Genomic DNA, 144,179 nt, shown 5'->3' with positions numbered 1-144,179 from the left:
ATTATTTGTTTTCTAATTTGTCTGCTTATTTTCTGAAGTGATGAAGCGAGTAGCATAATACTGTGGTGTCAGAATACCTCATCAAGTTTTTGCTTACAAGTAATTTGTATGTGGAAGAAGATAATGTTGTTTTATTTATTTTTTTATAATCATGACGCGTGTGAGTTTTGACACTTAGAACCTTCGATATCTCCACTCTTCTTATTTTTATCATAAAAGAAAAGGTCTCAATGAAAAGTGACCATAACTTCAACCATTTCACAAAATATGATAGGAGACCTTATTCCAAAGCCGACATACAGCCAGCAAGATACAAGAGGAAGGTGGATCACTGTACGGAGAATAACCAGTGTATGCATAATGGAGACCCTTCTCTCTCTCTCTCTCTCTCTCTCTCTCTCTTCCTCTCTCACTCTCACTCCATTTCTATTCGTGAGTGATTACACACAAGCGTTTCCCTGCGCCCTGCCTTTAGCCTCTGCAAGCCCTTTGACAAACCGCTTCGTTGTGTGAGTGACAGGTGAGGCCTGGACCGACTGCTAGGTCAAATGGTTCAAATGGCTCTGAGCACTATGGGACTTAACTTCTGAGGTCATCAGTCCCCTAGAACTTAGAACTACCTAAACCTAACTAACCTAAGGACATCACACACATCCATGCCCGAGGCAGGATTCGAACCTGCGACTGTAGCGATCGCGCGGTTCCAGACTGTAGCGCCTAGAACCGCTCGGCCACTCCGGCCGGCAACTGCTAGGTCAATACGTACATTCCGCTGCTTCCTCGATAACATAGCTGCAGTTTAAACTGTCCTTTGATCATCCGCTCTATCTTTACTTAACAGAATATCTCTGGTGGACTACAATCCGAATGCGGTCTTCTGGAACGCAATCTGATTTGCTGAGAATATCCAGCAATGCATAGGTTCGTAGTTGACCTAAACTGCGTGCTGTTAGATAATGTGTACACAGAACATGCAGTGGTACGTGTACAGTTTCCAGTCATCTGACTGGTTTGATGCCACTTATTGTTTCATTCCAGTTTTGATACACGTTTCGTCACCTCATAGTAGCAACTACTAACGTCAACAATAATCGGCGTTACACATTGTAACTTCTCAGCCCTCCGCTTATATCTCCAATACTGTTATTTCTGGTGCGAAATGTGCACTCAGGTCATATTCCGTATTAAATAGGAAGTCATTTGTACACAAGGTTGTCCATTTATAGTAGGTCAAACGGATATCAACTGCGGTTTTAAAAAATATGAACCCCTAATCTTTATTACATATTCGAGTGGTGCGTAAGGAAATATGAATGTTTTAGTTGGACCACTTTTTTCGCTTTGTGACAGATGGCGCTGTAATAGTCACAAACGTATAAGTACGTGGTATCATGTAACATTCCGCCAGTGCGGACGGTCTTTGCATCATGATACATAACCCGTTTTATAATGGACCTTTTACCAATTGTGGAAAATGTCGATATCGTGTTGATGTATGGCTATTGTGATCAAAATGCCCAACGGGAGTGGGGTATGTATGCTGCTCGGTATCCTGGACGACATCATCCAAGTGTCCCAACCGTTCGTCGGATAGTTACGTTATTTAAGGTAATAGGATGTGATCAGCCACATGTGAAACGTCAGCCACGACGTGCAACAAATGATGATGCCCACGTAGGTGTTTTAGCTGCTGTCGCGGCTAATCCGCATATCAGTAGCAGACAAATTGCGCAAGAATCGTGAATCTCAAAAACGTCGGTGTTGGGAATGTTACATCAACATCGATTGCACCCGTACCATATTTCTATGCACCAGGAATTGTATGGCGACGACTTTGTTCGTCGTGTACAGTTCTGCCACTGGGCACAAAGAGGAATGACGGGACGATGACAGATTTTTTGCACGCGTTCTATTTAACGACGAAGCGTCATTCACTAGAAACGGTAACGTAAACCGGCATAATCCACGATGGCTGCGACAAGTGGAACATCAGCGACCTTGGCTGGTTACTGTATGGTTCGGCATTATGGGAGGAAGGATAATTGGCCACGATTTTTTCGATGGCAATCTAAATGGTGCAATGCATGCTGATTTTCTACGTAATGTTCTACCGATGTTACTACAAGATGTTGCACTGCATGACAGAATTGCTATGTACTTCCAACATGATGGATGTCCGGCACATAGCTCGCGTGCGGTTAAAGCGGTACTGAATAGCATATTTCATGACAGGTGGAGTGGGCCGCACGTTCACCGGATCTGACGTCCCCGGATTTCTTTCTGTGGGGAAAGTTGAAGGATATTTGCTATCGTGATCCACCGACAACGCCTGACAACATGCGTCAGCGCATTGTCAATGCATGTGCGAACATTACGGAAGGCGAACTACTCGCTGTTGAAAGGAATGTCGTTAAACGTATTGCCAAATGCATTGAGGTTGGCGGACATCATTTCGAACATTTATTGCATTAATGTGGTATTTACGGATAATCACGCTGTAACAACGTGCGTTCTCAGAAATGATAAGTTCACAAAGGTGCATGTATCACATTGGAACAATCGAAATAAAACGTTCAAACGTACCTACGTTCTGCATTTTAATTTAAAAATCTACCTGTTACCAACTGTTCGTCTAAAATTGTTGGCCATATGTTTGTGACTATTACAGCGCCATCTATCACAAAGTGAAAAAAATGGTCCAACTGAAACATTCATATTTCTTTACGTACTACACAAATACGTAGTAAAAAAATGGGACTTCCTATTTTTAAAAAAACGCAGTTGATATCCGTTTGACCTATGGCAGTGCCATCTAGCGGGCCAACCATAGCGCCATCCGGTTAGCCCCTACAAGCTAGACAAGTTTCGTTTTTTGTGGTTGTTCGTTTCCCGCTTATTTCGTGAGACATTTGGCCCGGTCACTATGAATGGACCACTTTGTATACTGAGGACAGCGAAATGCACAAATACAGATGGTGGTAGTATCACAGACACAAGGTACGAAAGGGCATTGCATTGTCAGAACTGTCATTTGTGCTCAGGTTATTCGCGTGAAAAGTGTTCCGATGTGATTAAGGCCGCAGGACGGAAATTAACAGACTTAGAATGTGGAATGGTAGTTTAGAGCTACATGCGTGAGACATTAGATTTCTGAAATCGTTAGGGAATTCAATATTCCGAGATTCACAGAGTCAAGAGTGTGCCGAGAATACCATATTCTAGGCATTACCTCTCACCACGGACAATACAGTGGCCGACGGCCTTCACGTAACGACTGTGAGCAGCGCCGTTCGCGTAGAATTGACAGTGCCAACGGACAAGCAACACTGCTCGAAATATCCGCAGAGGTCAATTTCAGACCTAGGACTGACGTATCCGTCAGCACAGGGCGGTGAAATTCGGTGTCAATGGTCTATGGCAGCAGACGACCGTCGCGAGTGCCTTTGTTAACAGCACGACATCGCCTGCAGCGTCTATCCTTCGCTTGTGATCAGTTTCGACCCTGTTGTTGTTGTTGTCTTCAGCCTTGAGACTGGTTTGATGCAGCTCTCCGTGCTACTCTATCCTGTGCAAGCTTCTTCATCTCCCACTACTTACTGCAAACTACATCCCTCTGAATCTGCTTAGTGTATCCATCTCTTGGTCTCCCTCTACGATTTTTACCCTCCACGCTGCCCTCCAATACTAAATTGGTGATCCCTTCATGCCTCCGAACATGCCCTACCAACCGGTCCCTTCTTCTTGTCAAGTTGTGCCACAAAATCCTCTTCTCCCCTATACTGTTCAATACCTCCTCATTAGTTACGTGATCTACCCATCTAATCTTCAGCATTCTTCTGTAACACCAAATTTCGAAAGCTTGTATTCTCTTCTTGTCCAAACTATTTATCGTCCATGTTTCACTTCCATACATGGCTACACTCCATACAAATACTTTCAGAAACGACTTCCTGACACTTAAATCTATACTCGATGGTTACAAATTCCTCTTTTTCAGAAACGCTTTCCTTGCCATTGACTACAGTTTATATCCCCATCAGTTATTGTGCTCCCCAAATAGCAAAACTCCGTTACTTTAAGTGTCTCATTTCCTGATCTAATTCCCTCAGCGTCACCCGACTTAATTCGACTACATTCCATTATCATCGTATTGCTTTTCTTGATGTTCATCTTGTATCCTCATTTCAAGACACTGTCCATTCCGTTCAACTGCTCTTCCAGGTCCTTTGCTGCCTGTGACAGAATTACAATGTCATCGGCAAACCTCAAAGTTTTTATTTCTTCTGCATGGATTTTAATGCCTACTCCGAATTTTTCTTTTGTTTCCCTTACTGCTTGCTCAATATACAGATTGAATAACATCGGGGAGAGGCTACAACCCTGTCTCACTCCCTTCCCAACCACTGCTTCCCTTTCATGTTCCTCGACTCTTATGACTGCCATCTGGTTTCTGTACAAATTGTAAATAGCCTTTCGCTCCCTGTATTTTACCCGTGCCATCTTTAGAATTTGAAAGAGAGTATTCCAGTCAACATTGACTGGAAAACTGTGGCCTGGTTAATGAATGCCCATTTCAGTTGGTGAGAGATGATGGTAGGGCTCCAGTGTGACCCAAACATCACGAACCCATGGACCCATGTTGTCAACAAAGTACTGTCCATCCTGGTGATGACTCCATACTGCTGTGGGCTGCTTTCACATGGAATGGACTGGGTCCTGTGGCCCAGCAGAACCGATCATTCAGTGGAAATTGTTATGTGCTGCTACTTGCCACTTCATCGCGAAGTCAGTTCGAGTACAAAATCCTGGAACGGCAACACTTTCGTAATTATGGAGGACTTAAAGGCACATTATTGTTGCAGTGAATATCCAACGACTTGTTCAGTCTATGATGCCACGTCGATTTGCTGCATTACAGCGAGAAAAAAGGAGCTCTGATACGGTATTAGGAAGTATATCCCATAATTTTTTTCATCTCAGCGTACATCGTAGTCTTTACAGGAGGCCAAATGGAACAGAGTTAACTGTACTCGAGGAAAAAATATTGTAGGTGACGCAGTTAAGAATTTTCTGCAGAACATGTTGTATATGAGAACAACAACTCAGAAATACTTTATTTACAGACGTCTGAAATCTTCACATCGGTGGACGTGAAACTTTTTTGCTCAAGATCCCACACTTGACACTATGGGGCGGCGGCACTTGGGCATCATACGTGTTGATCTTATTAATTGTTGGTAACCTACATGAATGTTATCTTATGAACCCCCAATAGACTAGCGACAGCCGGCAGAAGTGGCCGTGCGGTTAAAGGCGCTGCAGTCTGGAACCGCGAGACCGCTACGGTCGCAGGTTCGAATCCTGCCTCGGACATGGATGTTTGTGATGTCCTTAGGTTAGTTAAGTTTAACTAGTTAGATGTTCTAGGGGACTAATGACGTCAGCAGTTGAGTCCCATAGTGCTCAGAGTAATTTGAAGCACTGTTGTCAGTTCAACATTCAGCATTCGGCTGTTATTTGGTAGGTGAATATTATTATAAAATATGGCTGAGGGCAAGGGTCACACGAATGCTTCATTCGCACCTAATGCGGCCCGCAGTCCACAGTTTGGCGACCACTGATCTAAACGGAAACATTCTGTTTTATTTTTCATGTATGTTTTAACTTCATTTTGTCTGTGTATAGCAATATTCGTTCCGCTAGAAGCCAGTACGTATGCGGTTGAGTATCAAGACCTTCACAAGTTATTGTTCCGACACTAAAACACAATTGTGTGGTACAGACGTACTCTGATTGTCAATCAGTGTGTCTGGATCATTGGTCTAGGTTTAATTTAAAGTTCTATTAGTTTCTTTGGGAAGTGGCAATGGAATAACAGACTCAGTTAACTGTCTCCTTGGACTGCATTTTTACGAACGGCGGTTCTGCGCAACACTCCGCAGCGACTATAGATTTTAGTTAGACAGCCGATGCGAGTTACTGATGATAGCGAAGCTGTTGCCACTGCAGGTAACTTCGTCAGAGGACATTGTTACTGGAATTAATCGGCAATTGGCAATTACCTTCGGACAGAATGCCAAATGAGATAGGCGATTGCCAGTCATCTGCTTCGGACTTGCATCGGAAACGTACACACTACAACGCACAGCTTTGATTCAACATATACTGAGAACTCCGTGATGTGTAGCTCAATATAAGTAGAGGCACAGACCATTCGTTGATCTTTCTGAAATACTTCAGATACGAGACACTGCTTTAATAATTTTGCTGAGTGATGTGTATTGTCATTGCACGGTCCGTAAATCAGGTACAACGTCCAACAGCTGAAGAGATCAAGTACTACTTGGGCCGAACGCTGACACAGAGTATGATGACGACATAAGAAAAAATTTCGTAAACAACGGAGGTGGCGATACCGTATCTACAGGCTCGCCAGAGATGAACAAACGAACAGAATCAGAGGACAGGAAGGTGGAGGTAAATGCTGTAGAGGTATTGTAAAGCTTCTGTTTCTGCACTACCACCACCACGCCAGCTAGAGGCAGTAATTATTAGCAGTTGGCTCGTTGATAATTGTGTAACTTCTTTGCCGACATCAGATGATGTGAGGCAGGAAATGCTTCACAGATGGAAGTATTTTACTTAACTTGCGGCTGTCTTAGTGCTGATGTTGTAATACGGGATTGCTGGAGAAAAGATCAGAATAGTGCTGCAACTTCACAAGAAGCACAAGACAAAAACCTTGCACTGGCAAACAGTCTTCAGCACATGACGATAGCTTTACCGCATTGTACAATCTTAGATGTTCAAACGTACAATCTCCAGTCTTCTGCTACAATGTATAGCTGTGATGTCTTGACGGAGACGTTAGTGGCATAGAGTAGGAGTGTTACTCCGATCTTGATCATCACATTGACAAATGGCCTCCTCCACGCCATTTATCTGTGAAATACAAACAACAGCTTAACAAAACTGGCTGCGAAGGGTAAAAAATTTCTGTTGGTATTTCATTGGGTACTTGGAATATTAAAGGTTCATGGGCGCAGTCAGAGAGAACCTCCTACAATCACTATAAGGAGATACTACCATAAGGTTCATCTTGTATTTATCACTGCTGTGGCATTAATTAAATTAGAGTACTTTCTTTTACCCCCCCCCCCCCCATGAACCATGGACCTGGCCGTTGGTGGGGAGGCTTGCGTGCCTCAGCGATACAGATGGCCGTATCGTAGGTGCAACGACAACGGAGGGGTATCTGTTGAGAGGCCAGACAAACGTGTGGTTCCTGAAGAGGGGCAGCAGCCTTTTCAGTAGTTGCAGGGGCAACAGTGTGGATGATTAACTGATGTGGCCTTGTAACACTAACAAAAACGGCCTTGCTGTGTTGGTACTGCGAACGGCTGAAAGCAAGGGGAAACGACAGCCGTATTTTTTCCCGAGGGCATGCAGCTTTACTGTATGGTTAAATGATGATGGCGTCTTCTTGGGTAAAATATTCCGGAGGTAAAATAGTCCCCCATTCGGATATCCGGGCGGGGATTACCCAAGAGGCGTTCTACGGATCGGAGCGTGGAATGTCAGATCCCTTAATCGGGGAGGTAGGCTAGAAAATTTAAAAAGGGAAATGGATAGGTTAAAGATATAGTGGGAATTAGTGAAGTTCGGTGGCAGGAGGAACAAGACTTTTGGTCAGGTGTATACAAGGTTACAAATACAAAATCAAATAGGAGTAATGCAGGAGTAGGTTTAAAAATCAATAAAAATAGGAGTGCAGGGAAGGTACTACAAACAGCATAGTGAACGCATTATTGTGGCCCAGATAGACCCGAAGCCCATGCCTACTGCAGTAGTACAAGTTTATATGCCAACTAGCTCTGCAGATGATGATGAAATTGATGAAATGCATGATGAGATAAAAGAAATTATTCAGGTAGTGACGGGAGACGAAAATTTAATAGTCAGGGGTGACTGGAATTCGAGAGTAGGAAAAGGGAGACCAGGAAACACAGTAGGTGAATACGGTTGGGGGGGGGGGGGTGGAAATTTCAGGAGATGGGACCTGGACAGACTGACGGAACCAGAGGTTATACAGAGTTTCAGGGAGAGCATAAGGGAACAATTGACAGGAATGGGGGAAAGAAATACAGTAGAAGAAGAATGGGTAGCTTTGAGGGATGAAGTAGTGAAGGCAGCAGAGGACCAAGTAGGTAAAATGACGAGGGCTACTAGAAATCCTTGGGTAACAGAAGAAATATTGAATTTAATTGATGAAATGAGAAAATATAAAGATACAGTAAATGAAGTAGGCAAAAACGAATACAAACGTCTCAAAAATGAGATCGACAGGAAGTGCAAAATGGCTAAGCAGGGATGGCTAGAGGACAAATGAAAGGAGGTAGAGGCTTATCTCACTAGGGGTAAGAGAGATACTGCCTATCAGGAAATTAAAGAGACCTTTGGGGAAGAGAGAGCCACTTGTATGAATAGCAAGAACTCCGATGGAAATCTAGTTCTAATCAAAGAAGTGAAAGCAGAAGGGTCTATACAGGAGCAATGTAATTGAGGCCAGTATTATAGAAATGGTAGAGGATGTAGATGAAGATGGAATGGGAGATACGATACTGCGTGGAGAGACTGACAGAGCACTGTAATACCTGAGTCGTGTCCGCAGCTCGTGGTCGTGCGGTAGCGTTCTCGCTTCCCGCGCCCGGACTCCCGGGTTCGATTCCCGTCGGGGTCAGGGATTTTCTCTGCCTCGTGGTGACTGGGTGTTGTGTGCTGTCCTTAGGTTAGTTAGGTTTAAGTAGTTCTAAGTTCTATGGGACTGATGACCATAGATGTTAAGTCCCATAGTGCTCAGAGCCATTTGAACCATTATTGAACCTGAGTTGTAACAAGGCCCCGGGAGAAGACAACATTCCATTAGAACTACTGACGGTCTTGGGAGAGCCAGTCGTGACAAAACTCTACCATCTGGTGAGCAAGATGTATGAGACAGGCGAAAAATCCTCAGACTTCGAGAATAATATAATAATTCGAATCCCAAAAAAGGAGGTGTTGACAGATGTGAAAATTACCGAACTATCAGTTTCATAAGTAATAGCTGCAAAATACTAACGCGAATTCTTTAGAGACGAATGGAAAAACTGGTAGAAGCCGACCTCGGAGAAGATCAGTTTGGATTGCGTAGAAATGTTGGAACACGTGAGTCAATACTGACCCAACGACTTACCTTAGAAGAAAGATTAAGGGAAGGCAAACCTACGATTCTAGCATTTGTAGACTTAGAGAAAGCTTTTGACAATGTTCACTGGAATACTCTCTTTCAAATTCTGAAGGTGGCGGGGGTAAAACACAGGGAGCGAAAGGCTATTTACAATTTGTACAGAAAGCAGATGGCAGTTATAAGAGTTGGTGGTCATGAAACGGAAGCACTGGTTGGGAAGGGAGTGAGACAGGGTTGTAGCCTATCCCCGATGTTATTCAATCTGTATATTGAGCAGGCAGTAAAGGAAACAAAAGAAAAATTCGGAGTAGGTATTAAAATCCATGGAGAAGAAATAAAAACTCCGAGGTTCGCCGATGTCATTGTAATTCTGTCAGAGACAGTAAAGGACATGGAAGAGCAGTTGAACGGAATGAACAGTCTCTTGAAAGGAGGATATAAAATGAACATCAACAAATGCAAAACGAGGATAATGGAATGCAGTCGAATTATTTCGGGTGATGCTGAGGGAATTATATTAGGAAACGAGGCACTTAAAGTAGTAAAGGAGTTTTGCTATTTGGGGAGCAAAATAACTGATGATGGTCGAAGTAGAGAGGATATAAAATGTAGACTGGCAATGGCAAGGAAAGCGATTTTGAAGAAGAGAAATTTGTTAACATCGAGTATAGATTTAAGCGTTAGGAAGTCGTTTCTGAAAGTATTTGTATGGAGTGTAGCCACGTATGGAACTGAAACATGGCAATAAATAGTTTGGAAAAGAAGAGAATAGAAGCTTTCGAAATGTGGTGCTACAGAAGAATGCTGAAGATTAGATGGGTAGATCACATAACTAATGAGGAGGTATTGAATAGAATGGGGAGAATAGAAGTTCGTGGTACAACTTCACAAGAAGAAGGGTTGGTTGGTAGGACATGTTCTGAGGCATCAAGGGATCACAAATTTAGCATTGGAGGGCAGCGTGGAGCGTAAAAATTGTAGAAAAAAATGGTTCAAATGGCTCTGAACACTATGGGACTCAACTGCTAAGGTCATTAGTCCCCTAGAACTTAGAACTAGTTAAACCTAACTAACCTAAGGACATCACAAACATCCATGCCCGAGGCAGGATTCGAACCTGCGACCGTAGCGGTCTTGCGGTTCCAGACTGCAGCGCCTTTAACCGCACGGCCACTTCGGCCGGCAAAAATTGTAGAGGGAGACCAAGAGATGAATACACTAAGCAGATTCAGAAGGATGTAGGTTGCAGTAAGTACTGTGAGATGATGAAGGTTGTACAGGATAGAGTGGCATGGAGAGCTGCATCAAAACAGGACTGAAGGCCACAACAACAAACAACCTTCTTTTACCAACCCATAGCAAATCAGTGCCTATCAAAGTAAACCGGACACAGTACAGCAGTGTTAGTGTCTTATTATGTACCAATACAACCCTACAGTATAAAAAGGTTGACAATGGCACCGCAGGTTTCCGTCTAGTGCCGATAGCGGTCGTGCAGTGTCTGGCGGACCTAATAGAGTATGCCTTCTGAGCCACAACTCCAGCGATCTGTACAACAGCAATATTGGGATGCGACGGCAGCGAGACATAAAAACAATTTAATAATCACATTAGACAATCTCTTAAATACCTGAGAATGGCGGAAAAGATATGTTATAAAGTTGAATATCTTTCCAACTACACTTTTTGGCCATTAATGGACTGTTAATTATCTGAAGTGACCAGACCTATATCACAGATCTTTCACTGGCAATTACACATCACAGCGCAAAAATGAACAGGGAAATTTGCCAGCTATTGAATAATGCATTATATCAGATACAATGTTATGGTTTTAACCAATCGATAAAGACTTTTCCATGAAAACTGTCAATTTTCATATTTTTACTATAAACCTATAATGAAGCTTTAATGTTTTGTGTTTTGACACTATTAGACACACAAACTCACTGTGACAAAAGTTCTGTACACTAGCGTATAAAATTTCAAAAGCTACTTCCTGAAGTAGGAAAAGCACGCACCAAAAATTTACAGTAAAATTTTTAATAATATCCTTACGGTATCTACAATACATCTCTCTCAACACAGTGTTCTTGTGATTCAAAATGGCTCTGAGCACTATGGGACTTAACATCTAAGGTCATCAGTCCCCTAGAACTTAGAACTACTTAAACCTAACCAACCTAAGGACATCACACACATCCATGCCCGAGGGAGGATTCGAACCTGCGACCGTAGCGGTCGCGCGTTCCGGACTGAAGCGCCTAGAACCGCTCGGCCACATCAGCCGGCTCTTGTGATTCGAATACCTTCTAATTCTGTGGTATTAACACAACATGTGTACCTTGAATTCTATGGTGCTGTCGGATACAAGTTTGTTAATGACGTAATTAACAAAATTTCCCAGAAACCAGTACAAAGCGTTGTTTTTCGCCTTTGGGAAATAGAGTGCTTCAGGCCTGTATATCAATGACTGTGATATATTCTCAGGTGATCAGAGCTATTTGCTCTCGGATCCACTTCCAACTATTCATGTGATAGCTACAAGTGCATCTATGAATTACTGTGTCTACTAGATGGCATTGTTGTCATCAACTTGGTTTACATAGTCCGATTGCGTACAGTCTTTGATTGGTGCTCACTATGTTATTAACTGTATTTTAAGATGACGTTTTTATATTAGACGTTAGCACATTACAACTAATGTTTTCCAAATCTCAGTGCAGTCAACGGTCGGAAACTTTCGTTCTATTTTTTCCTTCATTCGCTTTTCTTTCGCTCCCACATTATGTCTCTTGACGCTAAGTGTCGTGACTATCTGATTTCGGCACTTACATAACTGAACTCAACATGTAAAACTCTCACATCCTGTAAACGACTGTTGATATTATGCAGGTCAATCGGGGGAAGCAGGCCTCGAGGTGTAATAATCTCGAAAAGTTGGCTGGTTATGCTTTCTCGCGAGTCTCTTATTAAATTAACTTGCCTTATGACAAAGAGTGCAGAGGCTTTTTTATCCGTTATATCAGTTAATCCTAGTCCACCATTTTTAGGGTCTAAAGTGGCTACTTTAGCAGGTACTGTGAACTCTTCAGCTTTCCACAAAAAGTTTGTGATTCTGGACATTATCCTCCTCGCTATCATTCTCGGAAACAGCTTGGCAGTATAATAAGCTTCATCAAGGATTCATGAGTTGATACACTTTTTCCTTTGAACTTGGTTCATATATCGAGTTAAATTCTCTATGATGGCTCCTTGCACTTTATCTGTTGCAACTTTCCAATTTAAAGTCGTCATTTTCATGAGGCATGTTGTCAGGGTGATCCCAAGTGTTTTATGTTGTGGTACTAATTCCGCCCACTCGGCGCTGATATTATCAAAACCTCTGAGATTTAACATCTTACTTTTTTTTGTTCGCATTGGCTCCACATGCTCTAAAGTACGTATCAATCACTGTTCCTAGCGTGGTTACCTCTTCATTATTACTTATAATGACCCCTATATCGTCAGCATAGGCTCTCATAACTGTTTTATTTTCTGATAATGTTAAGCATTTTAATCTAGCATGGACATGGCGGAGGAAGGATTCCAGTGAAATGGCGAAGAGCGACATGGACAGAGGACTTCCTTGAGGAACACCACCTTATATTTGTATCGACCTGAACTGTTGACACATCATCGCTATTTTTGCATTTATTCCAGTTGCTGTGTTCTTTATCAACCGTATGACCTTATCGTTGAAACCTATTTTCTCTATCTTCTGTAGAAGATATTCATGGTTTACTACATCGAAGGCTTTATAAAAATCTAAAAACTTTATGTTTGTTACAGAAGTTATTACAATGACATTCCTGAATTCTGCTAGATTTTGAAAAATGGTTCTGCATTGTGCGCAGTTCTGGTGTTTATTAATAGTTTTATCTGTAAGGCATAAAATTCTTGTAAGGGGAATATACGTCATGTAGTAACAGGTACATTACCACCTCGTCGATGCTGCACCAGTTCCGTGTGTTTGTTGATCTTTCCTGTCGGCAATGCTATTAAGATAGCAGTAATCGCTTTTTCCCATGATTTATTATACCGCAATATTTCAGAGCAATACAAATTTTACGAATAAAAGTTACTTGTTCTTTAAGGAAATATTATTTAAAAAAAGGAAACAAATGACCCTTGCTGCTGTGGCTGATTGATATTTCCCTTTCTATCCCGTTAGTTAGTAAAAAATAAAAACGCTTTTTGTAACGAAGACCAAACAAATACCGAAAAATACCAGTTATTCAGAACTAAAGTACCGGTATCGGTTTTTCTCATCCCTGTTTTACAGCCCTATCACGTCTGTAATAGGAATTTAGGAATAAAACGTACGCGGTGCAGACCATTGCACGACAAACGAAATGATGAATGGCTGTTGAGTGTGGAGCCACAATTTTTCAGATGCGGATGTAACTGTTGAGCTGCTTTAACTATCCACCCACCATTAGCGATGTTGGGGCTCTTTTGGACGTCGTGGAGACACCACATTTCGATATCAGGCCGAAACTTTATCCGAAGGTGACATCCACCCACCTGTTTCCTCTCCGCTGTGATCTAGCTGTACGTCAAGTGAGAACAGCGGTGGCGTCGGTTTCATCGCGGCAGGTGCGTGGTGGCGGAAATTACTGTTTGCTTCTGACAGAGTCGGGTGAATAGACCGCCGCCGGCACAGCCTGGTGACTGCCGGGAGCTTTGATGTTCTCCGGCTTGTCTTCGGTCTCGGCGGAGGCACGTCCCCCCGTCAGCCAGACAGCCAATTAGCATATGCCTAGGCCGCGCCAGTCGCAGGCTGCTGGAGTTTCTGCAGACACGTCCCACGCACTCACCTCAGCTCCTCGACCTGACGCCACTCCGTGGGCGTGCAGTCCTATCTACGTGGGACGTGAGGCGCCAACTTAACACCACTTTCTGTTCGAACAGAATTGTGTCATGCTGTCGAGTTTGTCTTTCTTCTTTTTGAGGTGATTCCCCTCTACGCATAAGGCTTAGCGTTCACTAAATGAGTTCTCGTAGAAGCGCGGGATTAGCCGAGAAGTCTGAGTCGCTGCAGTCATGGACTGTGCGGCTGATCCCGGCTGTGGTTCGAGTCCTCCCTCGGGAATGGGTGTGTGTGTTTGTCCTTAGGATAATTTAGGTTATGTAGTGTGTAATCTTAGGGACTGGTGACCTTAGCAGTTAAGTCCCGCCGGCCAAAGTGGCCGAGCGGTTCTAGGCGCTTCAGTCTGGAATCGCGCAACCGCTACGGTCGCAGGTTCGAATCCAGCCTCGGGCATGGATGTGTGTGATGTCCCTAGGTTAGTTAGGTTTAAGTAGTTCTAAGTTCTAGGGGACTGATGACCTCAGATGTTAAGTCCCATAGTGCTCAGAGCCATTTGAGCCATTTTCAGTTAAGTCCCACAAGATTTCACACACATCTGAAGATATGAGTTCTCGTAGCAAGTGGGTACTGCGATGTTTGCGTGCGTCTGGTTAAGGTTATCGATTAATACGCGCTCGTCTTCAGATAGACTGAGTCGAAAATTGAGCGAAGGTTAGCGGTTTGAAGGGCAGAGGGGAAAATATTGTCAGGGTAAGAGTCAAGGGAAAAAAACCTCTGCTATAGTAGGGTCGCATAGTAAGAGCAGAAGCTGATTGCCTGCTGCCTGCGACAGGTCTTGCAAGGGTAGATTTTGTTAGTAGTGGGCATCATGCATCGATACCTCATCAGAGCCATAGTTCGTAATAGCGAGAGGGGTCGGCTGCGGCAGCACAGTGTACACTCACTACATTGGGCCCTCTGCAGGGCCGTGTTGATGGTGATTTGACACAGCATCATCAGGCTAAAGTTGAACGGCGACAACTCGCTGTTAATTTTTGGACAACATGGTTATGGAGATGAAGCAGCGATTAGAAAGATTAATCAGTTATTCAAAAACGGACTTAATCGCATTTATTATTATACCGCCAACTGGTTTCAACCCGACATAGGGGTCATCTTCTGGGCGTTCGACTGATGGTGGTGTCACTCCCGCTGTTATGTAGACAGGAGCGACAACACCAGCAGTCGACCAATGGCGTAAACCCCTACGTCGGGTTGAAACAGGTTGGCGGTATAAAAATAATAAATGCAATAAGTTTCCTTTAATTTACGTCTATGGTCACAAACTGTTTGACAACAGATTACCGGTTTCGGTCTTTAATGACCATCATCAGATCTGTTTCATAAAAACAAAGTCCTAATGTAATGCAGCCATAGTGGCGTCGTCAAATGCATTACATTAAGACTTTGTTTTTATAAAAGAGATCTGATGATGGTCATTAAAGACCGAAACCGGTAATCTGTAATCAAACAGTTTGTGACCATAGACGTAAATTAAAGGAAACTTATTACATATACGGGTCACTGTTTTTTCGCGAAGATGTCGCAGCTTGTGAATAATAAAAGCGATTAAGACTCGCTGTTGGTCGGCATCTCCTACATAGTGCGTGGCACAGTTCCTACGCAGCTGCTGCTCGAGCAGCTCTGTTTGCTCGGCGGACTGCACCGCTGATTCGTCGGACAGCTGCAGGCCGTTCTCTGGCGACTGCGCGATGTAAGCTGCCATCTCGTCTCCTTCTTCCTCTCTGCTGGTCACCCCTGTGGCTTTCACTGCCGTTACCGTTGGGCTATGGGTGTCTTTCTGGTGCCCTTTTCCTGCTTCACTGCTGATGCGGTCGCAGTGGCAGGCACCCTTACGCTCTTATGCGTGGATGTAGGAGCGTTCGCAGGAGTTTGCGTACCTTCTGCTGATCGTGGGCCTTGGGGAAGGACTGCGCGCAGTAGCCTCAAGGTTTCCTCTGCAGTCACGACAATTGCGACGGTCGGCCGCTGTGGCCGAGCGGTTCTAGGCGCTTCAGTCTCGAACCGAGCGACCGCTACGGTCGCAGGTTCGAATCCTGCCTCGGCCGTGGATGTGTGTGATGTCCTTAGGTTAGTTAGGTTTAAGTGGTGCTAAGTCTAGGGAAGCGTTTGCCACAGCACTGATAGACCTAAACAAGGCCCCGGGAATATACAACATTCCATTAGAACTACTGATGGCCTTGGGAGAGCCAGTCCTCACAAAACTCTACCATCTGGTGAGTAAGATGTATGATAGAGGCGAAATTCCTCGGACTTCAAGAAGAATATAATAATTCCAATCCCAAAGAAAGCAGGTGTTGACAGATGTGAAAATTACCGAACTATCAGCTTAATAAGTCACAACTGCAAAATAATAACGCGAATTCTTTACAGACGAATGGAAAAAGTGATAGAAGCCGACCTCGGGGAAGATCAGTTTGGATTCCGTAGAAATGTTGGAACACGTGAGGCAATACTGACCTTACGACTTATCTTAGAAGAAAGATTAAGGGAAGCCAAACCTACGTTTCTAGCATTTGTAGACTTAGAGAAAGTTTTTGACAATGTTGACTGGAATACTCTCTTACAAATTCTAAAGGTGGCAGGGGTAAAGTACAGGGAGCTAAAGGCTATTTACAATTTGTACAGAAACCAGATGGCAGTTATAAGAGTCGAGGGGCATGAAAGGGAAGCAGTGGTTGGGAAGGGAGTGAGACAGGGTTGTAGCCTCTCCCCGATGTTATTCAATCTGTATATTGAGCAAGCAGTAAAAGAAACAAAGGAAAAATTTGGAGTAGGTATTAAAATCCAGGGAGAACAAATAAAAACTTTGAGGTTCGCCGATGACATTGTAATTCTGTCAGAGACAGCAAAGGACTTGGAAGAACAGTTGAATGGAATGGACAGTGTCTTGAAAGGAGGATATAAGATGAACATCAACAAAAGCAAAACGAGGATAATGGAATGTAGTCGAATTAAGTCGGGTGATGCTGAGGGAATTAGATTAGAAAATGAGACACTTAAAGTAGTAAGGGAGTTTTGCTATTTGGGAAGCACAATAACGGTCGAGGTAGAGAGGATATAAAATGTAGACTAGCAATGGCAAGGAAAGCGTTTCTGAAGAAGAGAAATTGTTACCATCGAGTATAGATTCAAGTGTCAGGAATACTGTTCTGAAAGTATATTTATGGAGTGTATCCATGCATAGAAGTGAAACATAGACGATAAATAGTTTGGACAAGAAGAAAATGGAAACTTTCGAAATGTGGTGCTGTAGAAGAATGCTCAAGATTGGAATGGGTAGATCACATAACTGATGAGGAGGTATTGAATAGAATTGGGAATAAGAGATATTTGTGGCACAACTTGACTAGAAGAATTGATCGGGTGGTACGACGTGGTCTGAGGCATCAAGGGATCACCAATTTAGTACTGGAGGGCAGCGTGGAGGGTAAAAATCGTAGAAGGTGAGCAAGAGATGAATACAGTAAGCAGATTCAGAGGGATGTAGGTCGCAGTAGGTACTGGGAGATGAAGAAGCTTGCACGGGATAGAGTAGCATGGAGAGCTGCATCAAACCAGTCTCAGGACTGAAGACCACAACAGCAACAACTCTAGGGGACTGATGACCTCAGATGTTAAGTGTCATATTGCTCGGAGCCATTTTTTAGCTGCGACGGTGGCCCTCTCTGACGCCATGACGGCTTTGAGGGACGCCGTGGCTTCCTCCACGGCGGTGCGGAAGTCAAACGCCAGTGTTCTGAGCGGCGGCAGCCACATACCGTCCGTCCACCTCTGGGTGGCCGACTCCGCGGCTGGTTGCGGGAGCTGCCTCTGCGCTGACCCTCACCTCAGTTGGGCTGGTCCGTGCCCGTCGTCGTCGCTCTCGTCTTCTTCTCCGCTGCGTATATGCGGCCGCGGCCGTCTCGCCGCCTCCGGCACGGCTGTGGTTTGAAAATGCCGCGTATCCGCGCCAGCTGGTCCGCTAGACCCGGCGCAAGTCGGCAGCATTACTGTGCCTCGGTCGTAGGCGCGGCTGTCGTGCTCTCCACAGCACTTGACACACAGCGCCGCGTTCCACCAGTACTTGGCGACGTGGCACTCGCCCTGGCACTTGAAGCACTTGGGCTGAGGGTCCATGCCGGACTGGAGAGAGAGCTTTGTAAAGGATGAGCCAGACCATCAGGGATTTTACTTTATTATACGAACTTTCGAACGGCAACTTCATTTTTCTATTGCGGCCAAGCCACGGCCGGCAGTGTTAGCTGCCTGTAAATTTTTTCGTCCCACGGTCTAGTAACAGGAACTCAGCACCGAGGAAGGTCACCTTTGCCACGCGCCTCTCTCATGTTGTAACCTCCCCACAAAATAAAATAATATAAATAATATTCACATTTAGTGTAACCTCCCAACAGAAAAATTCCTAAACCTCACAACAGTAAAAAAAAAATATAATTATGTCGTTCACATTCAGTATAACCTACCAACAGAAAAATTGCGTAACCTATCAATAATAAAATGTGCCTAATATCTCAATAATAGAAAATGTGACTCACTTATAACCTTTCAATAATTGACTGTCAATTTAACCTGGTAAATTTTGGACTTCAGCAGTGCTGCGTCATGGCCCTGAAAGATCATACTGAATAAATTTAAAATTCTTACCTCAGTCTAGTCGCCGGATAACGCCTATATATCTGCTCCTATAAGAAACTAAACTCTTCTGGCACAGCCCAGTGCAATGCTGGCCGATAGATTTGTCATGTATAAAAAGAAACAACTGATTTTTCTTTACAATAATCGGGATTACCATGGATTGGAGGAATTAGTGAATTCTTTAAATTGAGATGAATGAATGTCAAAAGTTACTTTTTATGAGAAAGATTATTATTAACAGACTTTTTTTTAAACATGTATATGGGACTTGATATAACAATACTACACATGCGCGACGCTGCTTTTACCTTACACTACAACCCTCAGGCTCCGCCATCGCTCCACACGACCGGCCCAGCCAACTTCACACACCAGACTGCTAGCTACTTCTACTCCTACTGCTACACAGTTCCTACAGCTGACAACACTGCTCTCTGGTCTGAGATTCTCTTATAGCTTACATATCGCAGGCAGCGCGCGAGCAATCCATCGAAATTACATCTGCTCGAGTGCGCTAGCAACAAATTCCTTAATCATGGACCTCTTACAATGTACTTACGAGGTAACGCCGCCCCAGGTTTCATTTAGCAGGCAACGCTCTGGAAAGTTCCATGCCGCCCGCACGGTTTGCTCGGTCCTGGCCAATCAGGGCGGAGGAAGCCGCGTCGTGCGTCGAATATACCCGGCCGCCCTCGCCGGGCCCCCTCTCCTGTATTCTTGCTCACCCGCGAGTCGGATGCGCGCCCTGTAGCGCTGAACATCTCCCCTTTCTCCCGGTGCTTCGGCACTGTGGACTTAGTTTTCGCAGACAACAACTTTCGGTAGCTTCGCGAACAATGTTTCGCCAAACTCTTAAGCTTGAAAGGTGGCTACACTGAGCCACAGCGCCAGAGATCGCTAGAGAGCATTGTTCCGCCGCCTCCACTGGCACAGTGAGTGTTGAGATGTGGTAGTAGTCAGTGCTTGGGGAGAGCTCGTGGTAGTCAGTTCGTGTTCAGATGTGCTAGTAGGGAGTGCTTGCTGAGATGTGGTACTGAAAAGTTCTTGTTGAGATGTGGTAATAGCGAGTCGGTGTGGAGATATACTGTATAGAGTGATTTTGGTCAATATATGAAGGTAACGAAACTTGATTTATTTTTCATTATTTCCATGTTTTAAATAATGCGTCATTACAGGTTCAGTCAACAAAGCATCTGGCTTGTGTTCTTGTATTAGAGTGTAATTCTGGTTTTCTTGAGTAATTATGGTATTTTTATTTTCTTTAATTAATTCAGTATAAATGATATTTAAAATTTCTTGTGTTATTGAAGAAGAACCGTGCCAGATGCGTACGTTGAGTCATACTTCCACACGCAGAACAGTTACACTTGTGCTTTGGTTTCGTAGGTTTTATAGTTGCTGGGGACTTAATTAATTAATTGTGTTAATGAAAATTTTCATTTCATTCCTTGTTGTTGTTCTATGCAGTCAGATAGCGTAATAATAACAGTCAGGGCCAACCGTTTACGAGACACAGCGTAAACGGATAAACAGCTACAAAAAAATTAAAATTATTTTCATTTCATTTAATTAAGCCCCCATGCACGTGGCGACCACTGCTTCGGATCGTCCCTTGGAATTCTTCTGATTGTAGAAATAGTAGACAGTAGCATTGTTGTAGTAATTTGTAGTTTAGTAATTATAGTCTGTTTTGCATGTGTAGATTTGGTAATTGTCATTCTTATAATGGTATTTTTTTCTCTGAATTTGATTGTTGTCTTGTATACGCGTTTGACAATTTAGTGCAATTATTTCAATTGTTCGTTAAGCGTGTTTGAAGGAAACATTTCGTGTAAATGGTATTGTTGGAGATAAAGAGTCATTGTGTGTAATTTTCGTACAGTGACGAGTTTTGTATTTTTTTGTAAATGATTACGCGATCAATGAAAAAGGCGAAAATGATGGACAGTGAGAATGACGAAATTGTTAACATGGCGAACTCGCCAACAGAGGAAAACACTATCATGAATAATGAAGTGGAAAACAGTTTAATAAGTCGGGAAGATAGTCCGGAACCATTTCAAAATTTTTCTCAATCAGGAAATTCACAGAATACGAGATTAATGACAGAAGATTCTGGAATAGTATTGAACACAGATAGCTTTACAGCTATGACGAAAGAAGTTGGTTTCGCGGGATATGTTAGGGGCGAAAAGAATTTTGAACCATTTAATACGGAGCAGTTGATGAGTGCAATATTAAATTTGGGAACACGGTTAGACTCACAAATAGGAACAATTAAAACAGAGATAGGAACAATTAAAACTGAGATGGGAACAATTAAAACTGATATGGGAACAATGGAAACACGGTTAGGATCTGAATTTAAAACAGAGATGGGAACTTTGGCAACACGTTTAGAAACTGATATGGGAACAATGGAAACACGGTTAGATTCACGAATTGGGACGTGTTTCAAAAATATGAAAGATGAATTAAAGAAAGAAATCAGAGAAGAAGTACAACCGATTTTGAATGCTCACAATAATAGATTAATGGCAGTAGAGATTAGACAAAGGGAACAGGATAGAGAACAGGAAGAAAGAGATCGCGTGATAGTACAAAAATTTTCAGAGTTAAATTTACAACGTGCACACGATAAGGAAGAATTATTTGAGAGAATCGAGGAATCGGTACCAAATGACAGATTAAATAACCTAACACAGCAATATGAACAGTTGACTGCCAAATGTGTCAACACTGAAACCCGAGTCGCGACACTTACGGGGGACGTGGGTAAACAGAGAGAAAAAATAGGTGACTTGTCGGAAAGAGTTGAGGAAATTTCAGATAAATTGACAAATCTTAGTTTACATGGGGACAGAGATTCGGATGATACAGCTCCATTACCATTTGCAGAAACCGAAGAGTACCAGAACATAAATAAACATGTTGAAAATCAGGGAAAATTTAATGAACGCGTTAAAAGGGAATTTGAGGCATTACGAATGCAAGTCAAACAAATTGAAGGCGAAATCGTAGGAAAAGACAGCAAAAGAAATTTAGAATCACAGATACCAGGGGGGTTTGAAGAGGGTAATTTGTTTCATTTACGGGATGCAACAAGAGAGCGCCAGACGCGCGAATTTGACAATAATCAACACTGGGACTGGGACAGACGCGGTAGGTCTTTGTCGCCACGAGGCGAAAACTTTGACTATAAACACTTTTTGACTGTTCGGAAATTTAAGATCTTCCGCAATTCTAAAAATGACATACATCCATGTGCATGGTTACATCAATTTATGTATGCACTCCCACCAAATTGGCCATTAAGTCACAAACTGGAATTTATGTGTGGATATTTAGAAAACGAACCGGCGACGCGGATGCGCGCACTCATTAGAGATTGTAATAACCTAAATGATTTTTATCATGCATTTCTATCGGCATATTGGTCCGAAAACACGCAAGACAGAGTCAAACACAGTCTTATTATGCAGCGTAATTTCAAACAGTCTGAGTTCCGCACGCCAGCGGAATATTTTGAAGACATGATTCGAAAGAATCAGTTCCTTTCCAACCCTTATAGCCCGACTGAATTAATTCGCATTTGTTTAACTAAGCTGCCACAATCCATAAGACAAATTGCTTTAGCTGGAAGATGTAAAGACGACATTGAGACTTTCAAGACTTTGTTACAAGAACTTGAGTATGACAACGACGACGGGACTTCTTGTAACTTTTTCAGTAACAGTAATTACGATAGATTTTCAGAGAAAAGGGATAGTGATCGGAACGGGCGTTATATGGGTAATTTTGAAAATGACAGACGTAACAGACAGGACAATAGATACCAGCCTTATGACAATAACAGACGTTCTAACAGAAATTACACAGACAATTATAATAACGGTAATTCGTACCGGAATGATCATTCATACGGAAACAGTAATCGGTATCATCAAGACAGAAATTATCCATACAGTAATAGAAATTCTTACTACAGAAATAACCAGGGTAGTAGGTCTAACAATAATTTCAGAAGTGACAGTCGAAATTATACAAGAAGTAGTTATGCAGACAGACAGGAAAACAGAAATTTTAATAACAGACACAACCAAGAATTTGCATCTAACAGACAGGAAGGACCTAATTGGCATCCTCCGCGTGACAGAAATTCAGAGAGACAAGTGGAAATAGTAGAAATTGATCCGCGAAATGTCGGGAATAATCAAAGACGTGACGCAAACAATCGACAATGACTAGCAGCTTCGGCTTCTGGCAGCAATATAGACGGTTCAGAAAGTAATGACACTACGACTTTACACTACGTACGCCTGGAAGACATGAGAGACATTTTGCTAGATGAAAAGGAAAATAATGTAGACGCATTTTTACATCCTGTCATTGAAGTATTTGTGGGTAAGAATAAGTTCACTGCAGTTTTAGATTCTGGGAGCCCATTGAACGTCATTAGTGAATCAGTTTTTCGTATATGTGAAAGAACTATTGCCTGTCCTGTGTTACCTATTTCTAAAACTACAATTCGAGGAGCGATTTCTGGAAAAGGTGTGGAAGTTAAACAACAGACCAACCTAAATTTCATTTGTCAAGGATACGAATTGTCTGCTAATTTTATTATTGTTCCATTACTCAGTACACAGATTATATTAGGTATGGAGTTTCTTAACACACATAAGGCAATTTTGAACTTTAAAGAAGGAAGTGTGAATTTGACTGTTGCCGGAATGCCGAAATGTTTGAAATTTTTCGAGTGTTTAGCAAGATCTGAATCAGATACAAAATGTTTAAGGTTTCTTACTTCTGATGTTTTCGTTGAGCATTATGACGACAGTGTGTTTATTCATGACAATGACAATAGATACAGGGACGCGATGGAGGATATAATTAATAGCGAAGAATTAATTAATGAAAAGGTTAAGAAAGCTGAAGTGCCAGATGACGTTGCAAAAGAAGAGCTGCACTATATTTTGACTTCACATGCTACAGTATTTAGTCATCACACAGGAACTATACAAGGCTTACAATATTTATTTAAAGTAAAAGAACACACACCATTTCGCGGGAAAACGTACGCTATTCCTTTGGCTTACAGAGACAAGGTTAAGAATGAACTTCAATACATGTTAGATCAGGGCATTATTGAGCCAGCAGTCAGCCCTTATACCAGCCCATTACACGTTGTTCTTAAAAAGGATGGGTCAATTCGTTTGGTTCTGGATTCCAGACAGATAAATAATATCATCATTCCTGAAACTGACCGTCCACAAAATTTAGATGAACTTCTTCAACATTTCCATGGAATTAAAGTTTTATCCACGATTGATATGCGCGCAAGTTTTTGGCAAATAGAACTCCACCCTGATTGTAGAAAATATACTGCTTTTTTAGCCTTTGGTAACTGTTACCAGTTTCGGAAATTACCGTTTGGACTTACTGTATCTTCTGCAGCATTTATTCGCAGTTTAAATGAAATTTTACCTGTTTATCTTCGTGACAATATTACTTCATATGTTGACGATATTCTTATTGCTAAACGTTCTTGGAGTGAGCATAACAAAATTTTGGATTCATTATTACGTATTTTTGCACGAGTTGGCATGACAGTGAACTTGGAAAAATCTGAATTTGGTCGTTCTCAGGTGAAATTTCTCGGTCACATTATTTCTACACAAGGTATTCTTCCCGATCCAGAGAAACTAGATGCTATCCGTAATTATGCTGTTCCTACCACAAAACGTGATGTTCGTAGTTTCCTTGGTGTTTGTAATTTTCTTAGACGTTTTGTTAGATTGGACAATTTGGCCACACCTCGCTTATGTGAATTATCTGGAAGAAATTCTAATTGGTGTTGGGATGAGGAAGCTCAGTCAGAATTTGAACAACTTCGTGATGCTTTAGTTGCTGCTCCACTTCTTTCACATCCGGATTTATCTAAAGATTTTTGTTTGGCGACGGACTCATCATACAAAGGCCTAGGTGCACACTTATTTCAAGAGATAGAAGAAGACGGCGTTGTAGTACAGAAAACTATTGCCTTTGGAAGCCGTGTTCTCTCTAAATCAGAGAAGAATTATTCGATTACGGAACTTGAAGCTTTGGCTGTTGTTTGGGCTTTCACAAAATTTCGCACATTTTTGTTCGGTAGACATACTAAGGTTTACACTGATCATCGAGCTCTGGAATTTCTTATGTCGACAAAATTAACTCATGGCAGATTGTCACGATGGGCGTTGTACCTACAGGAATTTGATTTTCGTATTGTTTACATACAGGGATCTTCAAATATTGTTGCTGATGCTTTATCACGTGCACCTATGGGTTTGAAACAATGTGCTGAAGAGGACTGCAAAGAAAACCATTATTGTTTGATGTACATTCAAGGTGTTGCGTTTGAGAACTTTATTTCGTCTTCGCTCCAGGACATCGCTAAGGAGCAAAATAAGGATCCAATCTGGAAGGACATTAAGGAGAAGTGGAGGAGAAAGGAAAGCGTAGCGATCAGACAGTATTATTTAGTTCGCAATGACATTCTTTTCAAACGAAAATCGGTCGACAACTCTGTTTGGTTAGTTTGTATTCCTGATGAGTGGGTCAATAAATTGATTTGGTACACACATTTCAGTTATGCGCACTTTGGTCCCAGAAAATGCTTTCATAAATTGCGAGAAAATTGCTACTTCAGTAATATGGAAAAACGTATTCGATCTGTTCTTGCCAAATGCAAATTGTGTCAAAAGGCTAAGCCGCCAACTGTTTCTCACAGAGCACCGTTGTTTCCTATCATTCCAGTGAAATTAAAGGACATGGCTGCAGTCGATTTGTTCGGTCCAGTGGTTCGTTCTACTAATGGTTTTGCGTACATTTTCGTAGCAGTGGAATTGACATCAAAATATGTGTGTTTTACACCTTTACGCAAAGCAACAGCTCGTTCAGTATCTAATGCTTTCATCAAACATTTTCTTAAAGAAGTTGGTCATGTTGATAAGGTTATATCAGATAATGGATCACAGTTTCGCTCTAAAATTTGGCTTCGTACTCTACAGCGTCGTAAGATTAAACCAATTTTTATTTCACTTTTTCACCCTCAATCTAATGCTTCAGAGAGATGGATGAAGGAAATCAATAAATTGTGCCGTCTTTATTGTCATCAGAATCACAGAACGTGGGATCAGTATCTTCATATTTTTCAAAATATTCTGAATGAACTCCCTAATGATTCAACTTCTTTACCGCCTATACTGATATTAAAAAATAAAGCACCGATAAATCGCATTTCTGAAATCGTCTCTTTTCCGCCTTCACGGAAACTGCGGCATTCTGAAGTTTTTCAACCTGGCTCTACAAAATATTGCATCTGCGGCTGCTAGAAGAGAGAAATCAGCTAAACGTCCTGGTCGTTTAAAAATCTTGTCAGTTGGTCAGAAGGTGTTAATTAAATCTCATCGTTTGTCTCATAAAGGAAAAGGCTTATGTCGCAAATTTTTTCTGCTTTATAACGGTCCGTATAGAGTTCGCAAAATTATTCATGATAACACTGTTGAAGTAGAAACCCTTAAATCTCGGTGCTCTAAGGGAATACATCATATATCCAACGTAAAAATTTTTGTGGAATGACATACTTTTGAGAAACCAACAGCTACATGTAAACACGAAGAGAGTACAAGGATACCGCGCTGTGTTTTGGCGGCGGCACATACTCAAAGCAACAGTCAAGTCGGCGCGCCGCACAAGGCAGTCGTTAACCGCAAACAATCACTTTCTACGTCACGCGCCTACAGCTGATCGAGCGCTCAGTGCGAATGCACTGACAGACGTAAACAAATACACAGTCTAATTTCTCCGACTAAATTCTGTATAAAGCTATGATGACTTCATAAATTATGTTATTAACGTTCAGTATTTTTCAGGATACGGTTGTATAAAGTATTTAAGACCTTCAGGTAAATTCTGTGCGTGTCCGACGTTAAGACGACTTGCTTTGGAGAAAATTTTCAGGAAGAATGTCATTTCGAAGAAGAAAGTAATAAACAAAAAAAGGTAACGGTTAATTGAGTTTATTTTTCAGGTAACATATTTCCACTTAGGTACATACTTTAGACATAATTTGCTGCTTGCGATTACGTGATTCATACTTTGTGCTAATTTCATGTTCTATGAATTTAGTAGTGAAGCGACGTGCTTACGCATATTAACTGATTTTGACAATGATTGACTAATGAACAGGGTTGTTATTTGTATATATTATGCATCGCTTGGCTGCTATGCTTTTTCACTGATGTTATATTTTTTCTATTATGTGCCTGCTGTGCTTATTTATTTAAATTATAATTGTCACCTGATTAATTGTGCTGATGTGGTTAGATATGTAAGTTATACTTTGTGATTTATCTGCTTGCGCCTTCATGTTTACTTATTAAGATTACATATAAACATTTATTTGCTTATGCTGATATGATGCTAATGACTTGTTTATCACGTAAGATATATGTTTGCTGCTTTTTGTATGGATTGCATATTTACACATTTCTGTTTTGTTGTCATAACTACTCTTCAATTTAGAATATAGCAATGCTGATGTACAGTGTACGAACATAGAGTTTAGGTTACACTGTGGTATTAATTATAGATTGTTCGCTTGGCAGAGCCTCGTTGTAGGATTTGTGCTGCATCCACTTGTTGACATTCTGTTCTCTACTGGTATATTTACTCGCTATTGCATGTTTTGCTTACGCTTAGTGCCTTATATTTTAAGATAAGAAAATGAACTGCAGTAATTCTACGAACGACATTGGTGCAAGAAAGTCATAGAAGTCACATGAGCTGAGGTTTTATGGAAGCTGTATAAATTTATGCTAATAGGAAGGAAGCTGACGACATGACATACCAACACTAGGTTAGACCATTGACAGTTATTACACTGCATTTTTCGTGAGCAATTGAAATAGGAAGTGATATTGGTGCTGAGGTTTATATGTATCGACGTATTATTGAGGTATTGAGATTAGGTGAAGTAGATGATTATTGGAGTTTTCGTGGACAAAAGGTAAGGTAAATGATATTGATGATCGACGTATTGAAAAGGTATTAGTGAAGTACTGAGATGTTGTGATGCTAATGATTATTGGAGTTTTGGTGGATAAGAGGTAAAGTAAATGAGGAGCATATTGTTTTTGTTGGTTTATATGGAACAAGGAGGATGAAGATGGCAGACTAGAACACTAAAGTAGAAAGAAGATTGCCTACACACACACTTTGTTAAATCAATAAGCAGTATACACTTTTTTTTTAAGAGAGGAAGTATTTGCATATCTTGGCTCACTGACAGTTGTTCAGCAACAGTACCATTTGATCTGGCTTGGCAAACATTGGTCTAGACATGATGACTATGACGTTGACTAACTATTATTGACTGTTATACATTGCTGCCACTACTACTTGATACACATGATGAACATCAACTTTTGACAGAATTGCATTTACACAGTTAACACTATTCAACTACACAATAGCACTAATGTGGATGAAAGATGAGAGTGTGTTTTGTGTGTTTTCCTTTTATAATCCCAGAGAAGTGATCCCAACCAATCTCCTAAATATTATTTTATTTGTTTGTTGTGGCTTGCACTGACACCCATAAATATTATAGGTTAACTGTATTGTGTACTGTAATAGTTAGTGTGACAATTACCTGATATCATTTGTGTGTTTATTATGATTTGTACGTTTAGTGTAAGAGCATAGATAATAATTTGTTAAAGAAATTGTATGTGCATTCAAACTATTGTTCATGCCTGAACTGTCTGGTTAGTGATGGTGCTGCACTTTTCAACATGATGTGTGACATTTACTCATGTTTCATTTCTGCTGATGAACTGTGTGATCAGTGATTGTAAAAAAAAATTATGGACTGTTACTTGTACCTTCTCTACATGATTGGTGCCACTAGGACATGTTTAATTTCTGCTTATAAACTCTGATGAACAGTGTGATCAGTGACAGTGTATTTTATGGAACTGCTTCTGCTGAGAAATGTGACTTGTTGCTGTGTGTACCTGGTCAACATTACTGGGTGCCACTGATGGACTGCTTCTACTGAAATGGTGTTACTTGTTGATGTCTGCACCTGATCAACATTGCTGGTGCCACTAATGGACTGCTTCTACTGAAATGGTGTTACTTGTTGGTGTCTGCACCTACTCAACATTGCTGGGTGCCACTGATGGATTGCTTCTACTAAAATGAAGTCACCTGTTGCTGTCTGCACCTGCTCAACATTGCTGGGTGCCACTAATGGACTGCTTCTACTGAAATGGTGTTACTTGTTGGTGTCTGCACCTACTCAACATTGCTGGGTGCCACTGATGGACTGCTTCTAATGAAAAGATGTCACCTGTTGATGTCTGCACCTGCTCAACATTGCTGGGTGCCACTGATGGATTGCTTCTACTGAAATGAAGTCACCTGTTGCTGTGTGCACCTGATCAACATTGCTGGTGCCACTAATGGACTGCTTCTACTGAAATGGTGTTACTTGTTGGTGTCTGCACCTACTCAACATTGCTGGGTGCCACTGATGGATTGCTTCTACTGAAATGAAGTCACCTGTTGCTGTGTGCACCTGATCAACATTGCGGGTGCCACTGATGGACTGCTTCTATTGAAAAAATGTTACTTATTGGTTTTTGCACCTGTTGACCATTGCTGGGTGCTATTGCTGGAACTGTCAACTGCTTATTCATGGGCTATGGAAAGCGTTTATGTGAATATTTGTATAAACTGATTTTTTTGTGTATTACTGCTTGTGGAAAGTTATGAGACTCTTACCTGCACATATTCGTCATTGCTGACGCTATTGATTGAACTGTTTAACCACATAATACTTGTGTAAACTATTATGTAAAGTCACATGCATGAAAGAATTTGTATTGCTTACTGTATTCTATATAATAGGTTATTGAAAGGTCAGTGCAAAGCCAAAATTTTATCTAGTTATATGGTATTTACGTATTAATATTATCTTTTATTTTTGTCTGTATTTTTTTTTGACGAATTTGGTGGTATTTTCACCACCAATGCTGGCAAAAATACCATCAAATTCTAGCCGTGGAGGAAGGGCATATGAGAGGTGGCTACACTGAGCCACAGCGCCAGAGATCGCTAGAGAGCATTGTTCCGCCGCCTCCACTGGCACAGTGAGTGTTGAGATGTGGTAGTAGTCAGTGCTTGGGGAGAGCTCGTGGTAGTCAGTTCGTGTTCAGATGTGCTAGTAGGGAGTGCTTGCTGAGATGTGGTACTGAAAAGTTCTTGTTGAGATGTGGTAATAGCGAGTCGGTGTGGAGATATACTGTATAGAGTGATTTTGGTCAATATATGAAGGTAACGAAACTTGATTTATTTTTCATTATTTCCATGTTTTAAATAATGCGTCATTACAGGTTCAGTCAACAAAGCATCTGGCTTGTGTTCTTGTATTAGAGTGTAATTCTGGTTTTCTTGAGTAATTATGGTATTTTTATTTTCTTTAATTAATTCAGTATAAATGATATTTAAAATTTCTTGTGTTATTGAAGAAGAACCGTGCCAGATGCGTACGTTGAGTCATACTTCCACACGCAGAACAGTTACACTTGTGCTTTGGTTTCGTAGGTTTTATAGTTGCTGGGGACTTAATTAATTAATTGTGTTAATGAAAATTTTCATTTCATTCCTTGTTGTTGTTCTATGCAGTCAGATAGCGTAATAATAACAGTCAGGGCCAACCGTTTACGAGACACAGCGTAAACGGATAAACAGCTACAAAAAAATTAAAATTATTTTCATTTCATTTAATTAAGCCCCCATGCAAGCTGTGGCTCACCCTCACCTCCCTAGGCCTATGTAATCCCTTTCAACGTGCGTTCGCCAATAAATGGCTTTTCTCTAAAAATAATCCTAATCGTTCCATAACGCCCACCGCCTGCCCATACGCCCATCCTGCACAGCTTCTGCCCTGCCAGGCAAGCCTAGCAGCTTTCGCAACGCGAAGACGTCGCCCCCGCCGTCGGCCGTTTGCGCGGTCACGGCATAGAGCGGCGGTCTCGTTTTGTTTGGCCGGTTGTGGAACCTTGCGGCCGCGTTTCCGAAACCGGCTCGCAGCAGACCTTCTCGGAGCGGTGCCTCTTCGCAGTACCACGGCAGCCCCTTAGGAGCGTTTTGGTCACCTTCATTCTTCCGGGGGAAGGCATCTTCGCCGGCCGCGGTGGTCTCGCGGTTCTAGGCGCGCAGTCCGGAACCGTGCGACTGCTACGGTCGCAGGTTCGAATCCTGCCTCGGGCATGGATGTGTGTGATGTCCTTAGGTTGGTTAGGTTTAAGTAGTTCTAAGTTCTAGGGGACTGATAACCACAGCAGTTGAGTCCCATAGTGCTCAGAGCCATTTGAACCATTTTTTGTTGGCATCTTCTCACGCGCCGGTGGTGCGTCAACGACATGGGCGGTCACAGCGCTAAGAACGCACATAAGCGAGTCTGGATCGACAGACTCGCAGACCACCTCGTTCTTGGCGAGGCTCGTCATTAAGCGCTGTCCACCCACCTCTGCACTTGACGTACAGAGGGGGGAGAGGCTGCGATGAGTCTCCTACATTCTTGAAACTTCCTGGCAGATTAAAACTGGGTGTCGGAACGAGACTCGAACTCGGGATCTTTGCCTTCCGCGGGCAAGTGCTCTGCCAACTGATCTACCCAAGCACGAGTCACGCTCCGTCCTCACAGCTTTACGTCTGCCAGTATCCCGTCTCCTACCTTCCAAACTTAACTGATGCTCTTCTGCGAACCTTGCAGAACTAGCACTCCTGAAAGAAAGGTTATTGCGTAGACATGGCTTACCCACAGCCTGGAGAATGTTTCCAAAATGAGATTCTCACTCTGCAGCGGAGTGTGCGCTGATATCAAACTTCCTGGCAGATTAAAACTGTGTGCCGGATTCTTCTTCGACTGGTCGGCAGACTCAGTGAGTCGAAAGACCGATGGCCCACTCGTGGCAGCAGGTTTCTTCTGCAGTTTTCTTTCCAATGCTTTGGGGCGGAGAAGACGACAGTCCGGTTGCGTTGTGAAAACAACACACGATAATCTGCTCCTCGCTGCGGCCGCAGCACAGAACTTCTTCGCAAGCTCTCTTCGGCCCAGTGAGCGTAGCGTGCTGCAACAGCGGTGTGCACGCCTCGCTGGCTCAGACAGATCTAGTGACAACTTGGGAACCTGGGGACCGTAAGATCTGACACGGCAACTTTTCAGCGTGCATAGATGCTAGCCTTCCTCTCTCAGTGATGTGAAGACATGCCAGGAACGACATGTAATTCGGTCTGCACGTTAAATTCTACCGCCAGTTTCCCAGGCATGACTGCTGGGGTAGGCTAAAAGCATGGAACTTTCCGAGCTGGCGTCAGATTGAAAGAACTTGCAAAAAGGCAACTGAATATCCCTTTTGAGAGACTCCCAGTCCATAACGCCATTTGAATTAACCTTTTATGAAGCATGTCATTCTGTGTCACTGTTTCCTATGCTTGGTAAGGTACTCACTAAAATAGTCACCACTTGTTTCACAAGCTGCGACATCGTCGCGAAAAAACAGTGACTCGTAAATGTAATAAATGGTTCAAATGGCTCTGAGTACTATGGGACTAAACTTCTGAGGTCATCAGTCCCCTTGAACTTAGAACTACTTAAACCTAACTAACCTAAGGACATCACACACATTCATGCCCGAGGCAGGATTCGAACCTGCGACCGTAGCGGTCGCGCGGTTCCAGACTGTAGTGCCTAGAACCGGTCGGCCACTCCGGCCGGCATATATTGATAAGTTTCCATAAATTTACGTCTATGGTCAGAAACTTTTCGATAACAGATTACCGGTTTCGGTCTTTAATGACCATCATCAGATCTGTTTCATAAAAATAAACTATGGCTGCAGTACATTTGGACTTTATTTTTATGAAACAGGTCTGATGATGATCATTAAAGACCGAAACCGGTAATATGTTATCAAAAAGTTTGAGACCATAGACGTAAATTAAAGGAAACTCACCACTTGTATTGAAATTTAGAGGTGTACTTTCCAGCATCCTTTTGAAACATCCCCTTTGAACAATTTATACATGACTGTGCTTAAACTTAGATACAATATTTTTAGCGCAACACAATCTGACTTTCAGAAATCCCTACAAAAGAATGGCCCTGACTAACATTAACCTATGCATTTCACAAATCGCTTACGTCACAAAAATCTTGGTTACTCGAACTACTACAATACAGCGAACGCCACTACTGCCAGCTAAATAAAAGATTCAAACTACGGAAGGCACTAACTACTGATAGGCATAGTTAGCAAAATGAAAGATTTTGATAGAGAACCACCAATGTATTTACCTCAATAGTCATAATATATATAGCAGTTCATGACAAATTTCAAAACTCCGCCATCTCTCTCCCCACATCCACCACTGCTGGCGGCTCACCTCCAACTGCGCAACGCTACGCGCTGTTCACATCCAGCTGCCGCTGCCCAACACTACAATGGCAGACAACAATGCAAACTAGCCACAGACTGCACACAGCACAGCCAGTGATTCTCACACAGAGCGATACGTAGCGCTGCCAATAAGAAAACATAAACAGCCTACTTACACTTTAAACAGAGTATCTTGGTTAGCCCCGTGAAAGTAATCTGTTTAAAATTCTGAATTGACATAAAACCCAGGAAGGAACTGGCAAGTGAAAGGCATCTGCCTAGTTAGTTAATACTTCGATTAAGAAATGGTTTGGTAACTAACTCTTTTTTGTGTTTGTGCTACCTGCATGTCAAAAAATACATAAATCAACAACTGAGAAAGTATTCACGCGTATGACTGCGATAACATCATCATCACCTGTTTCTCCTCACAGGCCTCAACTGAGCTGTAGTCCTGATTCACAAATAGAGGTTTGTACTGCACATAGTTTCAATTTATTGAACGTACCTTAAATAAGCTGAAAATTACAAGAAAAGGAAACAGTTTTCAGCTGCTGCGCGAGCTACTTACAGACAGACATTTGCGAAAGATAAGGGACTATCAAAAAGGCCGTACAGTTCAGAATCGGTATGCCAATCAGGCAAAGTCACTGGGAGCGTTGAAGCATCATCCCACCGACGCACCAGGCTGAAGGTACCCGTTTGAGGAAACATCGTGTCCTGCCTCGTGAAAAAGTCCGTAACTGCCTGCTGCACATCCTTGTCCCACAAGAGTAGTCGACACTTTAAGGCGTTTTTTGAGGCACCGACGGCGTGATAATCGCTAGGGGAGTGATTAGAACTACATTGCGGATTCTCGGGTGTCTCCCATTTGAGTTTAGTGAAACTTCACCGTTACCACATTTGCAATGCGGGAACGTTCGTTGACGTGAAGCAGCAGCACTCCTTCTGGAAGTTTCTCCGGACGATTCGTCTTCAACGCGTACACATTTTTCGTTTTCCTCTACATGTATAAGGTGTTTGTCCTTCGACAGCCAAGAAAGGAATAACAGTGCTTTAAAGACGTATCTGCTAATAACATCGGCATAGTTCAAGTTTCCACATTTACCGCACGCACGTCGGGAATACGCTAATTCCACATCAGTCCCCTGCCTACGTGTCAGTGCTTGTAGACCCGCATCGGAGTCGCTCTACTTAGCATGTTTGCTGCGGCAACGCCAACAAACGGAAACATTTTGATCGCCCTCATAAGCTGATGAGAATACTCCGAGCCTTTTATAGGATTAAGTTGGTGGATGGTATCAGATAGTGAGAGAAAATCACTACTGATGCTGAAATTAATTTGCACACATTCCTCTGTTCTTTTAATGAAGAAGTTGCGTATGTGGGCACCGATACTACTACTCTCACCAACCAGCGGAGGAAATGACATGAACTATAAACGAGTGTGCTGTTCAAAAATACAAAATGTAAGCAACATTCAGTCCTTCACACAGAAATGACAAGAGAAGACCATTAAGAAAACGTAACTCTGTGATGCGTTTCTTTAACACTTTTAAGTGGTGTACTAAGAAATAAATTTCTATTGCACTCAGTCTCAGACCACACCTAACAAATCTCACATAACATCCAGACGTAAAATCCTCTGTCTGTCCCCAGAAAATATCGTCTGCAAACCTGAGTTTGCTCCCATCTCCGTTTTAAAGACACTACTTAGTCTAGATACCAGTGTGGATGGACAAGTGTTAAATGGATACACTCGCCCCTCATCCAAAACCATTCTTTGCAATCACAGGTTCCTGTTCCATACACACTGATGAGTCAAAACATTATGACCACTTGCTTAATACCTTGTTGGTTCATCATGTAATTCGCATAAACAACGGGATGCTGATTTCCGTACGCGGTGATGGCACCCTATAGCGACCAAAATGGGTCCCATAGAATTTAGATGAGGCGAATTTGGTCGCCGAGACATCAACATCAGTTGAACTGTTGATGCACGGTTCTGGATTCGAAACACGGAAAATTATACTGCTGAAGGGCGACATCGCCTTCGGGGAAGACATTAAGCGTGAAGGGGTGCGGGTTGTTCGCTGGTGTCAGAGTGTCTTCAATTACTGCCATAGGTCCCACACATGAGCATGTGAATTTTTACATTAGCATGATACTGCTCCCACCAGCTTGCATCTGTCATGTGCTGCACGTTTCGACCCACTGCTCATCTCGACGATGGTGTAAGGTGGCAGCTTGAATGAATGTTAATTTCGCACCTTACATGAGATTTTTTTATACATCATAACAAGTAGATGGATATGTCACCTGACATATTTCAGCGATAGTGAGCAGATTTGCCTATCAAAATGTACAGTATGCAATGCGACGCTATTAACACACCACCGAGCGAGGTGGCGCAGTGGTTAGCACACTGGACTCGCATTCGGGAGGACGACGGTTCAATCCCGTCTCCGGCCATCCCGATTTAGGTTTTCCGTGATTTCCCTAAATCGTTTCAGGCAAATGCCGGGATGGTTCCTTTGAAAGGGCACGGCCGATTTCCTTCCCCATCCTTCCCTAAACAGAGCTTGCGCTCCGTCTCTAATGACCTCGTTGTCGACGGGACGTTACACACTACTAACTAACTATTAACACACCGAACCCAAATACTGCATGTCAGTGGCCAAAAGGTGAAAAAAGTTTCTAGAAGAAATAGGTTATTTTGAGGGCAGACGCGAGTTGCGCTGACACAGCCCACATATAACGAAAGGTTTCTAACAGGAGTTGGTGATCCGCTGTGAGAGAGACAACGAATGCGCCGGGAGATACAGCGAGTGGAGCAGGTAGCGTCCGAGCACTGCCTGCGACGGAGAAATTCCTTAGAAAAGTGTGTTGCGACATTTCCAGATGGATACAAACAAGCCAGAGTCGCAGTTGATCACATGAAAATCCCGTGGTATGCTTGTGACGTATACGTGTAACTTTTAGGCGTCAGGAACGGACGCAAAATGTCTCATTGGCTGAAATAAATTCAGAAGGAGTAAAAGTGGCGATATTTTGACGTATTTTAAAGGTAGGCCATTTTCTATTGGCCGAGGTAGTTTCCACAAGACGAAAGGGACGTTGCCATTTGTCTGAAAAAGCCATCACTTGAAGCACGAAATGATACAGATGGGGGATAGTTTGTTTAGAAAGACATAATACCGAAAATTTCAGGGACTCTCCTCTGAACCAGCTTCTATTTAAGTGTAGAACAGGGCGCATCACGCTCTGTACGACACAAAAAGAGGAATTTCGGTTTGAACACTGCATTCACTTTGGCTAACATTCAGCTGGAAATTAGCTGAAGTGTCTTTGAGCTCTGATAGCAGATGTTAAGTCCCATAGTCCTCAGAGAGTTCTGATAGCAGAGAAACGAAACAACCAGGTAGTGAATTCTTCTTGCGAGAACTGAGGGGGTATTGAAGCATACATGCTGCTCCATCTTCGCATGTGTATATCGCCATATTTTCCAGATAAGAGATGAGTGCGTGCTTTCTCGCCTAATGAGAAACATAGGACAGTTTCAGCTGATAAAATCAGTAAAGATTTTGATTAGATTTTTATACGGTATTTATAGGGTGAGAGCAGCGATGCAACTGACAGCAAATCGCAGCTAAAGGTAAATGCCACTGGCAGAGGAGTAAAATAGTCAGCTTGCGTCCACTGTGAAACTGAGCAACCTTGAGTAATCTTTTGCTCATCTTGTCACAAAAACGAACCATCCTCCGTAGAGTTGATTGCCTTCTAAATAGTACTGAGCTTAGAACCAGAATCGGATGATTTGTCGTAATATTGATCTCCTCAGATGGGGCCACACAGTCTAGAAGTAAGAAAAATCTTGTAGAGAAACTTCTGATTAAAGTTGATATTGTTGTGTTCAGTGTTGTTTCTGCTAATCAGGACGCAATACGATATCTTGACAACTGTCCTGAAATATCATGTTACAGCCTATGTAAACCGGTGTGCTTCTTTGACAACAAAAGAGAAATTAACCAAATTTTACAGCTGAACAACGCTGTGCTCTGTCACAGAATAAGCGTCCACTCCTAGCCCCAGCAATTTATTCTAACGACGATAACGCCCTCAAAGCGTGTGCAAAAGGAGTGGAGTGTCAGAACGGGGTTGATGGAGTCGACCATCAACCTAGTGTAGCAAATACTGTGATTCGCCTAAAGAACCGACAAGTTTACATTGATCAACGGTAGTATCCTGATGGTCCCATGCCCACTGCAATCGTATCTGTTCAAAAATGGCTCTGAGCACTATGGGACTTAACTTCTGAGGTCATCAGTCCCCCAGAACTTAGAACTACTTAAACCTAACTAACTGCGGAGTTCCATGTTCAACACTGTATGGTAAACTATATGCTCTGAAACACTTGCGCATGCACCAGCATTCTGCTCTTTCGGCAGAAATACCAAAGATCATCATTTATCCTAATTTACACAGCTTACAAACGTCCGAGCCCCATGTTCTATGAACCATTTAGCATCTTGTGGTAGTTTTACTGTTCAATCTCTTATGTAAATTCTCACGATTGTGGCAAGTGAACATTCGACCTGCTTCGCTGTTTTCGAGATACACGTTTCCAGGCTTTGTGTAATAATAATCTGCCCTTTGTCAGAGCAACTTATCTCAACAGATATTTCCATTTAGAGCCCATATCTTCGCTAGGATGATCTACTATCCGTGACTGCACTTTTGTTACCATGTCACATGCCCGCTACGCCCCCAGGCGGCATCCAAGGTCATGGTGGGCAGTGGTCATAATGTTCTGGCTTAAGAGTGGAAAACTGTATTTGGTACGATAGAGACTGTTGGAAAAAAAATCACAAAGCCAAGATGAAGTTGAACGACATACACAAAAGTATGAGGACTCAAATGATTTAAATACATTATGTAACAGTCATGAGCCATAGTTATCTTTGAGTTGGGACGTGATAAGTTCATATTAGTCAAGAATGCCTTTAAAGGCTCCAAAGACGCCATTATCAACACCTCACTGAGTTTTAATGAGGTCGTGTAACAGCGCTATGAGAAGCTTGATGTTCGTTCTTCGATAGTGCAGAAACATTTGGCTAGAACGTAGCCACAGTACGTGACTGTTGGCAGCAGTGGTCACGAATATGTACAGTAGCAAGAAGACCGGGCTCCGGACGGCCATGTGGCTCTACCGAGAGGGAAGAGCATCGTGTTCGGCACATGGCTCCAGCGCATCGTGCTGCATCTGCAGCAGCAATTTGAGCAGCAGTTATCACTATAGTGACACAACGGAATGTTTCACCCTTTAGCGTGAATTCCACTGGCCCCCTGATCACACCAGTTTGTGACTTCAGTGGTGTCAAGCAAGAGCTCATTGGAGGGCAAGGTGGGGAGCTGTTGTGTTTTCTGATAACGGTGGTGCTGCCTCAGTGACAGTGATGGCTGTATTTTGGTTATAAGGAGGTCAGGCCTGCAACAAATGTGTCTGATGCTTCATACACTGGACCCACACCGGGAGTTATGGTCTGGGATGCGATTTCGTGTCAGTAGGAGCACACTCGTGGCTATCACACGCACCCTAACTGCAAATTTGTACATCAGCTGTTGATTAGATTTGTTGTGCTGCCATCCATAAACAGCGTACCAGAGGGTGTTTTCCAACAAGATAACGCTCGTCCACATGTCGCTGTAGTAACGTAACATGCTCTACAGATATCGACATGTTGCATTGGTCTGCTCGATCCCCAGACTAGTCTCCAATCGAGCACATCTTGCACGTCATCGGTTGATAACACCAGCGTCATCCACATGCAGCATTTGTCCTTGTATTGATGGACCGAGTGCAACACCCATGGAACACCATCTCATAAACTAACAACAGGCACCTACGCAAGACAATGTATACACACTTGCACGCTTCCATTCAACATTTTAGCGGTTACACTGGTTATTAATGTACCAGAATTTCACATTTACAGTGGCCTGTCTCACACGTACATTGTGATCCTGCAATGTTAATCTCTTAAATATGTTATCTGGCAAATGTATTCCCAAAATTTCATAACTCTACGTTAATTTTTTCGATGTTGCAATTTTTTCTGTCAGTGTACAATCCACAAATAGAACTAGTTCAAAACCATTGGCATAAAGAAGCCCGTTGGAAATAATAGTATCACAAATCATGGCTGGAGCTGAAGAAACAAAACCACGTACGAGACTATCAATATGTGTGTCCTACCCCTTCAGACGTCAGAGAAGTACTCGATGGTAGGATCATCATTATACAGTCGCTTGGATTCTAGACTTCCTTGCAGATAGAACTCAACACGTCATTCTTAACGGAACAAAATCGACAGATGTAAAGGTAACATCCGGAGTACCACAGGCAAGTGTGGTAGGACCGATGCTGTTCACAATCTATATAAATGATGTAGTAGAAAGCGTCGGAAGCTCTTCAAGGCTACTCGCAGAAGATGCACTTGTTTATAGCAAACTAGCAAGAAGATAGTAAGAATCTGCAGAACGACTCTGAACGTAAGTAAATGTAACATATTGCGCATACATAGGAAAAGAAATCCACTACTGTACAGCTACAGTATTGATGACCAACAGCTGGAGACAGAGTCTGCCGTAAAATATCTAGGTGTAACCATCCAGAGCGACATTAAGTGGAATGTGCAGATGAAACAGATGGAAAAACAGATACCAGAATCAGATTCATCGGAATAATCTTAAGGAAATGTAACTCATCCAAGAAAGAAGTGGCCTATAAGGCGCTTGTTCACCCAATTCTTGAGTATTGTTCATCTATCTGGGATCTCTGTCAGGTAGGACCCATAGAGATGATAGAGAACATCCAACGAAGAGCGGCGCGTTTCTTCACGGGATCGTTTAACTAGCGAGAGAGCGTTATGGAGATGCTAAACAAACTCCACTGGCAAACGTTACAAGAGAGGCGTGGTGCATCACGGAGAGATTTACTATTGAAATTTCGGGACAGCACTTTTCAGGAGGAGTGACACAACACATTACTTCCCCCCCACATACATCTCGCGTATTGATCAAAAGGAGAAAACTCGAGAAATTAGAGCCAATACAAAGGCATATCGACAATCATTCTTCCCACGCACGATTCGCGAGTGGAACAGTGTTGGAGGAATCAGATAGTGGTACCGAAAACTCCCTCCGCCACACACCATTAGGTGGCTTGCGGAGTATGAGACAGATGTAGATAGATAATTTTAAAGCGCTGAGAACTTTTCTAACCACGCAACAGTTACTCTACGGCATTCTGGAACAACTCCCCACGCAATACGACGTAACATCTATACACACCAGAAGATGTAACTTAGAAGTTGCGAAACCAGTTGTGTGGGTCTAGAAATGACTTGAATAAATACAACTACAGCATTCGCCAGAATCGAATATCGAAGGTAACTTTGGAGATGATACTAGCCAGTCAACGGATGGGCGAAACAATTTCATCGTAATTATGAGGCGAGGCTAACAGCCTCGTTTCAGTCTTTAATGGATATCTTTCTTCTTAAAATTCCAGCTATCGTACAACACGTTTAAAATTAATTTTACGATTTAAAACGAGCACTATAAAAGGTGAATTACGTAACTTGGGTACCCTTAATATTTCTTAAACTTTTAATCTCGTAATTCTTGAGTTCCTCTCGGCGTATCTGATAATCAAAATATCCACGGGTGCACTGCCGGTCTACAGTGTCCAACGCGCACAATATTTCGGCGATCATACATGTCGCCATCATCAGGTGAACTGACGGACTGAGCTCCTGTGAACGTGCCGGCACGGAGATCCGTACACTATGGCTGCTCAGGGGGAACTGGGTTCGGTCGCGGCGGCGGCCGATTTAAATACCCTTCGCCCGCGGCGCGCTCACTTCGCCGTCCGCGCCCCGCGCCACGGTCGCGCGGTGAAACAGATTGCGACGGCGTCTGAGATGACGTCGGTGTGATGGCTCTGTCCGCCGTGGTCGTCACAACTATACATTTGCTCGATTTAGTCTTGATTAACCCAGTCGCTGGTTCCCAAGCCTTGCTAAGATTATAGCCACAGTCACGGTTTATGAGGTCGTCATTGGTGCGAATTTCGATGGCCTCTCTAACAACGCTGTCCCAGTATCTCGACGTCTGTACCAGAATCCTCGTGCGTTCATACTCCATAGCGTGATTTTCCGACGCACAATGTTCAGCGACCGCCGACTTGCTCGGATACATCAGTCGAGTGTGCCTCTGGTGTTCACGGCATCGATCCTCGACGGTACGCATCGTCTGACCAATATACGACTTGCCACATTGACACGGAATCTGGTACACGCCGGCCTTCCTCAGACCGAGGTCATCTCACTTATCAGTGTAGTCCTTATGGGAGACAACTGTAGCATTGCCTTTGTCAGACGGTAAGACAACAATTTCAGAGCGCTCCCTCAGATCACGAATGGCCGCCCTCTCTTTACTAGTGATATTTGACTTCATCGGCTTGGATTTCATCAACGCAAGATGCACAGCCTGCTAAATGACGATTCCTACCGGAAGATCAGCGTTGACCCTACAAAGAAGGTGGACAACAAGACGAGGTCGCTTCTCAAGGACGCAGACTTACCGGAGGGTGACGCTAAGAAATTTTTACCCCAAGGTCCGGTACCGCCTAGACTATATGGACTCCCGAAGGTTCACAAAGAGGGGGTACCATTACGCCCCATTGTCAGCAACATCAGGGCACCTACATATTTGTTGGCCAAATACCTGACGGGAATATTAAGTCCTTATGTGGGTAAATGCCCTCATCACATCCGTAATTCCGTGGATTTTGTTAAACGACTTGATAGCTTCACGTTGGGTGAGTCAGATATCATGGTGAGTTTTGACGTCGTTTCCTTGTTCACGAGGGACCCCTGCGAGAGTCACTAGAATTGATTAGTCAGAAGTTTGTCGCGAAGACCACTGAACTTTTTAGGCATGTCTTGACTTCCACGTATTTTCTTTTTAATGGAGAATACTACGAACAAACGGAGGGAGTCGCCATGGGTAGCCCACTCCCACTGGTGGTAGTGAATTTGTACATGGAGAACTTCGAGGAGGAAGCCCTGTCGTCGTCCGAATGGAAACCTACTTGCTTTTCCCGTTACGTGGACGACACGTTCGTCATCTGGCCACATGGCATGGATAAACTCCTTGACTTCCTTACACATCTAAACTCCATACACCCCAACATCAAATTCACTATGGAGACTGAAACGGAGGGTAAACTACCTTTCCTTGACGTCTTCGTCAAGAGAAGGCCTGACGGCACCCTAGGTCATGGGGTGTATCGGAAGACAACGCACACTGATCTGTATTTGCACGCAGACAGCTGCCACCACCCTTCACAGAGGAATGGGGTGCTTAAAACTCTAGTGCATAGGGCGCGCACTATCTCTGACGCAGAGATTCTACCCCAGGAATTGGAACATCTGAGAACTGTATTTCGAAAAAATGGGTACTCAGAGTGGCAGATTCAACGTGCTCTCCGCCCACCCACTACAGCACAACCTGTGGAGATGGATGAAATCACGAGGGAGGAGGTAGGCACTGCGTTTATCCCATATACAGGCGCACTCTCGGGGAAAATCGCCCGCATTTTGAAGAAACACCGGGTCGGAACTGTGTTTTGTCCTCCGAATAAAACTCGTGCACTGGTGGGGAGCGCCAAAGATGACCTCGGTTTGAGGAAGGGCGGCGTGTACCAGATTCCGTGTCAATGTGGCAAGTCGTATATTGGTCAGACGATGCGTACCGTCGAGGATCGATGCCGTGAACACCAGAGGCACACTCGACTGATGTATCCGAGCAAGTCGGCGGTCGCTGAACATTGTTCGTCGGAAAATCACGCTATGGAGTATGAACGCACGAGGATTCTGGTACAGACGTCGAGATACTGGGACAGCGTTGTTAGAGAGGCCATCGAAATTCGCACCAATGACGACCTCATAAACCGTGACTGTGGCTATAATCTTAGCAAGGCTTGGGAACCAGCGACTGGGTTAATCAAGACTAAATCGAGCAAATGTATAGTTGTGACGACCACGGCGGACAGAGCCATCACACCGACGTCATCTCAGACGCCGTCGCAATCTGTTTCACCGCGCGACCGTGGCGCGGGGCGCGGACGGCGAAGTGAGCGCGCCGCGGGCGAAGGGTATTTAAATCGGCCGCCGCCGCGACCGAACCCAGTTCCCCCTGAGCAGCCATAGTGTACGGATCTCCGTGCCGGCACGTTCACAGGAGCTCAGTCCGTCAGTTCACCTGATGATGGCGACATGTATGATCGCCGAAATATTGTGCGCGTTGGACACTGTAGACCGGCAGTACACCTGTGGATATTTTAATCTCGTAGTTTCCGTGCCGCTGAGTATTGGGGTCTTCAGTTACGAGTTATTTAGTTAAGTAACACAAACCCTATTTTCATCCTAATTTTCCATTCAGCATCGTTTGCTGTTTACTGTATTTGCCTTGTATTACTGGTTATAAGTACTAGTCATCAATAAGTGTGGGTGTACTTTGAAGTCCACCAAGTATTTTGTGGAACGTTAAATTTTCAGTAACTAACATGTTGGTTTATTAGGGGACGAGCAGACATAATGGATCTTCGCGCAAATAACGGCCATTAGAAATTGGGGCACAATACACTGCTGCAGTCGTACCGAAATTGCATATCGGAGTCACTCGAAACCCACAACTAGATACAGTCATTTCAAGGAGCCAGGCTGCGTTGTTCTGCAGTCACGTTTTGTGTCGTTTTGAGACCTTCTGGTCAGAGGTAATTTCTCACCCTGTGTAGTTATTACAAACTCACACAGAAAATTAGGCTTTTCTAACACAACTGTGTTCAAAGAATGGTTGCTAAGCGACAAAATTTCCATGTCAGCTATTGCTTCATCGGAGATTATTGCCAACTAACACCAACTTTTGTGGAATAAGTCCAGGCATGGAGAGCGGTCAGCCAGTGCTCAGTATAAATTAAATTTTGAATTAAAATGTTCTTCATATGTTTTTACTTCTGTTTATATGAAAAAATATTGAATTTGACTGTAATACAACACGCAACATAGTAAACAGTGTTAATATTAATAGTACTTCACAAATATAATAATTAATCAATATAATAATAATAATTATTAAATAATACGTACGAATTTATTTTGTTTTCCACTCATTGAGGGTATGCGCATATAAACGCAAAGGAGACAGTGAGTTATGGGATCCATGTGACATGCAGAGAGCAATACAGCCAGTGACGGTGCACACGGCTTTCAATTCTGCTGCAGCCAACTATCGACTTCTGAGGAATACGCGGAAGAGGAGAGTTTCGAAAAAAACTCTGCATGTTACCTACAACAAGAGGGTATTTGGAGGCTTTAATCACTTTTACCTAAAAATAAGAAAAGGAAATTTATGAGTATCTTGTATTGCTGAAGACAAAAATTTTCAGCATGACACTTAAAGATCTACGATGCAAAATATTTGAATTAACCGAGAGCAATAATTGTACGCATAATTTCAATAAGGAGACCAGAATGGTTGATCTGGGGTGGACTGTTGGTTTCCGCTAAAGGTTTTCAGCATTCATGTTACCGTCAACTGCCTAGGATATCCATTGTGGAACAGTGCACGGGTCTTGGTGGGGGTAAAATGACTACTTATGTGAAAATAACAACTATACGAAGTATGTAATTTTCACTCAAAATAGTCTCTCTAGTACCTTTCAGATTATTGGTTATATAGGTGCACTCATTTTGTCCACTTGGAACGAAAAAATAGGACAAGTAGGCGGCTAGTATGATAAAGCACCCTGTGATCTCGGATTTTCTGGATCAGTTGTAACTTACAAAGCTAAAAAACATGGCCAGTTCGTAGGCTAGTCTTTATGCCCGCATTTCCCTTTAAAGTATAATTATCTGTAATCAGAAAATTTAGATCCACAAGGTTAGTAATAACACGGAAACAGTGACAAAAATTCATTTTGAGTAGCATACTACAAATAGACAATTTTGAATTTAAATAACTACTAAATTGCACGGTTTTCAGAAAAAACGAGACGTTCTCTATTAAAGTCGGGAATCAGGGTTTTGAAATGAGGTACATCCATCCTAAAACAATTGCTTACTTGTGCAGTCGAATTATGAAGTTTATATGTTTTTAGTGAATGGAGAATTTAGCATATATGTCCAAGTAGAATGTTTAGAAATTTTCTATATACACTACTGTTGTCAGTAGACTACGTACTGCGTGATAAAGATTTGAAAAATACAGGTTATGCAACGATCTGCATATTTCATATACTCAAAGTACATTTTTTCATCTATAGAATAAAATATTTACAGCTTGCTGCATGTCAATATGAGGACAAGATTTGTGAAAAAATTTCTCAATATGAACGACTGTGCCGAAATCTATCAGATTTACTCTCGTCATTTACTATACTACACTGAAGAGCCTAGGATACTCGTACACCTTTCTCACATCGTGTAGGGCCCCCACGAACACGCAGACGTGCCGCAATACGACGTGGCATGGACTCGACTAATGTCTGATCCATGAATCCTGCTTGGGTGTCCATAAATCCGTAAGAGTACGAGGGGGGGGGGGGGGGAGTTGGAGGTCTCTTCTAAACCGCACGATGCAACGCAACACAGATAAGCTCAATAACTTTCATGTCTGGCGATTTTGGTGGCCAGCGGAAGTGCTTAAACTCAGAAAAATGTTCCTCGAGCTACTGTCTAGCAATTCTGGAAGTGTACAGAGTCGAACCGCATTGTTCTGTTGGAATTTCTTAAGTCCACCGGAATGCACAATGGACACTAATGTATGCAGGTGATCAGACACGATACTTGCGTACGTGTCACCTGTCAGAGTCGTATCTAAACATACCAGTGCCCCATATCACTCCAAATTCACACGCCCCACATCATTACAAAGCCTCCTCCAGCTTGAACAGTCCCCTGATGACATGCAGGGTCCATGGATTCATGAGGTTGTCTCCATACTGTACACGTCCATCCGCTCGATGCAATTTGAAACGAGACTCGTCCGACCAGACAACACGTTTCCAGTCACCAACAGTCCAATGTCGTGTCGTGCAGTCATCAAGGGTACACCAGCGGGCCTTCGGCTCCGAAAGCCCTTATCGATGACGTTTCGTTCAATAGTTCTCACGCTGACATTTATGGCTCAGCATTGAAATCTGCAACAATTTGCGATAGGGTTACACTTCTGTCAAGTTGATCGATGCCCTTCAGTCGCCGTTGGTCCTGTTCTTGCAGGATCTTTTTCCGCATGCAGCAGCGACGTCGGGTATTTGATGGTTTACCGGATTCCTGATATTCACGTGACACTCGTGAAACGTTCGTACGGAAAGATCCACACTTCATCTCTACCTCGGAGATGCTGTGTCCCACCGCTCGTGCGCCGACTATAACACCAAGTTAAAACTCACTATAATCTTGATATTCTGCCACTGTAGCAGCAGTAACCGATGTAACAACTGCCCCAAACACCTGTTGTCCTATAGAGACTTTGCCAAGTGTTGCGCCGTGTTCTGCCTGTTTATACACCTCTGTATTTGAATACGCGTGTCTATACCAGTTTATTCGGCGCTTCAGTGTAATTACATTACATAACAGCATGACCAGGATAATATCAACTGTAAAGATAAAGTGAAATCCTAGAAATAATCAAAATTTTTATGAGATTACATCCAGTCACTGACATACACTATGTGATCAAAACCATCCGGACACTTGGCTGAAAATGACTTACAAGTTATCGGTGCCATCCGTCGGTGATGCTGGAATTCAATATGATTTTGGCCCTCCATTAGCCTTGATAACTGCTTCCACTCTCTCAGGTAAACGTCAGACAGGAGCTGGAAGGTTTCTTGGGAAATCCTTCACGGAGTGCTGCACCGAGGAGAGGTATCGATGTCGGTAGGTGAAGCCTGGCACCAAGTCTGCGTTCCAAAACATCACATAGATTTTCTATAGGATTCAGGTCAGGACTCTGAGCAAGCTTGTCCTTTTTCCACTCCGCCACAGGTCGTGCATTATGAACAGGTGCTCGATCGTGTTGAAAGATGCAATCGCCATCCCCGAATTGCTCTTCAATAGTGGGAAGCAAGAAGATGCTTAAAACATGTGATAGTGTCACACAATACAACAAGCGGTGCAAGCCCCCTCCATGGAAAACATGACTACACCATAACATCACCGCCTCCGAACTTTACTGTTGGCACTGAACATGCTGGCAGATAACGTTCACCGGGAATTCGGCACATCCACACCCAGCCACCCGATCGTCACAGTTATTCCCGGGATTCGTCACTCCGCACAACGTTTTTCCAATGGTCAGTTGTCCAATGTTTACGCTCCTTACACCAAGCGAGGCATTGTCATTTACTGGAGTGGTGTGTGTCTTATGAGCAGCCGCTCGACCATTAAATCAAATTTTTCTCACCTCCCGCCAAACTGTCATAGTACCTTCAGTGGATCCTGAGGCAGTTTGGAATTCCTGTATGATGGTCTCGATACATGTCTGCTTATTGCACATTACGACCATCTTCAAATGTCGGCGGTCTCTGTCAGTAAATAGACGGGGTCGGCCTGCGCGCTTTTGTGCTGTACGTGTCCCTTCACGTTTCCACTTCACTGTCACATCGTAACAGTTGACCTAGGGATGTTTATGTGGAAATATCGGGTACAGACGTATGATACAAGTGACACCCAATCACCAGGCCACGTTCAAAGTCCGTGAGTTCCGCGGAGCGCCCCATTTTGGTCTGTCACAATGTCTAATGACTACTGAAGTCGCTGATATGGAGTACCTGACAGCAGGTGACAGCACAATGCACCTAACTGAAAAACGCATGTTTTCGGGGTGTCAGGATACTTTTGAACACATAGTGTGTCTGTTGTGTATGTTATTGAAACAATTTTGCTGCTGTTACAGTTCTTAAACTTAGAGGATTCGGAGAATGCATGTAGTTGCTCAGCTTTTGTAGAGTGTTATGGATTGACCAACGTTTCCTGTTACCCTAACAGGTCAACAGGACGGACTGGATGTGATGTTAACAGGTAATGGCTCCCCCGCCTCTGAAGCACGCGTGGTGTGCCTGTCACCGTAATGTGTTTCTTACCCTCCACGCTCAAATCAGGGGCAATGTAACTCACAGTAAATTTCCGATCGCCGCGTATGGATTAGCAAATGGGATTAGTCGTCCGTTCGCCACAATTGTTGGGCTCATATGCGGCGGTTTACTCGTAAGGTAACGTTGTATCTGCGGTACTGAAGATCCACCAAGACTGTTCTCGTCGCAAACGCGAATTCTTGGAGATCTGCTAGGTCCGGGACGTCATGTACATGGCACAGGTTCAGGAAGGCCGAAACGTCCCTTGACCTTTGGCCTGTAACTTTATTAGAGCGTGATACGTACAATGCAGGCAGCTATTGTAGGAAGATGACATAACCGTAAATATCTGAAATTGTTAACTACGTGATACAAAGCTTAATTCTTAAAGTCCTAGAGGTGTTTCATTTTCCCTCTGTAAATAAAGTTCCAACCACCTTCACTTCTGTACGGGGTGTGTACACAGATTGTTCCTAACCTTTAGGATCGGGGTTATATAGGCGGTGGATGATTGTAAACTCTGTAATTGCGGGACAGACTGTCGGAATTGAATGTTTCAAGCGTTATGATGAATGAGTAACGCGAGAAAGGCATACGTTTTGTGATCTGCTTACTTTCCATAAGAAACAACTGCCTTTCGCAGAGCCATTTGCGACAATGAGTCACGTAATTGCTATCGTTTTCTCGGCAACTTTTCTACTGCAGCGCCGCCAAGCGGCTCGCTCGTATAAACACATTGTTTACATGGAATGGAGAAGCACATTCAAAGTGCAAATGAGGTCGTATTTCGGACCTTATTGTCATGTCATAAATATTAAAAGGTGTTTTATAAAGGGGATGAAATAAAACGTATTTTTAGGGTTCCGTCCGTTAATTTGTAAAAACGGAAGGCTGATAGGATCGATTTCTGTCCGTCCGTCCATCTGTCTACGTGTTTGTCTCTCTCCCCGACTGTTAAGCAGCAGTTTTCTCAGGAACGGGTAGACGTAGGAAGTTCACATTTATGTCAAATATCAAGGTCCATTTTACCTTTAAGGTGTATGAATTTTGAGCTTCTAAGCCACTACAATCATTTTAGACGGCCATTTGTATTTCACATATTCATGCTCTACAATTCACTTATCAGAACCTGAAGGTGGTTCCCATTAACCCACATCAGGAAATTTTGTAAGAAGCGAAGTTCCACAGTAAAATTATATGAAAAATAATCCGATAATTGTTAATTTGTAATTACATAACATGAAAACATACTTTTTCTTAATTTTTTATCCGTCTGCCTGTTTGTCTGTCCGTCTGTATAGGCAATTTTTCTCTGGAATGGTTTGGCGTATCACGTTGAAATGTATTTCACATACGAAGCACTGTGGTCCCTTGGCGGTGTAAAAGCTTCTAACTCAATGAAGTTAAAAGATACGGCCATTTATATAACATATTCTCATACTCAAAAACTAGCTCATCAAAACCTGTAGGGTACTTCTTGAAGTCTCAGAATCATGAAATTTGGAAAGACGCAATGTTTCACAGTACACGTAAAGGGGCAGGCATTTAAGACCCTTTTCAAGCTGGAATAGAAGTTCAGATTTGCCATATACTGAAGTCGATAGTCTCTTGGCGGTGTAAAAAATTTAAGCTTCTAACTCAGTGCAATCAAAATATTCGGTCATTTATGTGACGTATATTAATAACCGCAATCATCAAAACCTATAGAGTCCTTTCATTATCCTAGAAACATCAAATTCGGCAAGCAGCAAGGATTCGCAGTACAAGTAATGTAATTTAATACTAGGCAACGTAAAATGTAAGACTGAAGACATGTTTCAGTATTTAAATAAAAAGCTTTTAATAAATCTTGTCTATCTACGTGTACGTCCGGGCCTGTCTAAGAAATTGCTGCAGAGACTTGGAATCACGGGACCAGTATCTTGTCAGTATCGAAATTGATAATAGGCAAAAATCATTGTGTTTTTCGATTCCCAGGTTGGATGAACTACCTATGTACATAATTATGTTTGTACAGAACCCTTGTTCGCGAGTCCTACTCAGTTTTTTTTACTTTTTAGGACATTGTGTGTCGATAATAACTTATAGATGGAAACCCACTCTCCGTCCTGAGAGCTAATTACAGTACTCTGTATTACCAGATTTGTATAAGATTTCAAAACTAGAAAATGCGTAAGGCAAGTTCAATGTGCCACTGATGTTTATTATTTAATTGAAAACGGAATGAGGGAAGTAAACTACGATTGATGATTGTCAAGGAAGGAAAATAAGCACATACAGCAACGGTAGCAGCAATTGAACAGTAATTGGGTTTTGCGCTAAATGTAATTGGGCATGTGCTAGCTGCACATTAAGATATGCACTAAAATAAGAAGTAAGAGTCACAGGGTGGACCTGTTGGAAAGATGAAAAGAATCTTGAAGGCACATATATATTTTGGCACTTGGTAAGCAGAACAGGTAAATATGATGCACACAGACGCAAAAACAAAGCCGACAGATCTACGACAGTAAATAGTGGCTAATAAAGAACGTCAAAATCGTACTTAGTTTTGAATATTTTAAAATGAGTCTGAAATCTGTAAAGAAACTCACACAACTTACTACAAATGAAGCATTGCATCACAAAGAAAATGTCAAACTCGCGGATTGCTCGTTATTAATTTCTTTTGAACTTACATACGTAAGGTCGCAGTTCATTCGTGTTAAACCATTTTCGATATTACGAACAGGACTCGGCTACTGTCAACCGTATATGCTATATTGTATTCAGCTTTTATTATTATATATTAACGTTGGTAGGATGTGCGATATTAGTTTAAATTTTCCTGTTCGTATTGGAAAAAAATCACCGCTCCGTTTAATTAGTGGGAAATATGCAAGTAACAGAATTAAAAATTGCAATTTCTCAGTTGATATCATTCCATTTTTCTGTCACTATAACCAGTTGTTTGGAGCGCCAGCATTGCTGCAGCTTCAAAACGTTGCATGTTCTTGCCATATAGAGTTCCTCATCTGTTTGTCGCAGACTTCGGCACAACCTTAAAAACGTGTACGGTGAAGATCTCAATGTTTACAGTTCATAGCTGGTCGTCGAATTTGAAGCATTTGTCTTTATAACAACTTGCCGACATTTATTTAATGAATTGGAGTCTCCTGAAGGTCGAGTGCATACACAGGCAAAAGTTTTCCAACTGGTATCATCCTTACTGGGACCATTATGTTACCGCGAGTAGAAACGTACAAGAGTAGATTCGTGGAATGCACACAAATTTGCTCGGAGCTCTCGACGTTCACACAGTATACCATTGGATGATATTGTTGAAATGTACGAGGGATTTATAATCAATCATCATCATCATCTTGGACAGTTTCCAGCCAATGGCTGGGTCTGTCGGGAACACAAGCCTCTCCATCGTGTTCTGTCTTTCCACCATTCCCCCTCTTCCACCTTCGTCCAGTTCTCTCCTCTTCTCGTCACACGTTCCTTCACTCCCTTCACCCATCTATCTCTTGGTCTTCCTCTGGGCCTCTTCCCCTCCAGTTGTAGATCAAACATCCTCTTTGGAATTCTTCCCTCATCCATTCTCTTCATGTGTCCATACCACTGCAGTCTTGATTTTTCTATCCTGTCCTGTACTGGTTCCTCCTTTAGTCTTTCCCTCACATACACATTTCGCAATCTGTCTCGTCTTGTTACACTCAACCTGCTCCTCTGGAACTTCATTTCACTTGCCTGTATTCTACTTTTGTCGCTTTTGTGCATTACCCATGTCTCACTTCCGTATGCCAATATGGGGACAAAGTAGGTTCGGTATATAATTCCCTTGGATTTCTGTGGCACCTCCTTGCTCCAAATAAGCCCCCTAATAATTTATAGTCAATAAAAACTTAAAAACTGATTTGGAAAGTACGAGTGGAACGGTACTTTTATCTCAGTCATAAAAACGTTTGGAAGGAGTGGGTTTAAGTTACTTTCAACGGAGAGCTCAATGCTGTCAATAGACATTCCATTTCCGAAATGTAGCGCTAAACTTTCCACAGTCTGTATTCTTCACGAAAGTGGACTCTTTCGGCAGAGATGGTATTCTTACTCCAGCAATAGCTATATTAGAAATGATGAAAACCCATCTCAAAGAACGAGCAACGACTCTTTAGCAACTTCTATAAAATCAATAACGAGCCCTTATTTGCCTGTAGTTGATTAATTACCTGACATTCGTGTACTGTCACAGTCGTTGGTGACTTCACTTACTCTTGAACCCAAGAAGACTTGATTTCAACACGGCGTACCACCATCCCATTTCGATTTTAATGTCAGCTAGCAACTGAGTAACATATTAATAAAGGAAATGAATCTCTTGTATGAGCCTGCGATCAATGTGTATGTTTTGTGAATAAGACAATGTAGAACACCAATGATTTTTTCTTTATTTATTCTTTATTTATTATTCTTTATTTATTATTATTTTTTTCTTTATTTATTATTTTCTTTATTTCGGCTGCTGATGCCAGCAGGATCTGCAGTTAAGATTAGAGGTACATAGAGATAGCATCCGTTTGCTATACTGCAAGGGTTAAAAGACGGAAAATTAAAAATTTTAAATAGTTTTAAAATCACTCTCTGAGCTCTTTAGTGAATATTTAAAAAAAAATTTAATTAACCTTTTTTCAACTAAGATTTTCGTGACTGTATTTTTAAACATGTTTTTGAACTTTTTAATTTTCCGTCTGCCTCACCTTGGTGTTGTTCCTCTAACCTTAACTGCAGATGTCTGGTGACAGCAACTGAAACTTAACATTAAACAAAGAAAATATTTAAATGCGATTTTGATGATTCTTTTTTCCACAAAATAAGTTGTGCAACAGTGTCGAAAACAGTGAATTTTGAGTCCAAATAACCCTGTGCATTCTTTTAGATACTGGTACTGCAAATATTTTATTCGCATAGTGACAGAAAAATAGGGACGAACACAAACCTCTATTTCACTGAAAAGGATAGTGGAACAGCTTACAGTAATTGATAAAAAACAGAAGCTGACAACGGAAGTATGCAGGGTCGTTCGAAACAGTCCGAAAAACTTGTAAGGGTACTGCAGAGTAGGATTTGCTGCAAAATAATGGTTAAGAAAAAAATTTGATACGTTACGGAGGTATAAAAAAGCTCATGTTTGGCGACACGGCCTCTGGAGGGCAGTTCGCTTTTTTGTGCGACAGAGTGAACTGGCTAGCTCCAGCGCACGCCGCAACATTCGGGCGCCGTACTTTCGAGTCAGAGAGAAATATACGAGAAAGGCTAAACACAGAGACTGTGATACTTGTTTGCTTCAAACAGCCTAGGACTCAGAATGCTCACACATCAGGATCTTAAAGTAACGACAGCGCTGAAAAACAAATCGGCGTCGAATTTTCTGCCAAGCTAAACCGCTTAGAGCTTTTTAACAAAAGGAACGGCATAATGTTAAAAATTATTTATGTACTGAGTACTACGTTTTACCGACTTCAGCCTGCTGGTAGTTTTCAATATTGGCTATATACTGCTAAACATGTCTTCAATGTCGATGAAACAGACGTGTTTTACAGCTTATTTATCAATTGGTATGAAGCGATTCACACTGAAAAGGCTATAAAACGACTTTTATTCGTCGTCTGGATTGCGTTCTTGTTTTCGATAACAGCTTCTAAGAGGCAATCAACTGTAATAGTTGGTAATCACCCTTCACAAGTCAGTATTAAATTATAAGAAAGCTCTTGACACCATCATGATCAAGGCTTTAAATGACACTTGAAACTTTACTATTGAAAGCAGTTGCTCCAAACATATTTACCTGGAATCAAAGCAAAAGAAAATTTCCCCATGAGTTTCTTGCGTGCCATACATACGTTACATATGATTGAACATCGTTTGTGTTTTGCACTGAAATACCCGATTCTTTGGCGCCTCAGAAAAAGACGGAGACTTAAAATGAGACGACATTTAATTCAATTTTTGGAGAAATTTCTCCTTAGTGCACTATCCTGAAGTACCATTGGATAGATTTCCTGCATTCGATGACGATGATTTGCGTACAGCACCGATTGTGACAAACACATAAATTATGGAGTTCGTTCGTATCCGAAAACGAGTACTAAATTAAAGTACTGTCAAACGTACAGTTCTGAGCCGCAGAACATCAAGAATTCGGAAAATCATGTATAACATGCTCAACTACGAAGACGCCCATTCCAATGGCGAAATAAATTAAACTGTGGACGATATTGGACATAACAAAAGCAAAACGAGGATAATGGAATGTACTCGAATTAAGTCGAGTGATGCTGAGGGAATTAGATTAGGAAATGAGACACTTAAAGTAGTAAAAGAGTTTTGCTATTTGTGGAGCAAAATAACTGATGATGGTCGAAGTAGAGAGGATATAAAATGTAGACTGGCATTGGCAAGGAAAGCGTTTCTGAAGAAGGGAAATTTGTTAACATCGACTATAGATTTAAGTGTCAGGATGTCGTTTCTGAAAGTATTTGTATAGAGTGTAGCCATGTATGGAAGTGAAACATGGACGATAAATAGTTTGGACAAGAAGAGAATAGAAGCTTTCGAAATGTGGTGCTACAGAAGAATGCTGAAGATTATATGGATAGCTCAGATAACTAATGAGTACGTATTGAATAGAATTGGGGAGAAGAGGAGTTTGTGGCACAACTTGACAAGAAGAAGGGACCGGTTGGTAGCAGATGTTCTGAGGCATCAAGGGATCACAAATTTAGCATTGGAGGGTAGCGTGGAGGGTAAAAATCGTAGATGGAGACCAAGAGATGAATACACTAAGCAGATTCAGAAGGATGTAAGTTGGAGTAAGTACTGGGAGATGAAGAAGCTTGCACATGAGAGGGTAGCATGGAGAGCTGCATCAAACCAGTCTCAGAACTGAAGACCCCAACAACAACAACGTGGACATTATCGGACATATCGCCGAAAATTTGTGCGAACAGTGTTTTGGGGAATCATACATTGCACGTAGACTTCAGTTGTACACAATTAACCTACAGGAATAATTATTATAGCGTAATAGTATTTCACGATAGCAGTATTCTGGTGTTAGTTTCTTCTCCATTAAGCCGAGAGTTTCGTGTTAACCCTTAGTAGTGTGTTCAGATCAGGATCCGATTTTTGTAATTCACATTTTTAATGGTAGGACAACTATGTATTAGGTTGTTGCATAAGTTCGTTGTGGTTTTGTTTCGTATCTTGGTATTGCTGTTGCTACGGTTTTATTTATGGATCGTGATTTTTTTACTTGTAGTTCACTGATGCTATTGGGGTTTACACGTTGTCATTTTATCATTCGGAGATAGTGAGTGGAGATGTGGGCGCTTTAAAATGGAGTGCCGAGTCGAGAAGGCACATTCCCGACATATTCTTCTGCTAGTTCAATGGCAGGAAGACAGCAACGGATAATGAAACTTTTGGGTCGTGTGTGAGTGTCATGCCATTGGGCAGACCAAGGCAAGGAAATGCTTTCCTCGTTTCAAAGAGGACTGTTTTGACATTAATGGCTCTCCGTGTCCAGGAAGATCATCGTGCTTCAATGAAGATCGTGTTAACGCATTAATCCACAATGATCCACACCAGGAAAGAAAGGGTTGAGCCCAAACAAAATAGCAACTCCACATACAAAGACTTGTGCGCATCCGCAAAAGTAAATTTTAAGCATCTGATGGAATAGCGACGGTCTCATATACTACCAATTGCTTCCCCGAGGTGTAACGATCACTGCCGATATTTATTGTCAGCAATTGAGACGCCATGAAGACGAAGTTCAAGAACAACGACTAGGAAGACTGCGTGAGAGATGCTACTCCATGATAACACCCACACGAATTCTAATTGAGAGAAAACACTATAAGAGAATTGGGTTGGGAAGTCTCGCACTTGCAGATTTGTCACTTTTTCCTCTCTCTACCGAACAACCTTCAAGATACTTCTTTTCTAAAAGAAAATGCGCTCTAACATGGCTCGACGTGTTCTTCACCTCAAAACCATGTAATTTATATAGCTGCGGAGTCGAAAAGTTTCCGCAGCGTTAACAGACTGTTGCAAAAACTGATGGAGAATATATTAATGCTGACTTAAGTCTCCATTCGGTGTATCTATTGTGTGGATTAAACTTATCGGAAAACGGTACGAATTTATGAACCCACCCAATGTATGAGAATATCGTAGAATCTGTGCTGTTTGTAATGTGCAACAAATTTGAGTTGTGCGGTTCATACAAAAGCGTAAAGGCCGACCTCGTCTGTTGACTGACAGGGACTGCCGACATTTGAAGAGGGTCGTAATGTGTAATAGGCAGACATCTATCGAGACGATCACACAGGAATTCCAAACTGCATAAAGATCCACTGCAAGTACTATCACAGTTAGGCGGGAGGTGAGAAAACTTGGATTTCATGGTCGAGCGACTACTCATAAGCCACACAGCACGCTTATAAACGCCAAACGACGCCTCGTTGGTTTAAGGAGTGTAAACATTGGACGACTGAACAGTGGAAAGACGTAGTGTGGAGTGACGAATCATGGGACACAATGTGGCGATCGGTTGCAGGGTGTGGGTATGGCGAATGCCCGGTGAACGACACCTTCCAGCGTGTGTAGTGCCAACAGTAAAATTCGGAGGCGGTGGTGTTATGGTGTGGTCGTGTTTCTCGTGGAGGGGGATTGCACCCCTTGTTGTTTTGCGTGACACTATCACAGCACAGGCCTACATTGATTACCTTCTTGCTTCCCACTGTTGAATAGCAATTCGGGGATGGCGATTGCATCTTTCAACACGATCGAGCACGTGTTCGTAATGCAAGGCCGGTTTTGGAGTGGTTACACGACAATATCATCCCTGTAATGGACCGCCCTGCACAGATTCCTGACCTGAATCCTGTAGAACACCTTTGGGATGTTTCCCAAGACCGACTTCGTGCCAGGCCTCACCGACCGACATCGATACCTCTCCTGAGTGCAGCACTACATGAAGAATGGGCTGCCATTCCCCAAGAAACCTTGGAGCACCTGACCCAACGTATGCCTGCGAGAGTGGAAGCTGTCATCAAAATTAAGGGTTGGCCAACAACGTTTTGAATTCCAGGATTACCAATATATGGCGCCACGAACTTGTAAGTCGTTTTCAGCCAGGTGTCCGGATACTTTTGATCACATAATGTACTTAAATTCTCATCTAAAGCTGTAAAATTTAGGCTCTTAAATATTTAGTCTTCTGTGTATTGCACCTCCGTATAATGGAATACAGGTATGACACGTCCACAAAATAATGCGTTTTAGATTTGAACTTACAAGGAGAGGCCGCCAATTGTGAAATTCAGATTCGATTCATACTGCGCATAATAAAAGCTCATGGCCAGAGGTGCAATGTGGTAAAGCACCAAGATGCACTTCTCAGCCGTTGTCGAGAAAATCGACAGTTAAAAGAAACCGTTGCGGTGAAATACTCTCTACGATTAATAATTTTCCACAGCGTCGTGGCGCAGCGGTAAGCGCTCGGGTTCGTAATCCGAAGGTCGCCGGATCGAATCTCGGGCCATGCACTTTTTTTTGTTAGTATTTGTTTTTTGTAATTCTAATTATATATATATATATATAAAATTCCCGGCAATCAGTTGCAACATTTATGCATATAATAAGTTGCTGAAAGTCGTTTGTCGTGGAAAAAGTGGCGACTTCGAACATGATTATGCTTTCTGCAAACAAAGTTGTGTTTCACAAATGTTATTAATTGTCTTATTGTCTTCATAATGTTTACCACGTATAGTTAACGGAAGACGTAGAAACGATACTCCGAAACGAATACGTATAGTGTAAGTCAAACGTTCGAATTAGAATAGAGACCCCACGATATATATATATATATATATATATATATATATATATATATATATATATATATATATATATAAAGCAAATACTAAAAAAAAAAGTTGCATGGCGTGAGATTCAATCGGGTGACCTTCGGATTACGAACCCGAGCGTTTACCCTTGCGCCACGACGCTGTGGAAAATTATTAACCATAGAGAGTATTTCACTGCAACGGTTTCTTTTAACTCTCGATTTTCTCGACAACGGCTGAGAAGTGCATCTTGGTGCTTTACCACATTACACCTCTGGCCATGAACTTTTATTATGCACAGTACGAATGGAATCTGAATTTAACAATTGGCGGGCTCCCCTTGTTGTCTAACAGAAAAAAACTGTGTTTAAGATGATGCTTTTGCCGGATTTGTAACCATATCTTCAAGACGAGTTGACAAAAATATTTAGTTGAAGTACTAGACCACTTTAGACTGTTAGCTATGTACAAACAATATTTTGTTACCTGCTTTGGTTGTACGACGCCAGAGCGCACTCGATAACACAGCAGTTGGCGGCAACAGCAAGAAGGCTGTACTGACCTGAAACAAAAAGATCGATCTCAGTTATGTCAGACGTACATGTCAGCCGCGTGTATTTTACTTTGAAAAGTATTAATTTTCTGTACTTATCATCTTAGTCCGTTTACTCTTTACATCAATGTGAAACGTCCCCTTTGAACAATTTATACAGGACTGTGCTTAACCTGACACACAATATTTTTAGCGCAACGCAATCTGACTTTCAAGATTCCCTACAAAAGAATGGCCCTGACTAACATTAAACTATACCTTTCACAAATCACTTACCTCACAAAAATCTTCGCTGCTCAAGCTACTGCAATACAGCGAGCGCCACTACTGCCAGCTAAATAAAAGATACAAACTATGGAATGCACTAACTACTGATAGGGATAGTTAGCAAATGAAAGATATTAATAGAGAACAAACAATGTATTTACCTTGATATCATCATATATGTAGCAGTTCATGACAAATTACAAAACTCCGCCATCTCTCTCCCCACATCCACCACTGCTGGCGGCTCACCTCCAACTGCCCAACGCTACACGCTGTTCACAGCCAGCTGCCTAGCACTACAATGGCGAGTATTACAACAATGCAAAGCAGCCACAGACTGCACACAGCACAGCCAGTGATTTTCATACAGAGGTGGCGTTACCAATAAAAAAACCTAAACAGCCTACTTACATAGCCCCCATGCTCCCCACAAAAAATTTTACAAATTGGTTTGGGCAGTGCCCAATACAGATTTGAAAAATTTTTTCATAATTACAATAACAAAGAAATCAAATGCACACACTTATTGATACAATGTTGGTCAAAAGCTAAAATTTTCTCACAGTCCATAAAGACAGTCCTGATCATTCATCACATTGCAGTGTTTTTCCCAAAGTCTGAGCAGTAAAAGAAAATGTACACGGAAGTAGTGGATTTCCATGCAGTCTTGAAGAAGTAGTGTTGTCCTTCCAACGGAAAGACAGTGCTGACTCTTGACATGCTGACAGGTAATGGGCCACAACAGAGCAAACCCACAGCGGAGTCAATCGAAGTTTTGAAGAATATCGTTTGGTAGGTCATCACAGAGCAGACCCACTGCAGTCCTGGTAGAGATTACGGTATTGGTGGGCCACCAGAGGTGCAGACCCACTGCAGTCTTTGTAGAAATAATGGTACTGATGGATCATCAAAGATGTAGACCCACTGTAGTCCTTGTAGAAATAATGGTATTGGTGGGTCATCAAAGATGCAGACCCACTGTAGTCCTTGTAGAGATGGCCAGCAGCCATCTGTTGTGACTATGCAGGTGCACAATCACCATTGAAGAGTCTTGCGGATAATATAGCAAGTCCATAACCACCACTTGTGCACTCACAAGGTTTTTTGGAATTGTCCTTAGAACCAGCAATGCTGTTATCCAGTCCTTGCTGAATTATTAACACACGTGCAAACACTAACAGTCCCTACTTCTCACATATTGTCCATATACTATGACCAACATAAACGTGTGCAGTGAAGTGGAACTTACAAGTTACATAATTTGATGAACTGGTGTCAATTACAATTTTATAACATGAGAATACAATAACAAAGGTACAAAATACATCATTAAAGAACATAATAATACAGATAACATTTGTAGTACAGGCTTTACAAAAGAATCGAACTAACATATACATCAGTATTACAGGAATTATGACGTAAGTAAATACATAAAAGATCAGAATAACTTCCGAAACATCAACTTCACCCATGAGCATTAAAACAAAACAGAATAAATAATGTCTAAACATCTTTACAAAGTAAATAATATATTATTAATGCCAATTGCATTTGAGGATAACAGTATTCCTCATCATAGTGAATGTAACTTAGTATTAGAAGAGAAAAAAGTTCTATGAAACAGTACACAGAGACAGGAAGAAAACAAATACACAAGGGTACACAAACACATAGGGGGATAACACAATGGAAAGGACAGGGTTCGTTTTCAGTGTAACTTTTGGTACTGCAGTATTTTGCGAACAAAACCTTTTTTGTTCTTGGAGATCTCCGTTCGTTCATCATTATTCCCAAACAAATCCTATCTGTACCTCTTTTCTGTATTCTAACCATATTTCTTTCAAAATAATTATTTCTCATTGTACAATACTCATTTTGGCCCAAATCTTTTTTATATACCTTGTCAATGCACTGCTTCCAATTCATCATAGTTAGTTTCTTATATAGTCTACCCCCTCTTAAGCTAACTTAAATCTACTGAGCTCAGATGCTAAACTAAGGGACGAGGCAATGCAGCAGAACAAATCAAGTAACACAAACATCAATGACAAAAATTTCAAGCTGGCAAAGCAAGCTACAGTAAATCTAAATTACCAAGCAATTCACATTACAACTAATATGAGGCAATGCGCAGCAAACAAGAAAAATAAATCTGGCTTAGCAGAGTAACACAAATTCAAATTCAACAACACTATGCCTGGCAAACAGCAGCAGAAAATGAAATACCTAAACATGACATAGCTCAAGCAGAAAAAATAGTACACTAAAGATAACAATGCAGACAAGGGAAATGTCTATTCACATCTTAATGTCTATGTAATTAAAGTGGTGCACCACAAGAAGTTATTCTACCAAAAAAAATTACCCAGTAGTTGAAAAGAAAATTCTGTATGCAATTCCTGTGAAGGGAAATATCTTTTTATGCTCCTTCGTTTTTTTGAATAGATCATAAAATTATTTACTGGATCTGTAGGCATAAAATATTTATATTAGTACATCTATTAAATTTTATTTTAACCAATGCTGCAGTGCAGCTAGAAACTAGATATTAAACAAAATGAGTTAATAAATACATAAAGCAAGCCATATGGCATTTCTCTCAACTAGCACGACAATAGCCGTGAAATGTTTCTCATCGTTTCATTAGGCATTTTAGTAAATATCATAAATTAAGAACTTTACAGTGTAATCATGTTTTCAAGTTTGCGCATGTTGTATTTACGAGAATGTCAATAGTGAGGATAATGGCCTCCCCTTTTTTTTCCTACCTGTGCCGCTGGAAGGCACACGCTAATGGCTTTATTTCTCGGGCGGCTGTCGCCCATCTGGGTGCCCACGACGCATTACGTGCAGGTGGTCACTTAACTTTCTTACCGAAATATTTACGACACCAGTTTCCGCTACAGTGACAGTCTAATATAAAAATTTCATAGGTCAAGAATTTGCGTTACAAATCTGTAGAAACAAAATCGTATGAATATAACAGTGTCCAAAAAAAATATTCGTCAGCATTGTGATACAGTCACACATTTACACATTTCATAACTTTGAAGTACGATTCTTGGTTTCCAACAACCTTTTCCACAAAGCAGAGTCCCTAATTCATTACTCCTTACCTTATTACACATATACATATTCGTCGACACTTCTTCAATATTTCCTCATAACAGACATGTAGCATAATCAAATTCCTCATATAGCATCAAATTGTTCATCATAAACATACCTCAACAGCATAATACACATCGTCGTCGTAAAAATAACATCATAATACCTCAGTCAACTCTCAAAATCGTTGCAGCTTCCTCCAATAATTTCAAAACCTAAAAAAATTCTCTGGTCATGTCAAAAGTGTCATCCGCCTCAAACGCACTTCAAAAATCATGATCCCATACCAAATACATCATTCAAAGTTCTCATAGTATCACAATGGTTCCAAAAAAATATGAACAGTTCACAAAGTACTGACAAAATGCAATTTCATACCTGTGAAGTTATCCAACTGTGTAATTGCGTAAACATGTGTCACTGATGTAGTAAAAAAAAAGTTTATCTCTCAGTTAAATGATCAGATAGCTGTGTAATTTTGTGTTAGAGAAATATGGTACCGATGTGTAAAGTTGTATAAGCAAATACCATATTAGCTAGGGCTCCTTGTGGTTGCCACACACATGGTACACAAAGTAAGCGTGTACCCCCTTGAGGATAAATGTAATTATACCCTCAGGTGTTACAGATTACAGCAATGGAATGAAATGTATCACGGAAAACTTTCTTTGCAATTCAAAAATCTTGAAAAATAAATGGCATACGTACAAAATTAATCTCTCAAATGCGTGTCCTGTAGCGCTAAATGTGCGTCTTGCTGTAAGATAATTCTGTGGAAGTGTCGTAGTTATCGTCCTCCGAAAGCTAAGTTCTGTAGAAGTCAATGTACTTACCTCATGATACACAAAAGTGAAATGCTTTGCGTGTAGATATCTTAGTTATTACGCTTATTGCTGTGATGAGGAAAGTACTGTGCTGTAAAGTATTGTTGTGCTACGGAAAAGGCAGTCTCATTGTAGCTATACCACAAAAGTTACTACTAAAACCTAAGTTACTACTAAAACCTGTTTTTACTTTCCAGAAGAATTCAGAAAAACTGTACAGATATAAAACAGATACAACGCAAAAACAACATTGTAAATTGTCACTCATTAGTAGCGTCGTGATAAAACCGTGTAGTTGTCACATAAACTAACCACTATGTCATCTGGTATCTCACTGAAAGTACTTTGAATCCATAATGTATTTTCAAGTAAACCAAAATGTTCCATTAAAATCTCATTAGCAGTACCAGTACATGTTCGAAGTATGTAAGCCTGATAGTCGTTACGTAATCATGTAACTAACAAGCAAGAATGTACAAATAACAACACTGTGTCGTCTGTTCACAATAACAATGCATTCGTAATTTCTGTTTAAAAATGTTCCCTAGGTTCTAGACTGGATATTTAACTTCAAACATTGTTGCATGTTAACAGTTTCTCAGTGTGAAAAAGCATGCTAGTAGCGTGAAGTGATAAATTTTATAGCAAAGACAAAGTTAAAAAGCAGATTATCTCTCAATAAACGGTTTTACATGTCAAATGTGGTGTAACCCTTTACTCTTCCTAGTGCACAGAGTTTCAACTTTAAAGCAATTATCATGTTGTATACATCGGTAAACAATGCTAAAATTTTTCTCAAGGTTAGCGTCTATGTTATTTTTCTCTGAGCCAGCCGGCGCACGCGGCTCCCTGCGGTGCGAGTCATTGTCTGTTCCCTTGTTGGCGCGCGTCGTTATTGGGATTAGGAGACCTAGCTTCTACAAATTCACGTTGTCGAAAGTACCCTGCTCTGTTTAAATCCCGCCAGTTTTGATGCAATTCAGGTCTGTCGTTACGAATATATCGTCCTACGTCATGTCGGTAGTTTACATAGTTTCTTGTTTGTTGGTCATGTGGTGGAGAATTTCTCCCTGAATCGTAACTGTGCGCCGAACTGTTGCGTCTGAAGTTATTCTGTCTCCCCCTTTTTTTTTTTTTTTAATGAACAGCTTATAGTCAAAATCATCATGTCGGCGAGTAGTATATCGGTCATTGTTACGTCATGTCGGCGGTTCCATCTCAAAATTCGGTGCACCTTGCCAATTTCTTTCATAATTTTCGAAGTGTCCTGTGTTATTATTTTGTGGTTGTTCCGTATTTCTATGTCCCTCTTCCTGTATTGGGGCGCGAGTGTCCTCTTAAATACGTAATTCTTGTATTACCAGTGTCAGCTGATCTTGTACTTCGCGGATTTCTCTTTTGTACTGTGTATTGAATTGATTTTGATTTTGTTTGAATTTTCTAATTTCTTCATACTCTTCAGTGTCAGTGAAGGCTACAGGTGTTGTGTCATTCAGATCATCTACCTTCGTAGATAGTGAACTGATCTGAAAGTTCGGCTACTTTATCCGATAGTGTACTTATTTCCTCAGTCTGTTTTTCTGAACCAAGTTTCAGAGTGTCCATTTGTGTTGACATCGAATCTACTGTGTCCTTCAAGTTTTCTTGAGTTTTTGCAAGTTGCGTAACCGAATTGGTAGATGCAACTGAGTCAGTTTTAGCCGACAAGGTCTCATGATTTTCATGAACAATGGTTTGCAGTTCTTTTATGGCTGCTTCGTGATTCTGTAATGCATTTTCATGCCGCGAAAAAATAGGTTGATAATGCTCACAAATTTGTGTTTTTACGTCATTACAGACTTTTTGACATTTCGATTCGATGTTATGTAACTCAGTAGTTAAATCTTCACGTGTTTGTTCAACCGTGGAGTCTAACTTTTGAAGATTTTGTTCCATTCTGTCTAACTTTTGTAGCTTTTGCTGTATTTGACTCTGATTTTGTTCCATTGTGTCTAACTGTTGCTGTATTTGTCTCTGATTTTGTTCCACTGTGTCTAATTTTTTAAGCTTTTGCTGTGTTTGTCTCTGATTTTGTTCCATTTGTTGCATTAATTGCAATAATAATGTATTAGTGTCCGGAATCTGTTTCTCTATGCTTTTTGGCAGCGCATTTGCACCGGCAACATTCACATTTTGACAAGCAGAAAATGTGTCTTGACTCATTTGAGAAAACGGTGAGGACCCAAAACCTAAGTCTACAGTATTTGCAATATTGTGTTCTGTCATTCCCGATTCCTGAGGCGAGCTGTTGCCGACCGATCGATCGATAATGCTTCCCTCTTCACTAATTGTTTCCCTGTCCACGCCATTGTTTGCCGCAAGCTCCATTTCCCTATGCACAATTACCAAATTACTAATTTGAACATCAGTTAATTCATTACTCGGTGGCGCTAACACACTGCTTTCGTTTTCACTGTCATTTCTCAGTTTACTTTGGAGCCTAGTATTAGGTTTTTCACACGCCATTATTGTCACAGTATTTCACACGACAACACAGAAAAACACAATTTGAAGAGCAAAAATAAGAGAACACATTAACATAACACTGAAAATAATATCTAGTTAATTGCAGCTGCGAAATACTTGGTGCAAATCTACATACATACCACAACTGTTTTACTGTACAACAATGAAAGACTGCAACTACAAAGGAGATTTTCTCTACAATTACGTGCTAGCAATAAACAAAAGCTACACTAATTACACAAACTACAAGAAAAAAAATCAGAAGATTCCAGTGAGGTATCCTGGCAGGGTCGCCATATGAAACGTCCCCTTTGAACAATTTATACTGGACTGTGCTTAACCTGACACACAATATTTTTAGCGCAACGCAATCTGACTTTCAAGATTCCCTACAAAAGAATGGCCCTGACTAACATTAAACTATACCTTTCACAAATCACTTACCTCACAAAAATCTTCGCTGCTCAAGCTACTGCAATACAGCGAGCGCCACTACTGCCAGCTAAATAAAAGATACAAACTATGGAAGGCACTAACTACTGATAGGGATAGTTAGCAAATGAAAGATATTAATATAGAATAAACAATGTATTTACCTTGATATCATCATATATATAGCAGTTCATGACAAATTACAAAACTCCGCCATCTCTCTCCCCACATCCACCACTGCTGGCGGCTCACCTCCAACTGCCCAACGCTACGCGCTGTTCACAGCCAGCTGCCTAGCACTACAATGGCGAGTATTACAACAATGCAAAGCAGCCACAGACTGCACACAGCACAGCCAGTGATTTTCATACAGAGGTGGCGTTACCAATAAAAAAACCTAAACAGCCTACTTACAAATGCATTAAACAAGGCGTGTATACGCTTCGAATCTCAGTTGCAGGTCGCTAAATTATATTGTTTTATTAGAGGATTCGTTATTTCAAGTCAAAATGGCTCTTAGCACTATGGGACTTAACATCTGAGGTCATCAGCCCCTAGAACTTAAAACTACTTAAACCTGACTAACGTAAGCACATCACACACATCCATGCTCGAGGCAGGATTCGAACCTGCGCCCGTAGCAGTCGCGCGGTTCCGGACGGAAGCACCTAGAACCGCTAGGCCACCGCGGCTGGCCGTAATTTCATTCCGCACAACTCAATGCAATTTGATATGAAATGCTGATATTCTCTCCACTACAGTTTCCAACGAAAAGAAGTGAAGATAGAAAAATATATTACCTATATTTCTCTTGATCAATTTCACATATATTTATTTAAAATTTAAAAAATAGTATTGAGTGAATTTGTTGCAGAGGTAAACTGATCATTCTGTTAGTAGCTGACACTTTTCATATCTTGATATTGGTTTTAAAAACAACTGTAAACAGTTATGAGTAACCGAATTCGCATTTCGGAGAACAGTGTTTCCAGTCCCAGTCAGAGATTCTCGTTTAAACGAGTGCTAGAATGATTCCTTCGAATTTTTCATGGCTGTTTTTCTCCTCCTTCCTTGCCCTGTTCGATCTTGTGTTACGTCCACAATTACCTAACCTCGGATTTTTGATCCAGTACTTCCGTCTTCACATCCTTCGGGTAAACAGTTCTTAACAGAGGTTACTTGTAAATATGAATGGCGGGAGTGTATCTAGGCGCTTTCGCAGCATAGTAATTCATTCGTCAAATTTCCTACATGCAACGGCATAAACTTTACCTCTTTTCCTCTGATGTTTTGAGGAATCTTGGAAAAAATATTGTCTAAATTTCCCGAGCAGTTGCGTTGCGCTTTCGTGTGGGCTATACCGACGAAATCGATCGACGTTAATTGTCATATTTACATGATGAACGGTAAGCATACTGAAAAAATGCTATTCGACTGGTCGCTGTAGTTTATTGAGATCCATTGTACTTTTCCAGAATTCAGAAAACAAATTTGCCTTCCTACCCCAATATTGATTTTACGTGATCCTCCCGTTTCAAATTAGTCCTACAATTACGAATAAATATTTAAAGAATATGGTGGGACATGCCCAAGATATTCATCACAATATTATCTATTCCTTTGTCTTGGGTGCAGGAGTTAACTTACCGTTAATCACATTCAAAGAGAGCTCTCATTCATTACCCGAAGTGAAAATTTTATGCAAGTTAAACGAAGCGATCAGACGACTGCTAAAGTGCTCCTTGAAATTGTACAAGGGTGCGCTCAAAAGCAATGCATCTGAGTGGTCCATGAGAAAACTCTTAAAACCTTTTAAATAAAACGAACTTTGCAACACACTGCATCTTTATTCTTTACTTCTACATATTTAACTTTCAACGCAGTCACCCCTGCGATGAACACAAGTCTCTCAACTAGAGGCCAGTTTTTTTCACACCGTTACTGTAGAATGGAATGGAACCAGGTGGGGACAGTATGGAGGCTGATGGATGACATGAACCCAAAGAGCAGGATTGCGGCAGATGTTGCAGCGCTCGAGTATAGTCATTGTCATGGTGACGGAGGGGGTGCTCCACTTGTGGACGAACTTTACAAATTAGGATCTCGATTATAGAACGCTGTTTCCCACGCACCGACATAGTTACATTACATCCTGTCACGTTTCACCCTACTCTTCAGAGACCTCTTGCGACAGAGAGCTGGAAACACGTAGGCATGAATAATGTAGACATAGAACGTTGATAACATTGGTTTTATTTGAAGAGTCTTCATAGTTTTCACATAAATAATTCGGAGGCATTTTACTCTTCAACGCGCTCTTGTATCTTAGTTACTAGTCGATTGGTACAGTGCTAATGCCTTTGGAATCCTGGAAAAATGAATTGAACCTGTTCAGCTGAATCTGTTGTTTGGAAGAAGTATAGCACGTTTAAAGAAAGCTGCGTTTCACACAAGTAAAATCGTTTGTGATTACTCGAGAAAAATGTGTTTACTCCAAGAATTTTATAATGTTTGATCTTGGAATGTGGCGTATGTTTCTGCAACAGACGAATGTCAACAGCTTTAGTCTGAACTTTTAGAATCTTTTACCCCTTTTTTACGCTCTTCTCCAATAGTGACAATGGATGATGTTGATGAGAGGGAGGTTTGATTTGCAATCAGTGTGCGAGTGTTTCTAAAATTTAGACATGATGGCCTAATCGAAGTGTATGACTTGAGCAGAAGGAGGTTGCCCCTTGTGGTCTTACGTACAGCAAGATTAATGCTGCTAAGCCACAAACACCTGTAGACACTTGAACAAAACACAGGCATTCCCGTCTTAATAAGGTGATCTGTCTTGATCTCAAAATATTTTATTAGTGGTAAACGGTTTCAGTTTTTGAAGATCGTCTTCAGACAATTAAGTGTCTGCTTTGGCGACCTGCAGGGATAGCAAGCAGAGCAAAACGTATGCCAGAAGGCACATTCTTCGACTGCAGTCGCATATCGCTAAAGGGGACACTTAACGGTCTGAAAATGATCTACAAAGTTTGGAATCCTTAAAATATGAATAAAATACACTCCTGGAAATGGAAAAAAGAACACATTGACACCGGTGTGTCAGACCCACCATACTTGCTCCGGACACTGCGAGAGGGCTGTACAAGCAATGATCACACGCACGGCACAGCGGACACACCAGGAACCGCGGTGTTGGCCGTCGAATGGCGCTAGCTGCGCAGCATTTGTGCACCGCCGCCGTCAGTGTCAGCCAGTTTGCCGTGGCTTACGGAGCTCCATCGCAGTCTTTAACACTGGTAGCATGCCGCGACAGCGTGGACGTGAACCGTATGTGCAGTTGACGGACTTTGAGCGAGGGCGTATAGTGGGCATGCGGGAGGCCGGGTGGACGTACCGCCGAATTGCTCAACACGTGGGGCGTGAGGTCTCCACAGTACATCGATGTTGTCGCCAGTGGTCGGCGGAAGGTGCACGTGCCCGTCGACCTGGGACCGGACCGCAGCGACGCACGGATGCACGCCAAGACCGTAGGATCCTACGCAGTGCCGTAGGGGACCGCACCGCCACTTCCCAGCAAATTAGGGACACTGTTGCTCCTGGGGTATCGGCGAGGACCATTCGCAACCGTCTCCATGAAGCTGGGCTACGGTCCCGCACACCGTTAGGCCGTCTACCGCTCACGCCCCAACATCGTGCAGCCCGCCTCCAGTGGTGTCGCGACAGGCGTGAATGGAGGGACGAATGGAGACGTGTCGTCTTCAGCGATGAGAGTCGCTTCTGCCTTGGTGCCAATGATGGTCGTATGCGTGTTTGGCGCCGTGCAGGTGAGCGCCACAATCAGGGCTGCATACGACCTAGGCACACAGGGCCAACACCCGGCATCATGGTGTGGGGAGCGTTCTCCTACACTGGCCGTACACCACTCGTGATCGTCGAGGGGACACTGAATAGTGCACGGTACATCCAAACCGTCATCGAACCCATCGTTGTACCATTCCTAGACCGGCAAGGGAACTTGCTGTTCCAACAGGACAATGCACGTCCGCATGTATCCCATGCCACCCAACGTGCTCTAGAAGGTGTAAGTCAACTATCCTGGCCAGCAAGATCTCCGGATCTGTCCCCCATTGAGCATGTTTGGGACTGGATGAAGCGTCGTCTCACGCGGTCTGCACGTCCAGCACGAACGCTGGTCCAACTGAGGCGCCAGGTGGAAATGGCATGGCAAGCCGTTCCACAGGACTACATCCAGCATCTCTACGATCGTCTCCATGGGAGAATAGCAGCCTGCATTGCTGCGAAAGGTGGATATACACTGTACTAGTGCCGACATTGTGCATGCTCTGTTGCCTGTGTCTATGTGCCTGTGGTTCTGTCAGTGTGATCATGTGATGTATCTGACCCCAGGAATGTGTCAATAAAGTTTCCCCTTCCTGGGACAATGAATTCACGGTGTTCTTATTTCAGTTTCCAGGAGTGTACACTGGATCAAGACTGACTCCTTTATTAACCATAAAGAAACGACTTTGACGTTGTAAGGCCGCTGTACTGACTCCGGAATGCGGAGAAACATATAAAACGATTCCCTGTGAAGACCACAGCCAGCACTCGGAACAACGGCAACAAGAAGAAAAAGAATGGGACAGATGTTCTCGGATTATAAGCCATCCGCCACAAGATCGGAAATTTTCATCATACACGAAGACTCAGAAATGATGTTAGGCAACGTCATTCGATCACTGGTTGCAATTGCGAATTTCGCTCGCCACGCCAGAGCTGATATGACAGAGAATTCAGTATCGTAGGGTACGAAGCGAAGGAAATGAGGAATAAAACTGTAAAGAAGCAACAGCTAAGAGATTCATGCAGCCAGTCAGTGTGAAATAAATCGATCATTCAGGCAAATATGCAGAAAAGTCAAGAAAGACTCATAGGATTTGTGGACCTGTAAAAAGCATTCGACAGTCCAAACAGGAGGCAAGACGTTCGAAATTATGCTGAAACTGCCTCTAGTGTTGAATCTAAGAGTCGTGAAAGCAAGGATGGAAATAACAGGAAGGTACAACAATGAGGTTAATCTCCAGGGAGAAAGGATATCGATGATAAGTATACTAAGGTGACAAAACTTACGGAATGCCTCCTAATATCCTGTCGGACTTCATTTTGGAGGGCGTATTACTCGACGTGGAATGCGCTCAACAAGACGTTGAAAGTCCCCTGCGGAAATACTGAGCCATGGTGATTGAATAATCATCCACAATTATGAAATCCTTACCGGTGCAGGATGTGCACTAACTGACCTCTCGACTTCGTCCCGTAAATATTCGATGAGATTTATGTGGGGCGATATGGGTGAACACACGAATCGCTCGAATTATCCAGAATTTTCTTAAGACTAATCGCGAACAGTTGTGGCCTGGTGACATGAGACACTTGTTCAGGAACATCAAAGCCATGAATGGCCGCAAATTGCCTCCAGATAGAGAAGATAACCATTTTCACTCAATGATTGGTTCAGCTGGACCAGATGTTACAGTCCATTCTATGCAAACACAGCCCCTACCACCACCTTTCACAATGCATTGTAGCCACGTTGGCTCCACAGCTTCGTGGAATCTGCGCCACACTCGAACCTTACCATCAGCTCTTACCAACTGAAGTCGGTAGTCACCTGATCAGGCAGCGTAGAGACGCTGCAGGCCACGTCGTGCTGTTAGCAAAGGCACTCGCCTCGGTCGTCTTCTGCCATGGCTCACTACCGCCACATTACGTAGCACTGTCATAGCGGATACATCTACATCTACATACATACTCTGCAATCCACCATACGGTGCGTGGCGGAGGGTACCTCGTACCACAACTAGCATCTTCTCTCCCTGTTCCCCTCCCAAACAGAACGAGGCAAAAAGACTGCCTACATGCCTCTATACTAGCCCTAATCTCTCTTATCTTATCTTTGTGGTCTTTTAGCGAAATGTAAGTTGGCGGCAGTAAAATTGTACTTCAGTCAGCCTCAAATGCTGGTTCTCTAAATTTCCTCAGTAGCGATTCACGAAAAGAACGCCTCCTTTCCTCCAGAGACTCCCACCCGAGTTCCTGAAGTATTTCCGTAACACTCGCGTGATGATCAAACCTACCAGTAACAAATCTAGCAACCCGCCTCTGAATTCCTTCTATGTCCTCCCTCAATCCTACCTGATAGGGATCCCAAACGCTCGAGCAGTACTCAAGAATAGGTCGTATTAGTGTTTTATAAGCAAAGAAGGGAAAGCAGAAAGGTGGAAGGAGTATATAGAGGGTCTATACAAGGGCGATGTACTTGAGGACAATTTTATGGAAATGGAAGAGGATGTAGATGAAGATGAAATGGGAGATATGATACTGCGTGAAGAGTTTGACAGAGCACTGAAAGATCTGAGTCGAAACAAGGCCCCCGGAGTAGACAACATTCCATTGGAACTACTGACGGCCTTGGGAGAGTCAGTCCTGACAAAACTCTACCATCTGGTGAGCAAGATGTATGAAACAGGCGAAATACCCTCAGACTTCAAGAAGAATATAATAATTCCAGTCCCAAAGAAAGCAGGTGTTGACAGATGTGAAAATTACCGAACTAGCAGTTTAATAAGTCACAGCTGAAAAATACTAACACGAATTCTTTACAGACGAATGGAAAAACTAGTAGAAGCCAACCTCGGGGAAGATCAGTTTGGATTCCGTAGAAACACTGGAACATGTGAGGCAATACTGACCTTACGACTTATCTTAGAAGGTAGATTAAGGAAAGGCAAACCTACGTTTCTAGCATTTGTAGACTTAGAGAAAGCTTTTGACAATGTTGACTGGAACACTCTCTTTCAAATTCTAAAGGTGGCAGGGGTAAAATACAGGGAGCGAAAGGCTATTTACAATTAGTACAGAAACCAGATGGCAGTTATAAGAGTCGAGGGTCATGAAAGGGAAGCAGTGGTTGGGAAGGGAGTAAGACAGGGTTGTAGCCTCTCCCAGATATTGTTCAATATGTATATTGAGCAAGCAGTAAAGGAAACAAAAGAAAAATTCGGAGTAGGTATTAAAGTCCATGGAGAAGAAATAAAAACGTCGAGGTTTGCCGATGACATTGTAATTCTGTCAGAGACAGAAATGGACTTGGAAGAGCAGTTGAACGGAATGGACAGTGTCTTGAAAGGAGGATATAAGATGAACATCAACAAAAGCAAAACAAGGATAATGGAATGTAGTCGAATTAAGTCGGGTGATGCTGAGGGAATTAGATTAGGAAATGAGACTCTTAAAGTAGTAAAGCAGATTTGCTATTTGGGGAGCAAAATAACTGATGATGGTCGAAGTAGAGAGGATATAAAATGTAGACTGGCAATGGCAAGAAAAGCGTTTCTGAAGAAGAGAAATTTGTTAACATCGAGTATAGATTTAAGTGTCAGGAAGTCATTTCTGAAAGTATTTGTATGGAGTGTAGCCATGTATGGAAGTGAAACATGGACGATAAATAGTTTGGACAAGAAGAGAATAGAAGCTTTCGAAATGTGGTGCTACAGAAGAATGCTGAAGATTAGATGGGTAGATCACATAACTAATGAGGAAGTATTGAATAGGATTGGGGAGAAGAGAAGTTTGTGGCACAACTTGACCAGAAGAAGGGATCGGTTGGTAGGACATGTTCTGAGGCATCAAGGGATCACCAATTTAGTATTGGAGGGCAGCGTGGAGGGTAAAAATCGTAGAGGGAGACCAAGAGATGAATACACTAAGCAGATTCAGAAGGATGTAGGTTGCAGTAGGTACTGGGAGATGAAAAAGCTTGCACAGGATAGAGTAGCATGGAGAGCTGCATCAAACCAGTCTCAGGACTGAAGACCACAACAACAACAACAACAAACGATCTCCTTTACAGATGAACCACATCTTCCCAAAATTCTACCAATGAACCGAAGACAACTATCCGCCTTCCCCACAACTGCCATTACATGCTTGTCCCACTTCATATCGCTCTGCAATCTTACGCCCAAATATTTAATCGACGTGACGGTGTCAAGCGCTACACTACAAATGGAGTATTCACACATTACGGGATTCTTTTTCCTATTCATCTGCATTAATTTACATTTATCTATATTTAGAGTTAGCTGCCATTCTTTACACCAATCACAAATCCTGTCCAAGTCATCTTGTATCCTCCTACAGTCACTCAACGACGACACCTTCCTGTACACCACAGCATCATCAGCAAACAGCCGCAAATTGCTATACACCCTATCCAAATGATCATTTATGTAGATAGAAAACAACAGCGGACCTACCACACTTCCCTGGGGCACTCCAGATGATTCCCTCACCTCCGATGAACACTCACTATCGAGGACAACGTACTGGGTTCTGTTACTAAGAAGTCTTCGAGCCACTCACGTACTTGGGAACCAATCCCATATGCTCGTACCTTAGTTGGGAGACTGCAGTGGGGCACCGAGTCAAACGCTTTCCGGAACTCAAGGAATATGGCATCCGTCTGATACCCTTCATCCACGGTTCGCAAGATATCATGTGAAAAATGGGCGAGTTGCGTTTCGCAGGAGCGATGCTTTCTAAAGTCTTACTGATGCATGGCCAGCAACTTCTCTGTCTCGAGGAAATTCATTATATTCGAACTGAGAATATGTTCGACAATCCTGCAACAAACCGATGTTAAGGATACTGGTCTGTAATTTTGAGGATCCGTCCTTCTACCCTTCTTATATACAGGCGTCACCTGCGCTTTTTTCCAGTCGCTCGGGACTTTACGTCGGGCAAGAGATTCGCTATAAATGCACGCCAAGTAAGGAGCCAATGCAGTAGAGTACTCTCTGTAAAACGAATTGGAATCCCATCAGGACCTGGCGATTTATTTATTTTCAACCCATTCAGCTGCTTCTCAACTTCAGGGATGTCTATGACTCTCTCCTCCATACGGGAATCTGTACGAGACACAAACAGCGGTATGTTTGTACGATCCTCCTGCGTGAAAGATTTCTAAAATGCTAAATTTAAAATTCCAGCTTTCGTTTTGCTGTCTTCCGTTGCCAGGCCAGACTGATCAGTGAGTGACTGGATGGAAACCTTCGACCCGCTTACCGATTTTACGAAAGACCAGAATTTCCTTGGGTTTTCGGCAAGATCTTCGTCGTACGCTCTATGTTGATTTCTGCGGTTACTTCAGGCAGTGTGAATTTACTGTTAGCACTCAGAACTCCACGCAGACGTCGGAAACCTTTGCAGATGAATCGCCTGAGTACAAACGAGAGCTCCGCCATTGCACTGCCGTTTTACACCTTGTGTACGCGGTATCACCGCCATTTGTAGACGTGCATATATCTACCTCATAACTTTTGTCACCTCAGTGTACACATGCAGTGCAGGGCCCCTGGATATTCAGCCACCACATGCGTGGATGTGCTCCGCGGTCACGGCGCGTCCCTTGCATTACCTCCAGCAGCTGTTCATCAATAGATCCACTGCACGGTTTACCGCCAAGCCCCCGGTGACCGCCACAGCGTCCGCGATCGCACACCGCGCCACTACGTACCGTGCTCGTCGCCGTGAAAAGCGCTGCAGTCGCGAGGGACCTACATGCGCCCTCTACTATTTATCTTTAGTTGTGTGCGTTTATTATTTATTCGTGAAGCAAATGTAATTTACACTTTGTCACTACATAGCGACACACCCGCCGCGTCAACGCCGTCTGACCGAGCGAGGTGGCGCAGTGGTTAGCACCCTGGACTCGCATTCGGGAGGACGACGGTTCAATCCCACGTCCGGCCATCCTGATTTAGGTTCTCCGTGATTTCCCTAAATCGATTCAGGCAGACGCCGGGTTGGTTCCTTTGAAAGGGCTTGGCCGACTTTCTTCCCAGTCCTTCCCTAATCCGATGAGACCGATGACCTCGCTGTTTGGTCTCTTCCCGCAAAACAATCCAATCCAAACAATCCCACGTCCAGCCATCCTGATTTAGGTTTTCCGTGAGTTCCCTAAATCGCTTCAGGTAAATGTTGGGATGGTTCCTTTGACAGAGCACGGCCGACTTCCTTCCTCATGCTTCCCTAATCTGATTAGACCGATAACCTCGCTGTTTGGTCTCTTCCCCTAAATCAGTCCAATCGAATCGAAATCAAAGCTGTTTGGTGCCGAAAATTTGTTGCTTTAGTATGGCAACCAGCTAACTTTCACCAGTCTGCTTTACACGTTACTTTACCTTCGTTTATACAGATATCTGGTGATGGCAATGTCCTAAACGCGTAATATTGAGATAATAAAGTCAAATTGCTTCCAATCAATGACTGCTTCCTCAGAGGCCTAGTCAGAATTTCGCAGACAACACATATTATTTAGCGTGGCCCCGTATTTTCTTCTTGACTTCATGTTGCAGCTCTGTTATATAAATTTTCTCTCCCTCTTGAATGGACGAATTGTTGCGATCCTGTACATGGTCTAAAGTACCCACCTGCACTATATTATAACGACCATAGTTGTTTCTAAGTTGTAATTCTTTTAATCATTTATTTTACTACATTTTGACTCCCGCTGAAGGGGCTTTCATTCCCGTTTTAATACGGTATAGGTTTTCCATAAATATGACATAGGCTGCAGGGTCATTCCGTAGTGTATTAAACAAAAATGGACTGGAAATCCTTCAAGGCTTATTGTCTTTAAGAAGTGTCGATTATTTTTTCAATACCACTCGTTTATGTACCTGTGCTTCGGTTAAACGATGGTAAAAAAATATCATCAAGCTATATTACATAATTAAATACTGCATTTAATATTTCTGATCCCATTTTGCTGTTTACAGTTTGAGCAATAGCTGGAGCTACGCGAGATTGATTGGAAGATTATAATCTCTTCAGTGACTTTACATACGACCTGAACTTCACGGGACTTACTGATACATATTTCGCCAGATATTATTTTCAAAGTTACTGTAGGATTCACACGTATGAAGTAGTTACTGTTTATTTTCTGCATCCGTTTCCGTGTAGTCATTTATGCAGCGAGAGAGTTATGGTCTTTGTTTGCGCAACATTCTCCGAACTGTACATTTCAGTGAAGCATGATCTTTCCCATCTTTTATTACTTTAATTGTCATGTATTTATTTATAATACTGTTCATTATATGTTTCATGTTCAACCCAAATCTTCTTGTATTTACCATCTCTGAACTAGATATTCTCAGTCAGCCGTAAGCTGATAGTGACTATCGGTTTGACCAAATACAAATACTCTCCTACCTTTCTTGAAGACCATCGTTCGTGTAGTAACATCTTGGCCGTTAATTCCTCTGTCTTCCCAGACATTCTCGAAAAGTTGGTGTCTGTTTGCAGGTAGATGGTTTAAAATATCTTTTGCACTCGGGTTGTTGGACTAGTTCTTTCAGGCTATGGTCAGACAATATATTCAATGTTACAGCACAAGACACTTTGTCTTTCCCGCCTACAACGTATGTGTAGCTTTCCCATGTGGATTTAGAAAGGTTAAAGTCACGATGTATTGGCACAGTTTGTCCAAGGTATTTGATTGCTGTTAGTTTCAGTAACCAACTTTATGAGGTATCGGCTCCATCTTCGACAACCGCGGCCGGCGCATCTATATAAGTAACATTACTGTGGAACACAATAGTAAGGAATGCTACAGCGAAGTAGTACGACTATACTGACCTTTAGTAATACGGTAATCAGAAACATTTTTAAAATCTTCTAGGGGTGTTGCGGGGTGGGTTGTGCTGAGAAATAATTGTCCAGAAAAGGCTTTGATACGTTACTGAAGTTATCCAATCAGGTCTTTGCGCTGGAAAATTTGAGCTGCCCGCCAGAAACGGTGTCGTCAAATGTATTCCTCGTTGTGTTTCCTAAAACCGAATGAGAGAGCGACACAAAATAGGACGTGGGATGGTAGTAAGGAACAAACCCGAGCCAAAAGCTGAGTAGTCGCAAGCGCTAGCATCAGCGCTCTGAAAAAAACCACCACTGATTGTACGTCGTGAGAGGCTTGAATCTGCGTGCGCTACGGCGTGATTGGCTAACTTCAGTGTAAATTACTCAGAAACGGCGAGAAGTATCGAATTTTTTTTCTTGACCGCTATTTCTCAGCACAACTAATTTTTGCAGCACCCTTACAAGTTTCTCGAACTGTTTTTTAGGGTCCTGTATATGTACCTGTAAGTCAGCGTTTAAGACTATTTTTCTACAGTCAAGAACATTGCTACCATTTGCGTAGAACTGAGCACCACGGAACAATCTACAGCACTTGTTACTCTGTTATTAAGTGTACTTTATATAAATAAACTTATTAAGTTTTTGCCTTTTTGTAGATGTATGCTTTGCCACTTTCCCTGCCGATACATCAGTTTGTATGCTCTAAGAATCTGGTGGTCGGAATAAAGATTCGTGTTTCAATCAACGTACACCATCTCTGTTGCCTTTGTCTATATTATTTCGTTGTCAGATTAATTTTTGAACTCACTACACCTAATGTTTCTGCTTGTCGCTATAAACAGACTTCCAACTAGCGAGTCCAATCTGTCTTTCATAGCCGGGCTTTGTGGCCGATTGGTTCTAGGCGCTTCAGTCTGGAACCGCGCGACCGCTACTGTCGCAGGTTCGAATCCTGCCTCGGGCATGGATGTGTGTGATGTCCTTAGGTTAGTTAGGTTTAAGTAGTTCTAGGTTATAGGGGACTGATGACCTCAGATGCTAAGTCCCATAGTGCTCAGAGACATTTTGAACAATTTGTTTTTCATACCGGACGTTCTATTCGCTGTAACAGAGAGATAGTACCCGACACTAATAGATTGTAAAATTAGTGAAAAATTTCTGCTCACTTTGCAAAGGTTACGCTATTAATATATTTGAAATAGGATGGTTACGTCAAGCCAGGACAAGGAAAAAAGAAAGGAGTTCTTAGATTTTGCTGCAGGTAATCTGGCAAACTCCGAGCCATCTGCAAAAATAACGGCAGCGGTAACTATTCCAGAGTACCACTCCAGCATTTCAAGCTTCTGTCAGGCGACCGTGACATCATATATCGTAATCAGTGAACAAGAAATCAATAATGACAGCACAAAAGTATAACAGAGATGTTCAAGGAACTGAAATGAGAATCATTTGATGAATGATGACGCTGTTATCGTGAAACTCCGCTTTGTAAATTTAGGAAACCGATATTAGAATAGGACTGTTAACATTCCAGTTGCTCGTTTCCTGGATTTAGCTTAGCGAGCACGAGATTAAAGCAAGACGTGGTATGGTGCATACCGACAGCTATTTATTTTTCCTACTCTCGATGCGGTAATAGGAGACTTCCCATTATTGGACTATAGTATTCTCTACCGTGCTTTCTACACTGGAGTACTTTTCGTGGTACCCCAGCAGTGTTGTTAATACATTAAACAAACGATTCCACCTCAGGTGCTTTGTTCCTTCAGTTATCTGTGAAAAAAAAGTTCAAATGGCTCTGAGCACTATGGGATTTAACATCTGAGGTCATCAGTCCCCTAGAACTTAGAACTACTTAAACCTAACTAACCTAAGGACATCACACACATCCATCCCGAGGCAATATTCCAACCTGCGACCGTAGCAGTAACGCGGTTCCGGTCTGAAGCCCCTAGAACCGCTCGGCCACCGCGGCCGGCTTACAAGTACGTAAGTTTTAGCCGACAGGTGACGCTGGGGTTGGAACCGTTGCCTTCAAATTTTATTTTATTTTGTTGTTTACGTGTGTTTCTGTTTCATCACATTTATGAAAACACAGAGCGTCTTCAAAATGTACACATTAAAAGTGAAATTGTAAAACGAGATTTAAATGAGTATATTTCTAAATTGAGTTAACAAGTCTTGATCGGAATAAAATATTCAATGGCAGTGGCACCTGTTTCAGTGAATATGTGACAATCTGTAGACCATATTACACCGAATTTTAAGTATGGAATGGATTTAGATGGAAATCTGATACTAATAGTAAAATATAATATAATATACCAAAGTTAACAGAAAAAATATACCAGTGATGAATAAAACTGCAGGAATTTATGTCAGATACCAGAGACCAGTATGACAAAATGACCTGCTTACTTTACTTGTCAGTAACGTTGTCACATTCATCTGTATTAACCGCCAGGCATTTCTGCCGCTTTTTTACCTGTATGCCAGTACTTCTTAACAGTTAGTCGTTCTCGTGGTTTTGTATTCGTCTTCTGTTGAAATATGCATATCGATATATCTACGACCCGTCCGTGGTAATTACCGGCGTCAGTCAAGCTTTACTTTTGCTGGCACCACGATCGACAAGCATCCAGCAATATCTGACGTGCAGTTTTACATCCCTACCTGTATGCCATTACATATTAACGCTGGATTCTGTCGGAGCTTTGAAAGCGCCTTCTGCTGGATGGTGCTTATCGATACTCGCACGCCGTCTCCATAGGAACCCTCGGCGTCAATCAAGCTCTGTCTTTGCTAACATACAATCTACGAGTTATCTGAAAATCTCCACAAATGGCAGTTGGTATCTTCATAGCCATTTATGGCGGATTATCTCTCTTGTCTATATTTTTATTACATTTGGACGAAATGCTTTTTTTTTTATTTCTAAGCGACGAAACTGCTGAGGTCTTCGGTCCGTAGACTTACACACTACTTAAACTAACTTATGCTACGAAGAACACACACTATCCATGCCCGAGGGAGGACTCGAACCTCCGACGGGAGTGGCCTCGCAGTCAGTGACATAGAGCCTCCAACCGAGTGGCCATTCCGCGCGGCAAATGCTTTTTATGGCAGCTATTCTATATATATTGCGGCAACGGTCTTGCCGCAGTGGATACACCGGTTCCCGTGAGATCACCGAAGTTAGGCGTTGTCGAGCGTGGTCAGCACTTGGATGGGTGACCATCCAGGCCGCCATGTGCTGTCGCCATTTTTCGGGATGCACTCAGCCTCGTGATGCCAACTGAGGAGCTACTCGACCGAATAGTAGCGGCTTCGGTCAAGAGTACCATCATAACGACCGGGAGAGCGGTGTGCTGACCCCACGCCCCTCCTATCCGCATTCTCCACTGAGGATGATACGGCGGACGGATGGTCCCGGTAGGCCACTCGTGGCCTGAAGACGGAGTGCTTCTTTCTTTTCTTCTTCTATTCTATATATTTCAAGTACCCATTTCTGCATCCGTTGTTACCTTTAATGTAATTATTCTGTGTATCTCTTATCTTATGCTGGTAACGGTTTTATTTCTTGAACACGTGACTAGCTGTTACTGAATTAATGAGGTGGGGGGAGCATCGTGCCCTTAAGTAACAACTCCGTTATACCCTTCAGCTATTTACATTCGTAGATCCTTGATAACTGCTCCACTCACAGCCACCACCACACACTATTGGTATTATTTCTTTCTGTTAATTGTCATAAAATTCAGCTGTTTTATATTTTATTATTATTATTATCACATTTCCCTCCAAATCCATTAAGTTTTTACATTACAGTACAATATGATCTGAAGAAGGTCACATTTTAACCAAAACCATTGACATTAAATATTTTACTGCTGTTAAGAGTGTTTTTAAGTCAGTTTTAAAATATTTAGTCAAAACGCCTCACATTCCCCACGAGAAACGGTGTCAAAAATTACTGATTATATTTCTATTCAGATGACGTCAATGAGTCCATGTGGAGTTCCTCAAACTAACAACAAGTATTCATTAAATACACTGCATAGTAATGTCTATCTAACAGTAGCACGAACATAAGTTTCACAAACACTTTTTACACAATTATGGTGTCGCAATGATGACAGCAGTACTTTCTGCTTTAATTACGAGCGTCTGGTAAATAAAAAGCTGCGTCTTGTTAACCAAGATGTTGTTAAACAACACATTAAAGTCTGTAAACGTACAGAACATTAAAAAGGATAAAACAACGTAGTTGTTAAATTGGAATATAATGGAAGGCGCACCAGCGGGCGCTACGTGGCTCAGCAGATACGAGGCGATGTGTAGCCCATTAACAGCGGGAGAGCACACATCGCACTAGCAGTCCTTCAAAAATGTGGAAAAAAAACGTTTAGCGTAAAACTCACTCTGTTCAGACAGAATTGTTCGGCCCGTTCTGTTTATGTGGATAAAAATTTCTGGGTCTTACAGTACGTTTACGCGATGTCCATTTAGGCCTGTCTGCAATACTTCCATGCTTTTACTTATCCTGCTTAGCTTACGATTATGAGATTTTAGTGTGTCGCCAGTGCACTACCGTTCCCGTGGTAAAAGTGTACCCTGAACCTCATCATGTGTTTACTTCCTGGCTGTAGTGTACAAAACTTATCACAAGCTTTGCATCTTATTTTATACACCCATGAGCAGTTGTAGTGTGTGATTGTAACTTTGCGGCGTCACCAATTTCCCAGACTGTGGTCTGAAAGCCTATAACCACATTAGCTTTCTCAGAACTGTAAGAAATCTTTTGTGATTGCGAACGACCAAATGTTAATGTTTTGTATCTTTTATTATTCTGGAGCCCTTGTCGCGTACTACATTTCGATGATGTCACCATTTTTGTTTCCATTTGCACGACGTATTGCATAATTATTGGAAGCTCTTTCTGAATGATGCCCAGAATCTTGAATATATCCTTGGATGGGGACGAAATTGTCTGGAAAGCTAAAATGATATGGGCAGGCATAGATGGTGGTCAGAAACAGTCTAAAAAGCTTGCAAGGGTGTTGCTGAGAAATAAATGTTATGAAAAACATTCGTTATGTTGCAGCATTCCGAATTTATTTAGCTCCGAAGTTAGCCAACCACGTCGTTACGCGAGCAAATTCAGGCATGCTGACAGAGGCGGTTTTGCCAAACATGTCCTTCGTTTGGTTTCATCAGACCGAACAAGCGTGGCTTTTGCCCACATAGCGTAAATTTATCATTTCCTAAAAACGCACATTTTAACTCATAATGTGCATTTTAACAGGTGCTGACTCACCGATTCACATATGTCAGCCCATAACCGGATTTTAGCGCGTGCAGGTGCATGAATCGGTTAACTTCAATGCTAAACAACTCGGAAACGGCGCAGTGTCTCGAATTTGTCTCTTAACAATTGTTTCTCAGCATGACCTCCCATGCTACGTCCTGACAAGGTTTTCAGACGAGTTTTTGAGCAGCCTTTATGAGTTAGACATACGTATGAAAGAATTCTGATCGAGCGAGATGGAGCAGTGGTTAGCACACTGGCCTCACACGCGGGATAACGGCGATTCAAACCCGTCTCCGGCCATTCTAATTCATTTTTTCCGCGGTTTCTCTAAATCGCTTCAGGCAAATGCCGGGATGGTTCCTTTGAAAGTGCACGGCTGCCTTCCTCACCCATCCTTCCCTAATCCTATGGGACTGATGAGCAACCAACCGTCAAAGAACTCTGTTGTAAAGTACAAATGAAACACTCTTTACAAAGTAGTTATTCATATCTATTTCGTAAACTGCCTTCACTGTGGGTTTTGTTCTTCTCTTTTTATACCGCCGTAAAGATTTCTCTCCACAGTTCTGTAGAATTGGCGTACATGTCACTCAATATAACAACAGGTGACACATAATAGTACAAGAATTGGCAAAAGTAAATTATATGCAGTCCCATGCCGTAAACACACGAGAACGGCTGCGCACTCATAACACACATTCACACACATACCACACACACACACACACACACACACACACACACACACACACACACACACACACATACCCATGCACACACACACGCACGATGACTACAGCGTGTACGGACCGGTATTGACAGCACGGCACGCATTCCCTTCATATTGGTCATCAATCAAGAATGTCATCATGCGGAGCCGTCAATGGCGTGTCAACAGCGGAACGTGAGGGTTTGCGGGAGGATCCCAGATGGAAATTTATGGGGTCTGCCCTCTCGCCCTGGACGCTCGGAATGCAGAGAGCAGGTTTCAGAGGGCAATGCAAAGTGACACGGCAGCCTTCTCCTTAGGAGTCCAATTTCACGCCTCGGTACACAATCTTCGTAGTCGAGCGGTCGCGTTACCGATCTCTCTTTCGGCATGAAGAAAAGAAACACGAGGTGCAGCACTCGGGTGTACGAGAGTCAAGGATTAGAAACTGCTGCGGAAGATGGGGGTTAAGGTGGAATACGCAGAGGCAAGTTTCTTTCTTGGCGTGAAGAGATGTTGCCGAGTTTGGTAAATATCAGAACGGAAAACGCTCGTATCCCAACACAAAAAAGGCGACTGTGTCCTGCACGGAGTTAGGGATGCAAAAGAAGCAAACTGGCTTTTCGACTTATCTGGAGGCTTCGAAGACATTTAAATCAAAACATCTTGACATATTCGCGCTTTGTTCGTTGTTAGTATTAGTACACATGTCATGCAATATATCGCATCGTCTCAAGTAAAGTAAGATGATGCATGATGTCAGTGCTTGCTTTGTAAGAGAAGAGGCTCCGGTATTCTGACCTTAGGGTTCTTTTTTTCAAAAATGGTTCAAATGGCTCTGAGCACTATGAGACTTAACTTCTGAGGTCATCAGTCCCCTAGAACTTAGAACTAGTTACACCTAACTAACCTAAGGATATCACACACATCCATGCCCGAGGCAGGATTCGAACCTGCGACCGTAGCGGTCGCACGGTTCCAGACTGTAGCGCCTAGAACTGTGGGCCACTCAGGCCGGCTCTTTTTCTTAAAAATTTGTCTGCTTAAGACGTTATTTTAACGCTTTTCTGAGCATTTTGAAATTATGAATACAAGATCTGTGCCGTTAAAAAATAAAACTCTTTTGTGTACCGTCTCCAATTACATGTCTTATTAATTACGAGGGCTATTCCGAAAGTAAGGTCCGATCGGTCACGAAATGGAAACGACTATGAAAATCCGATAAAGCTTTGCACAGATGTGTTGGGTAGTGTCTCTAGTATAACCCCAGTTAGCATCACGTCGCTCTTCTCATTTCTGAGCTCGCAGTGAGTGCGTAAAGATGTCTAGAAAATAGTGTCTGCCGCCAAGTACGGGGGCCTGGTGAGAAATTTCCCCTGAAGCTATGCAGCTAACATTACATAACTGTCGTGCTGTTTCGTCTTCAAGACAATTCTCAGCCGCATTCTGCAGGGGCAATGAAGATGCTCCTGCATCGTTTTCAAATGGAAATGTGAGATTACCCACAATACAGCCCGTAATTGTCTCCCTCTGAGTTTCAGCTCAGGTCACATGAACCGCTGGTTATGAAGACAACATTTCGGCACAAGACAACGAGCCGTAGGCCAGCGTAGAGAATTGGCGGAGAGCACTGGCGGCTGCCTTCTATAGCGAGGGTATGGGAAAGTTGGTACAACGATACGATACACGTCTAAGTCGGGTCGGCGACTATGGAGATAGGTAGCTGCAAGGTGTATCTAACTGTTGCAAATAAAACATTTTTGATTTTTACCGTGGTTTCCATTTCGCGACCTATCGGACCTTACTTTCGGAATAGCCCTCGTACGTTAAACATTAACTTACGATTTATTACAAAAAGGAAGTTAGTTAAGTGAACACACGTATATTTGAACTAAAAGATACTGAGTAAGAGAAAAAACTTCAATGTTTTAACTCACAGTTTATACAGATGGCCAACTTTAAAAGGCGAAAAAGGGTCATTGAGCGGCCATTCAACTTCACAAAAAAGTAGTGGAAGAACAGTTTTAGTTACCAGAGAGGCCCTGCTGTCGGTAATGATCACATTCATATTCACTAGATTACTGTGGAAATATCTTGATGGTGGTTCGCAACGGAAGCTAATTTGCGGGATTCTTCCCTTTGTAATCACAGACTCCGCCAAAGTTCTTACAATTATCAGAAACACACAAAGCTCTTTAATCGCATCTCTTTTGTTCAAATGAAAGTGTCCGAACATCTTTTGCCCCGAAATTTCTGTCGTATCGCGTCTCAAATTCTGCGGTTTTGACGTTTTTGTCGCCATACCGGAAACGTAGTACTGGAGTACACCGTCACAAATAAAGCAGTGCATGATGTCATCCCCCTCAGGAACAAATCCATCTACAGAAATTCCACCCCTCCTCCTCCCAGAAAAACTTTTATATCTATTACATATATACTCTTCACGCATATGATATAATGTATTGTCTACTACGGCTGGCGAATCACCTGGATTTTGGGCATAAGACCAGGGACTGTAGCCTATAAATTGTAAGATGCAGGTGTGCCAACACCTTACAGCTAAGAAGCTTACTGCGCCGGGAAAATTGCGGTAACTCGTAAAAAAGTGCTCATGCCCAGAATATAATCGACTTTCTTTGTGCTATGATAGGAGCATTTTTCACTCTGGTTCCGAGCTTTTACTCTACCATAATTTTGACATTACACCCCCATAGCTTGACACCCTAGGTAGAATTTAGTTGTCTCATGCGACGACTGATCTGGTATAGGTTTCTCTTAATGTCTTTCGAACCCTATTGCTTATATCGTGGCAACGGATAAAGCTTTCACTAAACAACAGGACTGCCTTTAATGACTTCTATTTGTATACCTTCTTATAAAAATTAGACCGACTCGCACAAATGTGAAACATATAAACGGTGCGCCTAAAAAGGCTCCCAAAAGAACATTTTTCGCACGCAGAATCCGAGAGAACCTAGATTTTTGACAGCTAATTTTCAATTTTACCTGAAAAATGCATTTTTATTTCAATGAATTACTGTGTATAGCTTCCGCACATTGAATTCACGTAACAAAGAATTTAATGTGCCACATTTAGTTCTAACTTGAACCATCGTATCTCGATAATGGTTATTCGATAGAAATGTCGTTTAGAGTTTATCCGTTTATCCACCTTAGTGCAAAGATTGAACCACGTCCTGCAAGCTCAAAGTACAGAAGTGGCGTGTTTTTGCACGTAAAAGCCGAAATATGCATACAAAAATGGTAGAAGTAGTTGAGAATTAATTTCAGCCGATTTTACGACTTTTGAAAAAGCAATTAATGAATGCGCGCAATTTGCCCGGGTGAAAGCTCCGGACCGTCACTTTAACCTTGTTTAGTATTTATTTATTGTTCAGCTAATTCAATCTGTACAAGATGTGGCCTCTTTAAGTTATTAAACACATTTTTAAGAGGTGTTTCCATGCGTCTCTGTCCGCTGCTGTCTTCTACCAGTTGGAGCCCGCAACCTTCCTGAGTTCCTTATCACAGTGATCAGGTGGTCTCCCTGGTGATCTTCGTTTTCCTCTGGGACTCCACTCTAAAACTGATTTTATCCATCCTTCGTTCGTGAAATATGTCCTGCCCACTGCCCATTTACAGTCTTAACCCGTTCTATAATATCTTTTACTCCTGTTACTGCTCGAATGTCTTCACTTTTCTGTCAATCTTTCTTAGTCAGACCTAACATTGACCTTTCCATAGCTCTCTGAGCAGTTCTTAGAGTTTCCTTTTGAAAAAAACTATTTAAAGCCCAAGTTTCACACCCGTACATTAAAACCGGCAGGACACACTGATCAAAAACTGTCTTCTATAAGCAGACTGGCATGTTAGATTTGAAAACTGTGGCATTCCTTCCGTAAGCCCTCCAACCCAGTTTAATGCGACAAAAAATTTCAGCTTACAAATCCCCTTTTGTCTCAATTAATTGTCCCAGATAAACGTATTCTGTAACATTGTTTAGGATGTTGCCGTTCAGTGTTACTTGTCCTGCAGCTACCCACTTATTATGCATAATCTTAGTCCTGGAGTGATTTATTTTAAGTCCAACTTCTTGATAACGATCTGTTAAGTCTTTTATAGAGGACTGCATTTCCATCTTACTGTTAGCTAGGACCACTATATCGTCAGCAAATCTCAAGCTGGTGAGCCTTTTACCATTTATCCTTATTCCTCTGTTGTTTCAAATGATTTTGGACATAGCCATCTCGAGAACTGCTATAAAAAACTTTGAGGATACAGGATCGCCTTGCTTTACTCTTTTTCCAGTTCGAAATTCACACTTTTTTCCTATGTTGATAGATGCTACAGACGGTCATAAATGTTGCACAATACGTTTATATATATCTTTTTCCACTCCTTGCTCGGCCAGTGCTTGTATGACTGCAGTGTGGCTGACAGAGTAAAAGGCTTTTTCAAAGTCATGATGCTTAACGTACTGTAACGTAACTACAGTCAGACACACGTACGAACGGCTATGCAAATGATCACTGGTGCGAGTTAAACAAAAAAATTTTCCACCTCAAGTCGGGACCGACCATGAAGACAGCCCGTTTCGCCCCCCCCCCCCCTTTCCCCTCCCGACAAAAAAAACCGCGATTTTTGACGCAGCCTTCTCAGACGCGGCTACCTGTAAGGATAAATTTGCAGACGACCAATTGAGACTGTGACTTTATGACGTCTTTAATAAATTATTTGATTCTCTTTCTATAATAATAAAAACTGAGAATAAATATAACTAGGAACGCGTGGATAATTTCTTACTTCTATTTTCCCGTGTTATTCATTAATGATTTTAATCATACGTCTATATCAAAATTTCATTTTTAATGTTTATTTCCTTCGATTGCATACCTCACACCACTTTTTTTTTGCCTGTTCTTTTCTATAAGCGTGCTGTGCGCAATTTCTTCGATGCCTTTTTTCCTCTTTTTCCTCGCCATTATCCCTTAGTGGACATGTTAGTACGTTTTTCGGAATGTTTGCGAATCGTCTATTTGCCACAGGGCGTGGGTACCAGCCCAATATTCATCTAGCCGAATGTGGGAAACCGCCTGAACGACATCCACGCTGGCCGGTACATAGTCCATATTCGTTAACCGCCTGGCCGATTTTATCCGTGCCGGAGCGACTCACCGGGTTCCGGAAGCGGCGTTCTAGTGCACACGAGAATATCCGGACGGGCTTGCCCTGTTTCTTTATGTGGTTTATTTTTCAAAAGTCGCTAGTAGTTTGATTGATTTGTCGTTGAGGTCATATTTCCTACTCTAACAGCCGTAGAGTAGCCTGTAATTATGTATAACAATTATGTGGTGTATGTGGTTGCGTATAATAATTATGTGTTATTTATGGTTGCTGAAAGCAGAAATCCGACAGGAAAATGCGGAAATCTTATTACAGGTGAAGTGAACATTTTGGAGACTTTGACACGTTAATTCACAATATTCTGAAGCGGCAGCAGTCGAACAAGGAGGCCAATGACCAGTGGAGTTTGCGCAGCAGCTGTCAGCACTTTGACAGATGAACGAAAGAGTAGATAGACAATGCTTCCAAGGAGAACAATGACAAGTACAGTTCGCACATTAGTGATCAGTGCTCCAGGAACTGTCATCATACCGAACTCATGTGCGTGACGCATTTGGAGATGTGGAGGAGGACGACAGGGCAATACCCGACCACGCCAGCACAGAGGTAAAGCAAGGAAAGGCGGCACATATGTTCACATTGGTCACACTTCTTCACGACGTGAGAAGCATAGATCAACGACCGAAGAAGCAGTCGCTGCCCTAGAAATTTCGCGACGTTGGCGAACACACCGAATAGATACCTCCGACAAACGGGAATGAGGTGGTCCTTTGAGGGGAAAAAAGAAGAGATGAAGAAATGTCGCCTGGATGGACGGCCCGAGCCGGCCGGAGTGGCCGAGCGGTTAAAGGCGTTACAGTCTGGAACCGCACGACCGCTACGGTCGCAGGTTCGAATCCTGCTTCGGGCATGGATGTGTGTGATGTCCTTAGGTTAGTTAGGTTTAAGTAGTTCTAAGTTCTAGGGGACTTATGACCACAGCAGTTGAGTCCCATAGTGCTCAGAGCCATTTGAACCATTTGGACGGCCCGAAGGTTAGTCAGCGGACGTCATACTTCACTGCAATAGCATAGCCACTAGCTTGCTCGACAAAAGATGTCTGTACCGCGCCAATAGGTCAACGCAGAAGATGCCATCAGAGATATTGCCAGAAAGATTTTCTTGTGGCTCTTACTCAGGTGGCTGGTGAGGAGGAAGGGACTACGGCGTCACCAAATGGGTCAACTGTGAAAGCAGAAGTTGATGAACTGCGCCAGAAGAGGCCTGACCTTAGGGTCGTTGGTTCGATTCCGGGACGGAGCACTCCGCGCCACGCCGTAGCCGCTCGTTAATAACACAACGAGCGAGTTCACAAGCAGCTGCCGCATTAGGCCGCGGGTACGAATACGCCGTGTAGCGCTCCGCTGCAAAACGAGCCGTCACTGCATGAGCCTTCATTGTAATCTGCACGATGCGACTCATCGCCGCACCACTGCCGCGAGGAATTGAGCGACTTAAAACATAACGTATTACTCTGTTTGTTTAAAGGGTCTTATGTGTCAATAAATGACTGACAGTGGAACCACCAATGTTTCACTCACACCTCACCCACTGAGCCAAGGAAAGACCCCATCCCACAGTCCACAAAGTGTCGCTATACGTTCCGCCATCACTGACAAAATAATGACCTTAGTTCCCCTCTGTCACTGACGCTCAATATCTAGTGTCACAAAACCCTAACGTGCTACATAGCTAAAGCTATTTATTTTGGGAGAAATAGTCGTAAAAGATGTAAATATCAAGAGAAATTACAACTATGCGGAAGGTTTACTACTTCAAATATCGTTTCTTGCCGAACACATGAGTGCTACGTATCCTTTCTCTACCAGAGGTTGTTGCATTATACAGTATAACACGGGTGAGTGAAGGAAACGGAGCAGCTGTCGGCCGGGAAGAGTGTGTGTGTGTGTGTGTGTGTGTGTGTGTGTGTGTGTGTGTGTGTGTCATGGCAGAGTGAGGAACATGGATGGCGGATATGTCGCACAAACTTTATTGTGTTTGACAGTATCTACCTATTGCTATTAAGGGAGAGTTATCAGTCATATGTTCAGATTCTAATTAGTTTCCCCCACCAAGATTAACTTAAATGTATTTATTTGGGAATCTAAAAGATTAAATTTTTATGTGATAAAAAAGGTGTATTTTAAAAAATTCGGCCGGCCAGGGTGGCCGAGCGGTTCTAGGCGCTACAGTCTGGAGCCGCGCGACCGCTACGGTCGCAGGTTCGAATCCTGCCTCGGGCATGGATGTGTGTGACGTCCTTAGGTTAGTTAGGTTCAAGTAGTTCTAAATTCTAGGGGACTGATGACCTCAGATGTTAAGTCCCATAGTGCTCAGAGCCACTTTTTTTAAATACTCAATAAGGAGTCTGAAATTCCAAGGAACACAATATTGACAAAGGGTAATAGTGCACGTTAATTCGCGTTCGTCCTGTATTGCTGAAAAGTTTCAGTCTAACTGTAAAGTATTCTCTTACATGTTTACAAATAATTTCAGTGAAATTAATCCTGTGTTTGGTAAAGAATTGCACAGTCATGCCTTGCACCATTGCGTCAGCAGTGGTACTTTTGAAAGAGGACAAAAAGGCCAACTGCTACAGCATAATAATTAATTAGAAGGCAGCCCGCCGTGCAGTCACTCATTATAACTCATAATTTTTGCGATGCAGAGAGACCAGAGCCGAGTTATCCATTGCCAAGTTAAGAAACAATTGTGGGGCCTAAAGGAGCCTAGGAGAGAATGCTGGAAACAGTTTTTCATTTATAAAATTTCATATAAATTCAGTGAATGCTTTATTTAACAGGGCACAGTTTTTTTTTAATGCAACAGTTAGTCATTGTGTGATTTTTTTCATGAGAAAATCATTATAAGGAATGTTTATAACTATTCTTCATGTACAAAATTCACTTACAAATTGTCTGATGCAGTTTAATTTGTTCCGACATTATTCATATCAGTTGTGTCATGAGAGCCTCGAAAGAACATCAGCGTACCTTAATTTTCACACATCAAAAGTAATTTGCACAATTACGTTCGTGTTTCAAGGTGTGTAGCGAAGGGGATTCTAGTTCAGACTCTGTAGTGAAATTAAAAGTATTTGTTTTCACGTCATTAGCCAGACGTATTGTCACACACATTTTGTAATTACTAAAAGTAAAAGCCTATTAGTATCACCTGCTATAGTCAAAATGCTCTGTTATCCATTAGATTCTACTATTTTCCCCTCTTCACCTACTTCCAGCGTCAGCTTAAACATTCCTAAATAGCGTAGCTAAGTCTCGCTAGCATGTCCCTTCTTATGTTACATGTTTTCTACTATATTCAGTCTTCATCTATTACATTTTAATTCCTTTTCACTTCGTCTTTTATTTTTCCACAAAGTTATCAAGATTCTTCTATAGCACGATATCGCAAATACTTACATTTTCCTCCTCTCCCGATTTCCGATGTTCCCCGTTCCAAAATGATGTGCTCCAAAATACAATCTTTCAAAAACTTCGTACTCTGTACCCCACAACAATATGTAGCAAAACTTGAGCATTTTTAGCTTAAAACATCTTCCTTCGCTTGGGCCATTCTCCTTCTAAAACTTCACTTGGTTCGGCCATTCGGTGTAATGGAAATTTGTGGTAAGGTCTTATGAGACCAAACTGCTGAGGCTATCGGTCCCTAAGCTTACGCACTACTTAATCTAACTTAAACTATCTTACGCTAAGGACAACACACACACCCATGCCCGTGGGAGGACTCGAACCTCTGACGGAGGGAGCCCCACGGACCGTGACAACACGCCGTAGACCGCTCGGCTACCCCGCGCGGCTAGTGTAATGCTTACCAGATACGAAGAGACTCGAGACAGTAAATTAAACTTTATTATAGCAGGCCAAGTACTATTTACTGAATGCTGGCAGCACTTCACAGTGACACAGATACATGACACTATTTGTGTTGAGTCATTCGAGAATCGGTGTGTGAACGTTCTCATCGCTGAAAAATCACTTTCCTCCCAGACGTTCTGTCGGCTTGTGAAAAAGATGGAACCGCATGGTGGCATTTAACTTAAGCAGTTGCGCGTGTGGTTTTGTATCCCCCCATGAGGATTCAAAATTAGTCACAAGTGACACAAACTGTGCAGGACTATCACCACAAACAATAATGAAAATTAAGGTACGCTGATGTTCTTTCGTGGCTCTAATGACACAACTGATATGAATAATGTCGGAACAATAGAACCGGTTGAGGTCGAAATTAAGCTTAATAATCAGTCTTACTATAAAACATGAGACCGCCAGGAACTCATCACCTCTACATCTCTTGTTGAATCTAGAACTTGACCACTGTGGATCTTGCAGACAGCTGGAAGACACAGGAAAGAAAGCGATAGTACTTCCACATATTTGCAGTTCATAGTATCAAATGCGACGATTTGTACATAAAACATTAATGTCAAAGTTAGTTACATACGAACTGATCAGGAAATAGATTACGGTAAATGCTAAGCGAAACTTACATCACTTAGAGTACCGCTTGTGGGCCTAAGTGCTGTCGGAAGGAGAGCCGGGCGGCGATTGTCCTAAAACCAAGTTCTCTCAGACCTAACAGCCCGATTCCCGAGCACGACTTGCAGCAGAGAAAGGGAATCCACTGCCACACTGTAAACGGTAACGTGCCATCACCTCTGCTACGACAGAGGTATGCAACCGAGACTTCGGACGAACCAGACCTGAAGAAGAAGGCTGGGTCGGTCATCGAAATATTGTGCATAAAACAGAAAGAAGCAACTCAGCGAATGGCATGAAGCACTCTGTTGATCAATTACGCAGGGAAAACGCGATAGATCGTATGGAACTTACCTTCTCAAAGTACCTACATAAGAAAATCCGTTCCCTTCTTCTACTACTGTGTTGTTCCCAATTTATGTGTTAAGCAATTCGTTGTTCAAGTTATACTTACCCTTCACCACATTTGTCAGTTGTCTGTTAATCATTGAGGCTTAATCCACGGCAAAAATGTGGCCCATTCCTTGTAGTAGATAATGTCTTTCCAAGAGGGCTATATCATTTACAAACCTTATCACTGGTATCTGTTTTCATAGACGTAGTGGAGGATGAATTTCATACCACATCATAATTACTGTATACACCGTCCTGTTACATTAACTGGACTACCATCTACACTATGTTATCAAAAGTATCCAGGCACTCTCAAAAACATACGTTTTTCATATTAGGTGCATTGTGCTGCCACCTAATGCCAGGTACTCCATATCAGCGACCTCAGCAGTCATTAGACGTCTTGAGAGTGCAGAATGTGGTGGTCCGCGGAACTCACGGCCTTCGAACGTGGTAAAGTGATTGGGTGTCACCTGCCATACGTCTGTACGCGAGACTTCCACAGTCTTAAACATACCTATATCCACTGTTTCCGATGTGACAGTGATGCAGAAACGCGAAGAGACACGTACAGCACAAAAACAGGCGGGCCGACCTCGTCTGTGACAGAGACCGCCGGTAGTTGAACAGGGTCGTCATGTCTATCCAGACCTTCACACAGGAATTCCAAGCTGCATTAGGATCCACTGCATGTAGTATGACAGGCGGGAGGTGAGAGAACTTGGAATTCATGGTCGAGCGGCTGCTCATAAGCCACACATCACGCCGGTAAATGACAAACGACGCCTCGCTTAGTGTAAGGAGCGTAAATATTGGATGACTGAACAGTGGAAAAACGTTGTGTGGAGTGACGAATCACGGTGCAAAATGTGGCGATCCGATGGCAGGGTGTGTGTACGGCGAATTCCCGGTGAACGTCGTCTGCCAGCGTGTGTAGTGCCAACAGTGATATTCGGAGGCGGTGGTGTTATGGTGTGGTCTTGTTTTTCTTGTAGGGGGCTTGCACCCCTTGTTGTTTTGCGTGACGCTATCACAGCACAGGTCTACATTGATGTTTTAAGCACCTTTTTGCTTCCCATTGTTGAAGAGCAACTCGGGAATGGCGATTGCATCTTTCAAGACGATCGAGCACCTGTTCATACTGTACGGCCTGTGGCGGAGTGGTTTCACGACCATAAGTCCCTGCAATTGATTGACTTGCACAGAGTCCTGCCCTGAATGCTGTAGAACACCTCTGGGATGTTTTGGAACGCCGACTTCGTGCTAGGCCTCACCGACCAACATCGGTTCCTCTACCCAGTGCAGCACTCCGTGAAGAATGGGCTGCCATTCCCCAAGAAACCTTCCAGCACCTGATGGAATGTATGCCAGCGAGAGTGGAAGCTGTCCTCAAGGCTAAGTGTCGGCGAACACCATATTGAATTCCAGAGTTACCGATGGAGGGCGCCGCGAACTTGTAAATCATTTTGAGCCAGGTGTCCGGATACTTTTGATCACATAGTGTATGTTCGACGCCAACGTGCAGAAACCACCTGCAGACGGCGGGTGGTAGCACGATCATTGAAGAGAATGTAATACATATCAGGAGGGACGCGTCAAAAACTACAATCTATGTCGAAATGCGGAAAACGAACGATTTGTCTGAGGTCCAATGGTATAAGTATTTCCAAAACGATTAGTTTCTTCGGAGATGTGTGAGAGCTAATAGACGTACAACTGTGGAGTAAGTGACCGCCAAAATGAACCAAAGGGCTGCCGACGGTGTCCTTTCGATGGCTAGTCGGTGAACGTTGCCTCCTCAGCAGGCATCTGGTTCATGCTGATTGCTATTCATCGGCGACGCAAGCTGAAATTTACAAGTCAATACCTCAACTGAATGTCCTCTGAGTAGCGACAGGTTGCCTTGTCAGATAAATCACGATTTACGGTCAACAGGACATATAGCCCCTCAACAATCGTCAGAAGTGTCCAGATTGGAGGAAGGTGCACTATGGTCTGGAGATTGTTTTTGTGGCGTTCTCTGGGTGATCTCGTCATTCTGGAAGACGCAATGAATCAACACAAGTATGTATTTATTCTTGGAGACCATGACCCCTCTACATGCAGTTTCTTTTTCTTCGGCACGAAGGCATGTACCAGCAACTTGCAACGCAACGTGCCACACAGGTCTAACTGTGCAGTGCAAGAACCCCTACCTTGCACTAAACCTCCAGAAATGTCTCATTTTAGCCAGTGAGTCCGTAGAGGATGGTATAAGAGGCATACAGTATGACTGGCCTTACATATCCATCCAAGTTTTGCGCACCTTGACAATTCGTCCTTGGACTACCTTCATGAGTCGTTGTGTAGGATTATTTCTACCTGTTTTGCGAGAAGCAGTATCGGCGCCGTCAGTTTCCATATAAAGTGAAATTCTACTTTCTACTGTTCTAACTGATTAAGTCGGAAGCTATATTATTCTGAATAACTCTAAAAACGTTCCGTTTATGATGTACTTTTTCACTAAACATAAACTGACAATATCGACACAACTAATAACGATTAACTTGAAACTAACAATTTCCTAAAGACCATGGTTTCACAACAGAAGTAGATCTGAAGGCTTCCACTCGGCGACTAACTACTGTGGCATGCAACCTATACTTCTGGTATGTGGTAGGCGTTCGTACATTTACGTTGGTTAAAATAATATTTATTTATTCATTCAGATGATCGATTCCTGGCATTGCAATATAGTTTTAAGAAAGCAATTACGACATGTTGGTTTCTTTTGTTATCTGTACTGTAAAAAAGGGACTTCTATTAGCGAATATTTATTAAGTAAAATTACTTGATTCGCGCCAGAATAACTGTGCTCTTCCTACGTATCACGGTGCTGACATAGCGGGCGTTCTATTGACTGGCCACAGCACATCACAAAAAAAAAAAAAAATCTGGTCCAAATGGCTCTGAGTACAATGCGACTTAACATCTGAGGTCATCAGTCCCCTAGAACTCAGAACTACTTAAACCTAATTAACCTAAAGACATCACACACATCCATGCCCGAGGCAGGGTTCGAACCTGCGACCGTAGCGGTCGCGCGGTTCCTGACTGAAGCGCCTAGAACCGCTCGGCCACACCGGCCGGCGCACCTCACACCACCGTACACTGGCAACACCATATGATACACCGGCTCCATCAGCCAGCATGGGGATTGAAATCTTTGCAGTACCGCTTTACTCACTGAGTGTTAGATCGTGTATGCAGACGCGACACAAAATCGTAAAGCTGGGAAATAAGACAGTATAATGTGGCTCGAACAGAAGGTTTACCTTACAACCTGTGTGGTTTGAGGACACCGAAGACGAGTTTACAGTATTCACCTGACCAGAAAATTCCTTGCATTTAAATCCAATCAAGAATCTGTGGGACTACCTCGATCGGTGTGTTCGCGTCATGTGTCATGAATCGAGAAAGTTTGCGTTGCGGGCGACGGAACTGGAGTCGGTTTGGCTCCACATACCTGTCCGTAGTTCCCAGAACCTCAGAACCTCATTGACTCTCTTCCTGCACTTGTTGCAGCTGCTAGCGGTACAAAAGGTGGCTATTCAGGCTGGCATTTATGTACCTGGAAAGTATATTATTCTGCTCTTGAGCGCAAAGTGCAAGATTGTATAAAGACACACAAGGGTCACTCCAAAAAAATGCACACTATTTTTAAAATCTATCTTTTATTGTACATGTTTGAAAGTTTTATAGTGTGTAGATACATCCTTTATGAACAATATTTTCATTTCTCCAAATAATTTCCATCCCTCTCAACTGCTTTACGCCATCTTGGAACCAGCGCCTGTGTACCCGCACGGTAAAATTCTGGACCACCCTGTAGTAACCACTGTTTGGCAGCGTGCACAAGGGAGTCATCATCTTCAAACCTTGTTCCACGAATAGAGTCTTTCAGTTTCCCAAAGAGATGACAGTCACATGGAGCCAGGTCAGAAATGTAAGGCGGGTGTTTCAGTGTTGCCCATCCGAGTTTTGTGATCGCTTCCATGGATTTTTGACTGACATGTGGCCGTGCATTGTCGAGCAACAGCAAAACATCCTGCTTTTGCCGATGTGGTCAAACACGACTCAGTCGTTCTCGAAGTTTCTTCAGTGTCGTCACATACGCATCAGAATTTATGGTGGTTCGACTTGGCATGTCCACAAGCAAGAGTCCTTCGGAATCGAAAACCACCGTAGCCATAACTTTTCCAGCAGAAGGTGTGGTTTTGAATTTTTTTTTTCCTTGGGTGGATTTGCATGATGCCACTCCATTGATTGCCTCTTCGTCTCTGGTGAAAAATTGTGGAACCATGTTTCATCACCTGTCACAATTCTTATCTTATGTATCTTAACGCTGTAAAACTTTCACACATGCAGGATGATAACTGTATTTTTACAAAAATAGTGTGTACTTCTTTTGGAGCGATCCTCGTATGTGCCTTTCACCATGGTACTAGAAATTGCAATTACTATTATATCAAAAAATAACTATTTACTTTTTATCAGTCAGAAGGTCCTGGGGTTCGTTGTCACGGATTTATATCATGGTTGACAAACGGAACTGGCAGTAAACTTTCTCGAGGGAGTTGTAGTGCATTTACTGGGCAATGGTGTGATTGGTGGTGGCAAAAGTGTAGATGCGCTGGAAGCTGCAAGCGACATGCCGTAGTGGCGTGAAGGTGGCGGGTATATGTAGCACAGCTGGCTCCATTTCCAGTGGTCCGATGGTGCGAACTTTGTGGGCATTGTGTGACTCGGGCAGTTGCTGCCCTGAATGTACAGCGCTGTTTGTGGCGATATATCCGCGACAACCCTTTTATGATATATTTTGTGCTGTCCAAAAATTTCACGGTCAGAGAAAAAGTGCACACGCTGTTTAACTGTAGCTGCAATTCCTCCACTGTGCAAACTGCAGGTCGGCAACTGATAATGAAGGTCTTGTGTCTGATGGACTCACCATTACCAGCGCTTATGCACCTCTTTACGTCTTCATTCATTCCAGCTTGAGAAGGTGTTGGATGTGCTGTCGCTTCCATGCTTCTAATAACAGACGATCAGAATCAGACCACAAGAAAAATATATTTATAACAAGTGTCCCGTTTCCTGGCAAACTTCAAATGCTTCTTGTCTCCAGTTTGGCAATGTATTCGCGACCACGCCCCTTTCACATTTTCCAACAGCAGAAAGGCCGCTCGTTGGGACTTAAGAATTAGTTATTCGTGATTCTCATTCCTAAGTATTCAGTTGAATTTATAGCCTTCACATTTCTGTGATTAGCAGATTTCTTTCAGTACTCATGTGGCATAATTAAGTTTCCATTATGTAGAGTCAAATGCCACTTTTCGCACCATACAAATATCTTATGTACATCATTTTGCAATTGGTTTTGATCGTCTGATGACTTTAGAAAACGACAAATGACAGCATTATCTATAAATAATCTAGATCTGCTCAGATTGTCTCCTATCTCCTAAATTGATTGTGTAATTAGGAACAGCAGAAGGCGTATAACACTTTTTCGGGAAACGCCAGATATTATATGGGGCAATCAAAAAGAAACGAGGGCGAGGGATAATTACAGAAACCAGTACCTGTATGTTAAAAGTATTGACACTGGCTGCTGAGACACTTGTCCCACTGTGACACAAGGCGGTGAATGGCTGTATCATAAAATTCCTGGGGCTGCGATGTTAACCAGTTCCGCACGTACGGCTGGACGTCGTAGTCCGACGTGAATCGGAAAGGTTATGCTGAAGTTCTTCTTTGACCAAGATGGACCCCTTCTGATTCACTTCCTGCAGCACTGGCCAACAGTGAATGATCAGCGCTACTCGCAAATCTTGGTCACCCTCCGCCAAGTGATCAAATCAAAACGACCAATCTCATCCGTGGGGTCATTCTGCTCCGTGACAACATAAAATCTCATACGGCCAACATTGCCGAGCACTCCTGCAGAGATTCAAATGGGGGGTTCTCAGCCACCCTCCATACACTTCGGAACTCTCTCCCTGTGATTACGCCATTTTTGGTCCTCTTAAAAGGGCTCTGAGGGGGCAAACGATTCACCTCAGACGACGACATCTAGCTGTACGTGCGGAACTGGTTAACATCGCAGCCCCGGCAATTTTATGAGACAGCTATTCACCGCCTTGTGCCACTGTAGGACAAGTGTCTCAACAGCCAAGGTCAATACTTCTAACATTCAGCTGCTGGTTTCTGTAATTATGCCTCCGGTTCGTTTCTTTTTGAACGCCCTTTATACTTCTGTTTTACTCGATAACTTTCCATCAACTGCCACAAACTGCGAACTTTTTGACAGGAAATCACAAATCCAGTCGCACAACTGAGATGATATTCCATAGGCTTGAAATATGACTAGTAGTCGCGTGCGAGGAACAGTGTGAAAAGCCTCCTCTAAATGTAAAAAAAAATATGAAATCAGTTTTATTTATCCTATCAACAGCACTCATTACTTAGTGATAATATAGAGGTAGTTACGTTCCACAAGAACGAAAGTTTCTGAATCTACATTGACTCTTTGTAAATACATCGTTTTTCGAAGTAATTCACAATTTTCGAACGCAGTGTGTATTCCGAAATTCTATTACAATTCGACATAAGTGATATGCCTGTAGTTCAGCGGATTACTCCTATTTCCTTACTTGGGTATTGGTGCGTCTTGTGCAACTTTTCGGCCCTTAGATACGAAAGTTTAGACGAGCGATCGATTGTATACGACTGCTAAGTATGTTAGTTTATTACAATGTTGTAAAAGAGACCTGAGTGGTATATACATTGGACCAGAGGCCCTGCCTTTATTAAGTGGCTTTTAGTGCTTCGCTACACCCAGGTTATCTGCTCCTAAGTTTCTAATGTCGGCAGTTGTTCCTGATTCGTATTCTCGAATATATACACATACCAAAAAACGTTTTGCATCACGCTGGTTCCCAGAAATTCTGAAGATAGGCGTTGATTTTGGATATTGCATCACAGACACAGTCCCTTTCACTGTTCAGAGATGTAACTAGACCCACCGAAAGATGTGAACAACCATGCATGATTAGCGTCTATTTAGACGGAGGGGGTCCGACAGCCGATCAGTTCCAGTCATTCCACCAGGGAAGAAGTACACGGCTCGTGTTGTCTATTGTTTTACCGTGCCTAGACGGTCAGTACCGCGGTTCAATCGCGTCCGCAGTGTTACTTGGTGCAAAGAAGGGCTCTCAACAAGGGAAGTGTCTAGGTGTCTCGGAATGAACCAAAGCGATGTTCTTCGGACATGGAGGAGATACCGAGAGACAGGAACTGTCGATGACATGCCTCGCTCAGCCCTCCCAAGGGCTACTACTGCAGTGGATGACCGCTACCTACGGATTATAGCTCGGAGGAACCATGACAGCAACGCCACCATGTTGAATAATGCTTTTCGTGCAGCCTCAGTACGTCGTGTTACGACTCAACTGCGCGAAATAGGCTGCATGATGAGCAACTTCACTTCCGACGTCCATGGTGAGGTCCATCTTGACAACCACGACTCCATGCAGCGCGGTACAGATGGGCCCAACAACATGCCGAATGGACCGCTCAGGATTGACATCACGTTCTCTTCAGCTATGAGCGTCGCATATGCCTTCAACCAGACAATTGATGATGTTTGGAGGCAACCCCGTCAGGCTGAACGCCTTAGACACACTGTCTAGAGAGTGCATCAAGGTGAAGGTTCCCTGCTGGTTTGGGGAGGGGGGGGGGAGGGGGTCATTATGTGGTGCCGATGTACGCCGCTGGTGCTCGTGAAGGCGCAGCTGTTCGATACGGTGAATGCCGTCTTGCGTCCGTTTGCGCAACCATATCGGCAGCATATTGGCGAGGCATTCGTCTTGATGGACGACAGTTCGCACACTCATCGTGCACATCTTGTGAATAACGACATCCCTCGACTAGAGTGGCTAGCATGTTCTACAGAGCCGGCCAGAGTGGCCGTGCGGTTCTAGGCGCTACAGTCTGGAACCGCGCGACTGCTACGGTCGCAAGTTCGAATCCGGCCTCGGGCATGGCTACGTGTGATGTCCTTAGGTTAGTTAGGTTTAATTAGTTCTAAGTTCTAGGGGACTGATGACCTCAGATGTTAAGTCCCATAGTGCTCAGAGCCATTTTTGAACCATGTTCTACAGACATGAACCCTATAGAAAATGCCAGGAATAGACTGAAATGAGCGTTTTATGGACGACGTGTCCCACCAACTCCTCTGAGGGATCCACGCCGAATCGCCGTTGAAGAGTGGGACAATCTGGACCAACAGTGCGTTGATGAACTTGTGGGTAGTATGCGACGATCAATACAGGCATGGATCAATGCAAGAGGACGTGCTACTGGGTACTACAGATGCCGGCGTGTACAGCAATCTGGACCACCGCCTCTGAAGGTCTCGCTGTATGGTGGTACAACATGCAATGTGTGGTTTTCATGAGCAATAAAAAGGGCGGAAATGATGTTTATGTTGATCTGTATTCCGATTTTCTATACAGGTTCCCGAACTCTCGGAACCAAGGTGATGCAAACCTTTTCTTGGTGTGTGTACTTCGTCTTCTTTGGTGGAGGGATTTCGCAAAGTGTTATTTAGTTGCTCTGCTGTAGTGGCACAGCTATCAGTAACATGTCCCTCTCTAAATGGTGAAGTTAGTGCGATACTGGGTGACGTATTTCGAGAAGTAAATCAGCTGAATAAAATATAAAGGCAAACTGGAACGTACATCATGGATGTGATCGAAGAACCGTTCAAAATTTGCTGCCCCTGCGTTCACTACCATTGCCTCCAATACTCTTGTCGGGCTGCGAGTTGAAAGGCGATGGTGCGTAGGGCGCACCTCCCGAGTCCTTAGGGCCCGACCAGACGTCTGCCTCCAGTCGATTGCCGTGGACCGTGCGCTCTCCAGGGGCCACTAACGACTCGCCGAGGGCTGAGCACCGATTGTCGATCGCAGTTGAGAGTTGCCGTCCCGCTTCCCCTCCCGCGGCTCCTCCCAGCCGAACGGCAAACGTACAGTGCTCCCAGTTAGTGGGGCGCGCAGGGTGCTTTGTGGTCGACAAACGAAGTGCCGCCGCCATGGCGGAGCCAGGGACAAACTCGCCAACAAATCGGTCGCGGTTAGCGGCAGACGCGCCACAGTGGCAACTCTGCCGGCGATGCGGGCAATTGCGGCGTGCTCAGCTCCCCGTCTCTGTCCAGCGCTTTCAAAGGGATATTTCCCGTAATTAGCGATACAAACATTAAATGAGACCCCTATAGCTGCATCGCTGCCACCGTCACGTACACACCTCGCTACCCCGAAATCATGTACAAAACATTGTCAATTTATTTGTATTTGAATACAGGGCTGTATTGGATGCTACCACGTAGCATGACCTAACATGTTCTCATTTTATCTACTCGCTAAATTAAATCCAACTGACTTTCGTTGTCAGTATAAAACGGAAACCTAGTTTCTGTCATCCCACATACATTACTGAGCATTAAAATTGCTACACCAAGAAGAAATGCAGATGATAAACGGGTATTCATTGGACGAATGAATTATACTGGAACTGACAAATGATAAAATTTTCACGCAGTTTCGGTGCATATATCCTGAGAAATCAGTACCCAGAACAACCACCTCCGCCCGTAATAACGGTATTGATACGCCTGGGGATTGAGCCAAACAGAGCTTGGATGGCGTTATACGTACAGCTGCCCATGCAGATTCAACACGATACCACAATTCATCAAGAGTAGTGACTGGCGTATTGTGACGAGCCAGTTGCTCGGCCACCATTGACCAGTCGTTTTCAACTGGTGAGAGATCTGGAGTATATGCAAGCCAGGGCAGCAGTCGAACATTTTCTGTATCCAGAGAGGCCCGTACAGGGCCTGCCTGCAACATGCGGTCGTGCATTATCTTCCTGCAATGTAGGGTTTCGCACGGATCGAATGACGGATAGAGCCACGGGTCGTAACACATCTGAAATGTAATGTCCACTGTTCAAAGTGCCGTCAATGCGAACAGGAGGTGACCGAGACGTGTAACCAATGGCCCCCCATACAATCACGCCGGGTGATACGCCAGTATGGCGATGACGAATACACGCTTCCAATGTGCGTTCACCGCGATGTCGCCAAACACGGATGCTCATTTCTCCTGCTTACACGAGGTACCACAACAACATTTCACAAGGCAACGCCGGTCAAATGCTGTTTGTGTATGAGAAATCCGTTGGAAACTTTCCTCATGTCAGCACGTTGTAGGTGTCGCCACCGGCGCCAGCCTTGTGCGAATGATCTGAAAAGCTAATCATTTGCATGTCACAGCATCTTCTTCCTGTCGGTTAAATTTCACGTCTGTAGCACGTCATATTCGTGGTGTAGCAATTTTAATGGCCAGTAGTGTACCTCGCGATTTCTGCTGATGAAACTCGGTGTGATATGAACATCTAATAGATGGCTATTCCCCATTGCTCGCTCACTCAAATAACCTTTTGATATATTATATTATCAAAAGAAAGAAATCTTGTTATTTCTTCACATGTTTTTATAAAATTATAGGTACGTTAGTTTTTTTAGGAAATACATGTATCAGACCTACAATGAGCTGGCGATAAAATAAATCTTTATTAACTAGCGGTTTTGACGCTATTATTATCTTCTGGTACCACAAATTTACAGCAGCCTGCAACTGTCATTGCACAAATTATCGATACCTGATATGAATTCGACATAATGGTTTTAAATTTCGATTGATTTTGTTGACTTTATGTATCACTCCAGTCACATCCCCAGCCAGCTGCTAAGAACGAAACGGGTATTTTATGTTAATAGTACAGTCTTTCCGGTCCCTATCATTCGACACCTTCTCACACTCCCAGGCGTGATACGGTATCGGGATCAACACGCCAGTCGAAGTGCGGGCAGAAATCGTGGAGGTAACAACGGTGGCAATATCGAAGGGACCAGCATCGTCATAACTGGCAGTTGGTGATATAATGCCGTACTACCAGTCATAAGTGCCAATGGCTTGTTTGAAAGCGCATGCTATTTTGAACATTTGATGCCACTTGGGTCCGAGAACCTTTTTGGTGTACATTGCCTTACTGAAACTTTTTGAAACATAGTCGTCGGAAATAACAGCAGTCATAAAATAGTATTAAAGCTTTACGTTACTATTAAAGAGGCTTGGCCGCATACAATAATTATATTTTAAAAACGGTGACCGGTCGCCTTCAGTGTTTTATCACCTTCACACCGTTACTCTTTAAACGGAGTAACTTGTAAGCAATTAGAGGAGACGTTAGAAACGAGATACTACAGAAAATGATAAAATTCGGTTGTAAACAGCGAAAGAAATACCCACGACGACTGCTGGAGAAGGTGGGGTGGGTGGGATGGAGCATGAACAGGTCTAGGACGGCGTGAAGAACATCAGCTGCGTGACGTGTGGCAGCCGTCCAATGAATAGTGAGAGCTCTGCCCCCCTTCGATGATTTATTATTATACTTATGTGGTTGTTTTACTTTTTGTCAACAATGGTAATGTTCCGATTGCATCTAATGTATCTGTTACCTGTGCTGTATATAACAGTGTACGCTGCGTTGTGTTCTGATTAAAAAGTTTAGACCAATACTCTCGTATCTTTGGCTTGTAATCGGAAAACAGCTATCGTCATGCCGTTGCTATGGTTACTGCTGGCGCTTCTTCGTGCCATCTTTGCTCTACTTATATTACGCGTAAGACCCCAAACAGGACATCTAATGTCAATTTCTAATGTCAATGGTTATATCTTTATTATTATTCGGTAACAAGTCGTTTAATAATTTTTTTTTATTTAAAGTCTGTGTTTCTAGTTACTTGAATGCGAAGGTGATCCAAATATTTCGTTCTACAATAGCATTTACTCTGATCTTATTCATATTTCACAGCCACTGGCTGTCATTGGCGTAATGCTGGAGACAGTACGCGGAGCTGTCGCTATTTAGCCGCTTGGTGTGGCCGAGCGGTTCTAGGTGCTACAGTCTGGTACCGTGCAACCGCTACGGTCGCAGGTTCGAATGCTGCCTCGGGCATGGATGTGTGTAATGTCCTTAGGTTAGTTAGGTTTAAATAGTTCTGCGTTCTAGGGGACTGATGACCTCAGCAGTTAAGTCCCATAGTGCTCAGAGCCATTTGAACCATTTTGTCACTGTTTGTGAGACATCAGCTGCACGCCATACAGCTTTTGTTCTTCACGCCATCCAAGAGCGGTTCATTGTCTGTGCCACCACACCCAGCAGTAAACACTGGTGTTTCCTCTGCAACTTATACTGTCATTATATCATCTCATCTTACTCAATCTACAAAGCAACGGTCTGACGACGATCAAACACTGATCGCAACCAGTCACCGGCTTCAAAATAAAATTCTTGTGTGCGATCTGTACTGTTTTTATTATTTAAAGGTTTAATACATTAGTGAAGATTACTGTCGTATTAGTGTACTTTGGCAACTTCGGCTATGATAAGTGGCAGCGTGTAGTAACGAAATTAGAAAACTACAGTCCATTATCAGTACTTCAGTAAACACAATAAAGGCTCAAAATATTTTAGAGTCGTTGTTAGGACGACTAGTTTGTTGCAGCTCTCCTTTAATTTCCTGATGACGACACCCTCTTGAGTAGTCAGCACCCGAAAATTCGATAAGGTGGCTATTTTACCTAGAGAATATATTTTTAATCATCATTAGGATATTCAACAGAGCTGCACTTACTCCGAAACAGTTACCAGGGTTGTAGTTTCCCCTTTCTTTTAGCCGTTCGCAGTAACAGCGCAGAAAATCTACATTGAAGAGCCAAAGAAAATGGTACACCTGCCTAATATCGTGTAGGGCATCCGCGAGCACGCAGAAGTGCCACTACACGACGGGGCATGCACTCGACTAACGTCCGAGGTACTGCTGGAGGGAACTGACACCATGAAACCTGCAGGGCTGTCCATAAATCAGTAAGAGTACGAGGGCGTGGAGATCTCATCTGAACGGCCGGTTGCAAGTTATCCCAAATATGCTCAGTAACATTAATGTCTGGTGAGTTTGGTGGCCAGTGGAAGTGTTGAAACTCAGAAAAGTGTTCCTGGAGCCACCATGTAACAATTCTGGACCTGTCGTGTCCCATTGCCCTGCTGGAGTTGCCCAAGTCAGTCGGAATACACAATCGATATGAATGGATGATCAGAAAGGATGCTTACGTATGTGTCACTTATCAGAGTCGTACCTAGACATATCAGAGGTCCCATATCACTCGAACTGCACACGTCCCATATCATTACAGAGCCTCCACCAGCTTGGGCAGGCCCAGCTGACCTGCGGTGTCCATGCATTCATGAGGATGTCTCCATACCCGTACGCGTCCATCCGCAAGATACATTTTGAAACGAGACTTTTCCGACCAGCCAACATGTTTCCAGTCATGAATAGTGCAATGTCCGTGTTGACGGACACAGGTGAGTCGTAAAGCTTTGTGGCATGCAGTCATCAAGGGTACAAGACTGGGCCTTCGGCTCTGAAAGCCCATATCGATGTTGTTTCATTGAATGGTTGGTACGCTGGCACTTGTCTATGTCCCAGCCCTGAAATCTGCATCAGTTTGCGGTAGGGTTTCACTTTCGTCACGTTGGACGATTCTCTTTAGTCGTTGGTTCCGCTTTTGCAGGGTCTTTCCCCGGGTACAATGATGTCACAGATTTTATGTTATACCGTATTCCTGATATTCACGGTTCACTCGTGAGATGGTTGTACGGGAAAGTCCCCACTTCATCGCTACCTCGGATACTCTGTGTCCCATTGCTCGTGCGCCGACTGTAACACTTAAATCTTGATAACTTGCCATTGTAGCAGCAGCGACCGAGCTAACAACTGCACCAAACACTCGTTGTATAGGCATTTCCGACCGTAGCGCCGCATGTTGCCTGATTGCATATCTCGGTACTTGATTTCGCACTCCTATACCATTTTCTTTGGCACTACAGCGTATAATGGCCAACGTTACACGGGACAGATCTGTCATTCATTCACACTGTTGCCAGAGAAAATACCGAAAAAGCCTGTTACCCATCCTCGGGACCCAAATGTTAATTTGGTCACTCAACAGACAGCCGTCCGTTGTAGTTGCATCTACAGTACCACTGTCTCTGACGTTGAGGCACGCGAGCCACACCACCTGGCAAAGTACATGAACCACAGGGTAATTTTCGGATGGCAAATGCCAGTTTTCTATATGCAGGGTGCAAGAAAACGATTGCGACAACTTTCGGAGGATTCATAGTGGGCACCTTGTGGAGTAATTTGAGATTATAAACCTTACCAGAAACATTATACAACGTTGGTACAGGGTACTGACGTCACAGGAGCCAACAGTTGTGACTGGACAATACCTATCTGCAGCTATAACAGCTGACTAACGAAATTTAAGCTCTGTTTTGCAGGAGTGGATATGTGCTGTCAGGCCCATGGGAGAAGTAGAATTTCGATTCATCTGCGTGTAACTTTCATCGTCAGATGTTGTTCCCCGACATGTGTTCCTATCCTCAATTCGTTCTTCAAGAGCAACTTTACAACGGTTATCGTTAAACTGCGGCCCTTGGATAGCATGCGGTTCCAAGCAAATATTCATGCGGCCCGCTATTCTTAGCCATATTTTATAATAAAATGCATCTAGCAACAAACAGCCAAATTCACAAACATCAAGTAACGTTAAGAGACATAGAACATCCCTGAGCCGGCCGCTGGTGGCCGAGTGGTTCTGGCGCTACAGTCTGGAACCGCGCGACCGCTACGGTCGCAGGTTCGAATCCTGCCTCGGGCATGGATGTGTGTGTTGTCCTTAGGTTAGTTAGGTTTAAGTAGTTCTAAGTTCTAGGGGACTTATGACCTCAGCAGTTGAGTCCCATAGTGCTCAGGGCCACTTGAACCACTTGAACATCCCTGACAAACAAAAATACTTACATAAACGATAATATTTTAATATGCGCTAAGTTTCACTTGATGTCGCTGAATTCGGCCGTCAGGTAAGTGAAAATGGTTCAAAAGGCTCTGAGCACTATGGGACTTAACTTCTAAGGTCATCAGTCCCCTAGAACTTAGAACTACTTAAACCTAACCAACCTAAGGACATCACACACATCCATGCCCGAGGCAGGATTCGAACCTGTGACCGTAGCGGTCGCGCGGTTCCTGACTGTAGCGCCTAGAACCGCTCGGCCATCCCGACCGGCCGAGGTAAGTGAAGATCGCCTCTCACCACAGGGACGGAGGGGTAAATAGTACAGCCACTATGGCGGTAGAGAATGTGAGAGCGGAAATGTATTATTGTTTGTCTTCCAGAACTGACATCTCACTGACATGTGTGCGTCGAACCGATCAGTAGGTATGATATAAATTTTGACATGGAAGAAACACGGATTCGTGAATGCACGTTATAGATACCATCTTAAAATATGGTACATATTTATACCAAGAAACATTAAATTGGGGCTGTTGTAATGCAACGCAATGTGTAAAAACACATTCAAAATATTAAACGTACGAGATCGTATGTCACGCTGCATAATGCGTTTCAGTGTAAGTGCCGTTCCTCTTATAATTAAATTAATCATTATTATTAATAATAATAACAATTATTAATAATAACGATATGCGGAACAAGGTTCAGCCTCACGAAGTCGGTATTGGTTTCCGAGTAAGAACGTTTGACGACCAGTGCTCTACAGGATCTTGAATTTTATCGATATCGTTTTGTGACATCCTGTATGTATTCTGTTATATTGAAAAAAATGTTGCTCATCATTATTGTTTATTTATATCCTCTCACGTGATCAGGCTATCATTATTTCTTTCGCTTTCGGCTGGGGGGAAGTGCTTAATCAGTCACAATTTATCATTGTCAATACACCTGCGTTCAGAGTTAAGGAAAATGAAAAATTACTACTTACAATCACGCATTTTCATTTTAACAACGTACCTCCATTCACCCACTACATAAAGTTCTATAATCATTTCAATGTTCGAAGGCCGTATTCAGCACGACACAGTAAATCACATCATATTTGTAATATCGCAATCGATTTCCTCAGTACCTTAACTGACTTCAGAAGTTCCATGATTGATTGTTCATTCTTTCTCAAACGTATTGTTACATGGAAAAGTTTTTTATTTTTCAGGCGACTGTCAACAGCAACGATATACTTGGAGAAACGCATTGTAAACAATGCGGTGTCTCAAAATAAGTTTATTCACAACCGGTTTCAATCATTGATGATTTTCACAATGGAGAAATATCATGAAACTTCACACGTCATACATGCTATTTAAACAAAAAAGATGCCATGGCTGGTATGTTGTTGTGTTCTTCAGTCCTGAGACTGGTTTGATGCAGCTCTCCATGCTACTCTATCCTGTGCAACATTCTTCATTTCCCAGTACCTACTGCAGCCTACATCCTTCTGAACCTGCTTAGTGTATTCATCTCTTGGTCTCCCTCTACGAGTTTTACTCTCCACGCTGCCCTCCAATGCTAAATTTGTGATCTTTTGATGCCTCAGAACACGTCCTACCAACCGGTTCCTTCTTCTTGTCAAGCTGCGCCACAACCTCTTCTTCTCTCCAATTCTATTCAATACCTCCTCATTAGAATGTGATCTACCCATCTAATCTTCAGAATTCTTCTGTAGCACCACATTTCGAAAGCTTCTATTCTCTTCTTGTCTTAACTATTTATCGTCCACGTTTCACTTCCATACATGGCTACACTCCATACAAACGACTTCCTGACATTTAAATATATACTCGTTGTAAACAAATTTTTCTTCTTCAGAAACGCTTTCCTTTCCCTTGCCATTCTACATTTTATATCCTCTCTACTTCGACCATCATCAGTTATTTTGCTCCCCAAATAGCAAAACTCCTTTACTACTTTAAGCGTCTCGTTTCCTAATCTAATTCCCTCAGCTTCACCCAATTTAATTCGACTACATACCATTATTCTCGTTTTGCTTTTGTTGATATTCATCTGATACCCTCTTTTCAAGACACTATCCATTCCGTTCAGCTGCTCTTCCAAGTCCTTTGCAGTCTCTGACAGAATTACAATGCCATCGACGAACATCAAAGTTTTTATTTCTTCTCCATGGATTTTAATACCAACTCCGAACTTTGCTTTTGTTTCCTTTATTGCTTGCTCAATATACAGGTTGGATAACATCGGGGATAGGCTACAACCTTGTCTCACTCCCTTCCCAACCACTGCTTCCCTTTCATGTCCCTCGACTCTTATAACTGCCATCTGGTTTCTGTACAAATTTTAAATAGCCTTTCGCTCTCTGTGTTTTACCCCTGCCACCTTCAGAATTTGAAAGAGGGTATTCCAATCAACATTGTCAAAAGCTTTCTCTATGTCTACAAATGCTAGAAACGTAGGTTTGCCTTTTCTTAATTTTTCTTCTAAGATAAGTCGTAGGGCCAGTACTGCCTCACGTGTTTCAGCATTTCTACGGAATCCAAAGTGATCTTCCCCGAGGTCGGCTTCTACCAGATTTTCAATTCGTCTGTAAAGAATTCATGTTAGTATTTTGCAGCTGTGACGTATTAAACTGATAGTTCGCTAATTTTCACATCTGTCAACACCTGCTTTCTTTTGGATTGGAATTATTATATCCTTCTTGAAGTCTGAGGGAATTTCGCCTGTCTCATACATTTTTCTCACCAGATGGTAGAGTTTTGTCAGGACGGGCTCTCCCAAGGCTGTCAGTAGTTCTAATGGAATGTTGTCTACTCCGGGGGCCTTGTTTCGACTCAGGTCTTTCAATGCTCTGTCAAACTCTTCACGCATTATCGTATCTCCCATTGCATCTTCATCTGCATCCTCTTCCATTTCCATAATATTGTCCTCAAGTACATCGCCCTTGTATAGACCATCTATATACTCCTTCCACCTTTCTGCTTTCCCTTCTGTGCTTAGAACTGGATTTCCATCAAAGCTCTTGACATTCATGCAATAGGTTCTCCTATCTCCAAAGGTCTCCCTAATTTTCCTGTAGGCAGTATCTACACTCCTGGAAATTGAAATAAGAACACCATGAATTCATTGTCCCAGGAAGGGGAAACTTTATTGACACATTCCTGGGGTCAGATACATCACATGATCACACCGACAGAACCACAGGCACATAGACACAGGCAACAGAGCGTGCACAATGTCGGCACTAGTACAGTGTATATCCACCTTTCGCAGCAATGCAGGCTGCTATTCTCCCATGGAGACGATCGTAGAGATGCTGGATGTAGTCCTGTGGAACGGCTTGCCATGCCATTTCCACCTGGCGCCTCAGTTGGACCAGCGTTCGTGCTGGACGTGCAGACCGCGTGAGACGACGCTTCATCCAGTCCCAAACATGCTCAATGGGGGACAGATCCGGAGATCTTGCTGGCCAGGGTAGTTGACTTACACCTTCTAGAGCACGTTGGGTGGCACGGGATACATGCGGACGTGCATTGTCCTGTTGGAACAGCAAGTTCCCTTGCCGGTCTAGGAATGGTAGAACGATGGGTTCGATGACGGTTTGGATGTACCGTGCACTATTCAGTGTCCCCTCGACGATCACCAGTGGTGTACGGCCAGTGTAGGAGATCGCTCCCCACACCATGATGCCGGGTGTTGGCCCTGTGTGCCTCTGTCGTATGCAGTCCTGATTGTGGCCCTCACCTGCACGGCGCCAAACACGCATACGACCATCATTGGCACCAAGGCAGAAGCGACTCTCATCGCTGAAGACGACACGTCTCCATTCGTCCCTCCATTCACGCCTGTCTCGACACCACTGGAGGCGGGCTGCACGATGTTGGGGCGTGAGCGGAAGACGGCCTAACGGTGTGCGGGACCGTAGCCCAGCTTCATGGAGACGGTTGCGAATGGTCCTCGCCGATACCCCAGGAGCAACAGTGTCCCTAATTTGCTGGGAAGTGGCGGTGCGGTCCCCTACGGCACTGCGTAGGATCCTACGGTCTTGGCGTGCATCCGTGCGTCGCTGCGGTCCGGTCCCAGGTCGACGCGCACGTGCACCTCCCGCCGACCACTGGCGACAACATCGATGTACTGTGGAGACCTCACGCCCCACGTGTTGAGCAATTCGGCGGTACGTCCACCCGGCCTCCCGCATGCCCACTATACGCCCTCGCTCAAACTCCGTCAACTGCACATACGGTTCACGTCCACGCTGTCGCGGCATGCTACCAGTGTTAAAGACTGCGATGGAGCTCCGTATGCCACGGCAAACTGGCTGACACTGACGGCGGCGGTGCACAAATGCTGCGCAGCTAGCGCCATTCGACAGCCAACACCGCGGTTCCTGATGTGACCGCTGTGCCGTGCGTGTGATCATTGCTTGTACAGCCCTCTCGCAGTGTCCGGAGCAAGTATGGTGGGTCTGACACACCGGTGTCAATGTGTTCTTTTTTCCATTTCCAGGAGTGTATATTACCCCTAGTGAGATAAGCCTCTACATCCTTACATTTGTCCTCTAGACATCCCTGATTAGCCATTTTGCACCTCCTGTCGATCTCATTTTTGAGACGTTTGTATTCATTATTGCCTGCTTCATTTACTGCATTGTTATATTTTCTCCTTTCATCAATTAAATTCAATATTTCTTCTGTTACCCAAGGGTTTCTACTAGCCCTCGTCTTTTTACTTATTTGATCCTCTGCTGCCTTCACTATTTCATTCCTCAAAGCTACCCATTCTTCTTCTACTGTATTTCTTTCCCCCATGCCTGTCAATTGTTCCCCTATGCTCTCCCTGAAACTCTGTACAACCTCTGTTTCTTTCAGTTTATCCAGGTCCCATCTCCTTAAGTTCCGACCTTTTTGCAGTTTTTTCAGTTTTAATCTCCATTTCATAACCAATAGATTGTGGTCAGAGTCCACATCTGGTTCAAATGGTTCAAATGGCTCTAAGCACTATGGGACTCAACATCTAAGGTCATAAGTACCCTAGATCTTAGAACTACTTAAACCTAACTAACCTAAGGACATCACACACACCCATGCCCGAGGCAGGATTCGAACCTGCGACCGTAGCAGTCCCACGGTTCCGGACGAGTCCACATCTGCCCCTGGAAATGTCTTACAATTTAAAACCTGGTTCCTAAATCTCTGTCTTACCATTATATAATCTAGCTGATACCTTTTAGTATATCCAGGGTTGCTCCATGTATACAACCTTCTTTTATGATTCTTGAGCAAGTGTTAGCTATGATTAAGTTATGCTCTGTGCAAAATTGAACCAGACGGCTTCCTTTTTCATTTCTTCGCCCCAATCCATATTCACCTACTATGTTTCCTTCTCTCTCTTTTCCTACTCTCGAATTCCAGTCACCCATGACTATTAAATTTTCGTCTCCCTTCACTACCTGAATAATTTCTTTTATCTCCTCATACATTTTATCAATTTCTTCGTCATCTGCAGAGCTAGTTGGCATATAAACTTGTACTACTGTAGTAGGTCTGGGCTTCGTGTCTGTCTTGGCCACAATAATGCGTTCACTATGCTGTCTATAGTAGCTTACCCGCACTCCTATTGTTTTATTCATTATTAAACCTACTCCTGCATTACCCCTATTTGATTTTGTATTTATAACCCTGTATTCACCTGACAAAAAGTCATGTTCCTCCTGCCACCGAATCTCACTTATTCCCACTATATCTAACTTTAACCTATCCATTTCCCTTTTTAGATTTTCTAACCTACCTGCCCGATTAAAGGATCTGGCACTCCATGCTCCGATCCTTAGAACACCAGTATTCTTTTTCCTGATAGCTGGTAACACTTGGTAAATAACGGATATTCATATCTACCCTACCATTCCATCTATGAAAAAATGACGAACGTAACACTATGTCCCCCTTCAAGCTAAGCAGCTTTTGTTTGAAAGATTAACTTATACCAGTAATAGTGGGCAAGTTATTCAGGTGACCAGTCTTAAGTGCCTCTCCCTGTACATGTATTGTACTAAGTCTTCCTCATGCCCTCCACTCACGTGACCCACCCCACTTTCTATAATGTCATAATAACCTCCCCCTCTCCTAATCCACACCCCCGTTCTTGGTCATAAACGAAACAGAGAGCTTTTAAGAATCTTAATTTTCACTTCTTGGACAACAGGAGAGCTTCGAGAAACACAAACCCGTATTTAGATTTCTCAAATGGAATTTGGTATTTTACGACCAATCAGATTTATATTCTTCTTTCTCGGACAGTCAGAGAACTTTTGAGAAAATCCAGCCATTTATTCATCTCCGAAACTCAGTCCAGTATTTTTGCGACCGACTATATTTGTAACTCCCTTTCAGACCACTGCCAATCACAGAGTTTGTAGGCCAATACACATACTTAAATCTCGCAATCAAAACCCAGTATTATAGCGGTTCTCAACTCAGTCTTAAACCATACTAATTAGTCTGTCACAGAGTTATTAATCCAGGAAATAAATTTATTGGTCTTGTCATGTCATAGCAAAGTATTTTTCCAGCCAATCACACTTTAGTATTTTGCCGGCCATTAGAACGAAACAGCCAATTTCTATTTTTATTCTTAGTGCCCCCCACTTGCCAATGAGCAAAGTCCATATTTGTGACACATTTCGTGCAATATTTTCACAGTTGTCTATGTTGTTTATTAAAATATATAAAGATTACGTTTCTCTGTAACAGTACAAAACACAGAAATGGTTAGCGATCTAATTTACAAGTGAAGCAGCATTTGTCAATGAGGGAAGTTCGATTATTGTGCTGTACTTCGTACAAGGCACAATGGACCCCATAATACTGTTCCACTATCTTATCTTCATCTCTAAATTGTTCCATAACAGGAAAAATGAAATGCTACTCCCTTATCTGCGCTACTGAAGCACACTTGGCGTCCCATTGTTATTTTCAGCGCTGAAACGTCTTTCAAAAATGCGTAGACACATTGAAGATACTTGTGTAACATATAGTAACTGCAGGTTTGGTTACGTTGCACTGGTGCACGGAAACGAATTTTTTGATATTAGGTAATCGAAACCACGATTCCAAGCCTATAACATTTCACAGACTGTGACAAACAGTGACATACGTGAAAAAATGCTGCATCGTGCATGTCGTTTAGATTTATTATTTCTTTGCTGCTAATTTCATTCCCAACATATTTTGCAGGAAGTTTTTGCGTACGCCGCTGAATGCACCTACAAAATTATATTTTTCTATGACATGTAGATCCGGAGATATGGTGTTATAAACGCTGACATACGTGAAGAGATGCCGGATCATGCATGAAGTTTTAGTACATTTATTCTTTACCACTAAGACCCTCATACAGTCGTGTCACCTTAAGAAATTGTCTGACATGTGGCAACACTTCTGACAGATTTCAACTGCGAAGCGCAAATGGCTGTAGGTGAAAACTTTTGGCGTCTCTAGAGTTATAAAGAGGCGTTGCCATAGAGACGTATACAAGATCCTGTTGTAGACACATGAAGCACCTGCGACCATTGTACAGAAACTGTCCAGGATCATGTGTTTTTAATCTGTATATTTTACTTACAAATTTGTACATTTCGCGGATTTCTTTGTTCTGCTGCTTCATAATTTCAAAGGTGTTTAAAAAAAAAAAACGTGGAAATAACTTCCATATAGACACTTCACTAGAAACGCATTTCATTTTTTGTTTCCGTTTCTAATAGAAAATTTTTAAAACGAACTCCCGGGCAGTGCCACGTTGGCAGCTAGAAGTAAAATAATAAGAAAACGTACAGCTAAATTTCATTACGCCACGACAGAGAATGGGATATAAGATAACACAAAAAATACGCAACAAAATATAGTTACTCCTATTGAGCATAAATATCTCTGAAATAGCGCAAATAAATACAATCCGACAGTATAAAGTAAGAATAGTAGATAAACTTTTCAGTTAATTGCCATTAAACAAGATGAAAGTAAAGATATTGCATTAAACTATATTTATCGTTTTCTATGGATCCCTTGGAGAGGAGTCTCTGGGATGTGGAAAGAGTTAAATTTCTTTTTCTAGATACTTTTTTACTCATTCTAATGCAAGTAGAGTTATGAGCTATAATCCTTTTGAAGATATTCATTGATGGAGTAGGAGGAGTTAGCCAACAGGAAGTTCCTTAATTCACTCTGATACGGATCTTTATCAGTTACAAAACCTTTGATAAGCTCTGGTTAGTTATTGAATATATGAGTACCCATGTATTTGACTCCTTTTTTGTACTAATGTTAAGCTTTTATAGTCCTTATGCAGATTGTTTTTGGTTCTGGTATTATAATCACATTTTGCACTATTCTGTGTGAAAAGAGACATGTTGGAAATGGCAATGACATCAATGTGTATATGTACTAAATAGTAGTAGTTAGAATACCAAGTTTCTTAGGGTCTCTGCATGATGATCTAGGACTGACACCAGATATAGTCCTAATGATTCGTTTCTGAATTTTTAAAATGTTCCTTTTGTGAGAGGAGTTTGCCCAAAAGATGATTCCATAACTCATTAGTGAATGGTAGTAGGCCGAATAAACTAACATATTCATTTTTGTATCACCTCTTTCTGCTATCATGCGTACTGCAAATGTAGCTGAACTAAGTCGTTTCATTAAGTCTGGAGTATAAGTTTTCCAATTTAGGTTGTGTTCAATTTGTAGCCCTAAAAATTTGACACTGTCTACAGCTTTAATTTCATTGTTTGAGTATGTTATACTTGTAGGGCCAGGTATTCTTTGTCAGGTACTAAACTGTATGTACTGGGTCTTGTCAAAATTCAGTGACAGTCAATTTGCTGTGAACCATCCATTGATACTTACAAACATTTCATTAGCTGATTTCTCAGTGAGATCGTGGCTACTGTTTCTTATACCAATACTTGTATCGTCTGCAAAGAAGACAAAATTTGTATGCTGTGACACTGAATATGGAAGGTCATATGAAATTCAAGTATCCAAACATTCGTCTGCTATGAAATAGGGTATCACAAAGATTTTTCGTGAAGTAATTTGCCTCAATGCACATTGGATGAACATGTTTTATACGTTATCGTTTGTTTCAGAGATGTTCAGTTAATACCAGTAAACTAAAAAGTGTTACTGAACGGCATTAACTGAGAGGCAACAATCTGTTTTTCGTCACAGGATTTAACAACACACAAACTATGCTGAATTTAAATATTACAGACTAACTCTTCTGACTTGATCTGTTGCTTGGATTTCTCTCTCAACACTGTAACGACTCTGGGAGAGACGTAGAGGTAGGGATGGGGGTGGAGAAAATTTAGCTGTACAAGGTTGTCACTTGTGTCTTAGCTGACCTCTGTTACTTGAACATGAGGACAGCAGAGCCCCTTGTCAAGGGGGACAGCAGGGGATGATGGATAACTGCCCGTGGTGGGCTTGGGGCAGACCATGCCACACATGTCAACTGGAAGTGTTCTGCAAAGTGACTGTAAATTTTTGTGATCCATCAGAAGTTACCCCGTCCTCAGCGAGCGAGAAAGCCTCTACTCACAAGACAAATAACCGTCAAGATAACTCTGCTGAAATATTCGTTATGGCGTTAATTAAAACCCCTATTTTCTACTTTCTACATAAACTGAAGTGCCTGTCACAGCTCCTGTCATGCCTTAAATTTTGGATTACGTTTTCTATGCCACAAAAACAAAAAAAAAAAAGATGAAACATAAAATCGGATTTTCTGAAAATTTTAATCAGTTTAATTCTCTTCGGCAGTTCTTTCGAGGTTGCTTACACTTCCTGGAAATAGTTTCCTTCAACCATATCCTGGCACCAGCGTAGTGAGTTAGGGAAGTAGGGGGTAAAGAGGCAAATCGACTCTCCTATTATCAGTTAAAAGCAAGAATACTACAAATTTATCATTATTTTGTATCTTTCCGCATGAGTTCCTCAACTAAAGCATCAGATGTTTTTTAAATCTATCTAGGGAAAAAGTTAATGAAAAGAAGTCTTTTGCTTTTGTTTCCACTTGCAATCAAATCTAAAGGCTGTAAATTCAACTGAATACCTAAAAATTACAATAACGAGCAACTTAAACGGAAAAGAACACACACAAAATGTTGAGGGGAAGGCGAAACAAAGACTGCGTTTTATTGGCAGAACACTTAGAAGATACAAGACATCTACTAAGGAGACAGCCTAAACTACGATTGTCTGCCTCCTTTGGAGAATTGCTGTGCGATGTGGGATCCCCACCAGATAGGATTAACGGAGTAGATCGAGGAAGTTCAAAGAAAGGGCAGCACGTTTTGTATTATCGAGACATAGGGGACAGAGTGCACGGACACGACACACGATTTGGGGTGCACGTCATTAAAACAAAGGCTTTTCTTGTTGCGGCGGGATCTTCTCACGAAATTTCTATCACCAACTTTCTCCTCCGATAGCGTAAATAATTTGTTGACGCCGACCTACATAGGGAGAAACGATCATCGTAATAAAATTAGCGGAATCAGAGCTCGCACGGAAGGATATAGGTCTTCGATTTTTCCACTCTCTTTTCGAGAGGGTAATAATAGAGAATTATTGAGAAGGAGGTTCGATGAATCCTCTGCCAGGCACTTAAGTGTGATTTGCAGAGTATCCATGTAGATGTAGATACTGATGCACCACTGAATCACTATAGCTAGATTCGTGGATGGAAGCAAAACATCTCTTCTAGCATCTCGCTCCAAATTTACGTTTGATTCCTCGACCGTGAACAAGAACTGTCGTTCATCCCTAAGCAATATACGTGAAACCAGATGCCTTCAAGGCTATTGTAGCAATTATAGATAGAATAAATCAAACTGAAAACACCAAAACAACAGAAAACGAGAAAATTTAGGACGATATCAAGACGCAGTCCTTTAATTATCACTATCATGCCGATCCTTTGGGTGTTATCGCCATGGCCATCTTGTTAAGAGCATTAATCTATTGTGGACGTTTCGTTACACGATTAATATGTAGGTTTCCATGGTGCTTTACTTCCCATTGAGTTAGAATTTCTTTCTTTTTGGAGGAAGGAAATCCATCATGCAGCCAAAATTTTTGCGAAGTTTGTAAGCAGGCTAATTTTATAGCTGTATTATTAACGCTGCAGTCATTGGAAGTAAGGACGCCATTGGGATTCCGGCCTAGTTAAAAATCCCGATGCGATTATTTAATTCAGTATGACTTTGTTCGCCCACATGCGGATAGCTACGTCAGTGAATATTTTAGAAAAGAAACAATACATATATTATCCAGTGCCCATCAAGATTCTATCCCTGAACCCGTAGTTTGAATACTCTGATAGCCATGATGTAGCTCATAGTCGTTTCTCCCAGCTGTTCATCGAGAGGAAAAGAAAGGTAACTGGCAGTGTAGACGGAGCTTACAGGAACCTCCAGCAACGTAATCACACAACACTGTAAGTCCATGTTGTGTTTCTGTTTAGGGTCATCATACCCCACATTGACGATGGAGTGCATAGTTTGAACCTACGAACGTTTCCCAAACGTTCTACAATTCGATATCCTTAATTTACAATAGTAAAGCGTTATATACGTAATTCTCCGTAAGTCTGATAAAATTGCGTTGTGAAATCCCAGGCTGACGCTGCTATGACTGGTCTTAATTTTATTGGCAATTTCATGGTTCAGGAATACATGATCCGAATGTAAGAAGTATTATGGTTGCTTCTGCACATTGTATTTGAAGCTCATAAAAGGTCAGGCCGAAGTGAGATGAAATAGCAATGCATGTGTGTCGCCAACAGTGAGAAGCGAATTAATTCATCCAGTAGCCCCTCTACAGTGATATAAAGATACGATAAAGCAATATCTTTAAATGTTTAATTAGTGTGGCGAAATAAATGAAATAAATTAAATTGATTGATTTTTTGAAAACAGAAAAAAATTGTACATATGGAACTTTAACTTTACAATTTTTGAAAGGCTTTTGTACGGACTGTATTGACCGGCTTGAATGCGGACAAATTTAGAGTTGCGTGAAATTTGCCTGTAATATAATTTACAGTTCCGATTAATAACATTTTTAAATTCTACGTCATTATTGATCTAAACAGAGTTCTCACCTTAGACGTAGAATTAGTCCTTCTGCCACAATATTAATTCATTAGTCGCCATCGATGTTCTTCTCTTTGTTGACCGTGTGTATCTTCTTAAGTCGGCATCGGTTTCCTTCACGAAGAGGGTGGAAGCAAAGGAATACAATGCTACGTCGCTTTAAATAATTCTCGTAAAACTTAGATATTTTCACAATTTTTTATTCACAAGACAATAAGACTTGCTCTGCTCGTCGCATAAACCATAAATACTAACAAGATGGCTGCCTTTCAGCACACACCAAAAATTACGTCCATCCCCTACAACATAACAATCGAAAGTGTATCTTAACTCCTTCTTGTATTATGAAACAAAGGAGAGTCCAATATGAACATTACAGAGATTATATTCTACATTCATCTCAATTTAATCTTTGGCGCAGACTTTAAAGTGTTGTACCTCTCTGCGTCTGAATGTGTCATTACACTGGTCCTAATTTTATTGGCAATTTCAGGGTTCAGAACGTACATGATCGGAGGGTAACAAGTATTATAGTTGCTTCTACACATTACACTTGAAGCTCATAGAAGGTCACGCCGAAGTGAGATAAAATAGCAATGCACATGTGTCGTCAACAGAGAGAATCGAATTAACTCATCCAGTAGCCCCTCTACAGTGATATAAAAGTACGATAAAGCAATATCTTTAAATGTTTAGTTACGCCTCTTCTACTTCTAAAATCATCTGATTTATCTATGTAAGTTGTAGTCTTCTTTTCGCATTATACAGAGCACATAAAAACCGTAAGTTCACGTCATGGAAGTTGTCGTAAAATAGAACAAAATTTGCCAGAAACAATAAGTCGGAATTACATGGCTGTGCAGCTACAGCCAAACGAGATATTTTCAAAAAGTAACAGGAGTTTGGAATTTCGCGTGATGTATTAGTCCTATTAGCGCGATGTTTTCAATGTTGTGTTGATACTCATATCTAAAGAGATACCCAGGTTGGTTATGTATTCTGTTGGCAGCTGTCAAAAGTTTACACATGCTTTGGTAGTATCGGCGATTATTGTATTAAAAATGAATCAGAGAATTTTTATAAAATTTTGCTGTAAGTACCGAGTAAAGTTCAACAAAGGTTTCGGAATGTTCAATAATGCTTTCGTTGAGTGTGCTGTGACTGAAAGTAGTGTTTACGTGTGGTACAAGTGATCAGAAGGCGGTCTTGAAGTCGACGATGGCGAACATTCTGTTCGCCCCGGTACATCACCGACCGATGACATTTCAGAAAAGTGAAGGAAATGATCTTGATGACGCCAAATCACAATCAGTGAACTCTTTGATGGCTATGATATATAAATCGGTTCGTACCATGAAACTGTTTCGCATATGAAATCAGTGGCTGCAGAGTATGTTCAAACATTAATTTCGAACAAAAATAGCAAGGAATGAAGTTGTTCGGAATATCGATACCCAGGTTCAGTCGTTCGAGTGCAAGCATTTGGGATCACAAAGACCGTAAAAGCTTCCACTAGAGAGATCAAATGTAAAGGTTATGCGCATAGCGTTTTTAGAATTTGTTGCCACAAGGTCGAAAGAGCAATAAAGAGCGCCACTTATTGATTCAATTCACGTTGCGTAACGCTGTTCTAAAATAATTATTTAAATGAAAATTAATTTTTAATATATAACGTTTATAAATAGGACTGAAACACGTACAATACTTTGTGCCACCTCAATAGGATTGCTAACCCCATAAAAATAGTCATGAAGATTTTGTGATTGTGAATTTTTAATAGCTTTGGAGATCCTTGTAAGACTTAAAACTAAAAACGTGGGGCACATGCAATAGATAACAGTGAGTAGATGAGGTATTCATGCATTAGTTAGTCATTAGTTGAATGGTAATTAGGTGAATTATTCATATATCAATTACGTAATGAATGCGCCCCATATTTTTTGGTTTTAAATCTTACAAGTATTTCCATAGCAATTAAAAAGAGTTTAAAAAATTCAAGACTTTCTGTATGGCGTTAGGAATCGGTATGAGGCTAGCAGACATTATTTTATACCTTTTACTCCCACTTAGAAACGGTACACTAGAAATTCATTTTTATTTAAATAACTATTTTCTATCTTTTAGGCTCATATGTGTAAAACTTTTCAGTTATTCCAACATTTTTATGGTGTTACAAAAGACATGTGATTCATTTCAGGTGCTCATCACCCGACTCAACCGTTATATCGCTTGTTCATATGATTATATCGCGAAAAAAACATTAAGGTCAAACACAAGATATACTGTAGCCGACACGAATGGTTACCAGCAATCGTTCATCCCACGAACCATTCACGACTGTGACAGGAAAAGGGGAAAGAGTAGTGATATACAAAGTACCCTCCGCCATACATCAGACAAGAAAGTGAGTTAATATTGCATGGCCGACCGGTGTGGCCGAGAGTTTCTAGGTTCTACAGTCTGGAACCGCGCGACGGCTATGGTCGCACGTTCGAATCCTGCCTCGGGCATAGATGTGTGTGATGTCCTTAGGTTAGTTAGGTTTAAGTAGCTCTAAGTTCCAGGGGACTGATGACTTCAGAAGTTAAGTCCCATAGTGCTCAGAGCCATCTGAGCCAATATTGCATGTCACTCAGCTCTGAGGTCATCGGGAAGTCAGTATGAAATGACCTGCAAAATTTGTACCGCATAGACAGACTGACTAGAAAGTGACCTACGAAAAACATGGAAACATGCCGAGATTTTTGTGTACCACCCAGCTTCGATATTCGCCAGACATGGATCCAAGTGACTTGTTTATTCCCTAAAATCATGAAAGCTCTGAAGGGCCGTCGTTTTACAAGCATAGATAATATTAACAAAGGCACCGCTGAGAGAGCGAAAAGCTATCCCGTAGTATTTCGAGGATAGGAGGAGCGATGAGTTAAGCGTTTAATATGCAAAGTGGGGTACGAGGAAGAGAAGAACATTGATATGAACGAATATATTAAATGATTGCCAAGAAATAAAAATTTCCGTTTGCTTCTGAATACACCTCGTAAAAAGTTTACCAATCAACGACAACTGCTTGACAGTCAACACCCGTGAAGAGCCGGCTGCAAAAATTCTTCAGGTTATAGTAACGTGCGTGGTATTTTCTAGTATGTCCACATTTCATTTCTTTGATAATGTCTAGCATAGATGTTCCAAGCAGAATTTTCGAGGATTTACTGTAACAATGGTGATTACACAAGAAGGGACGTTTAGTTGTTAAGTTAAATGTTCAAATGTGTGTGAAGTCTTATGGGACTTAACTGCTAAGGTCATCAGTCCCTAAGCTTACACACTACTTAACCGAAATTATCATAAGGACAAACGCACACACCCATGCCCGAGGGAGGACTCGAACCTCCGCCGGGACCAGCCGCACAGTCCGTGACTGCAGCGCCTAGACCACTCAGCTAATTCCGCGCGGCGACTCTTTTTTAAGTTACGTTTTGTTTTTATGCAGTCTCTTAACTTAGACTTACTGATCTATTTTTCAAAACAGCTGTACCATTTCAATTTATACAATCATATTGAGCAATGTTGACTCCGTTAAGCATAGAGCCGGCCGCTGTGGCCGAGCGGTTCTAGGCGCTTCAGTCTGGAACCGCGCGACCGCTACGGTCGCAGGTTCGAATCCTGCCTCGGGCATGGATGTGTGTGATGTTCTTAGGTTAGTTAGGTTTAAGTAGTTCTAAGTTCTAGGGGACTGATGACCTCAGATGTTAAGTCCCATAGTGCTCAGAGCCATTTGAACCATTTGTTAGCATACCTGGTGCAGCAGGTTCCCAGAAGAAGGTCTCCGCAGGACAAGAACATTGGATGCGAGGACTTTTGAACGAATGATGCTGTACGAAAGCTACAGATCTTTACAGGTATTAGTGGAGATAAGGTATGTAATATACAGTCACATGTCGCAGACTGAACGCCATTTTGTGTTTGTAGCTTGAAAGAAAGCCGCTGTAACGCGAAGATCTTTGTTAAGGGCGCAGTCGAAGAACACGCATAAGGCACCTGTCAACACAGAGTAGACCTGACACTAGACGATTGAATGCTGGACTGGTAAATCATTGAAACAGGGATGGTTCAAATGGCTCTGAGCACTATGGGACTCAACTGCTGAGGTCATAAGTCCCCTAGAACTTAGAACTACTTAAACCTAACCAACCTAAGGACAACACACACATCCATGCCGGAGGCAGGATACGAACCTGCGACCGTAGCGGTCGCGCGGTTCCAGACTGTAGCGCCAGAACCGCTCGGCCACCAGCGGCCGGCGAAACAGGGGTGGCCAGAAGTATCTTAGATTAGGCACCACTGTTGTAAACGACGCCTGCTAGTCGTAGGCTAAGGGTGTATTTATCACTTGCAGTTTAAACACAAAGCCCTGTCACCACATAGAAAAACCTGATATATGCACTTTTTTTTGTGCATTCGATGTGGGCGCTTTCGACTAGCAACTTGCAGCACAATAATGAGATTGCAGCAAGCGACGTGCACTCACATTGTCTTAACATGACTGGAAATCGCAGGAGTGTTAGGGTTAAATAGCGTTTCATGCACTTTGTACTGGCCGTGGGAAATGTGATGCATTCTTTCTCAACTTTGAGAACATCAGAACATGTAGCGATGTGAATACGTTTCTTAGTTAATCATCCATAAATAAAAGTGACTTACGAAAAGATTTCCTCACTGCAAGGGCCATATTTCAGAAGTGTTGGGAAGCGACCTCTGAGTTTCCTCTGCTACCGTGAGGCGATACGCAAATGAACTGTTTGCTGCACTCGGAACTGTATTATAAATTTCCACAATTTGATACTTGTGCGCTTAATGAAATCTGACTAAGCAATACAGGCCTCTGTTGAAGAATCGTATTGGGTGGGATCGCCTGCCTCACAGAAAGTAATGATGGCTGTAAATTATTAACATCATGTTAACCAAACCAAAATTGTTTCCTAGGTTGTAGGATAAGGTTGGTGTGTCAATCTAGGTAGTCTGAAATATCAGGAGAGATAATCAGAATAGTCGCAGCTCGTGGTCGTGCGGTAGCGTTTTCGCTTCCTACGCCCGGGCTCCCGGGTTCGATTCCCGGCGGGGTCAGGAATTTTCTCTGCCTCGTGATGGCTGGGTATTGTGTGATGTCCTTAGGTTAGTTAGGTTTAAGTAGTTCTAAGTTCTAGGGGACTGATGACCATAGCTGTTAAGTCCCATAGTGCTCAGAGCCATTTGAACCATCTGAAAATCAGAATTTTTCCATTTGAGAATTTGCATATTCTCGTAAATCGGATTAACGAGGTGATGTCTCTTGAATAAGAATAGATTACTAACTTAATAAGGAGATGGGAGTAAAGCATGCATCTACAGTTGTGAGCTGGCTATAATTTCGCAACTTACAAGAATCATCCACATGCTTTGCCGTGATCTACAAACACAATTAGGTATCATGTGACAAATTGTACATCGTATATATGAATATATAAAGGAGACTGACATTGTCACGTACGTCTTGTAAATAATTGTTAACGCTTCTTGCATGAAATTTGACGGAGTGGCTTTATTATAAAAACAGCGTAATGAATGATTGCCTATACTAGTAGAGGTTCGAACGCCAGTGGAAATGAAACGGCAGGCAGAACTCAAGCTCTGGATGGAAGGCCCGCACAGGTGTTGGACCTGCTTAAACACAGGAAGTAGCTAGACAGACGTCGTGGCACCTGAGCTCTGGAGCACAATAGGGTGACGGCCGGCCACTATTGTAGTAGGGGCCGGAAGGATAACCGGATAATACTTCCGAACGCTGCAAATCTTGGACGCAGCTGAGAGGAACGAAGAAGCGGCACCTCGGTAACTACGCAGGCTGGGTTATTTCCTAGGATTTTTGATCAGAAGCTTACCATTCTACGAGTATAGGTTTTTCCTCTCAAACTTTCCGCACTGGACGACAAAAGACTAAAATATGGTTGGTCGGCGTTCGGAAGAATCTGTAGAGAGGGAGAATATTCAGTGGTTTCTGGAATATGATTCGTTTCCGGAATTACGATGGTGGGGAGCCAAGTCTTGATAGGAAGCTAGCGGTGGAGAGGAGAGGTCTTCTGTTGTGAAAGCCAGTGCGTGACGGTCGCTCGGTATCAGGTTTTTTTGGTACAGAAGGGCTTGCTGTCTTTGCTCTCAGTAGAAAAAATGTTTCCGGACTGAAGCGCCTAGAACCGCTCGACCACAGCCGCCGGCTGCTCTCAGTAGAGTTTATAGTTAGGAGAGTTAGGAACTGTAGCGAACCTATACGATTCTGGACTTCAACTCCGGGGTGGAAGTCGACGTTGGCTACGCAGAATTCGGTAATTGAGAGCACTTCCTCTGGCTATACTTGGGTTGAGACGTTATCTGAAATCCGTCCTTGTGGTTGGGAGTTCGCGTTTCTCGTCTATAGAACACAGAGAGAAGACAGAGTATATTAGTCAGAGGACCGCCTTCTGCCGTCCTAGTGTTTGAAAGAGTATTTGTGGCTGGATTTCTTCCATCGTCGCAGACGAGTACGAGAACCATCACTTCCATGCACCGGACGCAGTACATACGGTGATATCGCAAACTTCTTCGGCTTATTAGGACTATAAAAGCTAAACAGCTGTGATCACGTTAGTTTATTTCCACTGAGGTTCCACACCACCGTAGATCATATTAGAAAGTAGTGTCTTCTAGCGTTTGGTCTGTAGGTGATGTCAGTCATTTCGCGTTGTTGATATTAGACCACGCACTCAAAGTAAGGGGATGAGTTGGGCAATTCATTAGTAATTTTACTCAGGGAATGTAAACTTTGTAATATAAAGGTTTTTTTTAATCTACAAATATATAAGCAGGAACAATGTTTATCATTTAATAGGATTAGTTTCCTTCATCTTTCATTTATGTTTAGATTTTAATTTAAAGAAATTAGAGATTCTAAGATCTGCTTCAGGCGGTGGTCAGACAAGGCCAAATCTTCATTTTAGCGTTTATTACTTTCCGTTACGCACATTCATTTCACACCCAGTGGGAGTAGCATCTTAGACAAGTATAAAACCTAGCGATGCGGATTAGCACTTGCCCTGAACTGAATGAGAGCGCATGATTCTACGTCATGTTTCCATCTGTATCAAATAACAGAAATAATGCGATAATGTGCTGCGATGCTTTTTAGGTCAATGGCCACCCTTTCAGCTTATATGAACTGCAAGGCTGGTCGTGCTGCGGACACAGCTGTGTGTATTACCTATTGTGGTGTCCTGCTCCACAACAGGGTCGCAGCCGGCTGTGCTCGTCGTGCTGTTATGCGAATCACGTGTGATGTCTCTGCAAACACAGAGGCGCGTGTACCCGACGCAATCCCATGAAATAATCCCGATCTCCGTGTAAGGTACACAGCTACTCTGCAATCACTCTGTATAGCCCGTTACAGAGTACTGCGTCGTTACCGGACAGACGCCGAAATGGAAGTGTCTCACTTTTACCAAAAACCTTGCACGGCATGCCGCTCCGCTGCTGTGTCTGTCCAACCGCTACATTTCGACACATTTTTTACCGATGAGCGCTACTTCCACTTTACTCTGAGTGTGTGGTAAGCATCGCTTATGTCATTTCGATCTGTCCAATCACGGTCGCCTGTGAAAGTCGCCGCTAATCCGAAGAACTTTCCAGACGCTCCTTTAGCGCTAGCGACTAGACCAGGGCTTAACAACTGGCCGGTTTTGAGCGCGAGTACTCGCGTCTGCTCAGGCAAGTGCTCGCGAGCAGCTGCAAGGTCGCGGAGTAGGGTGGGAGGGGAGGGAGGGGAAAGGCGCGCGCACGTTTGAATAGGGCCGCAGCGTGCCTATTGAATTCGCGCCGACTGTGTAACGTTTAAAGTACTACTATCAGCTCTTAAGTCACTTCGCTGGTTAAGAATCATGTGAAGTCGCCGTTGTGTAACCCCAACCATGTTTTTGCAGTTCAACCCCATTGGGAGGAATTGTATCTGTTTACTGAAAAAGATGGTGTTGCAAAATGTTTAGTATGTCACAAAACGCCGAATTCTTTTACGAAATTTAATTTGCAGCGACATTATATGTCGTACCACGCGAAAGACTACGGACGTGGAAAATGTGATTGACCAGATCGTGCACAGGAAGTTATTAAACTTAAAAGGAAGCTATCTGAAGAAGATCTGGACGACGAAGAAAAATCAGCTGAGGCAGCTCTGAGTGGGTTACAAAATTGCTTTGCTTTTAGCAAAATCCCTGCGCCCCTTAACTGATGGCGATTTAATAAAAGAATGTTTGGTAGTTGCAGCGGAACATTTGTGTCCATCTCAAGTTGAACAGTTTCGGATTGTGCCATTATCTAACATGACCATTATGCGTCACATACAGGACATGGCAGACGACGTCCAGAGCCAGCTTGCAAATATCTGTAAAGATTTTATGGCGTATTCTCTAGCTCTGGACGAAAGTGTTGATATCACTGGAACAGCACAGCTTACTGTGGTGTCACTGCCAGACACCACACTTGCTAGGTGGTAGCTTAAATCGGCCGCGGTCCATTAGTACATGTCGGACCCGCGTGTCGCCACTGTATGATCGCAGACCGAGCGCCACCACACGGCAGGTCTCGAGAGACGTACGAGAACTAGCCCCAGTTGTACGACGACGTTGCTAGCGACTATACGGACGAAGCCTTTGCTCTCATTTGCCGAGAGACAGTTAGAATAGCCTTCAGCTAAGTCCATGTCTACGACCTAGCAAGGCGCCATTAGCCTTATATAGTTTGTATCTAAAGAGTCTCACTTGTATCGCCACAATCTCCAGATGTCTCATCAAGAACGATGTATACAAAGGATGGATTAAAAGATAAGTACCAAAGGAGCTACGTACTTTTCTTTATAGCATTCATTAAGTCTCCTGTTTCAGACCTCACTCCATCCTTCGTGAGTTAGCGCGTGCATCTTGGCCGCCTCTTTCAATTAGTGTGCGTAGTGTTGGCAAGTCTGCCGACACAACACTTACCATATTTATTAGAGGTGCTAATAGAGATCTTCAGGTGAGAGAGGAGCTCCTCGATGTCGTAGCCATGAAGAACACTACAACCGGAGGTGATATTTTAAGTAGTGTTGAAGAAACTGTTGAAAATATAGGATTGTCGTGGAATTCTTTAGTTTCAGTGTCTACAGATGGTAGAGGCATACACTAAGCTAGTAAAATTATGTGGCATGTGTACATTCTCCTTTATTTGTTTCATTTGTCGCAGTAATAATTCGTGAGTGATATCCCTGCAGGTGGCCGCGGATTTACATTGACTGGCGGCAGCTGTTGTGTGCCCCACGTGACTTTCCCCACTCTCCGCTCTGGTCCGGTAGTGGGGGTAGCGTGCTCGCGCTGCTACGTGCTCGCGCCTTGCTGCTCACAGCTTGCTCCGCGAGCACGTATAATGTGAAGCCCTGGACTAGACAGATACATGTCACTGCTCTGTCCACGCTAAAAAAATATGGAGTGGGGAATTCGCGGAGGGGCGTTCCTTGCTGGCAATGTCGCCCGCAACGCTTTTCTGAGCCCAGGTCGACACGGCCGAGGTGGAGAGAGCGTCTCCCTGCGTTATTCTATTTGGGGAGATATTTGCTTGCCTCGTACTGTTCTCCCGGAAATGCCACCTTGTAATTAGGCTGTTTAGGTTTCTACGTCGGTAACGCCACGTAGCGCTCCGTATGAAAACCACTGACTGTGATGTGTGCAGTCTGTGGCTGGTTGGCATTGTTGGAATATTCGCTAGTGTAGTGTTGGGCAGTTGGATGTGAATAGTGCGTAGCGTTGGTCAGTTGGAGGTGAGCTGCCAGCAGTGGTAGATGTGGGGAGAGAGATGCCAGAGTTCTGAGAAGTTACTATTAGCGGACGATCTGGACGTGTGTCCGCCAGAAAAAGGAAATTTGTAAAGGTGGATGTCATGAATTGATATATGGTGACTTGAGCATTATTAAGGTAAATACATTGTTTGTTCTCTATCAAAATTTTTCATTTGCTAACTATGCCTATCAGTAGTTAGTGCATTTAGTAGTTTGAATATTTGGAGCTCGCTGTATTGCAGTAGTTCGAGTAACGAAAATTTTTGTGAGGTAAGTGATTCATGAAAGGTATAGGTTATTGTTAGACAGGGCCACTGTTTTTTAGGGGTTATTGAATTTCAGATTGCGTTGCGCTAAAAGCATTGTGTGTCAATTTAGTGATGATCAGAATAAGTAAAGAGAGAACTGTCTGAGTACGTTCAGTTTTGCTAAGCTGTTTGAAAAACAAATAACGTAGAAGTTTACCAGCACAGTTATTCATAATTTTTCAAAGGCGACGTTCCAACCTGCCTGCCGGGCGGCATCAAAGCCCTGCCGCTGAAGACCGCCCTGGAGGTGCCAACACCTCCTGGAGTGCTGGAGTAAGATCCCGCACGAATCTCTATCTACAAAAATTATTTGCACTTAAAGCAATGCAGTATATTGTCATTGCTCATCTATTAGCCATCTCCGTTAGGATAGCGCGATGAACAGCAAATGTGTTCACATCCATACTGTTATTTGTCATTACTGCCCTAATTAATTATTCAAAAATGCAAAGAGGCAATTGCACTCCCAGTGCATAGCCAATATAGGTTGCCACCTTGCATCGTGTGTCTTAATTTTTGGAATATTTTTGTGTGATGATACCTGTATGGAACGTTAGAAACTTCAGTGTGATACATAGGTCTATGTCTAGCTATGATGAGTAGTCTCACGTATCTTGCTTACTCAAACATTTTACTGAATTTACCATACGTTTGGTCTTCGGTTTATTGTCTTGCATCATTTCCTTTGTTTACAGAGTCCATCATATCAGTCGTGGTCTCACCAGCGTTCCGTGTCATTGTGAGTGCATTAGGTGGTGGGGGTCAAGTGACTTCGAACACGAGAAATTGTTGGTTTTTGTGTGGTAGGTGCTTCCGAAACCAAGGGTGCCGAAGTGTTTGTTGTCTTAGGAGGAACCAAATCGAAGATTTATACCGCATAAGGGAAAAGCGGGAGGCGATCATCCGCTAAGCCGCAATGCGGACGAAAAAATGTGTTGAGTGGTCCCACAGACGGCCATTGAAAAGAACTGTGACGAAAAATAGCAGTCACTGCCGAAATGAATGTCGCACTCGCGAAGCCTGTCAGCACCTAAAGAACAAGAAGGGTTCTCCGTAAGCAGGGAGGCGAGCTGGTATTAGAAAACTACTCATACGTGTTTCAAATGCCCGTAGCATTAAAACGTTATGCCGAGGCCGAAAAAAATGGCCTATGGTGAGATAGAAGACAGCCATTTTGTCGGATGAGCGTAGCATAGTTTCCGTCCCAAGAGTGAAAGACAGCGGGGGTCCGGTGGCGATTTGGCCAGCCATATCGTGGTATTCCATTGACCCCACAGTTCCTCTGCAAGGTCTCATAGCCGCCTTAAATTACGTGAGTGTTCGGGACTATCAGATCCATTCAATGGTATAATGTCTGTTCCCCAATGGTGATGGCTGTGTTCCAATACGACAGGGCCCCTGGTTACACGCTACCATCGTGCTTCAATGGGTTTATAAGCATGAGGATGAACTGTAGCTCCTCCCCTGGCTAATACAATCACCCAATGTCAATATTATTGAACCTTTGTGGTCCACTTTGGAGACAAGAGCTCATAATCACGATCCTCTTCCATTATCATTACCTGAAGGTGCCACTACTTCGCCGAATATGTGTATTGAACCGGGGACCTAGAAACGACGGAGAGGTTTCGTCCCGACGCAGCCCTCAGTAATTCACAACCCCACAACAGGCTACAGCAGTCCACCCACCCCACCGCCGCCCCACACTGAACCCAGGGTGGTTGTGCCGTTCGGCCCCAGGTGACACCTCCCCCCCCACCCCATCTCCCCTTCCCGGGAACATCTCATACTAATCGAGTGTACCCCAAATGTTTGCCTGGTAGAATAATTATGGTGCACACGTACGTGGAGACAGTGTTCATGCAGCAATCGCCGGCACAGTGCAACTGAGGCAGAATAAGGGGAATCAGCCCGTATCCGCCGAGGCACATGGAAGACCGCCTTAAAAACCACCCACAGGCTGGCCGGCACACCGGACCTCGACACTAATCCGCCGGGCGGATTCGTGCCGGGGAGCAGTGCGTTAGACCGCGCTGCTAGCCGGGTGGGCTTGCAGGATGAACAGCGTAATACTCGCTTCAAAACTATACAGGAAGTGTACTTATCCATTCACAAACGACCGTAGGCTGTGTCAAATGTCAACTGGTTTCCTGTATCGTACTGGGCGTGGTAACGTGTTGTGTTTTGATGTTCCCATAATTTTGTCCACCTACTATACATTGGAGTCGAGGCTAGTACATTGTTTTCTTACTCTCTGGTCTTAACTGGGTGTACAAGGGTGGAGTAAATGCATGCCGTGTTTGCCCTTCTAATACTTCCTCAATCCAGTCACAAATTTCATTTCATACTCGGTACGCTCGTACATTCATTAATAACCGTAGGTGTGGTACTGGGTCAAATGCTTTTCGGAAATCAGTACATACTGGAACCAGATGTTTATTATCCATTTCTTTCACTATGTTACCTGTGTAAAGGTCAAGTTGATGCACTTGCTCTCCTGCACAATCAACAAAAGACCATGTGACCATCCAATGATATACCTATATCCGGTAAATTTTGTATCATCGTGGATTTTACTACCACTAATTAGAAAATGACACAAACACCACAACGCATTACAAGTACAAGAGCATCATGACGGTGTCCACAGAGAAACAGTATTGTACACACGGATGAAGCGAATAAGGTAGCGTTATACTAAACCCACTATCCATGTATTTGAGAGAGCGGAGATTCCAACGCCCATTCTGCCAGCCTGATCTAGATTTTCCGTAGTTCTGGTAAAATACTTCAGGTATATTCCAAGACTGTCCTACTATAAGAGCACGGCAGGTTACCAGAGCAAGTCTCGCCAGACTAGATCTGAAATTATGTAAATGCATCTGTAAATGAATTTTATTATTTTTGGCGTTTTCGAGCAAGATTAAATACACGAACAGTGTCAAGAAATTGAATTTACAAACGCGACGAGTAGGTCAGCGTACTTAACACTGTACCCATGCAAACCAAACGTGAGCACAGCGAGACGGATTGTAATTAGGGAGTTCATACCTAAGACCATTACACATAAAAAGTGGTGCATTGTCAGGAGAGAGTACATGTTCCTTCTTTCCTGCAGACATATCGGGTGATCAAAAAGTCAGTATAAATTTGAAAACTGAATAAATCACGGAATAATGTAGATAGAGAGGTACAAATTGACACACATGCTTGGAAAGACATGGCATTTTATTACAACCAAAATAATACAAAATTTAAAAAAAAATCTCCGACAGATGGCGCTTCATCTGATCAGAATAGCAATAATTAGCATAACACAGTAAGACAAAGCAAAGCTGATGTTCTTTACAGGAAATGCTCAATATGTCCACCATCATTCCTCAACTATAGCTGTAGTCGAGGAATAATGTTGTGAACAGCACTGTAAAGCATGTCCGGAGTTATGGTGAGGCATTGGCGTCGGATGTTGTCTTTCAGCATCCCTAGCGATGTCGGTAGATCACCATACACTTGCGACTTCAGGTAACCCCAAAGCCAATAATCGCACGGACTGAGGTCTGGGGACATGGGAGGCCAAGCATGACGAAAGTGGCGGCTGAGCACACGGTCATCACCAAACGACGCGCACAAGAGATCTTTCACGTGTCTAGCAATATGGGGTGGAGCGCCATCCTGCATAAACATCGTACGTTCCAGCAGGTGTTTATCAGCCAGGCTGGGTATGATGCGATTCTGTAACATATCGGCGTACCTCTCACCCTTCACGGTAGCAGTTAAAAAACCAGAATCACCCATTTCCTCGAAGAAAAAACGCCCGATAACGGTAGATGTGGTAAATCGAACCCATACCGTGACTTTCTCGTCGTGCAATGGAGTTTCCACGACAGTTCTCGGATTTTCGGTAGCCCACATTCTGCAGTTGTGGGCGTTGACAGACCCTCGGAGCGTGAAATGAGCTTCGTCGGTCCACAACACGTTACTCAACCAATCGTGATCTTCCGCCATCTTTTCAAACGTCCACACCGCAAATTCCCTCCGCTTCACTAAATCGCCAGGTAACAGTTCATGATGCCGATGGATTTTGTACGGATAGCATCGGAAGGTACGTCTAAATGACAACCAAACAGTAGTGTAAGGAATGCCGGTGCGACGTGCGACTGCACGAGCGCTGACTTCCCCGTGCATAGACGAACCCGCTACAGTCTCCATTTCTTCCTGAACTGTCTCAGCAGCATTACGCCTTGTGCTCGGTCGCCCACTACGGGGTCTATCGTTTAAACAACCCGTGGCTTCGAACTTATAAATCATTCTCGCCGCAGCTGCATTTGTCAACGGACCTTTACCCGTTCGAATCCCCTTCCTATGGCGATAGGATCGTAACGCTGAACTAGCGCATTCCCCATTCTGATAATACAGCTTCACTAAAAGCGCCTTTTCAGGTAACGTCCACATGCTGCGACTGCTGGAGCGTCTGATTCTCTCTCTCATTACAGCTCCTTTTATACACGATTATCATGCGCAGTCACTGACGTTTTGCTGTCCAGCGCCATCTGTCGGACATTTTGTGAACATTGTTTTTTTTTTGTTTCTAATAAAACCCCATGTCATTCCAAGCATGTGTGTCAATTGTTACCTCTCTATCTACATTATTCCGTGGTTTATTAAGTTTTCATATTTATACTGACTTTTTGATCACCCAGTATTTCTGCTGCTGTGCAGAAAACAGGTACACTGCATTGTGGGAGTGAAATAGGGCGGCAGTCCAAAACAAACTCCAAAACTGAACTACACGTGCCAGTGCGATTCTTACTGGCAAACGTCTAAATTGCTCACACAGCTATGCTCGAATGGCTTCGTGGTGAAACAATCGATTACTATGTTCAAGGAATTGAACGAATGCTAGAACGTAACGATCGGTTTTTTTAGGATACTCGGTGTCGGTCATGTTCCTCAGTCATGCTGAAATATAGTTCAGCCTTCAATAAAAGCTCCTTGGCCTGCCGTGATAATGTGTATTGTAATTTTTGAAGTTCCTTCGAAGCAAGCAAGCTACGCCGGAGTATCTCTCTCTAATGTTATTTAACAGGTCAGTCTTACCGTTAAGAGCAATACACGTCAACACAGTATCCGCGAAAAGCGCTACTCATGGATGAACAGTGTTTCCTCCGATTCAGAAGACTATTCATTTAAGTATTCCGAAGCAGACCGATATACAAGTAAATCCTGAAATGTAGATATTACTGTATAGCACTTCCCATGTATCATCTGTCGTCAGAAACTGAGTTACATTCGTAAAGACTTAAGTGAAACAGTCACAGCAGCAATATGGCGGAATGTGTTACATTACATTAGGCGCTGTGATAAATAGTGTGCACCCAATAGTTATACAACACTAGGTTTTTCAGTGAAATATACTTCTGAGGCAAAATAATTATCTAACCTGATGGAACTAAAAACGTCAAAGGAGACCTGTGTAATTCTGTAAATGTAGGACGATGTTCGTATTATTATTATTAATAATAATGTACGTCCCCCAAAATAATTAATTCTGTGTTAGATTCTGAAATGATGAGGGTAATTCATTTGTACAACAATATGCAACGAAAACGTGTTATAATAGGGCTTATATTTAGGTGGTGAATAGTCATTGGAAACGTAGCGAAAGTCAAATGGAAGTATTAATCAAAAAAGTTTAGCTAACAATAAATGTCAACAGTAGTACCTCATTGTCATAATCCTCTGACAGTTAATTTCCCGTAATGATACGCTTGTAAGTACATCTAAAGACATGCTGCCTGCTGCGAAAGTTACTGGAGAGTAACTCGTATACATTAGTTTGTCACTCCGCTGAAATGTTAAATACGCTGAATGTGAGAGAGAGAATTTGAACGGTTTTAATTGTACGATTCGAGATAAATTACTCTTTTCTTCGTTGTCCACAGTGTGATTGGACGGTTGGCTAAGACTACAGTTATGGCAAATGTAAGGTCATAAAAAACTCTGTATAATGTGCAAAATTACGCGTTACAGTACTTAGTGATTTTAGTATATCAAATACAGTGACCCATATCAAATTTCCACGCTACTCAAAAAGTGCTTTGAATCCTTTATCTCGTCATGTTAACTACATCTACCCTAATGTTGCTCGAAGTTCGACGATCTATATTTACTGGAGTGAAAAACGAATTTGGATGACCAGTTTATTCCAGCCGAATGTTTAAAGATGGGATAGTGTTGCTGTTATAATGAACGAAAATTTCCCGTTCTTTAGTTTGTTGGCCGTACATTCTATCCAGATTTATCACATGAAAGACTTCACAATGAATTTCTTTGACGTTAATATTAATTTCATACAACGACAAAAATGGTTTAACAACTCAAGCACTACCTTAGAAAAAACGTTCTATGAAGAATAATAGTGTCGTTACGCAGTTCGCCATTACTTACACCTCTGTTTGTCAAGTTAAAAGTGAATTAATTTGAAAACTGAAGTCTTGTATAAAGAGCGTTTCAGGGTGTAACGTAAATGTGAACCGTTCTGAAGGGGAAACGTCAGTTAAATCTCTGCTCTGCTGACCATAGTCGACGAGATAAACGCATATGAAGTTTCAAGGAATAACAACGATGAAGATGACTGTAAATTAAATCTTGATTAACACGTCTTTTACATTCTGTTCGTTCTTTATAGATTTTCATGGGATTTTAGTGTTCGTGAACCAGTTGCTGCGCTGCCTCTCATTTCGGAAGATCTCTGTCGAAGATATTTGCTCTGACATAAATCACTCTGGTTTATCGATTGAGGAAATTGCTCGTGTTATGTATTAGACTCCATGCAATGAAGAAAAACTTATCCTATCGCTCTACATTGTTGCCAGTGAAAGTTTTTAAAGTGAGCTTTAAAAAGAAATTTGCGATAAAACACAGCAGGCAGGAGATCGTTGATTCGTAGTCAGTTTTACCGTTATCAACAGATCAAAAAATGTCCCTTGAAAATAATGAAAAACAAAACATACACTTCTCCATGTATATTATTTCCTTACTGAAGATTCATGCTGAAGATTTCATCACATCTGTGTGAATTTGCATTTCTCTCTTTAATTCTTCTATGAATATATCCCTCAGCAATGCACTTCATTTGTCGACAATATAGACTCTCTGGTGGCAAATGGAAGACGTTTCTTTCCTGTGTCAATAATTGGTGGCTGTTATTCCATATTTCATAATTCTCAAAACGGCATTCTTGTAGTTAATGGGTGTATTATTATATATGTACCATGTTAGCTTATCTTATAAAAAAAGTAAATTGAAATGTTGTGTGCTTTGTGTAAGGATGAAAACTTAATATCGTCTCATAATGTTCCCATTCGGGCGTAAATTGAATAATCTGATTTTTTAATTTGATCCTTTTTTTTCTCTAATCCCAAATTGACAATCGGTTAACGTTAGCGACGTTCTATAGTACCTTTACAGTTCATCAACTTTCTCAATTCGCCAGTAGATGGAGCTTTAAATTTTTTATGTCACTTCTCCACCTACCTATAGACTGTTTGAAAAGATTACCCACAGTGTCAAATAGAGAGAGAAGAGAAAGTACAAATTGCTTCACATTCAGTTTCCTCGGCTTTTAAAAGAAATTTTTAATACATATTACGTGTATTAGCTGTACTAAATAAATGAAAAAGTTTCGTAAAATATTTGTTAGTTATAAAATTTGAGATCCTGCCTCAGTGGGTAGCACAGGCTTGTAGCTTTCTGTACTTCCCTACTTGTTCAGCATTATTAATATCAACTAAAACTAATCTCTCCTAGATATAGATCTAAACGCAATTAAAATTTATTTGTTAATCCATCTTAGCAAATGTTTTTGACACAGTGAAGATATTACTGCCTATGATGGGTGAACTTTTTCCTCTTGCTTTTCATTTGCTTCCTTTTACTCTGTGCGAATGTCTTTGAGGGTTTGTAATATTTTTTTTATTTTGTTCTAGATTGGGAAATGTGACCGTATGCGAGATCGATATCGAGTGTGGCAGTCGAACAGTCACAACCATCAGTGGGTGTGCAGTGGCATGGAGTTCGCGCATTTCTGTTGTATAATTGTGCCTGACAGAAACACACGAACATTTATAGACGCGTTCTTATTTTTTGGCCACTATTTAAAGTAAATTTCGGCGCGGACGTTATGAAACAAAGTGTTACACAGTGTAAATGCTGTAAACTTCGTTGAGTATTATAAACGGCCATGACTATTTACAATCGAGTGGACAGTGACTGTCATCGTGAGAAACGGACTGTAACTGAGTTGCACAAACTAATATTCTTTGAAATATTTAACTTGTTTGCAATAAAATTAACTGGCACTGCGGTTAAAACATTAGCTGTCGGTTTGGAGACTTTCACACTGCATAGTTCGTGTTGGACTGTATTCTTCAGAACTGTGAAATCACGAGCGTTATCACTAAAAGAAGACGGACTTTAGTTCTGCGACTGGCGAGTCAAGGTTCATTTTAAACTGTTTTGAAACTCTATGTGGGACGGTGACAAAGCGTGTGTGGAAGCGGCGTTATTGACGGCCGCGCACGTCTAGTACTGAATCTATATAATAACCAATACGTCTGACGGGACTGTGACCAAAGAAATGTGATGGAAGATAGCATTATCACGTAGGGAATCTCATAACAAGGAAGAATATGTATTTGTTGCAGGCTCACGACTGAAAGAGCTACTTCAATTACGCCGCACTTCTACGAGCAGCAGTCGACTACGAAAAGATAAGTTGGAATGCAGAACGTTCTTTCTTTATAAAGCCTCAAAGCATCTCAGATAGTTTCAGCTGTAGTTTCTCTCCCTTCTGTCACGAACTTTCCTTAATATTTATTTTGTTTAAAATAAAAAGTAATTTTAGTGAAGTGCACTAGAGTCTGTGTTATAATTGTCGAATCCCCTATTAATAATATTGTTTTCTACTTCCATCTGTTTCTTTTATTTCATTGTAGCTGTTATTGTGTACGTTTTAAAATATCTTTACGAGGGTTGTGTGGATGAATACACGGACAGTATTTTTATGAGACACATCCTTTTTTTGTGTATGTGGCGTTCTGCTCTGCAAAAATTGTGGCGTCCACCATCAGATTCCGAGCGTCGACCAATCATAGCAAGGCTGCTCTGCTCGTCCGCTATTGGTACAAGGCACGCTATAGGCGGCAACTTTGAATTAGACAAGCGTCAGCTACATAAACTTTGTTTCCATTCAGTAGGACGTCATTCTACTACATACACACGTCCACCTGCGAGGTTTTTCTGTTCATTTATAACTGTACCAAATTACAGCATGTTTCATGATCGTATACGAAATTATTTACGTGATTTTCTTTAATTTGTATGCTTTAGCAGTATGCTACCAAACTCTGAGGTGGTTACTTTAGTTAACTGTAGAAGTAAAACAGGTTCTTTTGTATCTAAATAATCATATCTCACGGCCTACATTAACCAAAATGATTTCTGAGAACGGTTTGCTTCACATACGGTTCAGTTCGTGACAGGAATGTGTAAGACAGGAGGTTATGGCCGTTATGGCTAAATTTCGTGAGACCTCCGATACATTTTCTGCACAACATGTGTAATTCTTTGCCTATGCCAGAGCTTTGCTTGGCATGCAATAACCTAGAATATTGTAAAAGACAGGTAGTAATCCCTTTAGCTGATGCAAGGCATTTTACTAGTTAAGAGAGTATTAAATGAATCATACTGCTGGATTATTTGCAACTTTTTTATCTTGGGTTTGTTTTACAAACGATTGCACGATATTGTTTAAGTAGAACTGCTTATATAACACGATTATTTTATCAAATGATTTTCTGTGTTTATGTATAAACTGCAATTGATTTGTGAAGGACAGGGCATCATTTTCCTGCCTGACAACATCTATATACATTTCCCCTGATGTTCGGAAATCACTGTAAGTTAATAGCCGAACTGATTCTTCGACAGGGGCAGAACTGATTTCGTTGGAAATCATAGCGCTACGGAGATACTGCTCCAAATCTACTGTCTATGAAGTAAATGAATGCTTGATTAAAAAATCTGCGATTAGTGGACTTAAGTTCCGCTGGAGAACGAACGGGGAATAGGCGATGATAGGAGAAACATTAATTCCTGGTATCGTTTTATGTAACCATACTGCCGTTGAGAGAAAGCGAAGTGCGAAAACAGTTTATCAACCATAGCACAACGTCAGTGGATGCTTATGATGTCACAGCAGCAATTACCATCTTATGATTCTGTATTTATTAATGCCCCGACATAGATGCTTGGCACATACAAAAATATTCGTTATATACTTTCATCGTTCTGTTACTGAGAACCAAATAACAATATTTGTAGCATTGGAACAGGATAAAACCCGTCAGAAGCTCAGATTGTACTACGTGACGCACTGATATTGTACTTTCCGGTCGTCCTTTCGTATCGTGCAATTTAACCAAATTACCTAGTTACAGCCGGAACGCTATCACAGTTAAGTTACTTCGGCTCATTGAACCGACAAACTAATGATACTTCAGTACATTCTCCGACAACGGCGACCCGTTCTGTGAAGCGACTGTCACAGATGATATTGGTGGAATGCTCACTTTATCACTGAAACCAAGGGGAAGTCTTAAGTATATCACTCACAGTGCGTCTCCTTCCAGGAAAAAATTCAAGGACTCACTATTTGCATTGTTTTACACAGCATTTCGAGAAAAAAAGAGCAGTTTGATGAATTAATTTCCTAAGAAGTCAGTAAAACCATGAACGTCGTGTTACTGTGAACGGTAACAAATAATGGACCGCATCATTCAGAGACACGAGAACTTAATATTCCGAGCATGTGCTGTGCAATGTAACAATAATCATTCCATCGACAACTTCTGATCTTTCTTCCACAAATTCTCATGAATAAACCCAGTTCCTGTGTGTTCAACGCCTTCACTTGACGGATACGCGCAAACAGTTGACACACGTTTCACACGCAACGTCCCTTTACAAAACAATAAACCTTTTTTTGAGTATATTGATGTTCTGAACTCTTTCTGAGACAAACGAAAAATGATGGGCCATAGTTCTCTCTGTTACATATCATTCTTGAGGTGAGCGACATCTTCCATCCATTTGTGTCTAGTGATACGAAACACAGACTGTAATTGTATTACTTCAGACTAAATACACATAGAAAAAAAAGTTTAATACGCATGGAGCATACCTTCTTTATGTGAGGTGTGTTGGTATGAACGTCAAGGACGTCATTGTGGACACCAAGTTGTTCTATTGGACATGTCCACATTGTACATCACTGATTGTACAAAGATTCTCAGGGGTATACGTCAGTGGAAGCCATGCTATTTTTTTTTCTTTGGGACACGCAACGCAAAATATCCCTTATAATTACATGATTATTACGAATATCAGCCAGCTACATTGCTCTTTAAACGGTTTTTATTTTATCAATCCTTCACGATGAGCCCTTTTCGGCATACTGCCACAATCACGTGCTCTTTAATCACATAAGTAAGCGATGGTTATAATATAATGGTCTGTAACTATAATCAGATAAGTTATAATACATCGTAAGATGTTTTTACCTTACATGTAACACCGTTACTGCTATGTCCTGTCTCTTTTAAGAATTATTATTTTGTCGTTAGAATTATTCTGGAGATGTATTATTTACTATAGTTGGTTTATGTGTATGATATTGTTCTCTCGAAAGCTTGGATGACAGTGGACCAGCGACATCACATGTTTACAAAGTTACCTTAATAAACAAGTGGTATGTGTAAATTAGGTTGTTTTCGATTATTTTTATATGTTTGGTTTTAATTATTTTTTGTCTGAAATTCTTTTTAGTAATATTTGAGATTTTTATGTTATACTTTTATTTTTTCGTAATAATTTTGTTATTGTCTATGATTTATGATGTCATCTTGGTGTTACGTCTTTGTCCCATAATCTTCATGTTGTTATCACTGTTACTATAATGCGATGTTTAGTGGCTCTGATTTATTACTTTATCCGTTTTGTTGATTAATAACGTGAATACGGTGTTTTCGTACTTTAGGTCGGTTTGTTCACTCAGTAAATTCGTGGGGTTTCTGTATGTAAGTGACTATATCCCTGATTCCTTAATGATGTACATGAATGTTCCCTTTTGCGTAATATGGAGGATTTCGAGTGCTTCGTTTATAGGTTTTACGTCGTGTTTTTCTGTTTGTAGACGTTGCATAAATGTGAATAAGTGGTTTTATATTTCTCTGGTATGCTTTTTATATCTGCTTTTGAAGTTTCTACCGGTAGTCCTCTGTAGAAATTGTGGCATGTCTTAAATGAAACTTTGTAAATGCCAGGATGGTTGTGTATGGGAATTTTCGAGCTGCCTTTATGCATTTTCTGTTTGAAGCTGTGTATGTTCTGTACACAAAGATGATGTCGGTTTTGTTGAATTATTTATTAGATTTGTTTGAAAGGTTTCCGCAATAAGTTGTGACTACAAATGGTGTTTTCTTATTTCTAGTTGTGTGTATGTTTACTGTTATATGTTTATGTATACTGATCCTTGCTAGTTGATTTTATCGTAGTATAATTGTGTTAAATTAAGGGTCATAATCGCTTTGCTGGGCTATGTATTCTAAGACTTTTATTTCATTTTGAATTATTTTGTCTTCTAATGGCAGATTTATTAATCTGTTACGCATTGTGTGGAAGAATGCGAGTTGGCGGGCTTTTGGATAACATGACTGTGGATTAATAATACATTCTATGGTGGTAGGCTTTCTGTAAATTTCGAAACTATGTTTGTTGTTTGTTTGTTTGTTGTTAGTTTCCTTAATAGTTAGATTGAGAATGCTAATTATTTGTTAGTTTCGTATTCTGTGGTAAATTTCGTTTTGGGGTGTAATGGAATCATGAATTTCTTCTATGTAAGTAAGGTTACCT

The sequence above is a fragment of the Schistocerca nitens genome, chromosome 9, assembly GCF_023898315.1.
Source record: "Schistocerca nitens isolate TAMUIC-IGC-003100 chromosome 9, iqSchNite1.1, whole genome shotgun sequence".
Taxonomy (NCBI): Eukaryota; Metazoa; Arthropoda; class Insecta; order Orthoptera; family Acrididae; genus Schistocerca; species Schistocerca nitens.
Note: the sequence above shows the minus strand (reverse complement) of the source record.